General features: G+C 47.1%; 1 protein-coding gene across 1 annotated transcript; it reads right to left on the bottom strand.

Moving 5' to 3' along the window:
* Positions 1–42144: 42144 nt before the first annotated feature.
* Positions 42145–135128, bottom strand: TADA3 (transcriptional adaptor 3). The gene is made up of 9 exons (XM_078661849.1): positions 134692–135128; positions 124123–124334; positions 114736–114986; positions 100265–100370; positions 97133–97265; positions 92769–92872; positions 90248–90357; positions 73986–74171; positions 42145–44924 (listed from the first exon to the last, which is right to left on the bottom strand). The coding sequence occupies exons 2-9, from the start codon at positions 124327–124329 to the stop codon at positions 44732–44734; spliced, it is 1290 nt and encodes a 429-aa protein (XP_078517975.1). The 5' UTR covers positions 124330–124334; positions 134692–135128; the 3' UTR covers positions 42145–44731.
* Between the last annotated feature and the right edge of the window lie 9051 nt (positions 135129–144179).

Raw genomic sequence — 144179 nt, 5'->3', positions numbered from 1 at the left:
AACATTAAGTTCTTGAGCGCGAGCTGCCGCTCTGGTAGAATTATACCCGAGCTGAAGGAATACCAGCACAAACTGCAGTTCGCACTGCACTCTGCCACTCTAGGAACTTCGCTGAGGTTTTCTGTAACTTCGCGGAGTTCTGCTTAGGAAAACTCCGCGAACTACGCCCAGGGTTAATCTAGCACCTCTGAGAGCAGTGTTTCACACAGCTGCCTGCTTTGATCATAAAAAGAATCTGATCAGATTTCTCCTATTAACACCAAAGAATGCTTTCCTCTTGAAGCAAGAGCCCAATTTAAGAATGCATGCAGGACCCACAAAGCCTTCCACAATGCCCCATTCTCCTATTTGGTTGGGAAACTGAAAACGGGGATTGGGAAATACTGAAGCCCTCCCGCCTGAACCGCCAACATTCAGGCAACAACTTTTTATGAAACAAGCATTCTCTGGCAATGCAGCAAGGAGCTGGAACTTCGCACAACTTCGAGTCTTTTTGGGAGTAAAAAGGATCTAAAAATCCTACTATTGAGCGACACTTTAGATGAAGATGTTGTCACTTCTCCACATCCCATTTATGACTTATTCAACCTATCCAGATGCAATCTGCCTGACCTTTCTCCCTTGATTTGAACGGCTGGGTCCATGTACGCCTTTTGCTGCTGATCTGTTACTTTTATATAGATTGTTATCCATATTCTTCTCGTGTTCTCTTGTAAAGTGCTCTGAGTGGGGAACAGCCTTTACCACGAAGTTTTAGAACGGAAATTAATTACAACGCATTTTTTTACATCACAATTACTTTTACCACGCATATCTTTACAATGCTTCTATTGGTGAGTATGTGGTAAATAATGTATATATTTTTAAGGGTAATTAAAAAAGGAGAATTTGAGGGGCCTCCCCTCCCAAAATAAAAAATGTAAAAATATTAGCAAACCAATAAATGACATAAATGTAATTTGTTAAAAATATATATATATTATGTTAAAATGAGAATTAAGAATGAATGTCTAGCTTTTGAACAGTAGGTGGCAGTGTTAGACTGTGACTGGATTTTACACTAACAGTAAGCACGGTAACAGCATGTGTGGTAGTGGATTGCGTGGTGAAGGTATTTCAAATGTGAGGGAATGTGAATGCGTGGTAGTGGTGAAGGAACGTGAGAAACCACAACAATAAATAGACAAGAGAAAAAAAGGTAAGTCCCCCAAAGAAAAATCTGGCAGGGACTATGTTTCAGCTGGTTGGAAAAAGACTACTAAACCAAAAGAGACCAGAAGAGAGCGCTCACTGGCTGTTAAAGGGCCTTCCTTCACCCTTGCATCCTTCACCCTTGCATCCTTCACCCTTGCATCCTTCACCCTTGCATCCTTATGCTGAGCAAGAACTCCAGTCAGGAGCGTGGCAGCGCAGCACCGAACTGGCATCAGCTGCCTTTCCCACACAATCCGTAGTATCACAGTCAGCAGGAATCATGCATCTTGGCCATCTTGAATGGTTTCAGCCTGTGAGGCCCTAAGGTCTCCTGGGACGCCTGTGAGTCACTGACCGATGACTGAATTTGGCGTCCTCACAACCCTGTCTCACTACTCTGAGGCAACCTTGTTCTCTTGCAGTGGGTGGTGTCAGACACACGTTGTCACCGCGTCGTCTGGCCGACGATCTGTACTGGACAGCTTCCCTCCGTGGCAGTGGGGTGGCAGTTCTATGCGCATCCCACCGTTGTCGCCAGTGTCGGGGTCATACTTTTAGCGCGGGGCATGTCGCGCTGACAAGGAATGAGACAGACACATCTGCTTTGGCATTCATGTGGGCCGGAAGTCCCGAGCGAGCCTGGCCCGTTTATTTAAGTCTTCTGGCCACGCCTGGCCAGAAGGTGCTACATTGTGTGCATGAACTTCCGGGTAGAGGTCCCTGCGTGGCTGGCGGTGAACGACTAGACCGCAATAGCCGTGTCGAAGAGGGAGTGCGTCTATCAAACCAATAATAGACGGCAATAATAGACGGCACGCACACTTTTAGAATTATCTACCCTCCCACACTCACCAAAAAAGCCACTAAACGTTTTAAACATAACTTCTTGAGATCGCATCCTGAAACACCCTTTGCCGACACCTACTTCTCACCGGGCAATGGAGCCCTGAATACTGATATCATCTTCCACACCTCACGCAGAGCCCAATGGAGAAAAGAGTTCCTATCCCTACTCACCGTCTCCACCACCAGGAAAACAACTCATGGCCTAACTCTCTCTATCACACCTTCCCACCTCTTCCCTGGCAGGACTACCATTACTATCTGTAATAACGGGATTGTCCTAATTCAATCCACGGATAAGAACCTGGAACTACTAGACAACCTGTTCCCCAAATTCAAAGAACACCTTTCCAAGCTGCGGACCCCCACCCAGAACTCCACCAGCACTACCACCCCTGATGTCGCAGCCCCCACCTACAACATCTATACCCCTAGCACCCCAGTAAATGACCCACCTGCGGTTAACGCCCCACACTCCCCAAGAACAGTCTCCACCTCATATACTAGCCGCCCCTCTAACAGGACCCCTCGTACCCCCACTCATACCCCCGCCATCCCTCTCCCCCCTGACATAACAACTCCCACTCACAACACGCCACCATCTGAACACACCATCGCCCGGAGTTTATCCACCCCCTCCTCCCTTCCCCCCCACGGCAGACCCCTCTCCCTCCCCAGCTCCCTCCCCACCTCCACCTACGAGTCTCTCACACCTGACACAATAACTCTCACCCACACGCCACCATCTGAACACACCACCATTTGGAGTTTATCCACCCCCCACTCCCATCCCCCCCACGGCAGACACCTATCCCTCCCCAGCCCCCTCCCCACTCCCACCCAAGACACTCTCACCCTCCCAACAAAAGATACAGAACATACCGCCTCCCTTACCTTAGCATCCCCCTCTCTCCCACCTCCTATTCTCAGCCCCCACTACCCTCCTGTCTCCCCCACTGTCTTCAGCCTTCACTCACTCTTCTACTCACCGGCACCGTCTCCCACTGACGTCACTACCTATGCCTCCCACCTACCGCCCATTTCACCTACTTCACCCACACCCCTCGCCCACAAAAAGGCCCCACTTTGAATGCCATCCCACTCTTTAGCACTGCAAAACCCTCCAACAACGCCAGTATATCCACCCCCTCGATACCCGGCCTGCTTTCCAGCTCACTACTCAACGATTCACCAATGGCTCTCACCACAAACCCCATCCCCAATGCACCTCCTGACCACACTTTATCCACCCTCCAGCAAGTCAAAGAGGATATTCTACAAATCAAAAAAGATGTCCACGCAATCAAAGAGCTTCTCTCCTCACAGCCCAGTCTACCTCCCACCATCCCTCTACCCTACAAACGACGCACCCTCCCTACATACCCTCGCCTCCAACGACACCCACGCTGGCCGACTATCCCCGTTCGCATTAACGCCCACCGCCCCCGTCGTGTCCTCAACCCATTGTCGGACCGCGACTTATGCTCTCTACTACGCTCTTATGGCCCAGGTCCGGTAAAACACATATCCAACACACACATCCCCATACCCACAATTCTTACAAACCCTCTGAGGCTCCCAACACTCAACAACAGAGGTTCCGTCCCTAACAACCTCAGAAAAGTTCCCCTCACACTAGAAAGCTCAACCACCCTTCTCTCTCCCAAACTCAAATGCATCCTACTCAATTGCAGATCAGCCCAGAGACACTCCTCCGACATCGCTGATCTCGTCTCAGCTAGGAATCTGGACCTAGCCATTCTAACGGAAACGTGGCTTACTGAAGCCTCTACCCCGATTATGGACATACTAGTCCCCCCAAATTTTCACATCATTAGGCTGGACAGGTCCCCTGGCAAGATGGGCGGGGGAATTGCATGCATTTTTAGGAGCAACCTCTCCGTTACTAAAGTCAACTCCCCCTCCCTTTCCTCCTGTGAACTCCTCTGCCTCGACATCACCAGCGAGGGCAAACAAGTTTGTGCTTTACATCTCATCTATCACCCGCCTGGTGACAATCTCATATTCACCCAACAACTCATGGACATGATCACTTCCAATGCCGGTCGGCAGACCACCCAAGTCTACCTGGGCGACTTCAATCTCCACTGGAACGATCAGAAAGACACAGTGGTGAATAGTCTCAAAACTTTCCTTAATGCGCTTGACCTCACCCAAATATGCGATAGACCAACACACGACAAAGGCTCGATACTCTATCTCATCATTGCCAAAGAGAACTCAACACAACTGGAGGCGATTCAACCCTGCGACTGGTCTGATCACCACATTATCACCTTCTTTATCAATGAAAAAGTTAAACCTATCCCAGCTCAACCAACCAAATCCAAAACATGGAAAAGGGACATGAAGAACCCTAACCCCTCTACCCTACCTCCCCACATCGGCAATCTCCTCCTTCCCCCTTCAGGTGCCTCGGATGTTCAATCACTGATGGACCACTACCTTGACTCTATGAACACAGTAGTCAATGAGGTGGCCCCACTGCAACTGAAGAGAGTCTCCACCAAAACTTCTAACCCCTGGTATGATGATAGACTCAATGACGACAGGCGTACTATGCGAATGGCAGAGCGCACCTGGAGATCAGACCCTTCAGCACTGCACCTCAAAAGGCTTAAAAACAAGAGAAACGCCTACTTCAGGAAAATAAAGCGCACAAAGGCGGACTTCTTTAACCGCCAGTTGGACCAAGCAAAAAACAGGCCAAGAAAGCTGTTCGAACTAATCAAGACCCAAACAAAGACTCAACCCCTACAATCAAACAGCACAACAAGCAACACCCCACACTGTGAAGCCTTCTCTGCTTTCTTTAAGCTAAAGACTGACAACATAAGAAATGACCTCATCATGGATGTAAGTCGATTCCCCAACAACACCAGAATGTCTTACACTCAACCTAAAAACAAGGCATCTTGGCTGTACTTCGATACCTACTCGGAAGAAGCAATACACAAACTGCTCGGCACCTTGAAGCCCTCTAATCACCTCACAGACCCTCTACCTGCTAATGCTGTAAAAGACTTCATCCCCTTGCTCCTCCCTCTCTGGACCAAAATCATCAACAGCTCCCTGCAACAAGGCCTCATTCCGGACTCCCTCAAGGTGGGGCAAGTCACGCCTATACTCAAGAAACCCACAGCTGATCCGTCTGACCTAAACAATTACCGGCCCATCACCAATATCCCCACCCTGGCCAAACTGCTGGAAAAATGTGTCCAACTACAACTAACTAAACACATTGACCAATTTGACCTCCTCAACCCTCATCAATCAGGCTTCCGAGCGAAACATAGCACGGAAACAGCTATGACACACATAATTGATGACGCCCTCCAAATTCTTGATCGCAATGAGTCCTGCCTCCTCATCCTTCTTGACCTCTCGTCAGCATTTGACACGGTCAAACATGAGAACTTGCTGGAGCTGCTAAGCACTAGAATGGGTCTATCGGGAACTGTTCTCAAATGGTTTTCGTCCTTCCTTCACAATCGGTCACAGAAGTTCAAGATCGACAATGTGCTATCCACACCTGTGCCTGCAGATCTAGGTGTTCCACAAGGATCCTCCCTCTCCCCCACACTGTTCAACCTCGTCATGGAACCGCTCGCCACCTTGCTCCAAGCCTCCAATGTCCAATTCCATATGTACGCCGACGACACACAACTCTACCTAAAGCTACAATCCCCGGAAGATATCAAACATCTGAATTCCACGCTTATTAACACTCAATCCTGGCTGGCAGATAATCACCTCAAACTAAATGCTCTGAAAACCGAGTTCCTACTTATCTCACCCCCGGCGAAAACTTCCACCACCCAAACATGGCTCAATAACCTAACAGCACTCAATGTCCAACCTACCATCGTGGACTCTGCGAAATCCCTAGGCATCACACTCGACGCCAAGCTCAACATGCAGCAGCACGTTAGCAAAGCCACAAGAGCAGCTAATTTCCAAATCAACACATTGAGGAAAATTAAACCTTTCCTCCCTGCCGAAGACTTCCAAACTGCTGTACAAGCTCTAGTCATCCCTCGAATAGACTACGGAATTGTGGCCCTCAGCGGACTCCCGCTATCCACAACTGCACCCTTAAGAGCCTCCCTGAACGCTGCAGCAAGACTCATTACTGGCTCAAGAAAACATTCGCATATATCCCCAGACTTAAAGTCTCTAAAATGGCTGCCTTTTGAAGCCAGAATACAGCTAAAAATTGCAGTTATGACACACGCGGCCGTGCACCACAATGCACCCAACTACCTCGCTCAAAAGTTGTCTATCTCAGGAGGTTCGAGGTCCAATAGAAGTACAAAAAACCTACTCCTGAAACCTCGTAGATTCCGGAAAGAGAAAACATACAAGCGCTCCTTCTCTGGAATGGCACCCAGGATTTGGAACGCGCTCCCGCCTGAAACTAGGCTGATCTCCTCCACTGCACTCTTCAAGAAAGAGGTGAAAACCATCCTTCTGGCCAAGATCTCCTGAACATGATTGGTGCTGGATCAGAGATTCTGCATTGCTTTGTATCACTGTCCACCTTGTCCTCTGGCACTATACTTCTAACTTGATGTTGTCACTACCAATATATGATACACGTTGATTCACTCTCCAGATGCCCCCACTCAGTGTTCTCGCTACACTAAGACTTGGGTATAAGCCATCCACACACCCAAGGTGCACCTGAACACCCCTGTAGTGGGATCAATGACTTGTACCGTCTTATATTATTTGTTTACCTGATTGTATATTGATATGTTTTATGTATGTTACTATTATCCCACCATGTTAGTGACTACTATACTGCTCCCATTATCTCTGTTCACTCCTACTGCCCCTACCCTGTCTTTGTGAAGTGCTTTAATATCTGTAAGGATCTTGTTCGCGCTATATAAAACTTTGAATAAATAAATAAAATAAATAAATAAACAAAATGCATTGACCAATGCAAGGCTAGCCAAAGAGAACATTAGTTTTCTGAACACCTCAATCCTCTTAGACTACCTCTCCTGGGGAGTAGTGGGGAATGATTTGGGGTTCACCTTGCTGGTTGTATCCTGAACCACACGCTCTTGAGTAGGATGTTTAGAGAGGCAACCAGGGTCAACAGATGCCGTCAAACTATGACCTGAACGACTGCTAATCACCAGTGGGCGAGAAAAGGGCTTTGAACAGGTACCTATTAAGGTGTCAGTGAGGGCTTCGTTGAAAGGGCTCAGATGTGCCTGGCCCAGGCCGTAAAATTTAGGATAGTGATCTCACTCAACAGATGGCAGTTGTATCACCTCAGCTACTCGTCAAATTTCCACTGCAAATGATGCACTCTTCTCCGTTGGGGATCCCAAAGGTGAGTTCAAACCCTGTATCAGGTGAAGATGCAAGCCCACTGACCTCTCTGTATGTCTAAATAAAAACTATCATGAGGGCCGGCCTTCGGCATGTGCAAGCTGTGCACCTGCACAGGGCCGCCAAACCCCAGGGGCCACCACCCCAATATATATCCTTAATATAATAATCCTCCGAGGATGGATACATATTTGCGTGGCGGCCCCTGGCAGGGATTTGGTGGCCTACGGCTCTGTTCCACTTCCAAACACCCTGACCCCCTCTTCACTGGCCTTAGCGCCTCTTCCGGGGCCTCCTCTTCCGGGGACCCCTACCTACGCTCCCTGCCCAGGGCCGCCATGAGCCTAGAGCTGCCCCAGCTATCATCAACATGAGGGGGTGAATCCTCTCCATCCACATCATTACCATCTGCAGGTGGTGGCAAGCTTTGCACAGAACCAAAAAAGATAATGCAGTCTAATGGGCCATCCACTCTAGTAGGGGCATAGTAGTATAATGAAGGTGTAAGGTGACCAGTTGCACTTTAGTAAATTTGTTTGGCCAACATCGATCAAGATCGTGCTGAAGTCTGTTCAGGGTCTGTAGCGGGGTTAACGAGGGAAAAATAGTCACAGTTTATGGAGCCAAGGTGGAAGATTCTACCAAAGCGGGTACAGAGCCCGTCACGGTTCCGAGGGAACAGACGGTGCTGCTGACATATCTAAGAGCAGTAACTCGACTGTGGGCCCCTGCTGATCCTCAGCACCCAAAGGCACAGAGTGCCACATTTTTTGCAATATGGCTTCTTTAAAAGCTTCTGTCTGCAGCAGTGCCACTGATAGCCTACAAAATGATGGGTGCATCGGGACCAACTGTGGAAGAGACGATGGAAACGGAAATATAGAGGAAGACAGACTAGCACTGACATCCTCACACCTTTAATTTAATTGATGAAATGGGGGGGTGAGTCCTACTTCACTTTCTTCGGTTTACGGTTGACTTCAACTTTGACTTATCAGAGGGGTTTGACCACTAAGTTGATTTCTCAAGGGATTGACCTCAGGAGCGAATACCCAACCTCAAGTTGGAGAGGGACGTAAGTGAGGCCCATAATTTCTTCTTGTGTTCCAACAACACTGCTTATGGGTCTCAGATCACCTCCGGGTACATTTGTTGCACAATGCCTAGTTGTGCCAAAAGCCCAAGTACTAGAGACACACCTCATGCAGAGTCATTACTGAGAGCTGTTGGACAGTTACGGCGTGGTTAGAAGCCGGTAGTCTTTGGAGAGACTATCATTCTCGAATACACTGGATTTGTTCGGTTTTAGAAGTCCTTGGAATGCTGACAAATTTGGGAGCCGAGCTCTGAATCCACATCAGAATGAGCAGAAAGAAAGGACAGTCAGCACGCAGGGGTGGCGCTAATATGCGGCTGTTGGACACGGCCTCGTGGCGTGGTCCGACCCCGTCCGCATAGAGGGCCCAGGACGACATCGGCCCCCCATTTACCTACTATCGACCCCCCTGACACGCACATTCCCGAACCATCGGCGCAAGCAGCCTCCCCGGCCACCTACAGCTCTCCCCCTCCCTGGTGCCCCGGCGGAACCGCTCGCCCACGCTGCCAGCCTGGCACCCTGACCAGGCCACCCTTTCCGGCCCGACTCCATCTTGGGACCCTCACGCCCCGAACACGTGGCCGCCGCCATCCCGGGCCCGGCCCCAGCGAAGCCTAGACATTGAGGCACCAGGATCCTCCTAGGTGGTAAAGTGGCCACTCGACCAGATCCCGGAGAAGGAGAGTCTCGATGGGCCTTCCGCCGCCCCCGGACGCCTGGTATCGATCGCTCTCCAGGCTCCCTGGGCGCTGGCTCCGCCCCCCTGCTGGGTGTCTGGACACCTTCATCCCGGCCTCTCTGACCCCCAGGCGCGAGGGTCAGGACAACAAAGCCCTCCAGCCCTATATCTGGGCCAGCCCCGGATCAAGCCGGCAGTTGTATCTGGAGTCGAAGCCCTGCTGACGTCGTCGCGGCTGATCTTGATCCGAACTCTTGCACCTGGAACTATCTTCGAGGCCCTGCTGACGCTGTCGCGGCCTGACCAAGCTGAACCACCTTCGAGGCCCTGCTGACGCTGTCGCGGCCTGACCAAGCTAAACCACCTTCGAGGCCCTGCTGACGCTGTCGCGGCCTGTCCAAGCTGAACTATCTCCGAGGCCCTGCTGACGCTGTCGCGGCCTGACCAAGCTAAACCACCTTCGAGGCCCTGCTGACGCTGTCGCGGCCTGTCCAAGCTGAACTATCTCCGAGGCCCTGCTGACGCTGTCGCGGCCTGACCAAGCTGAACCACCTTCGAGGCCCTGCTGACGCTGTCGCGGCCTGTCCAAGCTGAACTATCTTCGAGGCCCTGCTGACGCTGTCGCGGCCTGACCAAGCTGAACTATCTCCGAGGCCCTGCTGACGCTGTCGCGGCCTGAACCCTTGAACTATCCACGTACCAGTGGGTACCAAGACTGTCCCGCTACCCCCTTTTCCCGAGACCCCGACATTACGGATCCCTCGATCCTTGCCGCTACCCTGCCAAGAACTTGCTTTGATTACTTACATAAAGATTCTTGTGAATATCCTTCCTGTGTGGTGTCTATCTGTAAATAGTGTGATTGCTCTGCTGTTACGATTGTAGGAGAGGAGCCTCGCCAAGGAGGCCTCCCTACGGCGCTCGGCCTATTCCACAGAGAGAGGTGGGACTCGGGGCGGACGGTCAGACACCTTCTGTCTCCCCTGGGGTCGCCTTTCCAACAGCGGCTCCACTCTGTCACTTCTGGGGTAGTATAGAGTCAACGTAAAGCAACACAGCTCCGACTAGCAGTATGTGTAAGCATAGCAGGTGAAAGCTTCCATATACAGTCTGGACTCTGGGGTGTATTCTAGAGTGAGAAATTTGTGGTTAGAAGTATCCAGCAGAAGGATTATGTTACTTACCCTGTAAGCATCTGTTCTTGGCATTTAGAGCTGTAGATTCACATGCTTTGCATACTCATGCCATCTAGTGTTGGGTCCAGAAGTCTTTTCTAGTCACGAGGTAGGTGACTCCTCCTTTCGATCCTCCCTTCGGTGATAGTGTGCATGGGCATCAGCTCCATCGTTAGATTGTTTTCCCGCCAGAGGGTGAGAATGGAGTAAGTACAGAGATGTCCATGCATGTATAATGCAAATAAGAAAAACTGCAACACCTATTGGTGTCTGAGGAGGAGGGAGGGCGCATGTGAATGTACAGCTCTACATGCCAACACCAGATGCTCACAGGGTAAGTAACATAATCCGTCCGAGGCATGTGTGCTGTAGATAAACAAGCTTTGCATAGACTGTATAGCGGTACTCTCCAAAAGCAGTGGCTAACCAGTGGGCGTTGCAGTTCTTTGAAAAAGTGTTTTTAGCACTGCCTGTCCTACTTTGGCTTGTTGACGTGCCAATACCTCCACACAATGATGTTTGGTAAATGTGTGTGTTGTAGACCATGTAGCTGCTTTACAAATGTCAGCTATAGGCATGTTACCTAAAAAGGCCATAGTTGCTCCTATTTTACGAGTAGGATGTGCTCTAGGAGGTATAGATACAGTTCTTTTGGCTTTAATATGGCATGTTTGGATACATTTAACAATCCATCTAGAAATATCAGATTTAGACATAGCTTTTCCTTTATGGGGGGGGAGCACGGGTAACAAACAACTGTTTTGCTGTGCGTAAATCTTATGTTCTATCAATATTATGCAATAATGCTATTTTGACATCTAATGTATGTAGCGCTTTCTCTACTACCGAATCAGATTGAGGGAAGAACACAGATAACTCAACTGATTAGTTAATATGAAAAGCAGAGACTGCTTTTGGAAGAAACTTTGGGTTAGTTCGAAGAACCACTCTATCTTTATGGAGCTGGAAGAATGGTTCTTCTAAAGTAAGCGCCTGACGCTCACTGACACATCTTAGTGACGTGATAGCAATCAAGAAAGCAACTTTCCAAGAAAGGAATTGCAGTGAACAACTGTGCAATGGTTCAAAAGGAGGACCCATAAGTCTTGTCAGAACAATATTAAAGTTCCACACAGGTGCAAGTGGCACTTTTGGTGGTATTTTAAATACTTCCATAAAGGCTTTAATCACTGGTACTTTGATTGGAGAGAAGTGTTGTCAGTTTTGAAGATATGCAGCTATTGCTGCAAGGTGTAGATGTGTAGGCAAGGCCTGCACATTGTCAATGCAATAGATTACAAATTATTTGTTATATAGAAGCATCAAATGGATCAATGGTTTGGTTATTACAATGTAGAAGAAAAATGCTACTTACCAGTATGCATCTGTTCTTGGCATGTAGAGCTGCAGAGTTACACACTGTGCATAGATCGCCACCTAGTGTTGGGCCCTGATGTTTGCAGTTTGTTTTTGTCCTGAAAAGTTCATTGGAAGTCACGAGATAGGTGACTCCTCCTTTGGACCACATTGCGCATGGGCATCGGCTCCATCTCCAGATTGTTTTTCGCCATTAGGGAAATGATGGAGTTTTGCAAGAAAAAGAAGGATATCCATGTGAGCTTAATCTAATTAAGATAATACTGGAACAGATTAGGATAGCCGGGGAGGCGGGTGGGTGTGTGTAACTCCGCAGCTCTACATGCTAAGAACAGATGCATACTGGTAAGTAGTATTTTCCGTTCGAGGCATATGAGCTGCAGATTACACACTGTGCATAGATTGTATAGCAGTACTCTTCCCTTAGCGGCGACCACCAGTATCTGTTGTAGTAGTCTGAAATAGCGTTTTGAGAACAGCCTGGCCCACATTAGCTTGTTGTTTAGTATGCACATCTACACAATAGTGTTTTGTGAATGTGTGCGGTGTAGACCATGTGGCTGCTTTGCAGATGTCATCTAAGGGAATATTCCCTAAAAATGCCATTGAAGCCCCCATTTTCCTTGTAAAGTGGGCTTTAGGAGGAACAGATAACGTACATTTAGCTTTGTGATAGCAAATTTGTATGCATTTGACAATCCACCTAGCTAACCTAGATTTTGATATAGGGTTGCCTTTGTGTGGTTGTGAGAAAGACACAAAAAGTTGTTTGGTCTTACGAGAGGGTTATGTTCTCTCAATGTAGTATAATAATGCTGTTTTGACATCTAGGGTATGAAGAGCTCTTTCTGCTACTGTTCTTGGCTGCTAGACGAATACAGGAAGTTCCACAGATTGATTGAGGTGGAAGGGAGAGATGACTTTGGGAATGAATTTTGGATTGGTACGGAGAACGACCTTATTATGATGCATTTGTAAGAAGGGTTCTTGAATGGTTAGTGCTTGTAGTTTACTAACTCTTCGCAGAGAAGTAATAGCTATAGGAACGCAACCTTCCGTATTAAAAATTGTAGTTCACATTTATGTAAAGGTTCGAAAGGAGGTCCCATTAGCCGTGTGAGAACAATGTTTAAATTCCACACTGGTGAAGGCGGCACCCTGGGAGGAATTATTCGCTTAAGGCCTTCCATGAAAGCTTTAATAGAAGGCACTCTGAACAGAGATAGATGCTGTCTGTTTTGTAGATATGCTGCTAAGGCAGCAAGATGCAGTCTAATAGATGTGTAGGCTAAGTTACATTTTTGAAGATGTAATAAGTATGCTATGATTTGTTGAATAGACACATCTAGAGGATTAATATTGCTGTTGTGACAATATATTACAACGCGTTTCCACTTGGCTGCATGGTAAGCTCTAGTGGTTGGACGTCTAGCCTCTTTTATGACGTTCATGCAGTCAGGAGGAAGGTTAAGATATCCGAATTCTAGGATTTCAGGAGCCAGATCGCAAGGTTGAGCTGAGCTGGATCCCGGTGTCTGATCTCTCCACGGTTCTGGGTTAAAAAGCGTGGAGATAGGTATAGCTTTTGGTGCAGCACTACAGACAGTTGTAGCAGTGTGGTGTACCACGGCTGTCTGGCCCACGTTGGAGCAACTAGGATGAGGGTTAGAGAATGCTGCTGTAGTTTGTGTACTACTAGTGGCATGAGTGGTAGAGGCGGAAAAACGTACGCAAATTTGCCTGACCAGTTCATCCATATTGCATTGCCTTTGGACAGTGGGTGTGGATATCTGGCGACGAAGCTTGGGCATTTGGCGTTTTCATGGGTGGCAAAGAGGTCTATCTGATGTTGTCCCCACATCTGAAAGAATGGTTGAAGAAGTTACGGATGAAGTTCCCACTCGTGGATCTGTTGTGTCTGACGACTTAACAGATCTGCTATGGTATTTTGTACTCCTGTGGTATTTTGTACTCCTGGAACATGCTGGTCTAAGAGGAATATGTTTTAAGGTATAGCCCACCGCCATATGTCCTGTGCTAGTTGAGAGAGCTGCAAGGAGTGTGTTCCTCCCTGTTTCTGTATGTAATACAGGGCTGTCATGTTGATCGTGCGGACTAACAGAGCTTTGTTTGATACTTGCTTTTGGAAAGCTTTCAATGCTAGGAACATGGCTAATAACTCCAGATGATTGATATGGAGTAACTTTTGTTGTGGCGTCCACCTGCCTTGCATGGTGTGTTGCAGTAGGTGGGCTCCCCAGCTGGAGAGGGATGCGCCCGCTGTCAAGACTATCTGAGGAACTGGCTCTAGGAACGGTCGCCCTCTGGAAAGGTTTTTGGTGTTCCACCACTGCAGAGAGCGATGTGTCCGACCGCCCACAAACACTAGATCTGTCAATTGACCTTGAGCCTGGTTCCATTGGCGTGCTAAGCACTTTTGGAGAGGACGCATTTGAAGTCTTGCATGGGGGAATATGAAAATGCAAGAGGCCATCATCTCTATGAGCTGCATAAACACTCGTGCTGGAAGGGAGTGTTGTGGCTTAAACTTTGTACGAAGAGCTTGCATGCTTGCTATCCTTACCGGAGTGGGATAAGCTAGCGCTGTCGAGGTGTTTATTGTAGTCCTGAGGTATTGTTGTACTTTGAATGGCTGCAGATGGGAGTTGGTGTGGTTTATTGTGAACCCCAAGTTGTGAAGCAGTTGGATAGTGGCATGAGTGTGTTGTACACACTGGTTGTAGGAGCTGGCTTTTATGAGCCAGTCGTCCAGGTATGGGAAGACGTGGATGTGCTGTCTTCGTAAATGTGCTGCCACTACTGCTAGGCACTTGGTGAATACTCTTGGTACTGTTGTGACTCCGAATGGAAGTACTTTGAATTGATAGTGCTGCCCGTTTATTACAAATCTGAGATACTTCCTGTGAGCTTTGTGAATGGGAATGTGGAAGTATGCGTCCTTGAGATCTAGAGTAGCAAGGAAGTCATTTTGTAACAAAAGAGGAAGGACTTGTTGTAATGTGACCATGTGAAAATGGTGTGACTGTATGTATTTCTTTAGAGGTCTGAGGTATAGAATAGGCCTTAGAGAGCCGTCCTTCTTTGGGATAAGAAAGTATAGGGAGTAAACTCCCTTGTTTTGTTGGTGCAGAGGGACTGGTTCTATTGCACCTTTTGCCAGTAGACCTAGTACTTCTTGCGTTAGCAGTGGTATCGGCTCTTGTGACACTGGACGCTGCTTGGGTGGTATGTTTGGGGGGGGGTAGACGTTAGTTCTAGACAGTAACCTGATTGAATAATTTGTCTCACCCACCTGTCTGATGTGATGTTGGTCCAGGCAGGAAGGAATTGTTGTAGTCTTCCCCCACAGGAGTGGAATGGTGGGGGGAAGTGGAGGAAAGTCATTGGGTAGGGGTGGAGGCAGACCGGGAGTTGTTGGTTTTGCCTCTGCCTTTGTTGTTGTTACCCCTATAACCCCCTCTTTGGTAGCCCTTAGTTATTGTGGATTGGCTAGGGGCCTTATAGAAAGTGGAGGGCTATCAGAGGAGTAGCCTCTTGTGTTGCCTCTATATGATGAGCGACGACAAGAACGTCTGGGAGCTTGCGATTGCAAGGCTCCCATAGATTTAGCTGTGTCTGTGTCTTTTTTCATTTTCTCTAAAGATCCATCGACATAAGGGCCAAATAGGTGTTTCTCATCAAATGGCTGATTGAGAATGGAATTTTGTACCTCAGGTTTGAAACCTGAAATAGTTAGCCAGGCATGCCTACGCAAAAGGACACTGGTGTTAATTGCCCTTGAGGCAGTATCTGCGGCATCTAGGGCAACACGGATGGAAGTATTGGTGATATTTTTACCTTCCTGTATGAGTTCATTGGCCCTATTTTTATATTTATCTGGGAGATGTTGCATTATGGCTTCCAGTTCATCATAATGTGCCCTGTCATATCTTGCCAAAAGCGCTTGTGTATTGGCAATGTGCCATATGTTAGCTGCCTGTGACGCTGTTCGTTTGCCGGAGGCGTCCAGGAGCTTAGATTCCTTATCTGGTGGTGAGGCCTCACCTGATGTTTGTGAATTGGCACGTTTATGTGCGTTAGAGACTACCATGGAATCTAGCGGTGCTGGGCTTCTAATGTAAAATGGATCTGTAGGGGCAGCTTTGTATTTTTAGGTCGAGTTATTTATAACTCGAAAACCTATTACTACTGAACCAAAGTCTCTTGAACCAGCCGGATTTCGTGCAATGCATGTTGTTCACTCATACATGAAGCTTCCCCAGGCGCGCGCTTGGCCTCGCACACCACCATCAAAGGCTTCTGCTCCCCCTCACTCCCTTTCCTCCCTCCCACTCGCTGGCCACGTCAAACGAGAGAGCTTTTGTAAAAGGGGCTTGCTTCCGACAGTGCATGAGGTGCGCGACCCGCTGGCATTTGTCTGGCATTTGTCTTCAAAGGCTTGAAAGCTTGAAGGCAATCTGCTTCCCTGCGTTTCTGGCTTTTCGCACCATCGTGTGGAATGTTGTTTACATCTTGCTGGAGCATTGGCTAGTAGGACTTCTGTGTACCCCAGTCCGTCGGATTACATCTCTCTGTCTCTTTCAAGGAATTCGAAGGCATTGAAATCACCGCCATCCTGCTTTTTAACTAAGGGTTTTAACTAAGGGTTGCAGAGGATTACATGTCTTAATAAGAGGCCACAGCAACCTCACATTAAACTAGCAAGATAAAAGTATAACTTTAAATGACATCTGATGTTTTTCTAGCCTTTAAAACAGTATTACATTTCTGTAATAGGGTTGGGCCCCGTGTTGGTCAGAAGTGTTTTTAGTTTGTAATTTTATCAATTAAAAGTTGTGAAGATCACTTTTTGACTAACATGTTTACAGAAACGAAGCATCGTGCATGAGTTCAAATCCTTAGACATTTAAATTTGGGACAGGGGCTTATTATATGTTTGACATCTTAATATACTTTTGCAGGAACTCTCACCGTAAGACATGCTCTGCAGTTACAGTGTCACGTGGAAACTCTTAAAATGCACATCTTGCCAACAACTTACCCAGAGACCAATTCTGCACTTAAGTAGTTTAATGGTTTTTATGCTTGCTAATATACAACCACAATTTCACTCTTTCAAGCCTCAAGCCACTGTTCACTGAATTTCAAAATAAGCTTACAATCTGTGACTACTTTAGGTCAACACTGACATCATTTGTATCATACTCTAAGGCATGTATGTCTCCATCTGTAAACGTAAATTATCTCTATAGATCTATGCTTTTTATTCCAAAATTTTGCATTTTCGGAATAAACTGCCTTTTGAGTAGGTAAGGAAACGAACAAACTCTTTCCCATTTAATTTGCAGCCAAGTACAGTGTAGCACAAAGTGATATAAAAAGTGGCACTGGATATTGCACCACCCCAGCCTCACTCAGCACCACCACAGCACCACTCCGCATCACCACATCATCACTCAGCGCTACCCCAGCATCACTCAGCACCACCATATTATCACTCAGCACCACCACATTATCACTCAGCACCACCACAGCATCACTCAGCACCGCCACATTATCACTCAGCACCACCACAGCACCACCACAGCACCACTCAGCACCACCACAGCATCACTCAGCGCCACCCCAACATCACTCATCACCACTGCAGCATCACTCAGCACCACCACAGCATCACTCAGCACCACCACAGCATCACTCAGCACCACCACAGCACCACTCAGCACAACCACAGCACCACTCAGCACAACCACAGCATCACTCAGCGCCACCCCAGCATCACTCAGCACCACCACATTATCACTCAGCACCACCACATTATCACTCAGCACCACCACAGCATCACTCAGCACCACAGCATCACTCAGCACCACAGCATCACTCAGCACCACAGCATCACTCAGCACCACCACAGCATCACTCAGCACCACCACTGCATCACTCGGCACCACCCACCATCACTCAGCACCACTCAGCACCACCACAGCATCACTCAGCACCACCACAGCATCACTCAGCGCCACCACAGCATCACTCAGCGCCACCACAGCATCACTCAGAACCACCACAGCATCACTCAGCACCACCACAGCATCACTCAGCACCACAACAGCATCACTCAGCACCACCCAGCACCACCACAGCATCACTCAGCACCACCACAGCATCACTCAGCACCACCACAGCACCACTCAGCACCACCACAGCATCACTCAGCACCACCACAGCATCACTCAGCGCCACAACAGCATCACTCAGCGCCACCACAGCATCACTCAGCGCCACCCCAGCATCACTCAGCACCACCACAGCACCACCACAGCACAAATCAGCACATCTAAGTCACGTAAATACAAAACATGTTGCATTACAAATGCTATAGGTGTCACATTTGCGAAAGTTATAACTATTGGCATTGTAAATGACAACGCTATTAATTTAGCTATTTTCAAAACCAACACATAAATACAAAAATTGTCATTTAGAAGACCAATAGCTCAAACTTTCCTAATGCGAGACCTATTGCATTGCAAATGCTTGTTTCTCAATGTGGGGGTTGAGGACTCGAGCCCTGACAGAATCTTTATATACCTCTGTTGCATGCTTAATAACCCCCTTAAGCATTGGCAAAATGGAAGTGGACCTTTGTGTATTGTTAAAAGTTTCCAATAAGAAATCTTCCTCCACAGTGTCTGTGTGCAAGTCCACCCCATGGTATTGAGCAGCCCTATAGTCTAGTAGGTTAAATCCTATAGTATCCTCTGGGAGGGAGGCCTGAAGGGATATACATCATCTTGAGGGACGTAAGGCACATCAGGGGTGTTATAATCATCCCATGGATTAGGTGACTGAGGGGGACTATTGTTCCCTATTGGGTCATGTGCACCCCCACCTGTGTCATCAGAGTCAGTATCTATATCATCGTCTGGATTAGGGGATGGTGTAGGAGAATGATGTGGTGGAGGAGGTGGAGGAGGAAGAGTATGGGGAGGTGGTGGAGAAGTGACCCTTAATGGAGAGGTTGCAATGTCTCTCTTCTTTGGAGGAGGAGGAGGAGGTGCAGGCGCCTCTAGTGGTCTCTTCTTGGAGCTAAGAGTCAATTGGCCAGCCTTAGGATAGTTGACAAGAGTTTTTTGAGCAGGATCTGGTGTAAAAAGCTCTTCTGTGGAGGGCAGATCCTTCGGTGTCGAAGTCCTCGGTTCCGGGTTTTTTTCGGCACCGCCTCGGGAGCTGGTCTAGGGTCTTTTGGCTTAGAACTGTGATCTTTTGAAATGTCCTTAATCGGAACGTGTTTTTCGGTTCCGGAGCTGTTTTCGGCTCCGAGGCATGGGAGTTGGGACCTTTAGGTCGTTTTTTACTTGGCTCCGAGTTCGGTTTTGACGTCGATGAGCCGGTGCCAGTCTTCCGTGCCGAGTGCTTGGGTGTTGAAGCAGCGGTCGGCGTGGATGAGGAAGATGGCTTCTTTTTCGGTGTCAGTATGGGATCAACACCGGGAATAGGCTGACTCGAGCCCGAGCCGCCTGAAGGCTTATTTAGCTTCTTTGCCGAGCACAAGGGCAGGGCGTGGGAAGCAGTCTGTCGGTATGCACCCGAGCCCGAAGGTGAGGGTGTGACTGAAGCCTTTTTGGAGGGTGTCGAGGAAGGGTCAGGGCCAACGTGTGTACTTACGACCCATTGAGCTGGAGTGATGTCCTCGACGTCTGAGTCTTCGGCATCAGAGGAGCTGGCGCTTACTTCGGCCCGCTGCTGTTCTGGCAAGACGACGCCCTCTTGGAAGATGTTGTCCGGGATCGAAGCTGACGAGCGCGCCATGGTTCTTCGAGCTCGTCGGTCTCGAATCATCTTCTTGGAGTGGAAGGAGGCACAAGCGGAACAGTCTTTGGCCTCGTGCTCCGGGGTGAGGCAAAGGTTGCACACCTCATGTAGATCGGTGTGGGGAAACTTCAACCCACATTGAGGACACTTCTTGAATGGCGTCCTTTCCATGAGCCAGAGAGTAAGGCCCAGGTAGGCCCGAAGGCCTTCGTCGACGACCGGAATCGAAGACTTCAAAGTCGTGAAGAGTCGTGCTGATGGGGACCGCGATCGAAACAATACCGTCGAACTGGGTGAGGATTGCACTCCGAAGGAAAATCGGTTCCAAACCGGAGCGCAGGAAACACATCCGAGTCCGATGGCAGAAAAAAACAATCTGGAGATGGAGCCGATGCCCATGCACAATGTGGTCCAAAGGAGGAGTCACCTATCTCGTGACTTCCAAAGAACTTTTCAGGACAAAAACAAACTGCAAACATCCGGGTCTAACACTAGGTGGCGATCTATGCACAGTGTATAACCTGCAGCTCATATGCCTCGAACCTAACCTTTTCCACGTTTCTGCATCGCATGCTTTAGTAGTAGGCTTTATTGCTTCTTTAAGAACTGTCATGCAATCTGGTGGTAAATTTAGGTATCCAAACTCTAGGACATCAGGAGTAAAAGAATATATTAGGGGTCTCTTTGATCTTTTGTCGATGCATTTATTTCCATCAAGCCCGGTGGTCTCAGAGGGTCTTTTTCAATCGGAATGAGCAACAGTTGTCGCAGCCTTCTTCCTTGTGCCCCGGAGTCAGGCACAAGTTACAGACTGTGATGGTTGGTACGCTGATATTTGGAATGGCATCAAGGACAGAATTGGAATGGAGTCCGTTCCATTGGCAGATTTACTCGATGTTGGTCTATTGAGTGGATGTGAAAGAAACTGGCTAGACCTTAAGGCAGCGGTTGGAGTTTCATCAATCCAATTGTGATCGTTTTCCGATTTTCAACACATGGAGGATGGGAAAACACATTCTAAACAATACCAACGAGGGTACAGTGGGTTGCGAACCGAAGAGATCCTCACGAAAAGTCTCGGACTGGAGCACAGCAAACCACATCCAAACCTGATGGCGGAAAGAAAACAATCTAACAATTGAGTAGATGCCCATACGCACTATCACCGAAAGAAGAAGTCACCTTACCTTGTGACTGGAAAAATACATCTTCAAAGAAAAACAACTTGCTCACATCAGGACCCAACACTAGATGGCAGGAGTGTGCAAAGCATGTCTATCTACAGCACATGCCTCAAACAAGAGTTTTCCTGTATTGTATGCTACTTTGGCTGACATAACACTTTCCAATCTGGATGTCCACCATGTTGTATGGGTTATCTTAACATAAGTAGGATTCTGCATTCTACAGACCAACCGCTCGTCACTTGATGGCAATACAGCCAGTGAAACTGCTGCTAGGATCACCACTGCTAGACAGATTACTAGATATTTATCCCATTGTGATGCCTCACACAAAACACATACTCATTCTGGTGTTCCAGCACCCTCCTACCCAGCTAAGTCTGCCTCAGTTGCTTTCTACAGGCATGTGCCTATCAATGAGAGACACAGGAAGGTTACAACCTCCAAGCCACAGATTGTTCAAAACTGCACAGCTCGTCTGCTCCTCCAGACCTCCTACCGGCAATCCGTCAGGCCGGCACTGAAGGCTCTTCACTGGCTGCCTGTATTGGAGAGAATTCAATTTAAAGCTTTATGTATTGCCCACAAGTCCTTCTGGGGGAAAGGACCGACAATCATCAATCTATTGTCTCCCCTTACTGCCCTAACAGAACTCTCCGCTCGGCCAACCTCCTTCTCGCCGCAGTTCCAAAAATAAAAAAAAGTAGGAAGGTGTGGGCGCCCATTCTCTTATAACGCCGCCAAGCTTTGAAACACCCTCCCTCCTCACTTACATCAGGAGTCCAACCTTCTGACCTTCCGGAAACTCCTCACAACTTGTTTTTTCCAAAATCTTGCCTAATAAGCTGTTTTCTCTGTCCGCTGCTGCTGCTGCTATTAGCGCTGGGATGCATCAGGTTAGCTACGAGCTTTACGAATACTTTTTCTTTCATTCATTCATACATACATCAGTTACACCACAAAAATATCTTAGGCACTACGGCCTGACAAATTGTGCATCAATGTTTTGAGAATGGAATATATTTTTTCAAACTGAGCTATGTACAAATAATCAGTTCACAAAATACAGAACTGCAAGGGGTTGCAGAACGCCCCAACCTAAATAATATTATATGATTATTTCACGCCCCCGGTGGTGGAATATCCTGAACTCGCCGCTGAGACTTATTCCACCTGGCTCAACTCTGCCTTTCCTCATTTAGTTCCAACAAAAAAAGGTGGCCTAAGCAGAACCCGTCTGTCTGATCCGTGGTTCTCACGGACCCTTGGACTCGAAAAACAAGGTTGTAGACACCAAGAGAGGAAATGGAGAGTCCAATATGACTTCGACGAGAGAGAAACTTACAAACGCTTGTTAACTCAATAGAAAGCCCTATTGGTTACAGAAAAGGCAGCCTACTTCTCATCGCAAATTGAATCTGAAAAAAACTCAGCTAAAGAACTCTATCAAGTCATCAACAAACTCACTAAACAACCGAAGTATAAAAGGGATTGGGTTAGCCAGTCTTTTTGTGATGAGATTGCTTCGCACTTCAGGGGTAAAATCAACTCAATTTTTAACTCATTTGGTCATCGTGGTAATCTTTCGCCGTCCACCCACCAAAATAATGTGGACACCGTTTCCAATAATGACTTGTCCACTAACGGCTTCGAGTAATTTTTCCCTGTCTCTACGTCACAAATAAAAGATCTCATCCTGACCATCAAGTCGTGTTCTCCGGGCAATCCATGTCCGCCCTCAGTTATTAAGCTGGTACCCGACATTATTGCAGTCCATCTTTCAAACCTGTTCAATAACCTGTTCAGAACAGGTATCTTTCCATCCCAATGGAAGCGAGCCTCCATTCTGCCTTTATTGAAAAAAAAAATAATCTGGAGCCCGAAGACCCGGCAAATTATAGGCCTATTTCTAGACTTCCCTTCGAAAATAGTCGAGAAAGTGATGAACACTCAATTAAATCAGTTCATTATGGACTCTAACTGCCTGGATCCCACTCAATTCGGATTCAGTTCTAAACATAGTACAGAGACTGCCTTGATCAAGGCCACTGACAAACTTAAATTTATCCTGAAGAGGGGGAGGGGGGCAGCCGCCCTTATCCTGTTGGACCGGTCTACGGCGTTTGATACGGTGGATCATCCACGTTGATCCACCGTCTGGAAGCAAAAAGTATTAAAAAAGTCTTGCTTTGAAACTAGTCTCATCCTTTCTGTCAAACAGGGAAAACATGATCAACATTGATGCTTTCTCCTCAAGCTCGTTCCGCCTGCCCTGCGGGGTTATGCAGGAATCCTCTCTTAGCCCTACTTTTTAAAATATATTTGTTACTGATCTAGCTCCTCTGGTTGAATCCTTCGGGTTCTCTCTCGCATCTTATGTGGATGATACGCAAACTGTGGTATCAGCCTCCAAAGATGCCAACCACACTTGTCTTCGCATCCATGACTGCATGAAATGTATTTATGGCTGGATGAACAAACACCGCCTTAAGCTCAATGCTGGAAAGACCAAGGTGATTTTACTTGGCAATAATCACAACTTCTGGACTGTTCCATGCTGGCCAGTTGACATGGGTCCCCTTCCTGCACCCACCAGGAAAGCCAAGAGTTTAGGTGTCATGATTAACAATAGTTTACTCCTAGGCAATCAAATCAATGCAGCGGTTTCCTCTTCGTATAATACTTTGAGAATACTTAAAAAAAATATTTATTTTTCTGCCCATCTCAGTCAGGAAATCAGTTATCTCCACCTTGGTATTGTCCAAGATCGACTACTGCAACAGCATCTACATTGGCCCACAAGCTCAATACTTGAACAAATTGCAAATTCTTCGTAATTCGGCAGCCAGACTCCTACTGGATTGGCCCAGGCACCACTCTGTTTCGTCTGCTCGTAAGGGGTCTTCATTGGCTGAGAGTCAAAAACAGAATCAAGTTTAAGGCTCTCTGTTTCGCATATAAAGCCCTCCACGATTCAGGACCTGCCTTGCTGAAGAAAGCCTTATCATGGTACATTCCAACAAGAAACCCAAGATTAGCAAGCTCCTTCAGAATAAATCCTATCATATTTAAAAACGATTAAATGGGGTGATAGCAGCTTTGCGGTTAGAGCAGCCACATCCTGGAATCTCCTTCCACTCAATCTCAGGTCAGCTCCTTCCCTGCCCCAGTTCAGGAAACTTTTGAAAACTTGGCTCTTCAATCAGCAGGTTCTCTCTTCCGTTCATCTTTGCTGATACAATCAGCACCAAGACACATCCGGGTTTACGCTGCGTTTTACAAATAGCTTAACGTAACAACATAAATTTGGCAAGTCACAGTTTTGAGAACCTCTGTGATTGGCTATAATGACAGGGACTGTGGTCATCAAGAGATGGCAGACAACTATCTCTGTGATTGCTTTCCAAAATAGAAACTTTTTTTTTTAGTAGCCCAGGTTCCTTAAATGAACATGAGCTCCATTAAAAAGAAAAAAAGTTTTTCATTTTGGAAAAATTCAGCGTGAGCAGACAGTGGTCAAGGAGCCCACTGCCTAGCCCCCTGAAGCGGCCACAACAATTAGCAATGGGCAACGGGTACAAAGATGACCCCTTCCCCTTTGCAAATCAGTTACCATCTCAATTTGAGAGTCCATAAGTGATCAATCGTTTGCAAACAGAGTTCAGGTCACAAGCTGCTGAAACATATCTCACACCTGACTCACAATTTGCAAGGAACGGCCTTAATGGGCTGCTCCAAAATCCGATTCAGTATGGGTTGCTAAACCCATGTCCCGCTTAAGAAAAAGCTCTCCAAATGGCAAAATGGGGTTACTACATTACAAAAAGTGATTTTGCAGTTACAAACCCTGTAATGAAGGGTTTGTGACCACTAAATTACTTTGTACATCAGGCTCTGTGCTCTCCCCCTCCTCCCATTAAACAACAGTTTACCCAAGTCTATGCATCCAGATGCTGCCTTCTACTCCTGTTCGAATATATTTGAGATGCACCAGACGATCAAACTGAAAGAGATGGAGCTAGTAGGCTGAAGCCAGGCAGCTACCTTTATGGCAAATATTATTTTTGGCCGTAGGCTCTCTCCCGCCAACACCTTCCTGCCAACCCCTTTAGCCATCAGCACAAAACACCTTCCAGTCTCCTTAGCCGTCAGCCAAAAACAAACAGCAACTAGTCCTCATTTTCACAACAGGAAACCAGCAGGTAAAGGGAGTATAGCCCCAGACTGGCAAGCTCTCAATTAACATCTATATAAGGAGTAGTTTCTGTCCTGTAACTCCAGTTCTGTAGTAGGGGTATCTCTGATATAGTCATAATCTAGTGAATAGTCCCGCTCATGTGCGTGGACCCCGGAGCAATCAAAAATAATCTCTTAAGGTGTCGAAAAATGCAAAACTGCATAGACACTTAAGAGAGCATTAAAGACAGATAATGCAGCCTATATCCACAGGCTACACTGTCCAGTACTTCAACTAGAAATTCCACCAACAATCCACAAACAGCAAAGCCTGTCCAGATTTCCCTTGCTTTAACAGCAAAATCCCTCTGGAATGATAGAGAGGAAGACATGGACAGACAAGCCCCACAGGCTGCCATTATGTGGCTCAGAACAGGATACTGTGCCTTTAAGAGAACTTTCCAGAACGTCACAGTATCCCAGAATGCACTGCAGATCCCTTTTACTTTCAGTTCTTTTTGAAGGCGTAACACGCCAGACCTGTAGCATTCCTTACATGAATATCTCTCTCTACCGGGGAGGCGGGCGGCGCTTATGACTATAACAGAGATACCCCTACTACAGAACTGAAGTTACAGGACAGAAACTACTCCTTCTGTAGTAAGGGATCTCTGTGTATAGTCATAATCTAGTGAATAGAATGGCAAGCCCATCCCCACACCAAAGCGGCCGTGGAGAAAAGAGAAATAACACCACTACTGTGCGAACAGATTTCACAGCGAAGCCTGCCCAACCCGAGCATCTGCCCTGGCATCAGTGTCCAGGCAGTAATGCTTAGCAAAGGTTTTGACCGACTTCCAAGTGACCGCCTTGCAGATTTCTGCAATTGGAACATTACGGAGCAAAGCAGTCGTAGCAGCTTTGCCCCTGGTCGAATGAGCCTTAGGTTTACCCCCTAAGGTCTTACCAGCTTTTTGGTAGCACAACTGTATACAGGACACAATCCACCTAGAAATGGACTGTTTAGAGGTAGCAAGACCTGTCCTGACTGATCCATAATTGATAAACAATTGGTCTGACCTACGAATATCCTTGGTTTTATCCAGATAAAATTTCAACACCCTCCTGACATCCAGGGAATGCAGGGACCTTTCCGCTGGAGAGGAAGGATTCTGAAAAAACGTAGGTAAAGTTATGGTCTGGTTAACATGAAAGTCAGATATAACTTTAGGAAGAAATTTAGGGCGAGTACGCATAACAACCTTAGCAGCATGAAATACAGTATAAGGTTCTTGGCAACACAACGCCTGAATTTCACTCACCCTGCGGGCCGATGTAATGGCCACGAGGAACGCCGCCTTCCAGGACAGGTGCTGCAACGAAGCCTTATGGATAGGTTCAAAAGGCTCCTTCATCAACCTGGACAGCACCACATTCAAGTCCCATGAAGGCGAAGGAAGCCGGACAGGAGGGAACACTTTCTTCAAGCCTTCCAGAAAATCTTTGATCACAGGGATCTGAAAGAAGGAAGTCTGTGAAGGGCATTTCCTGTAGGCAGTCAATGCAGCCAGATGAACCTTAATGGAATGGACATTAAGGCCAGACTGCGCCAGATGTAGAAGATATGGGAGGATGACATCTTCCTTACATGTCGTCGGGTCATAGTTATTGGACTTGCACCAGATGCAAAACCTCTTCCACTTGTAAGCATAAGAAGTCCTAGTGGAAGGTCGCTTAGCCTCCTTCAGTATGTCCATGCAATCTTCTGGGAGATTCAGATGGCCATATTGCACTATCTCAGGAGCCATGCCGCCAAACTCAAAGACGAGAGGTTGGGGTGCAACATCTGCCCCCCGAACTTCGTGAGAAGGTCCGGCCTGCATGGCAGCCGCATGTGAGGAAGGAGAGACCGGTGAAGCAGGTCCGTGAACCACCACTGCCTGGGCCATTCCGGGGCGATCAGGATCAGCCGCGCCCTGGACTGGGACATTTTGATGAGCACCGCCGGAATCAGGGGAATGGGTGGAAAAGCGTACAGAAAGCTGTTCGACCAGTTGATCCATAGCGCATTCCCCAGCGTCCCTGGCTGGTAGTACCTGGAGGCGAAGTCTCGGCATTTGCTGTTTTCGGCGGTGGCGAACAGCTCTATGTCTGGAGTCCCCACCTTGCGAAGACTTCTCCTAGCACTTCGTCGCTTATGACCCATTCGTGGTTTTCCTGAATCAGCCTGCTCAGTGCGTCTGCCTGAACATTCTGCACACCTGGCAGATGGGTAGCCGTTATCGTCAGTCCTCTGGCCAGAAGCCAGTGCCAGATCGCCGGCGCCTCCTGCGACAGAGTGCGCGATCACGACCCCCCTGCTTGTTGAGGTAATACATCGTGGTCGTATTGTCCGTCTGAACAAGCAGAGAGTTGGTCCGAAAGGATGGATGAAAGGCCTTCAGTGCCAAGTGAACAGCTCTGAGTTCCCGGAAATTGATGTGGTACGTTCACTCCGTCGGGGACCACGTCCCTTGAATCTGTAAGTTTCCGGAGTGCGCCCCCCAGCCGTGGAGCGACGCATCCATCACGATAGTCTGCGTAGGAATGTCCTTGTGGAAGGGAACCCCTCTGAGGAGATTCTCCGCTGAACACCACCACTTCAGAGACTGAAGAGCATGCAGAGACAGTTGTATCTTGTCGTCCCAAGATCCTTTCCTCTGATCCCACTGATCCTCCAAGCACTCCTGCAATGGTCTCATGTGCAGTCGTGCGTGAGGCGTGAGGAAGATACAAGAGGCCATCGACCCCAGTAGAGAAGACACCGTCCTCACTGTTGTAGATGGAGCGGTCATAAGAGCCTGAGCCTTCCGAAGGAGTGATAATCGTCTCTCCTCCGAAGGAGACACGCTTGCTGACAGCGTATTGATGGAGGCCCCCAAGTACTGTATGCACTGGACCGGAGTCGGGACAGACTTGGACATGTTGATGTGCAACCCCAGCTTGTTCAAGAGAACGCACGTCTCCCGGAAGTGCGCTTGAGCTTCCGAGAAGGAGGAGGCCTTGATCAACCAATCGTCCAGGTACGGGTAGACAAACACCTTGTTCTTACTTAGGTGTGCGGCTAACACTGCCATGCACTTCGAGAACGTCCTGGGCACAGACTTCAATCCGAATGGCAGTACTGTGTACTGATAATGATTGGCGCCGACTTGGAATCGCAGGAACTTCCTGTGTTTGTGTGCAATGGGCACATGGAAGTACGCATCCTGTAGGTCTATGGCACACAGCCAGTCTCCCTGTTGCAGCTAAGGATAAATCTGATGCAACGACAGCATGCAAAACTTCTCTCTGCGAATCCACTTGTTTGCTTGTCGCAAATCCAGAATGGGCCTGAACTCGTTCTTGTTCTTCTTGCGAACCAGGAAGAACCGGGAGTACAGACCTCTTCCTCTTTGAGACAGAGGTACGTCTTCTATCGCCTTTTCCTTAACAGGATATCGGCCTCCGCCTGGAGCTCGCGCAGCTGAAATTACGAGCTGACCGGAGGAATTGATGGAGGCGGGCTGGTGAACCGAAGACTGTATCCATTGCAAACAATATTCAGCACCCACTTGTCCTGAGTAATTTTTCTCCACTCTGCCAGAAACATTGAACGCTTCCCACCACCGGAGCGGGTAACAGATGTAGGGGAAGTAACCGCTCAGGGTCGAGACCCGGCCGCGCCCTTGTTCGCTGTAGAGGACTGCTGACCTCCTCTACCCTTCTGGCGCTTCTGGAAGGGCCTCCGGAACTGCTGCTGTTGTTGCTGCTGCTGTCCCGAAGCCTGTCCTCGCCCTCTGCCCTGTGCCCGGAACCGTCTCTGGAACGGGCGGTAGGCCTTCTTTTCTTTGGGCTTCTCCAAGCCCACAGCCGTCAGAGTCTCGGCCTCCACCTTCATGCGGGCCATCTCATCATCCGCATGTTTGCCGAACAGGGTTTCCCCCGAGAAGGGCAGATTAGCCACTCGCTGCTGGGCCTCCGGCTTGAGTGACGTGAGCCTGAGCCAAGCATGGCGTCGCTGGTTGATCCCATGACAATACCCATGGGCCGCCAAAAGAGAGACATCCGCGGCCGCGCTGATGACCTGGTTCGAAACCAGCATCCCCTCCTTCAGGATCTCCTGGAAATCCTACCTCTTATCTCGTGGCAGGAGTTCCGTGAACTGCTGGAGGGATTCCCACAGGGCACGATCATACTGTCCCAGGAAAGCCGCATCGCTAGAGGCCTTCATGGTCCTAGATGCCATCCCATAGGCCTTCCTGCCAGCTGAGTCGATCCATCGGCTCTGCTTATCAGGAGGCACGGTAGAAGACGGCAAGGTAGAGTGTTGTTTCCTGGCTGCCACAGAAAATCAGACCCTGTATTCTTATAAGAATTAATTCTGATTACTAACTTCAAGGAAATGAGTGGGGAAAAAGACCGGAAAAAGATCCCAAAGGTCAGCTGATCTCACTAAACACAATAATATTGTGGAGTTGTGTCACTACATATTAAACATTAAGTATTAGGCATATACAACAAAGATTTTAAAAAAGAACGGTTTTCCGCAATTTATTCAATACCCCCCTTTAGGGTTACACTCTAAAATTAATAAAAATCATCATTTTATGATGTACATAATCAATATTTAAAACAGTTACAAAAAACAGTCGACGCAGCATTTCGGTGTTGTTAAAATGGTGTCACCTTCATCAGGACATTGACATTATTGACTTGCAATCTAGAAATTAGAAAACAGTGATTTAGATACCTATTCTTTATGCAGTGACACGTACATACCATTATTCAGACCCTCCAGCATTTCGCGATTTGCAAAATAATCGCGAAATCAGCAGAAGAGCGCGATGGCCGCGATATTGAACATTTTGGCCGCGAAAAATGGACTCCGGCAGGCAGCAAAAAAGATGGTGACATCTTATTGGCTGTACGCGCACACGTCACTCCGTGGCACTGTACAGCCGTAATAGCCTGTTAACTCCTGTTGCACGCCTTTACTGCATTAAGGGATTTATGTCCATGCGCTTAGAAAGATGAGGTGAGTCTCCGAGAATTTCGAGAAAGCCAGGCAGTGTTCGAATTTCAGCTTGAGAAAGTGCTCTTTCATCTTTCTCGGGCATTTTCTTCTGTTCCTACGGCAGCCTCAGGAAGGAAGGAGCGGGGGCGGGGGGCGGAGGGGTGGGGGGGGGGCGGGGGATTGGGGAGGATTGTTGGTCAGTAGTCCGTGGAGCCCCATGTCCTCCCACATCCAAGCTTGCTGAAGGAAAACCGTGACTTCAGCAAGCGGCTCTTAACTCTCCATTCGTTGCCTCGTGAAATGGATCCAAAAAAGGAAAGAAACATTTTGTTGGTCTTTCCCTGGCATATTCTGTTCGAGCTGCAGACTCGGGACAGCAGGGGTAAATAAATAAAAGATACAATACAATACATGGAAAATAACTGCATCCAACTAGACAAAGTGTTTGCAAAGTGACCAGAATGTTTTCTGTCACATGCAAAGACATTAGCGCCACTTTACAGATTGGGCCAGTTAATAGTGCTGGCGTTTTAAACTCTTTCCTGTACCAGCATTGTTGTCGGAAGACAGGGTGAGGAGATGATGTCTCCATGGCCAGGGGTGTCTCCAACATCTCCATGGTCCGGAGTGTCTCTGACGTCTTCATGCTCAGGGGCGTCCCTCGGGTCTATTGAGCTTCACTGAACTAATACTCATGGAATGTTACCACAAAGGAGAATATAGCAAAAAAAATCGAAGTTTATAATGCCTATTGCATAGTTAAATACTCTGCTAAATCAGTTTGCGTAGAATTAAGGCTGAAAAGGAATGATTAAGAGTAAAATAAAGTGCCGCAATAATGCCGCTAAATTTTCATTTTTGTGCCGCTAAATTTACATTTTTGTGCCGCTAAATTTGCAAATCTATGCCGCTATATCCTGGGGGGTCTGATTATTTACTATTTTTTACATTTTCCTCCTTAACATACAATTTTATTTTAAAAAGAAAAACTTTTCCCCGCTACATTCATGTCTTTATAAATAAACTGGACATCCTTACACATGGGATATCCAAGTGCTGAATATTTACTGGTTCAGAAGCCTTAGAATTGCCCAATCTGTATAGGTAATTACCTTCAACAGAAGATTTATTTGGGCGGACTTGAAAATAAGTACCGCTCAGGTTTCCCTACTGCGTCTAGTAATATGACGAGCCTTATAAGTAAAGAGAGAAAAATGATTTTAATATATACAGTTGGACCTTACTTTTAAAATCACTATTTATTTAGGAAAACTGTCTCGTATTTATATTACCTTGAAGGGAATATCGATGCTTAAAAATAGGCACGGAGGAGCCACCGTAAAGTATTGTCAGGTGCATTTTTGTGCAAAATGCAGATTCCTTCTTCAGTTCGGAATCACTGGAAAGGTAAAATGAAGGGCATTGGAGGGTCGGACTCTATATTTATGTAATCCTACCGGAAGTTTGATCAAATTTTAAGCTTACTCACCAACTTTCGAACCCGTTTGTACTTGAGTGATGATTGTAATTCTTGTATATTCAATCCAAAAGGGGGTTTCTCTGCTCCTTTTGTCGTGAGCCTGTAGGTATAATTAATTTATACACTGAATCTGTTGGTTACGCTAAACATGTTGTTAATACCATGTCGGATTTATTCTCAAGCTGTAATTGTCTTTAATTCTGTTCAAGACTGTTTGTGTCCCGTACTATTTTAGTATTTATTAAGCGCTTATATTTAGAAAAAGGGGGATTCCCTGGTTTGTACACCCATTTACTGGTACCGAGTTCGTATTACTATGGTGGTGGTTTAATTAGAACCTCGAACCAAGTACCCCATTGTCTAAAAACCGGATTAAACTAAATTTAAGATGGAAACACAAACTCGTAATCTCTAGGGTCCGATTGAATCTAAGCTCCTTTGTCTATGAGGGTAGCTGGTTACAGCGCGACTTTGGTTCACGTACCTGTCTCGATCAATTCGGCCTCCTTGCTTCTCCGTGCCTGTGTTTTCATGGATAATTTTAACACGGCGTGGGTGGTTGTTTTTATGCTAGCTCTGATCGTAATGCCCCGGAAGTGCATTTTAAGTGGTTACGGTAATTACGTCGCAATGATTTTAAAGTTTATCTTGTTTTTTAAAATTCCCAAGGTTATGTGTTCTGATTTCATTACTTATTAATAATACGAGACTCCAAACAAGGCAAATTACTGTGATCCTACATCTACATAGCATGACCCGGAAGTACATGTGTATGTTTATCGGCCGGTCCACAATAAGCTAGAATTTTTCTTACGGCATTCCTTCATTGTCAACAGGATATTATTCCCAAATCGAATCACGTTGTACACGTTTATCATCGATTCGCCGGCTCATCTTACATATCCGTGCGCACTCTGTGGCGGCCATTTTGGGTTGGGAAATATCTAGTAACATTTTATTAGCTTACGCTAAATGGGTGTCAAAGAGTTGATGGCTACGCTATTTTTATATGTGCCCCAGTACTATATGAACAAAAGTCCGACTTGTTTAACACTCGATTGCGCTGAGAGTTACAAATGGCATATTGTTAACTACAGCTAGTGTATATAGTTTCTCTCAGTATAATACTATTCAGGGATATGTAATACAGGAACAATTATCCCCAGGCGAACATGCAGTGCAAAGTTGTTAGGTCAATTCAAAATTATCGTCATATATTCTACAATCATTATTGTTTATACATATAAAGATGTTACTCAGAATTGTGAATTCACATTATTTTTTTATGGTGATTCTATGAAAATACACAATGCATCATATAATAATTGAGAACATGTTACAGTATTAGTCTTTCCCATTCTTCTTTATTGTTTAGACCAGTTCTAAACGTATTAAAAAGGGACATGAAAAACTGCTCTCTCTTCTTTCTCTTAACCTGGGTATTCCCTCCTCTGATGCTATGTTGGATTATTTCTATGCCGCACCATTTTAAGTCCTCGATTTCTTGGTTGTGGGTCAACCAATGATCCACAAGTGGTGCATTTTTCTTCTTGGTCCTAATTGCTGACTTGTGCTCTGTAATCCGCGTTTTGATCTCTCTACGTTTCACCAATGTAGGCTTTATTACACGGGCAGAGAATTAAATAAATCAAATTTTTGGTTCTGCAATTTATAAAACTTTTTATTCTGTGCGAGATTCCATTGTGCGTCACTGTATCTATCTTCATTTGGTTGTCACAGTTGCTGCACATGTTACAGCTAAAATTCCCAGTTGGGAAGGGCATTTTATCAATCGTATTTTGTTTCACACTTCTATCTTCCCTGAATGTATGGACTAAGCAATTTCTCACTGTTTTGTTTCTTCTAAAACTAAACATAGGTTTCGGTATTTTGGTGCCATTCCTTTCATTTAACAGTGACCAATTTCTATTAATTATATTTTTTACTTCATTGCTTGCTACGCTGAAGTTTGTCACAAAGATTAATCTATCATTTGATTTTTCTGCTTTTTTAGTTTCATATGAGAACAGGGTATCTCTATTATAATATTTTGCTCGTTTATAAGCTTTCCAAATTAGGTTTTTCGGGTAGCCTCTCTCTTTCAATTTCATGGATAATTCATCTGCATGTCTATTAAAATCCCTCATGTTTGTACAGTTTCGTCTAATTCTTAAATACTGGCCAATGGGGATGTTATCCTTTTGGCTTCTAGGATGATTACTTTTTTAATGAAGTAATGTGTTTCTGTCGGTAGGTTTAGTATATAAATCTACCCCTAGTTTGCCATTTTGATCTCTAATACTAATGTCCAGAAATTCTATTTTTTCTTTATTATAATTCGAGGTGAATCTTAAATTTCTGTCTCCCAGATTTAACCAACTGATAAAGTCCATCAAATCCTCGACAGTCCCTGTCCAGACAAAAAAAAAATATCATCCATGAACCTTGACTAGCATGTGATATCTTCAAGGTAATATAAATACGAGACAGTTTTCCTAAATAAATAGTGATTTTAAAAGTAAGGTCAAACTGTATATATTAAAATCATTTTTCTCTCTTTACTTATAAGGCTAGTCATATTACTAGACGCAGTAGGGAAACCTGAGCGGTACTTATTTTCAAGTCCGCCCAAATAAATCTTCTGTTGAAGATAATTACCTATACAGATTGGGCAATTCTAAGGCTTCTGAACCAGTAAATAATCAGAACTTGGATATCCCATGTGTAAGGATGTCCAGTTTATTTATAAAGACATGAATGTAGCGGGAAAAGTTTTTCTTTTTAAAATAAAATTGTATGTTAAGGAGGAAAATTAAAAAAATAGTAAATAATGGTATGTACGTGTCACTGCATAAAAAATAGGTATCTAAAACACTGTTTTCTAATTTCTAGATTGCAAGTCAATAATGTCAATGTCCTGATGAAGGTGACACCATTTTAACAACACCGAAACACCGCGTCGACTGTTTTTTGTAACTGTTTTTAATATTGATTATGTACATCATAAAATTATGATTTTTATTAATTTTAGAGTGTAACCCTAAAGGGAGGTATTGAATAAATTGCGGAAAAAACGTTCTTTTTTTAAATCTTTGTTGTATATGCCTAATACTTAATGTTTAATATGTAGCCTCTATAGCTGGCAGTTGATTTGTGCATGCGCTTAATGCACCTCAGGAACCGAGCTGCTGCTCGTTTTTAATACAACCTTGTTTTTTATTTACTTTGAGACTTGAGTTATTATCCCCTGTTCTTAACTTGCGCTGACAGCGCCTGGCCCTCACTTGCATTTTAACTCAGGGACACTCACCGCTGTTTGGCGGGTCCGCTTCCCGGCGCAGGTCCGTTTTTTAGCGCCATCTTGGATGGGGATGGTCGAGCATTAGCGCTGATTGGCTGGTATTGCGCTCTAGTCGCCAGGAGGACGCTAGGCGTCTACTTAAGAGAGGTAAACCTCATGCTCTTCCTCTATAGCTGGCAGTTGATTTGTGCATGCGCTTAATGCACCTCAGGAACCGAGCTGCTGCTCGTTTTTAATACAACCTTGTTTTTTATTTACTTTGAGATTTGAGTTATTATCCCCTGTTCTTAACTTGCGCTGACAGCGCCTGGCCCTCACTTGCATTTTAACTCAGGGACACTCACCGCTGTTTGGCGGGTCCGCTTCCCGGCGCAGGTCCGTTTTTTAGCGCCATCTTGGATGGGGATGGTCGAGCATTAGCGCTGATTGGCTGGTATTGCGCTCTAGTCGCCAGGAGGACGCTAGGCGTCTACTTAAGAGAGGTAAACCTCATGCTCTTCCTCTATAGCTGGCAGTTGATTTGTGCATGCGCTTAATGCACCTCAGGAACCGAGCTGCTGCTCGTTTTTAATACAACCTTGTTTTTTATTTACTTTGAGATTTGAGTTATTATCCCCTGTTCTTAACTTGCGCTGACAGCGCCTGGCCCTCACTTGCATTTTAACTCAGGGACACTCACCGCTGTTTGGCGGGTCCGCTTCCCGGCGCAGGTCCGTTTTTTAGCGCCATCTTGGATGGGGATGGTCGAGCATTAGCGCTGATGGGCTGGTATTGCGCTCTAGTCGCCAGGACGACGCTAGGCGTCTACTTAAGAGAGGTAAACCTCATGCTCTTCCTCTATAGCTGGCAGTTGATTTGTGCATGCGCTTAATGCACCTCAGGAACCGAGCTGCTGCTCGTTTTTAATACAACCTTGTTTTTTATTTACTTTGAGATTTGAGTTATTATCCCCTGTTCTTAACTTGCGCTGACAGCGCCTGGCCCTCACTTGCATTTTAACTCAGGGACACTCACCGCTGTTTGGCGGGTCCGCTTCCCGGCGCAGGTCCGTTTTTTAGCGCCATCTTGGATGGGGATGGTCGAGCATTAGCGCTGATTGGCTGGTATTGCGCTCTAGTCGCCAGGAGGACGCTAGGCGTCTACTTAAGAGAGGTAAACCTCATGCTCTTCCTCTATAGCTGGCAGTTGATTTGTGCATGCGCTTAATGCACCTCAGGAACCGAGCTGCTGCTCGTTTTTAATACAACCTTGTTTTTTATTTACTTTGAGATTAGAGTTATTATCCCCTGTTCTTAACTTGCGCTGACAGCGCCTGGCCCTCACTTGCATTTTAACTCAGGGACACTCACCGCTGTTTGGCGGGTCCGCTTCCCGGCGCAGGTCCGTTTTTTAGCGCCATCTTGGATGGGGATGGTCGAGCATTAGCGCTGATTGGCTGGTATTGCGCTCTAGTCGCCAGGAGGACGCTAGGTGTCTACTTAAGAGAGCCATGCTGACGCGCAGCGGATACGCGCTGCGGGGACGCCAGACTGACGCCGGAGTTACGCCAGAGTTCAGCCCGTCTGCGCCCGTCCGCGCTGAGGACGCGCTGCAGGACGGGCTGGACCCTGGGCCTCCTGGCGTGCATCCTCCCCATCACTGGAGAACTTGTACGGTACCCTTCTTTCCCTGAGACCCCCTGCGCTCTGTTGCCATCATCGGCTTAGACCCGAGGTTCTGAGCCGGGCCCGTTTGTGTCCCTCTTGCAACAGTTCTTTTGCTTGTCCTACTCAGGCCCGTATCCATTCTATCCCTTTTCAGTCCACCAGCCATATCTCCCAACCCAAACAGGGTTTTTTGATCAATGCTCGTTCTCTAATCAAACATGGGATTGAATTTCACGACTTTGTCAGTTCGAGGAACCCTGACTGGGTCTTTGTTACAGAAACTTGGGCTTCTGAGTCCGCTGGCCACGATTTGCTTTTGGCCATACCTGAAGGATACACCTTCCTAAGGTTAGATAGAGAACGTTGTAGAGGTGGTGGAATAGCCATTCTTTTTAAATCTACTCTTTCTTGCACCATAAAACCCTTATCGGTCTCTACGGATCCCTTTGAGGCGCTATACTTTTGTATTGTGCACACCCCGGTGAGTTCCTTTTCCGGCATTTTACTCTATAGGCCCCCTGGGTCCAGAGTCAACTTCTGCCCAGAACTCTTTAGAATTTTGGAACCTTATTTTGGTAGACCTCACTTCACCATTCTGGGCGATATTAATTTCCATTTAGAGGATTCTGCTTCGAAAGATACTTCCTCTCTGCTTAATTCCCTGGAGGCATGCGATTTTGTCCAACTAGTTCTCCACCCAACCCACAAAGCGGGGCATATCCTTGACGGGATTTTTTCTAACGATTCCAGACTAGAGGTCGGTATACCGGTACCAATTACCTGGTCTGACCATCTAGCAGTCCCGCTGTCTTTAGACATTCCCTGCCCTGAGGTTACGGTGGGCACTGGCAAAAAACAATCTAAAAGGAGCTTCAAAAACTTCACTAAGGAGGCTCTTGCCCCTTTTATGCGTAACATCAGTATTTCAACTCAGCGGAAGGTGGATGAATCGGCCCAAGAATTCACTGATGCCATTACCAGAGCCGTTGACGAACTAGCCCCCCCCTCCTTGAAATCTGCAGCTAGACAGAAGCCATCTGCCCCCTGGTTTTCTGCCGATCTGAGGCTTCTCAGACAAAAATGCAGACAGAAGGAACGTGGCTGGCGTAAATCCTGGGATCACAAAGATAGAGAAGGCTATAAGAGCCTACTACGAGAGTATAAAAAGAGAGTCATCAAGGAAAAACAGTATTATTTTTCCAACCTAACCTGTTCTCTAACATCCTCCAAAGAGCTTTTCAAAATTGTAGACTCCCTTTGCTCTCTTCAGGTTCCTGACCCAGTAGTTGCTTCCCAGGAGCTATGTGATGACATATCAAACTTTTTCTACAAAAAGATAGACGATATTTACATAGCCCTAAAGTCGCAGAGGAACTTGCTTAGTTCGGAGGACTCCTCGCAAATTACACGACTGGAAGCTTGGAATAAAGACTCCCCTCAGTCCCTTGAACACTTCCCTGCTCTCTCTCTAGAAGATCTTAATAGCCTGCTGGATAAAACAAAATCTTCATCCCCACTTGATCCAGTTCCTCTGAAAGTACTTAAGAACTGCAGAGAGATCATTCTTCCCCCGATGCTTGAAGTAATGAATGGAGCCTTGGAACAGGGTATCTTTCCGTCACTCTGGAAGAGAGCCATCGTAAAGCCGCTTCTGAAAAAGACCACCTTAGACCCTGGAGTGCTGAAGAACTTTAGACCCATCTCTCTGCTGCCGGCCCCTGCTAAGATGTTGGAGACCCATTTGAATTTCCATCTTTCAAACTTCCTTGATACCTCAGGTTTCCTGGACGGGTCCCAACATGGCTTCAGAAAGCTGCATAGCACGGAGTCTGCCTTGACGAAAGTCATGGATAACATCCGCAGAAAAGTAGATTTGGGTCTCACCACCGTACTGGTGCTGCTAGATCTTTCAGCAGCTTTCGACACCCTGTCTCCCCTGACTTTAACATCTAGGTTAAGGGAGGCAGGGGTAGATGGACCGGCGCTCAGCCTCCTGAGCTCCTTTTTACATCAACGAGAGCAGCGTGTCATGCTAGGTGAATACCTCTCCCCTGCTAAGTCTTTGCAATGTGGGGTGCCACAGGGGTCGGCATTGAGTCCGACCCTGTTCAACATCTACGTGGCCCCCCTTGCAAGACTTGTAAGATCTCAGGGGATGGAGGTAGTGTCGTATGCTGACGACACGCAGATTATGGTATCCCTGACCCACTCTGTAAGTGAAACTGCTTCTAACTTTAGGGCCTGCATGCAACTTGTTGCAGAGTGGATGGTCTCTAACTCCCTAAAGTTGAACGGGGACAAGACAGAGGTCCTGGTCTTTGGCAAGGACCAGGACATGTGGTCAGGTGATTGGTGGCCTCCTTCTTTAGGTAGCTGCCCTATACCTACACAATCTGCCAGGAACCTAGGTGTCATCTTTGACACCCAGCTCTCCATGGAGCTTCAGGTTAACAGAACGGTGGCTACCTGTTGGGGTGTCATCAAGACCCTGAAAAGGATCGTGCACTATCTGTCCCCACAGGCACGGAAACAGGTGGTGATTGCCCTTGTTGGCTCAAGGCTTGACTACTGCAACTCAGTATACGCCGGGGCCAACAAGGGCCTGCTTCAGCGTTTGCAGGTCATACAGAACGCTGCAGCGCGGTTTGCTCTCGCTTTGCCCTGGTTGGCATCTATGACCCTAGCGAGGAAGAACCTCCACTGGCTCCCCATTCCTTCAAGGATCACTTTTAAACTCCTTTGCCTTACATATAAGGCTCTAACTGCAGGCTCGGCTGATGCCCTTGGTTCATTACTCACTAAATATGTTCCGAGCAGATGTTTACGATCCAGCGAGCTTAATCAACTGGTAATTCCCAGAGCCAAGAAGGCTAGATGGGGGAGCAAAGCTTTCTCCATACTGGCACCTCTGATGTGGAATTCACTCCCCCTTGAAATCAAACTACTTCCTTCCCTCGACCTCTTTAGGAAGTCACTGAAAACTTGGCTCTTTATTAAGGCATACCAGTAGGCTCTGTTTCTGTCTGCTAACAGCTTTTTATTTGGCTTAGGCGCCTTGACGCCCATTGGGCATAGTTGCGCATTACAAATGATATTTCATTCATTCATTCAGTGACACAACTCCACAATATCATTGTGTTTAGTGAGATCAGCTGACCTTTGGGATCTTCGTCAGGTCCTTTTCCCCACACATTTCCTTGAAGTTAGTAATCAGAATTAATTCTTATAAGAACACAGGGTCTGATTTTCTGTATTACCTACTCCCCTCCCTGTGAAAGTTACCAGGGGATCCTTCCACAAACTTTTTCGTTTCCTGGCTGCCGTCACTATAACGGAGTCCGGAATCGGGTCTATCCGCAGAAAAGCCGGGTCGGAATCCGGAGCCCTGTACTTCTTCAGAAGCCGGGATGGAGCGGCTTTCGTCACTGCAGGCGTAAGGAACAGCTCCTCCGCAGGCTCTACCAATCCTGGTACGAGCGGCAGTAAAGGACGAGACAAATGCTTCTTATGCAGCGTCTCAAAGATCACGGACGTCGTGGGTGTTGGAGCCGTCACCGTGATTCCCAATTTTGCTGCACCCCTCAGGAGGACATCCTGAAACGTGCTGATATCGTCCATAGGAGACACTCTCGGCCCCGGGGAGTCCAACAAAGTCGGGGAGTAGGACCGGGTCCTGGAAGAGTCCGTGCGGGACAGTGATACCCGCTTCCTGTGGCGCCTTCTTGACCTCGTGGAGGATCTGTGACGACTGCGCGACCTCCCCCTCCGTCTGGAGCGGGATCGCGACCTCCTTGGCTTCGGTCGCCCTGCCGGTTCGACCGTGACTTTGGCTTGGCTGGGGCCCTCGGCCGAGGGGTCCCCTTAGGAGTAGTCGGAAATCGTGGCAATGAACCTGTCCTCGGAGGAACCAGAGGAGGCTCGTCAGCCGGCAGCTGAGGTTGAGGTTGAGGCTGAGGTTGAGGAGGAGGAGGAGGAAGTGGCGGAAGTGGAGGCGGGGTGGGAGCCCGCGGAGGAAGTCCTCTCGGTAACGGAGGAGGAGGAGGAGTAACTGTCTTCGGCCTAGCAAGGGTATACACAACAGAGTACACCGAGCCCGGTGACCCGCCCTCCTTACTAGGCTGGGACTTTGGAGAGTCTCCCAAAGGCACTTGACACCTGTCAGACTGACTCCTGGCGCCAGAACTCCTTCTGCGCCTCCTCGGCGTCGAAGAACGGCGACCCGACGGCGAACGTCGGCCCCTCGGCGGCGAGCTTCGTCTCCTCGACGGTGAGCGCCTATCCCTCGACGGCGAATGTCTTCGCCTCGACGGCGATCTCCTTCGCCTCAACGGCGACCTCCTTTGCCTCGACGGCAATCTCCTGCGCCTCAACGGCGACCTCCTTCGCCTCGACGGCGACCTTCTCCTCGACGTCAAGGATCCCCTCGACAACGACCTTCTCCTCTTCGCCGACGGCGAACGGCGGTGTCGCCTCGACGGCGAGCGCCGACGCCGGGCCTCTCGACGTCGATAACTCGACGACGACTCCGACGATGACGAAGAAATCGTCACAGGAGATCTCGACGGCGGTCTGATCAGTTCCCTCGACGTCGAACGTCGACGCCGCTTCGACCCAGAGCCCTGGGGAGACGGGGAACAGACTGCCGTCATCCCTCTCGATGCCGTAGTCGGTGCAATCGACACAGACGGAGAATGGGGACGCTTGCTGGTCTTCCTGCCCCTGGGGAGCCCCCCAGAGGCCTCAGCACGGGCAGATGAAGCCCCTCCAGACCCACCTTGTGCCTTCAGTCTTCTGTCTTCGAGGCCCTGAAGCCTGATCTTCATCCTATCCCTCAGGGTCCTGCTAGAGAAACCCTGGCAGATGTCACACTCCTCTGGGACATGGGATGAAGGAAGGCAGATGATACACACCTCGTGTGGGTCAGACTTGGCCTTCTTCCTGGAGCACTCCGGGCATTTGTTGAATAATGCAGGCATATTTGACAATTAAAGAGTGCACCAAAAGACAAACAGGAAGAAACACCAAAGTACTTCAGAAAAGCACTCAAATAACTTGAAAAAAGTGAAAAAAAAATCACCAATAAACCCTTGAAAAGGGAGAGCTCAATGCTCCAGGGTCCTGCTTGCAGGAGCCGGAAAAAAGAACTGAAAGTAAAAGGGACCTGCAGTGCATTCTGGGATACTGTGAAGTTCTGGAAAGTTCTCTTAAAGGCACAGTATCCTGTTCTGAGCCACATAATGGCAGCCTATGGGGCTTGTCTGTCCATGTCTTCCTCTCTATCATTCCAGAGGGATTTTGCTGTTAAAGCAAGGGAAATCTGGACAGGCTTTGCTGTTTGTGGATTTTTGGTGGAATTTCTAGTTGAAGTACTGGACAGTGTAGCCTGTGGATATAGGCTGCATTATCTGTCTTTAATTCGCTCTTAAGTGTCTGTACAGTTCTGCATTTTTCGACACCTTAAGAGATTATTTTTGATTGCTCCGGGGTCCACGCACATGGGCGGGACTATTCACTAGATTATGGCTATACACAGAGATCCCCTACTACAGAACACAGCACATCTCACCACTACATAGCATCGTGCCCATTAGTTGCAAATGAAAAGAGATGGTGAACTCCAACCCGCTTCATACTTTCTAATGTACTGGACATTACACTGCTCTCTTTTTAACAGAGGACACGCAGCTAGGTTTTCATTGTTCAAAATACACTAACCTGGGGGGGAACTAGGAAAAAGTAATACAAGAAAATCCACTTTTGGCAATTTTTATTATGACAAAGTTTAGTATCCTTTTACCAAAAAATGAAATCACTACACAAACCTTTTATGAAATACAATCCCATAGGAATTCAACATTGCAGCACCATCTTCACCAACATTAACCTCTCCGGATAGAGGATGATGAATTCAGGTTATCTGCTGGCTTACTTTAGAGGCCGGGTTTGAGTTCTGGTGACGGAAGGTTGTAAACCCTTGATATTTGTGCAGCAGTTGCACATACATATGAAACCAGAGCTATCTAGGACTGAAAGTCATTACTCTTGACCATTTCACTTTGAAAAAGAGAATGAGGTAGGGGTGAGGAGGTGATCATTGGGATTGTTTTCTTTGAGATGACCAAGACGTAAACCACATACATAGAAAAGGAAAACGACTAAGTAAGCTAAAGTGTTGTATCTCAATCAACACAACTACACATTTTTTAATTTCACAATTAGAAAAATTTACCCATAATAAAAAAAAAACATTGTTCATTAGCAATTTGGCAATTGTTATTTATATTAAATAAGAAACTTATTTTAATAATACAAAGAAGACAGTACACAACCGAGGCTCTTTTAGCAAAATGGGAAGACCGTCGGAAGACAAATACCACTGTATATGGTAGCTGTCTCATGTATGACCAGTCAGAAAAGATTGTGTCATTCGTGGAGTTTCATTTTAATGCCCTGCTGCCTAAAGCCCTGAGTCACCTTTCAGCAAGGAAAACATTTCAGTACAACTCAAGTAAGAATCTTCTACACAGATTAACAACATGTTGTGATACAATAACACCACATTGAGGCTCTGACATTAGATTGTTTTAATGATAAAATGGATGTGTGCACACCTATTTTTATTTATTTAAAACGATCTCAGGTTTTCATTAACGATTGTGTAACCTGAAGAATATTGTACAATCTATAATGCACACCCCTCAGGGAGAAACATTAAGACAAAGCCGCTGAATGAAAGATGACAAATATTGTACAACTTCCAAATACCCTTTGCCCCTTTTAACTGGATGGTATAGTTATGGTCAGAAAAATACTTTCAATGTCCATTATGTTACACCTGAGTCAACACATAATATAAAGTAGGCCTTATGTCTATGCAAGAAAGCACACTCCAAACTTGAAATCCTTTGCCAAGATATGCCTGCTTGAATAGGAGGAACAGCCAGTGTTTGTGAACCACATATACAAACAAGGCAATACAAAATGAAGCTCAGCTGTAGCTTGTAACTCAACAAAGCAGCAGGCACAATGTGATGTTTGCAAGCCGTTGTAAGCAGAAACAACATTTACAACTATCCTGGTCACTTGACAAACCCAAAGCTGTTAACGTGTTCTTGCAATCAAAGTCACCACCAGATGATTTCTACTGTTCAAAATGAAAAGACATACCATATCTCACGAGAGTGAAACCAATGAGGTCCTAGTTTCTCCTAGTTGAAAGCAAGACACATTCCAGAACTGCTATGTTGAAATGATAGGCCAAGTTCCTCTATCCTTCCAATTTAGAGAAGCCAACATTTTTCAAAACTTTAATTGTGACAATTACTGTATCACATCAAAGCCTAAATTACATTTATAATAAAATTAAGTAGTAAATGAAGCTACTTCACCGGAGGACAAGCTAAAAATAACTTTATCTTTAACTCTAGTTGGAGTTGTCTTGCAAATGCCACTCAGCAGCACACTTAAAAAGACACAAACACACGGCTCCTTGGGTAGAAGCGTATGCTAATCAATGCGAAGAGAAATTCATTTCTTGACTAAAGAGCTGTTTGCAAACAAACAAAAAACAATCATGCACAAATTATACAATTTCCCTAAATATTTACAATTCCACAAGCAGTTTAAAGGAAAAATATGTATAAAGGAGTTTAGAAAAGCACGAAAGTCTCTCAACTTCCAAACACGTTTTCCAAATGGTGGCAACCGATCTCAGTGCATCCATGACATCAGCAGGCGCATGCAGCCGGTCCTGCATCATCCACATCTTTCATGGCAGGCCTCAATTACTAGCACTACTGCGGGCCAGCAGCTTGTACAACCTCCGGGGATGCTCCGCGAAGCCACGGATCAATCCTCATACAGATAAACACAAACTCCATCCTGAAAGCAAACAAATGGCTTATAAGAATAATATAACAAACCACATGGGACAAGGGGAGACTTTCTACAAGAAGAAAAACAAAGGTTTCAGTGCCTTCATGTTACGGTGAATATACAACAGGAGCAGTGGTGGGGCATTGGGAGGGGGATGGGGGTATGGGGGGGGAGCTAGGAAGAACTACTGCTAGACTCATGGCACATGGGCGTTGTGGAAGCCAAATACCACATCAGTGCCGCTTCATCTCCTACAGCATTTCCTCATTCCTTGATTTGATTTATCCATTGGATGATCATTCCGAGTGGCCAAGGAGCTGCATGGCCAGCTCACGGTGTATGCGGGAATGTCTGTTTCTTGGGGGTCCGATAATGTAATGCTAGACCTGACTAGCACTGCTGAAAGTCCTGTTCAGTTCAGAAACTCAAATGATGTTCTGTGTTTTCCTCCTGTACAAAACTTGCTATCCATCCAGCAGTTTGAGGACGCTCTCCCTCTCCTTCAACGTCTTCCAAGCTTGGTCCTTCTCTTTCTTCGTTGGCGTCCGTTTCTTTTGGCGGGCTGCCATGATTTTCCGAAATGCATCCATCACTTCGTTGTCTGCCAACCTCACCCGCTGTCGGAGCTCTTGTTTATTCATCTCCTCCTTAGCTAATCTGCAGTGAGGAGACATTGATGAGGTTCATAAAACAAGGCTCTCATTTAGGGACAACAGAGACAAAAACACTACACAATGTCATAACACACACCCCAATGCGGCTCTGCTCAGCATCAAAGCACAAACTTGATTGGATACAATGGTTGGCCACAGCGGAGCCGAGCTTTCGGATTAGCAGTACACATTATCCAAATTCATCCTAATGCATTAACCCTCGAAAATATGTTATTGAAATGAAGCTATCATATCCTCGGTTGATATGCAAATAACATACTGTGGATTCAGGTCTAGAAATGTGACTTGACAATTGCCATGTTGAGGAAACAGGGTAATGTGCTATACTTGGCCAACTGTGCATAATTCTACAACATTCAGGCCTAGTCCAGTAATCAGGCCTCAGGTCTGCCACAAGCCTGGACGTCAAGGGAAGATAATGGCAAGAACCATTAGACAATGCATGGAAGTGTCACAGCACTAGCAGTAATATCAAACCAGCCACTTAGCTGTACAACAGATGATCAAGCAGCACATTCAACCGTGTTTTTAGGTTTCCCCTGCATAGCGCTTGCGCTGTGCTTGTGAAATCTATTGTAATCAATACAAGTCTTAAAAGGGGCTTACATCCCGCCCTTACTTTTCATTTGTTTGTGTACTTGCCACATACTTCTCCCCCATTTCTACTGGGTGCAGCAAGCTATTTCCTGTTGTTCTTCGTGTGTTTTCTTATCAGCGTAGCTTGGCCCCAAGTACCCCTTTTCATCTGCTTTTGTCGAACTTCTTAGTTTGTGCAGCTCTCTCAATTCCATGCCTAACAGCTCCCCTGTACCCTCCCCCCTCGGACCCCTTACCCAGGCGTAGAAGCTTAACCTCCTGTGCCCCTCCTCCCACAGATTCCTATCTTGGAAGCTTGTCTGCTGCTTTTTTACGTTCTTTCTGTTAGTATTCCTTTGTTCTATTTCTGTCTTTCGTGGATATTTAAAGGCATATCATGTGTTTCGGTGTATAGGCTCTGTCCAGCATCTAAAGAGTAAATCTGGATGAAGGTATTTCTAGGACAAGAACCTGTAGGAGAGCTCTGAAAGTCAGAACATGGAGCTTCTGCATGTAGTGATCGAGCACATTCGAGCTATGCTTTTATGTTCTTCAAGCTATTTATTGGAGTTCAGAATTTAAAACCTAAGATAGAGTATTAATGCTTTGTGAAGCCATCCATAACATAGTAATGGAAGTTTTGCCAGGTGAACGTTATAAAAGCTGTACCTCAGCTAATTCTGACATCTATTGGTTTAGCTCGTCATTGTATAATTTTTTCCCATGGACTGTGGACATAAAAGACCGGGGCAATATGAATCACTCATTATATCTTCGCGAAGCCCTTGTTTGACCACCCAATACACACTATATCCAGTTTTTTTCGCCATAGGATTCCGAAGCCTCGGCAGCATCGTAGAACTAAAACCAAAGACTGTATTCAACCACAGAGCGATCAGAGGAAAGTTAGGTAAGAACGTTTAGTATAGAGCACTAAGAGTCCAAACCAGAACGACTCCCACATTCCTAATTAGCGTGCATTTGATAGAGTTTTCATTTTTTTTAGAATGAAGAAAACACTGTTTACATACTGCCATATCCATAACTATTACTGGAGTAATGTGTCTCCCAATGACCCCTCAACATAAGGTGTAAATCCAGCTTCGAAAACAAGAATGAAAATGTTCCTAGTGACAGAAACCAGTGTGGGACTTTCCTGCTTAGGCAATGATGTCTGAATTTTTGTCTATCCCTGTTGTGGAGCACGCAAATGTGGTAGCTGCTCAGTCTGCAGAGAAGAGGAGCGGAAAACCTGTGGGAATTTGCCTAAAAACATCTTGGCATTTTGGCTGCAAACATGTAAAAGCCCTTAAGAGCTCTGAGAGATATTTATTTATTTATTAAATTTATATAGCGCAGAACTATCACCCTACGGGTATCCTGGTGCTGTGACTTGCCCAGATGACATTGTGCTTGAAGATAGCCTATTAACGAAGGCGGTATGCTTGGATTGCTAGTTCTTAAGGAAGAGTCTTGTCTTTAGGCTCTTTCTAAATAGGAGCAGAGATTTGATTTGCCTAATGTTCAGGGGAAGGGCATTCCAGAGTCGTGAGGCTGCTATCCCAAAGGCTCTACCACCTATCCCGGTCTTCTTAAATCTAGTGGTGGTTACCAGATTTGCGCTTGATGAGTTTCTCCCTGGAATGTACCAGGTGAATTTCTCCTGCATGGATGTTGGACCTAGGCCATGTACTGCTTTGAACACCATATAGAGAGATTTAAAATGAATTCTCTAATTTATGGGCAGCCAGTGAAGGTCTATTAGAGCTAAAGATGTTGAGGACCTACGTTGCCTGTTTAACGCCAGTTTAGCTGCTATAGACTGGATCCTCTGTAGTTTCCGTAGTGCTGATTGTGGTGCTCCCAAATTAAAGGAGTAACAATAGTCCAAACTGCTCAGTATTAGACTCCTAACCACCAGGGATCTGGAAGTGGCGGGCAGGAGCGGGAGGATCTGGCGCCGTGCTCTTAGCAAGGAGAAGCAGGTACCGACTGTTTTATTGACTTGTGATTCCAGTTGGAGGTTGTCATCCATTAAAACCCCCAGGTTACACACTGTTCTGGCTGAGGTCAGTGGTTTATCCGTAGGAGTGAGTCTAAATTCGGCAGGATAAGGCCGAGCGATTTTGGCCGCGGAGCAGTATACTATTTCAGTTTTTTCTCCGTTAAATTGTAAGGAGTTTTTCCTAAGCCAGCTGGAGGTCTTGAGCATGCACTCCTGAGATTTCTCAATGGATACTGCCTAGTTTCCTTCCAGGGAGAACACCAGTTGCGTATTGTCTGCATAATTGACTAGGCCGATGCCAAAGGACTTAATAATTGGGATTAAAGGGCGCAGATAAATATTGAATAAAATTGGGCTGATTGCGGAGCCCTGTTGTCGTAATCTGACAGCGATTTGGTTAGCATTTGCTTCAGCTACACACATTTTCTTTATTAGCTTGACTATATTCCGGAGGCCATTTTGTATTCCTGGCTTCCATTTTGAGTGAATGCGCTGCCTCGTGGTCAGCGTGCCCTTTTGTCCTTTCTCTCTCCCGATGACCATTTGATCTGCCCAGCAACAGGCTATTTTTAGCAATGGTCAAGCCTGCGCATGTGCATTTAGGCCCTTAAGGTTAATGATGGGTCACTGCTTAAGAATGTCCTCCAAACTGACCAGTGGTACTAAACTCCTCCCATCAGTTGGCTGTGTTCCAAACATGCTCATATATGTACCTAAATTGTGTAAAGTGTATACCGCCTACTTTTCAAACTCCTGTAAACTGTATAAAAGAAGCTACGTACTCAGTGTTCGATGTGATACTCCTTGCATTGCCGAAGGGTGCTGTAGGATTGTATCACCACCCCATGGGGTCTTAATAAACCTATCTTTTGCATTTTCAGTTTCCGTGCCAACTTCTATTCTAAGGTATTGAGAGTTTGTGCAGAGTATGTAGGTCTGTTGAAACCCAATACCACAAATTGGCGCCCGAACAGGTACTCATCGGCGACTCGGATCCCCGAAGGATTGGTCGTGGAGAAGGATTGGAAACCCGCCTTGGACGCGCGCTGCCACTGAGTGACCAGAGTCTTGGCACCCACGGCGTTTTTTCCTTTTCTTCCGATCTGACCTTCCAGGTGGCGCCGGTCCTTGACTGAGATCCTGACTGTTGGGTTGCCGTGCAGTGACCGTTTGGCCGATTCGAGAACTTGGCAGTTGGAACCTGGACATTTGGAATATTTGGTAAGCTTTGGATTGGTAAGGTAGTCTACTGACACTTACTGTGGCTTTTTGGATTTGTTCGAGTTAGCTAACATTTGGATCTATGATTTGTACTATATGTGGAGTGCACCTCACATAGGCAGGTAATGTGGAGATATTTCTCTGACTTTGTATGTGTTTGAACGGCACACCATGTGTACAACATTTTAAGTGCCACTTAGTGTAATATTACGTTTTCGGGATATTTTTGACATGCCTGTCTTTAGCACACTCCGAGGGATGTGCTGTCTTAGAAATGGTACCAGTTATCGATTAAATGAATCACAGCCGGCTCTCCCAGAGGGAACACCTAATCGTGAAATGTACATAAAATTTGGCCTCCCCCTAATATGTATAGTACATTATGGACTAAATATACAAAGGCCGATCGGGAATTGCAATGGCCACTACATGGGTCGTTTGATTTACGAAAGGTTCAGTATGTGGAGCAGTGTTTGTTTCAGCGCAGGTCTAGACAGGATATGTTCAATTGTGTGCGTATGTGGGAGAAAGCGGTGCGTGAGCGAATGAAGCGCGAACAAGCCTTGGCGGACAAGGAACAGCGAAAGGCTGCCCATGTTAAAGCTTTACAGCTACAAGATAAGGAATCGCAGGATGAGAAAGATAGGGAGATACGTGAACGTAATTTACAAATTAATGGTCAGTTTCCTATTCGACGGCCTCTTTATCCTGTCCTTAATAATGACTCTGATGATTTTTCATTGTTAGATCGTTGCCCGCCTCCATATATTATGCCTATGGCTCCAGATGCGGATCCTGATTCATCTGAGGAGCGGGATGACAAAAAGGATACTCGTTGTAGGATTTCTACTGATCGATCTGCAGAATTACGTGGGCTAGCTCGTAAACTCAATCTTAATGTTATTACTGTTTCAGACAATGACGAGCATATGCGTAAGTGGTCTGAAAAAGAGCGATTGTATTTTTTGGAACATTTTGGGGAAGAAGTTGTTGAATGGTTTAGAAAGTATTCATCCGAGTTGGAATCTAAAGATATAGCAGTTGGTTGTGAAAATTTACGTAAAGGTGTTTTTGTTCTCGCAGACGCAGATGGTTTCTTTCGGCGTTTGGTTCAGCTACGGGACGAGACGTTACGACTATGGGAGTTGAAAAAGGCATCGGGTTCGACTACGTCTGATCCGACGGTTGAGGTCAAGGAGTGCCCTATCTTTGGAGCAGATAAGAGTGATACGGTTCACGTTATGCCTATGGGAGAAGCTGCGCCTTTGTATGTCCCTCCCAAAGGTCAAGGTACAGATGATAATAAGTTGTCTCCGGATTGGAAGGGCTATTTTATATATAATTGGGTTTATACTCCTTGGAATAGAGCGGATGTTATGGCGCTTAAAAATGCTTTGCCTGACCCGCGTAAAAATCCGGCAGCTTTCTATGAGGGAGTAGACGGAGCTATTTCTTCATGTGTCATGACATTAGTTGACATTGATCTTTTCTTTGGGCTAATATTGTATTGTGGTACTATACCTGGCAGATATTGGCAGCCATCGGCAACCCCAGTACACGGCCTATCCCTGCTGATGAGGGGTAATACCCCGAAACACGTATCCAGGGATGGCGAAGACAGCGAAGATAGCAGAAGATCGAAAGATGATGCATCGCGAACACTTTACTACATTGACCAGAGTCCTTAGGGGCGACACCGCCGGTGTGTGAGTAGTGTGCGACCCCACCCCCATTTGTAACTTTAAAGCTCCCTTGAGCAGCGGGCTGACGAGCCTGGGATCCCGCACCTACGCGCCCGAGTGGTACTATACCTGGCAGATATTGGCAGCCATCGGCAACCCCAGTACACGGCCTATCCCTGCTGATGAGGGGTAATACCCCGAAACACGTGTCCAGGGATGGCGAAGACAGCGAAGATAGCAGAAGATCGAAAGATGATGCATCGCGAACACTTTACTACATTGACCAGAGTCCTTAGGGGCGACACCGCCGGTGTGTGAGTAGTGTGCGACCCCACCCCCATTTGTAACTTTAAAGCTCCCTTGAGCAGCGGGCTGACGAGCCTGGGATCCCGCACCTACGCGCCTGAGTGGTACTATACCTGGCAGATATTGGCAGCCATCGGCAACCGCAGTACACGGCCTATCCCTGCTGATGAGGGGTAATACCCCGAAACACGTGTCCAGGGATGGCGAAGACAGCGAAGATAGCAGAAGATCGAAAGATGATGCATCGCGAACACTTTACTACATTGACCAGAGTCCTTAGGGGCGACACCGCCGGTGTGTGAGTAGTGTGCGACCCCACCCCCATTTGTAACTTTAAAGCTCCCTTGAGCAGCGGGCTGACGAGCCTGGGATCCCGCACCTACGCGCCTGAGTGGTACTATACCTGGCAGATATTGGCAGCCATCGGCAACCCCAGTACACGGCCTATCCCTGCTGATGAGGGGTAATACCCCGAAACACGTGTCCAGGGATGGCGAAGACAGCGAAGATAGCAGAAGATCGAAAGATGATGCATCGCAAACACTTTACTACATTGACGAGAGTCCTTAGGGGCGACACCGCCGGTGTGTGAGTAGTGTGCGACCCCACCCCCATTTGTAACTTTAAAGCTCCCTTGAGCAGCGGGCTGACGAGCCTGGGATCCCGCACCTACGCGCCTGAGTGGTACTATACCTGGCAGATATTGGCAGCCATCGGCAACCCCAGTACACGGCCTATCCCTGCTGATGAGGGGGAATACCCCGAAACACGTGTCCAGGGATGGGGAAGACAGCGAAGATAGCAGAAGATCGAAAGATGATGCATCGCAAACACTTTACTACATTGACCAGAGTCCTTAGGGGCGACACCGCCGGTGTGTGAGTAGTGTGCGACCCCACCCCCATATGTAACTTTAAAGCTCCCTTGAGCAGCGGGCTGACGAGCCTGGGATCCCGCACCTACGCGCCTGAGTGGTACTATACCTGGCAGATATTGGCAGCCATCGGCAACCCCAGTACACGGCCTATCCCTGCTGATGAGGGGTAATACCCCGAAACACGTATCCAGGGATGGCGAAGACAGCGAAGATAGCAGAAGATCGAAAGATGATGCATCGCGAACACTTTACTACATTGACCAGAGTCCTTAGGGGCGACACCGCCGGTGTGTGAGTAGTGTGCGACCCCACCCCCATTTGTAACTTTAAAGCTCCCTTGAGCAGCGGGCTGACGAGCCTGGGATCCCGCACCTACGTGCCTGAGTGGTACTATACCTGGCAGATATTGGCAGCCATCGGCAACCCCAGTACACGGCCTATCCCTGCTGATGAGGGGTAATACCCCGAAACACGTGTCCAGGGATGGCGAAGACAGCGAAGATAGCAGAAGATCGAAAGATGATGCATCGCGAACACTTTACTACATTGACCAGAGTCCTTAGGGGCGACACCGCCGGTGTGTGAGTAGTGTGCGACCCCACCCCCATTTGTAACTTTAAAGCTCCCTTGAGCAGCGGGCTGACGAGCCTGGGATCCCGCACCTACGCGCCTGAGTGGTACTATACCTGGCAGATATTGGCAGCCATCGGCAACCCCAGTACACGGCCTATCCCTGCTGATGAGGGGTAATACCCCGAAACATGTGTCCAGGGATGGCGAAGACAGCGAAGATAGCAGAAGATCGAAAGATGATGCATCGTGAACACTTTACTACATGGACCAGAGTCCTTAGGGGCAACACCGCCGGTGTGTGAGTAGTGTGCGTCCCACCCCCATTTGCTCTTGTAAACAGAAGCCAGATGAATCAGTCTCTGATTTCTTTACACGCTTCGAGGAAGCGTTTCATGACTACAGTGGTCAATTATTAACAGAGGACACGGGTAGGCATTTGTTCGTTGATAAGTATGTGGCTAATCTCTTACCGGAGATTGCAAAGCGTTTAAAGGCTAGTGAAAGTTCATGGACCACTGCAACTCCCGCTTCCCTTTTAACTATGGCTCAGTATTATCAACGACAGGAATTGGAGGCTAAGGAAAGTAGTGATAAAAATGCCAAAGATTTGAAGACGAAGGTGATGTTGGCTCAGGTTTATGCTATGCAGCCGAGGGGAAATGATAGGGGTAGACGTGGGTCTTATGGCCCGTCTTCTTCCCGCTCTGATCTCTCTGCAGACCAGTGTGCATACTGTAAACAGTTCGGACATTGGCTTGCAGATTGTCCGGTGCTCCGAGAGCAACGTCTTCAGCGTGGTCGAGGAAATAATAGGTTTCGGAATAGTTATTCAGGTTCGAGGGGTGGAGCGAATGATCGTGGTAGGTTTGAAGGTAGGGGTCGTGGTCAGGCTGACCACAATACTTTTGATCGACGGAATCAGTATCAGATAGCTGAGGGTGAGTCTTCTCAGTTCCAGGATAATACGTACGCATAGGATTGCGTAGGATGGGGTATGGAATCGGTTGAGGTACCAGTAGATAAAGGGGTCCATATATTTCAGCGCATGTTTTGGGTCACACTGATCAGTTTCTGGTCGATACAGGAACTACTCGTAGCGCTCTGTCCAAACAATTGGTTCCAAGGGCTCCCCTGTCTGGCGAAACGATTACATCAATAGGGTTCGATGGAACACCTTCCCTTAGCCCATTGTCTCAGCCCCTTCCATTTCACATTGATAAGTTTACTGCCCCATGTCCATTTTTGTTGTCTCCGAATACACCAGATAATATTGTGGGACTTGAAATGCTCAAGTATTTTCGAGCAACTATACGCTGCGCCCCCAAAGGGGTGCGAGCTAGTTTGAATGAGAATTACCCAGAGGTTGAGAGGTCATGCCTCCTTCAGGAAGCTGATGCGTTAGCCTCCCTTCCAAGTACTTTATGGGCCACTTCTGATACTGATGTAGGACAGATGAACATCCCTCCCGTACACATCACTGTCAAGGAGGGAGTGCTTTTGCCCCGTGTACCGCAGTATAAAATATCTAGAGAAGGTGAAGCTGCCTTGACCCATATCGTAAATGACTTGATTGCTGCAGGAGTGGTGGAGGAAGTTTCCTATAATGTTTGCAGCAGCCCTATTCTTCCGATTTTAAAGAAAGATACAGATACCAGGATTTATCGTTTTATTATTGATTTAAGGGAAGTCAATAAGATAGTAGTGCCCCAATATCCTGTAGTGTCTGATATTACAACTTTACTTACTTTGGTCCAACCTACAGCTACCACCTTTTCTGTAATCGATTTAAAGAATGCTTTATTTTCAATTCCTATTCATCCTGACAGCCGGTATCTTTTCGGCTTCACTTTAAATAATAGATCATATAGATTTTGTCGAGTTCCTCAAGGTTACACAGAAAGTCCCAGTATTTACAGTCAGGCTTTGAAAAGACAGCTTGATTATTTTGAGCTACTGTCTGGGGTGGCTCTTATTCAATATGTTGATGATATTGTGTTAGCAGCAGACACGCCTGAACAATGCGAGGAGAGTACTCTCTCCTTGCTCTCTTTCCTTGCCAAGAATAATCATAAAGTTTCTAAAAAGAAATTACAATAATGTAGACCGAAGGTGACCTACCTCTGTCATCTTCCGTCTAAGGAGGGGCGTGCATTGACATCAGATCGAATTCAAGTAATTTTAGACACACCAGTTCCCTGCACTCAGAAAGATGTTCGTGCCTTCATAGGTCTGACGTCCTTTTGTAGGCAGTGGATATTAGGATTTTCACACATTATAAAACCTTTGTTAGCATTGTTATCCAAAAATACACCGACTCCTCTTGAATGGACAGATGAATGTCAAAATGCTTTTGAACAATTGAGACAGGCCCTTTGCTCTGCACCAGTGTTAGGTACACCAGATTACACAAAGATTTTGACATTATATGTACACAAGAAGGATGGGTGCGCATTATCAGTTTTAGTGCAGACACACGGAGATAAGCAATGACCTTGTGCGTACTTCTCAGCAGTACTTGATCCTGTATCACGAGGATTACCTGGGTGCTTTCGAGCAGTTGCAGCAACAGCAGTGTCTATACGACAAAGTGAGGAAATAGTTTTGTCGCACAAATTGTTGGTGTTGGTGCCCCATGCGGTAGACGCTTTATTGAACCAAACGAAAACACAGCACCTAACCAGTGCTCGTTTGACAGGATACGAGTTAACGCTGTTGGCGCCACATATTACACTGAAGAGGTGTGCTACTTTGAACCCTGCTACTTTACTGCCATATTCTGTTTCTGAGTCCCAAGAGGAAGAACAACATGATTGCGTTTTTCTGACTGAAGAACAAACAAAGGGCCGCATCGACTTCCAGGATACGCCACTTCCAGATGTGGATGGGGAACTGTGGGTTGATGGATCGTGTTTAAAGCTGCCAGATGGTACAACTTCCGCAGCCTATGCAATCACGACACTTAAGACAGTGGTAGAGACAGCTTGCATACCACAAAAATCGACCCAAGCAGCTGAACTGATCGCTCTAACGAAAGCATGTGAGCTAAGTGCAGGATTATGTGTGAATATTTACACTGATAGTCGTTATGCTTTCGGAGTAGCGCACGATTTTGGCCTACTCTGGAAGGAACGAGGGTTTCTGACTTCGCATGGAGTGCAGATTATGCATGGAGAGTTAGTACACGATCTCCTGAATGCACTATTATGTCCAAAGAAAGTAGCGCTAGTCAAATGCAGTGCACATAAAAAGGTGACAGACAAAATAGGACAAGGAAATGCCTTTGCAGATCGTACAGCGCGAGAGACTGCAATGTTAGAGAATGTCTCTCCCATGTATGTGGTGACGCCAGAGACGAAATATTAGACATACAGAAATCAGCTTCTGAAGCAGAACTTGCAAGTTGGGCAACAGAGGGAGTGTTGGATGATGAGGGCTGTTGGCGTAGCAAAGATATGGAAAGATGGAAATTGCCTGCCGCTTATTTGCAAGCAATGGTTCAAATGACACATGGGCTGGCACATGTTGGAGCTCTTGCAATTACCAAATTGCTTACACGAGTTTGGGAGCATCCTGAGATTGCCAGCACGGCTAAGAGAGTAGTGCAAACCGGTTTGATATGCTTACAGTACAATCCTGCCAAAGGGACGTATACTCCTAAAGGTGGGTTCGTCCCACTGACTGCACCATTTGAAGTATTGCAGATGGACTACATCCAGCTTGAGCGCTGTAATAACCTAAGGTATGTCTTAGTGGTGGTGTGTGCCTTCAGTAAATGGATAGAGGCCTACCCCACGAAGGACAATACAGCGCTGACAACAGCTAAGGTGTTACTCAAAGAGTATTTCCCAAGGTATGGAGTTCGTACATTTTTGTGGAGCGACAACGGCCCCCATTTTGTTGGGAAGATTGTGGAGTATGTCCTGAAAGGATTGGGGATAAAGCAAAAATTCCACGCTGTGTTTCACCCGCAATCAGCAGGTTTCGTGGAGAGATACAATGCTACTTTGAAGCTGAAGTTAGCAAAGATCGTGGCATCCACGTCTTTGAAATGGCCGGATGCCTTGCCCTTAGCATTACTATCTATTAGATCGGTACCACACTCCTGATCTGGCCTCACACCCTATGAAGTGGTGTTTGGAAGGCCTATGAACATTTGGGGAGTTCCTAAGCCCCGTCCAGTACATGATGTGCCTTGTGTAATGATGAACGATTATTTGGCACGATTAACAAATGATTTACTTTCTATTCATCAACAGGTTCGAGAAGCGCTTCCGGATAATTCGTCAGGAGAGGCTCATGATCTCCGACCTGGGGACTATGTGATGGTCCGAGCATTTGAGAGATCCAGTAGCCTAGAGCCGAGATGGCGTGGCCCTGAGCAAGTGTTATTGCTACCCCAACCTCAGTCCGGATTATGAACAAGAAGCGGTGGGTGCATTCTACTCATTGTCGTCGTGTTTCTCCGGACCTGGTGAACCCTGCTGTGCTGTCTGATTATCGGGATATCTTGGATGCAGAGAAGAGCCCAGCCACTACGCTCGACGAATCTGAGAGAGCCTTCCCGGACCATACTGTTTCTGGTGCAGCGAAGTATAATCAGAGATCGAGAAAAGCTGCTGTTTTGTGCGAGACTGGTTGAGTTACCGCCCTGAGGTTTGTGAAAACGGAAGCCGAGAATATCAAGGGGGGGTGGGGGGGGGATCAGTTCTGCCAGTGTAGAGACACCCGTCTTGAACCTCGGAGAAGAAACCAGCGGCTACCTCGGGGCTCAGCACTCATTTCTTTTTTTAGTTTTATTTTGATTATTTTGTTTTTGAAACTATGGCATCTAAAACGATGAGACACAGGAAAATTCTTGGTGCTGTGATTTTTGTTGCTATAATAGTGGTGACAGCGATAATAGCTTGGGTTGCAGAGCGAATGGCCCCGGCGAGAGAATATTTGCTGCCTACTACTCCAGTTCCATTTGAGCATTTTCATTTTACTTTGCCTTATCGTGAAGAAAGACATAGACAAACGTATTTGAATAACAGTTTCATCCAAATTCTACACCACACCCATAACATGACTAATACTACAAACTGTTGGGTGTGTGGAATGTTGCCTGGACATCGAAAGAAAGGAGGAACTCCACTTATTCCTCTTCCATTTTCTCATAATGGTTCCTGCAATGCCTGGTACACTCTCCTCTTCACTTTGAGATGGCCGACAAAAGGTGGACTTCTTTTCCGACTTAATAAAGTTTGTCATAATGATAAAGATGGTTACCCACAAGCAGAAGGAACTAAACTTGAGTGGGAAGAATATCGACCGGACAATGTGTCTTCACTTCGTATTTTTACCAATCAAAGAACTGTGAATATGTCTAGTTTATTTGTGATTACAGTTATTGAATCAAATGCTGATCTTTGTGTAAGACATAAAGGTACCATCCCGGTAGGAAAGAGCGAATGGACTACTACTCTGGCATTCGACACACCAAATAATATTGCTTTCGTAGCATCACGCAACACTTATTTTATTTGTGGGAATAAGGGCTACCACCGTCTTCCAATTGGGTGGTTAGGAACTTGCTACATATCTTTCGTATTACCTCCTGTGTTTATTTCCCCACCAATGTACCATAATGATTTTGTGCTATATCATGATTTTATATTGAATAGAGTAAAAAGGACATTAGATATTGAGGATATTGATCAGACCGATACTGCTCTGCAGCAATATGTTGATTTCAATCTAGGTCTATTTTCATTTGTAGGAGCAGCCCTAAATAGTCGAAAAATAAGACGGCTAAAACGTGTTGTGGAAGCTGTTGCTAATCAAACTGCCTATGCTTTAGGGAACTTAACTGAGGAGCTTCAAATTGCTAGAATTGTGACGCTCCAGAACCAGATGGTTCTAGATGTAGTCTTAGCTGATCGTGGGGGTGCATGTCGCATTATCAATAGTAGTTGTTGTGTGTATGTCCCCGACAACTCGCCTTCTGTATATGATGCTATTTCTAAATTACACAAGATTGCTGCTGAAATCCACCCCGAAAATGGTACATGGACATTTTCAAGTTGGTTCTGGACTTTGCTTAGTACCTGGGGTTGGAAGTTATTGACTATTCTTTGTATTTGTATTGGAACACTCTTTTTCCTTTGCCTATGTATCCAATGTGGTCCTACACTATGTTCCGTATGTATCACTGCTTGCATTCCGTCCAAACGAGCTATTACTAAAAATGAACAAATGATCAGCAACGAAATAGCAAACATAATGCTAATTGATATTGATGATGAACACTCTGATTACTTCAGATATGAGGTAGCTTCAGCTAAATGCTACAAGGGACGTCTGTCGTAATCTGACAGCAATTTGGTTAGCATTTGCTTCAGCTACACAAACTTTCTTTATTAGCTTGACTATATTCCGGAGGCCATTTTGTATTCCTGGCTTCCATTTTGAGTGAATGCCGGGGCGGTCTGATCTAAAGTACCCTTTATGTAGTCACAGTAAATTTGGTAATTTTCATCCACTGATTTACTGGACACAAACAGATTCTGTTCTGGAAATGTCAGATATTTTCTGTTTGTTAGTAACTTAGTTCATTTTCTTCCCTTCCGATAGGTTACTGACTGATTTGTGTTACTAGCCCGACTGGGCAACGTGATCCTAAAATATATTAAAGAATGATCGGTCCAGCATTGAGGTAGCATTTCAGTCACTTCCATTTCTTTCTGATTTGCAAATAAGAGGTCTAGGGTGTGCCCTCCTTGTTGGGTTGACTGATGTACTAGTTGGTGCAGATTGAGACTTTCGCAGGCTTGTTCCAAATCGCTCAGTGGGGGGGCCGAGGGTCCCATTGTCCCAGAGATTGAAATCGCCCAGTATGATCCTCCTTGATTGTGTTAGAGTCATATTGACAAAGGTGTCGATTAGGGCTTGTTATTGGGTATTTTTTTCGGGGGGCCTGTAACATTCTATTCCTGTCAACACTTCCCTCTTGCCTCCTGTAGTGAGAAGCCTAGAAGTTCAATACCCTCGACATCATCGATGTGTGAAGGGGTAAAATCCCACTTTTCTTTAAAGATCATTCCTAGAACCCCCCCCCCTCCGGCTTTCCCCACCAGCCTGGGTTTGTGGAACATTTTATATCACTCTGGGCATGCGAATTCTATCTCTACCACAGAGTCGGCGCTGGTCCATGTTTCGGTTAAAAACAAAACGTCTAGGTCGAGGCACTCCAACATAGCTGTCACCTCTTGATAGTGTTTAACTAGGGATCTACTATTAATCAGGCCACAGTTCAGTCTGGCAGAAACTGGTAAGCAATGATAGGATTGCCATTGTCTAATATCTAAATATCTAAAGGAAATGACCCTTACTTGTGCGATAATGGACTGACTTCAATCTTACAACAGATCTACCAGGCTCAAGGCACATTGAAAGCTATTTCCCCTAATCCCAAAAGACTATTATCAACCTCAAGTCAAACAAGAATTTGGCAAAGCCACGAGATCTCGCCTATGTGAGATCTATTGACATAGTCAAGGTTTTTAACCACGTTGTACAGCAGCGTGAAAGCAAAGAAAATAAAAGTGCTACGGCTTGGCCAGTGTTGACCTGTCATAGCTTTTTTTTTTTTACTTGCAGCCATGTCAAGCTGCTGTACAACATAGCTAAAGCACATTTGGAAAGCCAATAGATCTTGCATAGGCGAGACCTATAGGCTTTTTCCAATGCTTGTTTTATTTAAAAACTAGCTATAATCATGCAATGTTCCGTGACCACCGTGACTCAAGCCTGCAATTCATATGTATACCTCAACGAGTGTGTTTTCACCCAACATTGGAAATTGACCCCTGTAGGGGACCAGCGAAGCCTCAATGATTTGTTCCCTGAATGTGCGTCTCGGTGGTGATAGGACATTTGCTAGACTTTTTTTTGTAACATTCTAGTGAGCTTGATCTTCTTAATTAATGATCGCGTCCTTGTACACCTTGGCAAGGTGTTATTGTCAATCTCAGACGAGCACTTGGCATGGTGTTGATTAAAAGTGTTAATCAGGAGCTGGCAATAATGCGCTCTAGGATCTCATGGAAACTTTAATGATTCTTTATTGGTTTTATAAAGCGATGGCTTGGGACAGACGTCACAAAGCTTACTGAGACAGCCCAGATTACAAATAAATCTGATTTCCTGAGTCGGGACCCTTCACTGAGTCGACTACTTCAGCACCTGTGTTTTTGGGCTCATTCCGGTCACCTTTGTTATGGGTAGAGGCCAATAACAGTCGTATGAAAGGGTGGTAATGCCTCCTGGAACAGAAATAGTTTCAGACTTAAAATGGTTCCTAAAATTTGACTGTGGCGGCTTTCAAGGCTTTGCTTCCAAAACCCTCGATCTTTCTCCACGCTTCTTGTTATTGAATCTCAAATGAGCGATGGGTTGAACTTTATTGGATTGCGATTTGCATTTGGGAGTGTATTGGGATATAATGTGTGATTATGCTTAGAACCTTTGACATCTGACATGAATCTATGATTTGTTGCAACTTGTGTGTCGGCTGGTGGTTTCCTTAATAACATACTTACTGCATGTTTAAAATTTTAGGCACTATTTCTTGGTGGAGTGAACCATTTATGCTATTCGTTGATTCCAAACTCAAATGTAAGTATATTTCATTGTGCTGTCCACACAGATTTGCACCTGCAAAGTTAAGCTTTTAACTTTTTGGCTTCAGGCTCAACCTTGCAAAGAACAAGAAAGATGTTGCAATATGGAGTGATCTATGCCGATACAAGACGCGGAGACGGTCCCCCGAAAAATATCAGCTCTTTAACTCATCAATTTTGTTTTCATAGAAAGTCATTCGGTTTTCACAGGATTGATCAGTCAAACAGCATTGTACAGCGCAACACTGTCACCCCTAGTGGTATCTGAGCACTGTGTCTCCGTCGAAGAGCCAGTTCCGGAATCTCTTTCTGAAGTCTGCTAGTGAAGGGGCTGAGCGGAGCTGGAGGGGAAGGTCGACTCCAGAGGTTCCGGCTCAATTACTTCTGTAAATATTTTGATGATCTCTCTTGTTTGGCTTGGGGCTAAACTGATTTGAGTGACAGTCAGCTTTTGTTGCCTTTTGCGCTGCTCTCAAATAACCTTTCATGGTCTGTTTATCAGTCGCTGCGCAGGTTTTTGATCATTGATGATCCAAATTCAACTCAGTCTTTACGTTTTTGACAGGTCTACATTGTACAACTTGTCGGCATCCTTCCTCGTTAGTTTTGAAGTTTAAAGTTAAATGTGGCTACTACTGCAAGTGTCCTGGTAACTGGATGAACAGTCAGACAGTGATGAAAACTACAAGCAGCCTTTCAATACACCCTGTGGCAGAATTTTAAATGGTTGTCTTAACCCTTTTAGACCTTGAGGTCTATTCAAGGTTTGGGCAGCGAGGTTACCTTCTGAAATGTTAGTGACATATGTAAAGACCAGGTCAAATGTATGGCCTCGTTTGTGGCTGGGTTGAGATAGTTTGGACAAAACAGAGCAACTCTAGGTTTTCATCTGTTCCCTCCACCTGTTTGGTACACATACCTTGATCCATACAAAGTCACACATTAAGTACTCAGCTTGCCCCAATGCATCATGGTAAATGCTGTGCATGATAACACTTCAGTAGTAGTCTTCAATTTTTCACCCTTGTTGGTGCAGCCTATGCTGTATAATTTTAGACAGGTGTTTCTGGAATCATTCCTTCACCAGCAAAGAGCAACATGTTGTTTTGGGGGAGCTGGAAATGTAGCCCAAAGTCTTTTCAGGTCTCTATACCACTCACTGGGCGCAGATGCATCAACACTAGCTTGTCAGCTCAGTAGCTCAAAGGAACCTTTTCAAACAGGAGGAGGGTGGCAGCACACTGCCTCAAATTCCAGCACTCAATTTGCCCCAATGCACCATGGTAGATGCAGTTCATGATGGCACTTACCTTAGTAGTAGTCTTTACATTTTCACCCTTGGCGCAGGCTGTGCTGCATGCTGGGGTGCGAGAGTGTATGAGAACATAACACCCACAGGGTGTATCTTCTCCCTTGTAGAGGTGGCAGATTGAGTGGAAGAAGGTGGGCCCTTCAGCAACCAAGCATGGCCTTGGCTGAGGCCAAACCCGCACTGACTTGAAGTAGAAGAGGACAGCTACCTCGACTTCCGGCGCCGATGGAGCTGGCATCTACGTTGAAGTGCCAGGAACTGGTGTGGATCGTTTATCCACGGTCTGAGTTAGAACTGGAGCTGGAGCCCGCCCTGTGATGATCTCGAAGGGTTCAACTCGAACTGACAGCAAACCCAACGGAGAATCACTTGGATCTGTGGGGCCCAAAGGAGCACCAGATGGAGTTGGCAAGGGTCCAAACAGTCAGAGGATGGAATTGCTGAACTCTTCCATCTCTTTCGAAGTAGCAGAGGGCCCTGGAAACTCAGGTTTGGCCGGAACGAATTGTAGACTAGGCTCTGAAATCAATCAACTTCGGGGGCGACATCAAGATGTATGGTGCTGCCCGTGCCTTCTAAGGAGAGTGTGAGTGGCGGGAAGGGGGGCGAGTCTAGCTTAGATTTCTTGTGTTTTTTCTGCAACTTACCCAACAACTTTGATCAAAACGAAGATCGCCCTCTCCTGCGAATTCTGGATCTGTAACAGGACAGGAACCGAACTTTCAACCTGGATCAGGCGCATCGCAGAGCCTTTCAGTGCTTGTTCATGAAACGTTTTGCCTTGCAGTCTCGAATGGCATTCGGGTTCATCGCTGCGCAATCTCTGCAGGCCTTAGAGTTGTGACTCGACCCAAGGCACCACAAAAAAAATTAGGAGGATCGGTCAGATATTTGTTAGTGACAGTCCTTACAGGGCTTAAAACCGGTCTTTTTGGTATGTAATATTTCCATTGCACACTGAAAATATAAAGATTTGGAATAGGTAAGGATCTCAGAGGAGAGCTAGCTACAGGAATGAATTTTGTGGTGCGGAAAAATGGAAATTACATCAGCGCAACGGAGAGGTGCTTATATAGGCTCTGAACATAATTTCTGGAATGGTGCAAGTACGAAGCCACATGGTGACCCCTAAGGCTTTGCAGAGGTACTGCTGAAAAAAAGTTTCCAGATCTCTTCTGATGCCTAGAGAATATTAAAACAGTGAGGAATCTGCGACTAGAAATCTCTATCAGGAATCTAGTGCTGGGCTCGGCCCTCTGCAACTTCCTTTTCTTCTAATAAGTCTTTTGAGCCACACGGTATAGAAACTCCTCCCTTAGTTGATAGTGCGCATGGGCACCAGCTCTTTTGTTAGATTGTTTTCTGTACAGCGGTGAGGGTAGAGATTGAGCAGTAGATAGGACAGTTTGGTGACCATGCATGAAGGTACACACAGGAGTTTAAATAAGCAAAGAGGTGAATGTCTGCAACAACCAAAGGCTTCGAGGGAGGTGGTGGACGCCTGTGAATCTTCAGCACTATACACTATGAACAGATGCTATGTAAAGTAACAGGAGCCCCCTGGTGCGAATAGCAATCCTGGGTCAGGGTAGAGAATATATGTGAACAACAATTCCCAGGCAAGCACAAACGTAACTAGCAAGTACACATGTAGATAAGGTTATCTACAACAACATTCGACAACTGCTTTCTCCAATAAAATTGGTTTTAATTTCTTTCAAATATTCATAGGAAATTAATATGATAAAAATGCATTACAATATTCAAAATCAGTGCAGACTTCATTGTATCTATACATGATATGTCAAGATTAAAATTTCAGTAAACATTTTAAAAAATGATGGTTTCCTGTCCTGACAGGACATATTCCTATGAATATTTGAAAGAAATTAAAACCAATTTTATTGGAGAAAGCAGTTGTCGAATGTTGTTGTAGATAACCTTATCTACATGTGTACTTGCTAGTTACGTTTGTGCTTGCCTGGGAATTGTTGTTCACATATACTATGAACAGATGCTTACAGGGTAACATTCCATGTATGTGCGGCTGTAGATACGCGCTGCGTAGACTGTAAAGAAGCACTCTCCATAACCGATGGTTAGCACATGGGTGTTGCAGAAGATTGAAACAAGGTTCTCAGAACAGTTTGACGAACTCTAGGCTGATAGCTAGGACACCCGCACAGTAAAACTAGGTAAACATTTATGCAGTGGACCAAGTAACTACCCCACAAATGTAAGCTATGCAAATATTTCCAAGGAAAGTCATAGTGGGTCTTCTCGTTCATATGGAATGAGGCCTGGGAGGGGCTAGCAAAATTCTCTTATACACCTGAATACGCCTGTTTCAAACAGAGTTCGACCTATGTGTGATTTGGCAAAAGCAACAAAAAAGTTGCTGTGTTGTACGAAAGGACTGGGTTCTGTCAAAATATTACAGGAGGCTGCTTGACAGATAGGGTGTGAAGGACCATTTCTACTGCCTATTGTGGCAGGAGAAAAATACATGGATGTCTGTGCTCTGGTTGAGGTGGAAGAGGGAAGACCATCTTGGGAAGGAACGGAGAGTTGGTCCTGAGGACAGCCCTTTTTTATGAACTTGGAAGAAAGGCCCCTGTAAAGTGAGGGCCTGCAATTTGCTAAAATGTCAAACATGTAAGAGGGGCATAGAAGGCCAACTTCCAGAAGAGGAACTGGAAGAGGCATGAGTGTAGTGTAGTGTAGTGTAGTGTAGTGGTTCCAAGGGCGCTGTTAAGGACAACATTAAGGTTCCAGACAGTGGAGGGTGGTACCCTTGGTTGAATAACCTGTTTAAGCAATTCTACGAAAGCTCTGACGAATAGTATCTTGAATAAAGAAGAGTGTTGCCTGCTCTGCATGTCAGCTGCCATAGAGGAAGATGAATCGAAGTGTAAGCGAGGCAAGATTTTTGGAAGTGGAGAAGGTAATGCATAATCTCATGGACTATAAGTTTAAGAGGGTCAAGGTGCCTAGATCATATAGCAAATCGACAAAGCTCTTCCACTTGGCTGCATAACAGGTTTACAGAGTGGGTCTGCGTGCTTCTTTCAGGATGTCCATGCATTCTTGAGGAAGAAAGAGATAACTAAACCTGCGTCTGTTTCAGGTGTAGACCAACCGAGTGTTTCAGATGCAGGTTTACACCGACAGAGTGACGGAAACTACCTTTTAAATCGAACACTGCATGACCCACTGGGCGAGCTATATACTGCCCCGAATTCAGTAAAAGGCAGCAACAGGAGGAGAAGATTCCCCGTTCAAAAAAAGGGACAGGATGTTCACTATATGCAAATAAGTGTCTCTTGTTGTGAGAGGTACCACTACGACGAATATGGTACTTGGACAGTTGTAATTTCTAGAAAAGTTGTTGCCACATATATCAGCGCTTTGGAGTCTCTACACACTACACCAAGAGTGAACCTAACTCTGGTAATATCTGGAGGAGGAAAGAAATCCCTTATCTCTTATGTCCTGATGAAGGTGGTTTTCAATTGAATGATTTGCCACCGAAACGCGTCAACACCACTTTATCTGAATTCAACCACAAGGAAGTCCAGGAAGGAATAAAATCGTTATACCCACCAGCATATTAACTTGATGTACAATGTTGGATCAGCTTATGCAGCAATTTATGTAGATCTGTGCAACAAACAGGGTCCCCCATGTATTTCTTTGTTTTAATGTATAATGTTTTTTTCACCAGGTTTTAACATGTGTGTACAATGTACGTGATTCATAAACTTTCATGCTATATATGAATTTTATGCATGTTTTTATATGCTCTGAACTTTCGTGAATATTGTGTGATATACAGATTTTTTGAAAATTAAATAAATTGTAAACGTTACATCTCGAGTTTAGTGGTTTAGATTAGACTTAAACTTGATTTAGTCATTTGCTGTATACCCTACAACAGCGGTACTCCTAGTACGGCCGCGGGCCGCCAGCGGCCCGGCAAGCCTTCCTGGGCGGCCTGCGGACCTTGCAGACTTCGTACCCGTGTTTTACTTTTTTTTTTTTTAAGTGCCTGCAGCAGCGCGACTTTGCTGCTCTGTGGGGGCCGGGCGATCCTAGCGATAGCCAGAGTAAAGCTGCAGGGGTCTAAGAAGAGGTGAAATACAACAAAGCCTCATTAACATGCAAATGGTCTTTTAAAGACCTGTGAAGTGCTCGGTGCGGCTGTGAGTGTGTGTGCCCGGGAAGCTGTCTCAGCCCGGGCTGAGAGGGAGGGAAAGGGAGGGGGACGGAGAGGGAGTGACAGGGAGGAAGAGTGAGAGGGAGGGAAAGGGGAGGGAGACAGAGAGGGAGTGAGAGGGAGGGAAAGGGAGGGAGACGGAGAGGGAGTGAGAGGGAGTGAAAGGGAGGGAGACGGAGAGGGAGTGAGAGGGAGGGAAAGGGAGAGGGAGGGAAAGGGAGAGGGAGGGAAAGGGAGAGGGAGGGAGGGAAAGGGAGGGAAACGAAGAGGGAGTGAGAGGGAGGGAAAGGGAGGGAGATGGAGAGGGAGGGAAAGGGAGGGAGCGGGAGTGAGAGGGAGGGAAAGGGAGGGAGACGGAGAGTGCGGGAAAGGGTGGGAGACAGAGGGAGTGAGGGAGGAAAAAGGAGTGAGAGGGAGGAAAAGGGAGGGAAAGGGAGTGAGACGGAGAGGGAGTGAGAGGGAGACAGATAGGGAGTGAGAGGGAGGGAGGGAGACAGAGAGGGAGGGAAAGGGAGGGACGGAGAGGGAGTGAGAGGGAGGGGGAGGGAGGGAGGTAGAGAGGGAGTGAGAGGGAGGGAAAGGGAGGGAGGGAGACAGAGAGGGAGTGAGGGGGAGGGGGAGGGAGACGGAGAGGGAGTGAGAGGGAGGGAAAGGGAGGGAGACAGAGAGAGAGGGAGGGGAGGGAGACGGAGAGGGAGTGAGAGGGGGTGAGAGGGAGGGAGACGGAGAAGGAGTGAGGGAGGGAAAGGGAGTGGGAAGGAGGGAAAGGGAGGGAGACGGAGTGAGAGGGAGGGAAAGAGAGTGAGAGGGAGGGAAAGGGAGTGAGAGGGAGGGAAAGGGAGTGAGAGGGAGTGAGAGAGAGGGAAAGGGAGTGAGGGGGTGGGAAAGGGAGGGAGACGGAGAGGGAGTGAGAGGGAGGGAAAGGGAGGGAGACAGAGGGAGTGAGAGGGAGTGAAAGGGATGGAGTGAGAGGGAGGGAAAGGGATGGAGTGAGAGGGAGGGAAAGGGAGGGAGTGAGAGGGAGGGAAAGGGAGGGAGTGAGAGGGAGGGAGGGAAAGGGAGGGAGACAGAGAGGGAGTGAGAGGGAGGGAAAGGGAGTGAGACAGAGAGGGAGTGAGAGGGAGTGAAAGGGAGGGAGACGGAGAGGGAGTGAGAGGGAGGGAAAGGGAGGGAGATGGAGAGTGAATGAGAGGGAGTGAAAGGGAGGAAGACAGGGAGGGAAAGGGAGTGAGAGGGACAGAAAGGGAGGGAACGGGAGGGGGAGGGGGAGGGAATGGGAGGGAGGGAGGGAGAGAGAGAGAGAGACAGAGACAGAGAGAGGGAGAGGGAGTGAGACGATCAGAGTGAGTGAGACAGAGGGAGACAGGGAGGGAGAGAGGGAAAGAGAGAGCTAGAGAGAGGGAGGGAGATCGAGAGAGAGATATAGAGAGAAAGAGAGAGAGAGATGTGTGTATGCCGGGTCTGGTGGCTCAGTGGTTGAAGGCGCCTGCTGCAGGGACCTGTGATCAACCTCATGGTGACAGTTTTTTTTGTTGCTCTAGCCCCGCCCCCTCCCCACTGACCCCTCCCCCACCTGTGCAGCCCTCGGACACAAACCAAACTGTAAATTTGGACCCGAAAGTTTGTGAGTACCCATGTCCTAGAATATATATGGTGTGTTTGGTGTATGTATGAGTTGATGAACTTTGTTGTATATAGCTACCCAAGAGAAATCTTATTCTTATACTGACCACTCCTGGACTCCACGATGCCTGCAGCCTGAATCCAGAGAGTGCCCCTGACCTGCTCAGGAAAGAAGAATCAGATGTCCAAAGGATACCCCTGCACCCGAAGCCCCTGGGGCTTGGTGAGATAAACCAACGGTGCCCCTACGACCCCCTACATTTCTACTTACCTCTTCTGTCGTTGGTCTCCCTCCTGCAATCTCTGGTGCGACACCTGCAGCCTGTTTGTTTAAAACAAGTTCTCCATTGGTAAACATTGGGTGCCTGATGCTGTAATCGCATCCAGCACCCGGCCGCCCCTGTTCCGCTGGTAGTGTATGTCTGATGCTGCTTTATTGTCCCCCCCTGTGCTTACTCTAACCTTCAAAGCTTAGCTCCAGCAACCGATTTACCTACCTGCAAGCAGTGTGGCTTCAAGCACCCCCAATCGCCATTGAAACGCATTGGGCCGAACTCCGATTTTGACCTCTGTACCCAATCGCCTCTATTCCGTTGGTAGTGCAGTTGTGTTACTCATCTGACCCTTGTCCCTTGCTGACCTTTGGTAGCGAAGACTGGAACTTTAAGTCGGATACTTGCCTTTATAACCGCGTTATTGTTTTCCTCCATAGGATAACATTGACCTGCTCAAAAATTGCAAATAATTGTCGACGTTTAAAGTCTTAAGTATTTTGCTGCAAAACGTACTTCCCTTGTTGCAAATATCTTGATCTTAAAATAAAATCTGAACAAAGCTTATTTTTATAAAATTGGTGTGGATCTCCTTTTCGAGTTGTGAGTCAATTATTGGTCATTTGTGTGCAATACATGTCTTACACTCCTCTGTGCTAGGCCTAAGGGTGCTCGCCCACACCATCACTAATAGAGTACTTTGGGTTTACATTGAGCACTGTACAGTTCTGGGGAATCTCTGGACTCTGTGCACCCTATACAGAGCCAGCTTCCCTAGGACCTCATGGTTAGTAATAGTGTTATCTGTGGAGAAGACTTGCTGGATACAGATCCAGGTGTGTATCACCCAGGGCAGTGTTTCCCAAACTGGGGTCCGCGGACCCCCAGGGGTCCGTGACACATTCCAAAGGGGTCCATAGGCAGCAATTTTAAAAGCACAGCAAAGTTCTTGTATAATTAGCAACTTTCGAGCAACAATAAAAGTGTCAAGATAATGCCAGTGATTAATGTACCTGCTGGAGAGAGATGAGAATGTTGTTCAGTGGCAGCTTTGACTTAACTAATGTAGCACAGAAGGTTAATGTGCCTACCTTTAAGAACGTGTAACATGCATTTTAAAAAGCAGTATTTTATATGCATAGGTCCGTGGTTACTGCTTTTGTTACTGTGCACTTCATAAGTGACAATCGAAATCTAGCAGAGGGACCTATAAACTGTCATCAGAGAACTGCCTGCAAACTGCATGGTACCAGTTAGTAACTTATATTTTTTCCCAGTCATTCATTATCCTGATGCTGCTAAAAGGATTTATTTGGGTGGAAATACATTTTTAATGTTAAAGTCAGTGCTAGACACTGTGTTACGTTCAGAATCCTGAGTTTGTGCTTTTCCAGACCAAGCACTCTTTAAAAATGCCTATCAGTATGAACGACATGTGAATACTACACCTTGTAATCCCCTTTACCTTATGTAACAAGTTCTATACAATGATTTTCATGTCTGATTCATTGTCTCTATATGTTGGGGATGTAAAGTGCTCTGACATCCTACAATGGTATGAGAGATTGTATAAAACAAATGAAATACATGTGACAGAGGAGCTATTCCTCCAATATAAAATACTAAAGGCCAGATGTACGACCCGTTTTTATATGCGCAAGTGGGTTTGCGAATCCGTTTGCACATGCAAAAACCTATCGGGCCAATTTACATAGCCTATTTCGCGAGTCGCTATTTTTTTGCGACTCACTAAATAGGTTTTGCAACTTGCTATTTGGAAGGGGCATTTCCTTCCAAAATAGCGAGTCTCAAAACCATGTACAAATGTTTTGCGACTCGGTCGCAAAACACTCGCAATTACCACCTACTTCAAGTAAATGGTAATGCATTCACAAATGGGAAGGGGTCCCCAAGGGACCCCTTCCCCTTTACAAATGCATGCAATTTTTTTTAATGGCAGGCAGTGGACACAGGGACCAACGCCTGCCCTTAAAAAATGAAACAAAAACGTTTCATTATCTTTTTTTATAAATGAATGGAAAACGGGATGCGTTTAAAAAAAAATAACTGCTTTATTTAAAAGCAGTCCCAGACATGGTGGTCTTCTGAGCCCAGGAGGGCACCGTCCACGGGAGGGCTGGCATTCCCAATGGGCTCGCAAATTGCGAGAGGCTCATTCTTATTAATGAGCCTCGTATTTTACGACCCCATTGGAAATCTCAAACAGTGTAAAACACACTGTTGTACATTTCATTTAGCGACTCACAATTTGCCACTCGCACTGTGTCACCAATTGCGAGGCGCTAAATGAAATGGTTGTACATCTGGCCCCAAAATCCTTAGTACTTTGATTATTTGTTTTGTGTGCACACATGTTTTTTTTATGAATTACTTTTTTAATATTTGAAATGTAACTCGTACAAATTGCTTGGGGGTCCCCGGCTTCCAGTGGTGACTCAATGGGGGTCCTCAGGAGTCAAAAGTTTGGGAACCACTGACCCAGGGGATCTATGTCACAGTTATCCCACAGGTCATCCCTGGGCTCTGGACCATATGGGTCAGCTGGATGGAGTGGGCTACCCTCCCTATAGAAAGAATGTGGTGACCCCTCTAATGTGCATGAAGGATGTGGGGCATGAGGTGGTAGTGAAGGAGAAGTAAGAGGAAGCGGAGGCGGAGCAGGAAGGTGGCCAGTGCCCTGGTCCTTATGTATTTTATGCTTGTGAGGTGGGGGAGGCTCCCGAGCAAACTGCTCCTCAAAAGTAAATTTTCTTCTCTTGGGAACAGTGTCCTGGTGCTTCGGTGGCAGCTTGGTGGAAATGATGCTGGTCTGGGCGTGGATAAACGGTCACTTTTGTCGAGCATCTAATCTCTCTTTTAAGCGTTGAAGAATTGGTTTCTCCTAATCTTCTGAGCTAAAGGTCAATGACGTCTTAGCGCCAGAGTGTGCCTTTGGAGTCGAGTGAGCCCTCAACGTGGTCAATGGTTTTGGTGTGATGGTATCCTCTGTGCCCATGTTGATTGTTTCCGTGCTGATGGTGTTCTTGATGTGGATGTCTGATTCAGTGGAGGCGTAGACTGCAGTGCCGGAGGAAAGGGCCGTGCCGGCTCGAAAGAGGGGCCATTGTGGTTGCGGAAGGGAGGGTTGTCGGCTCCAAAGCTTTCAGTTAGTGTCGAACACGCCCAGAAGGCAGAGGTGGACTAGAAGGCTGCTGTTGATATTCTAGGTTTGACCCCTGACCCCCAATGTGATGGTGCTCAGCCTGTACATGTGGTCGCTGTGAAACCGTGGGTTGTATGTGGGTGCGGATCAAACACAGGGTTGGAGTTTTCCGTGAATGAAGCCTTGGGCTCTTGAAGGGAGTTCCTCTTCGACTCGGACTTGCCTCCGAATTGGGCTGGATCAACTGGACCTCGGAGGGACTGGCTTCTTCTGCGGCTGCGGCGTTCCGTTCCCCAAAGAGATCGGGTTGTATTGGTCTTCTTTGACCAGAAGGTGAGTTAGGCCACCTGGAGCTGCTGTGCGAGAGGGAGGGGCAGCTATTGGAGACTTGATCAGTCCAGGAGAACTTGGAATGGCACTAGAGACAATATTGGAAGGGTGTCCTTTCCATCACTGACTTGGCTTTCTCTGCCACAGGCTGCAAAAGGCGATAAAAGGAGGGCTCCAGAGGGGGCCAGGGTACTGGCCGTGAAGTGTCTAAGGGAGTCAGGATTTCGATGTCCATCTGGTGTAGATGAAGACAGAAGCGGGATTGAGGATCCGATGCAGTGGATTCTTCCAATAAAACAGGAGTCGATTGATTTAAAGGGCCCGGTGGAAATCACTGTTAAGTGCTGAACACAGATACCAATTGGTGCATGCTTGAATCCGATGGCAAAAAAACGAATAGGGCCGGTGCCCATGCACATTACCAACTAAAAGAGGAGTCACTACATCCCTTGACTCAAAAGACTTTTTTTTTTTTAGAAGAACAAGTTGCAAACAGCCAAGCCCAAACCTAGATGGCAGAAGTATGCAGGGTATGTGTATCTACAGCCACATGTTCTGTCGCTTTAACACAATCAATATTTGTGTTTCTATAATGCCCAGTTCAGGGAACCTGGAGTTTTAGCAGAACGTCTCAAACCTTACCTCCTAACATGGAAGGGATATGGTGCGCATACACCTGTAATCGCTCTCTGTACTCTGAATGAAACAGATATTTGTTTTCATCTTACGGTGCACTGAGGGTGTACTTGACCATCCATAGACCATTTCTGTCAGAGTTTCTGAGGTAAAAATGTTAACATCTTATCTATCAGGAGAGCCGGCCTCCTCGACAGAGACGCAATGTGCAAAGGTATCCATAAAACCCTCCTCTAATGCCATTGGATGGTAAAAGAATTGCCCACACATACCGGAACAGTAGTTAGGTGTTGGAGTGAGGCTGAAGGCTCCCTGGGCTGGAGGGGCAGGCTTACAGCCAAGACCACCCTTGTGGCACAGTGACCAACTTGGTGAAATAGCCAACCTTAAGGGCTTTTCACAGTGAGCGAGGATAGGGATCGAAAGCCTGGAAGACATGTGGAGGAACGAGTCGCTGATAAGATGTGAGGCCCTTAGTCAAGAATAAGAAATTACTGATGCCAAGCGATTTCGCAACCTATAACTGGGACATGCGTTGCGACTTCATAAATGGGAAGGGACAGACCTGCCAACTCCTCCCTCCTGGAGGACCGATTGCTAACGGAACCCATCCCGGACAGTGGGGTATCCGTGATTTATTGGAAACTGATGAATAACTACCCCTACCTGTGGGACCCCTGAGAAGAACTTGGGCTGACGACTTAGGAGACATAGATGACAACTGGACTGAGGCCTTGAAGGGACCACGTAAAATAGCCATCCCAGCCATCTTCACACCAGTGCAGCTCAAAATCCTCCACAGGGCATATTACTCAGGCACTCGGAATAGGGACAACTGAGACGTTGCTATGTGTCAGGGGTTGCACCCAGGAGGGCACCTTTTTTCATATCTTGTGGGAATGCCCTGTGATCCAGGGTTTCTGGAGGGGGTGACACATGTGATGTCCAAGGTTCTGTCAGTACAGGTGTTCCTAGATGCCAAACGGCTGATACCTATGATACAGGGAGAAGAAGCCTGGCTCCGCTACACCGAGATCAGGCTGACAATGGTGGCTGGAGTTGCAAACCGTAACACTGCAAGGCGCTGGGGGGAGTTGCCCCCCCCAGAGTGTTGCTGAACAGAAGGCAGATCTAGACTGGTGCCAGAGGGCTGAGGAAGTAGCCTACCGAAGTAGAGATTGCCCAAGAAAGTAGGAAACGGTGTGGGGCCCCTGGCGAGAACACCAGTGCACGACCATGGGAGAATAAATCAGTGCAGAAGCCAGGCTGGGCAGTCGTTACAATAGGGAGACAATGAGCTAGATGCATTTTGGGCAGCCGTAAAAGTGCCAGAAGAATACCCATTGTTTGCGGTCAGATGCTTTCTGTCCATTCTATGTCTCATACTCTGTACTGTGCCATGCTCTCTTGCTCACAATGTCTCTTCTTGTACTGTATAGTATGATGAGCTTTGTTCAATAAACTTTTTTATTGCCGGTTATAGAATTCAACACACCATAACTGGTATATAAAATCTAACAGATGCAGATATCTAAAGCAAAATGTTTAATGTTTCAAATGTCAAACTCTACAACACATTTCGTTGATCTTACCTGAGCAATTCCTGCTTTTTGGCCCGATTATGAGCACTGAGAGCCTTCAGCTCTGCCTGCCGCTTGCGCAATTCTGCCAGAACCTCATCTTCTGAATCATCGGTTGGTCGATCCTCAGATTCCAGCAAGCCCTGCGCAATCAGCTCCTCCTTAATACGACCCTCCAGGGACTTGGTGTGTGGGACGCTGTAGAACCAAAAGGTTGTAATTGAAATAAAGCTAAAGTGCTACCAATAAAACTTAGTATGTACCGGATTCAGGCCCTGTGAATGTATTCTTATTAGTTTCAGAGATGTTGGATTACTGGGGGCTCATTTATATGTTGGCGGTAAGGATACTCAACAGGGACAGAGTTTCCTTATCGCTAACATAATGGTCCACCTGCTCGATTTATATGCGGGCAGACCTTTGGTGTAACCACGGTGGAGACTACTCCATCATCACCATGGTTACACCCCTCCAACGTCCCGTCACTGTAAGGGCCGCTGGAGGTTCTTCAAGCTTGCAGGCCAGGTTGTTTGAGGTGTGTCAGAGGAAGGAGGAGATTGTTTAGGTATTGTAGCTCGCTTGAGGAGTCCTCAAAAACATTATAGGGCAAAGGACAGATCTTGTTTAGGGTCCACCTAGTGATGCCCGTTCGATACCTTAGCCTCCAGGGCCCACCAGCCAAACTGTTTGGGCTTTTTTATTTTATCAGTGAAAGTAGTATTTGCGATTAAAAACATACAAATAAACCATAAGGACCATGTCCCGAAAGATTAGTGCCATCCTGCTGATAGACTGCCGATAGATAGGACAGAAGAAATAACACAGTAAATGAAGGGAATATGGACGTACAGGTATAGAGAATATATTTGCAGTTTTATTTAAACCTGTTTGTATTCTTTTCACTGATTCACAACAAAAAGCCCTCATCATAGTAAACATATTTGCAATATCAATAGTCATTGTTTTCTCCACCTCCAGTCCCCAGGTAAGTCATACCTCCCCCCTCCCAAATACCAGTAAACACACTTATGCAATCTTTTTGTTCAAGCCATGGATTTACCTAAGATGTTCCCGGTACCCCCTCCGCACGGTCTGTCGCATCATCCCTCCATTGCCGCAGTCCCTGCCGACTCCATGCCGACGTCTCTCCCCTCTGTGTGTGCGCCTTGTGTACTCATATCCATAGCCTGCAACCTTGCACTAGATCCCCAGATTCCCCCCCCCCCCCCGGCCACCTACAATGCCTCCAGTATCAGCGCCCAGATGGCTAATCTTCCCTCACACTATCATCTTTCCAGGCCAATCTATTGTGTGTCTCCTCAGCTATCGCCCACTCAACTATTTCCCTACTGCACAGGGACACTGAGAGGGCTAGCGGGCTCAGTCAGCCCATTGCAATGCGGCTCTTGGCAACAACCAACACTAGCTGCAAAACCATCCAGTGCACCCCCCCACCCCCCACTTTCATGGCTTCTTAATTATACCAAGGAGACACCTTCTAGGGGTCTCCTCCACCACAAGTCACTCTCCTCAGTCTTGCCATCACAGTCGCCCAAATGGGGCGCACCATCGGACACAGCCAGGCCATGTGTGGAAAGGAGGCACCCACCGTCCTGCACCTTGGGCAGTTGGCCGATCTACCGGCATCTATTCTGTTCAGCTTAAGTAGCATCAGATAAGTGCAGTACATACCTGAAGAGAATCAACTTAAACCTGCTGTTACACGACACCTACCTAGTAAGTGCATACACCTCCTTCCATTCTTTCTCCATCAAGTGGTCCTCTAAATCATCCATCCGGACCTGCCTGGCTGGAACGCTCCCCCGCACTCTGTTGCCTTTGAGTGCCCTACTGACTGTCGAGGAGCTTCGGGGAAACCCCGCCATATCGCATGAGCCGTACTACCAATTTTAGCATACTGAAGGACTGTCCAGGCCCCACCGAGTACTGCGCGCAAGTGTCCTCAGTGACAAACAGTTTCTAGGAGTACAATCTCGTAATGTCTCGCAACCCCTTTTCTCCAGCGAGCCACAGACCTAGCCTGGCTGACACGTTTGAAGGGTACCAAGAACCACATCTCCAGCTCTCTTGCAAAGTGTTTTTGTTGTGGTCTGTCCTAGACATCAAAAGGGCATCTAACCCCCTGACCACAAAGAAGCAAGCAATCTAATGTACTGAGAATAAACGAAGAAGAAGTAAAAGCGGCATTTCTAAGGAATCTCATACATTTTCCAGAACCCAGAAACTCAAATTCAAACAGTCAAACCAATTTGATGAACTTGCGGCAATGCTCCAACTACTTTGAAAGTTTACATTGCCAACAAACATTGGAAATGCAATAGGTCTCGCATTAGAAAAGTTGGAGTTATTGGTTTTGTAAATGACAATTTTTTTTTATGTGTTGGTCTTGAAAATAGCAAAATTAATAGCTTTGTTATTTACAATGCCAATACTTTTAACTTTTTCAAATGGGACACCTATAGCATTTGTAATGCAACATGTTTTGTATGTACGTGACAACTCATGCTCAGAAAGCAGGCCAATCACCACGGAGAAAGGGATACAGTAGGGCAGTCGCCCTCGAGTCTGGGGAACTGTGATGGAGTCTCGACAATGACGCTGAACATCCTGTGATCCTGTGCAAATCACTTAATGTCCCTGTGCCTTACAAAAATAAATGTGTGTCCTCATGTAATGCAACTGGTGCTCATGTAAAGCGCTCTGATTCCTGATTCCGGTCAAGTTAGTGCTATATAAAACTCTATTAAAACAAGCCAATAAACTACTCCACAGATAAACATGTAGGAAATGATGTCATAGAAATTGCCATAACCAGTCGCAGATTGAGAGTCATTTATTCATTTGTGTTCTTTAATGTGTGCCACACTTCTGGGCGGTTGCCGGGGCGTGTCGGGGTTATTGACCAGAGGACCATAGAGGAATGTGGTGAACTTAGGTGTAAATTATTCAGAAGTTACAAACATTTACCAATACATTTTATAGCACACCGAAGTTACAGTGAACGTTTTAAGCGCAATGAAAATGAACTGCATACACAAACGGCCTGGTCCCCGACCTGAATAACAACTGTCGCTGTTCACACAGCATTGGAGGGAGGGGGAGGAACAGCAGAGTCAGTGGGGTGGGAGTGGAGGAGGGAGGGGAGGGGAGGGGAAAGAGAAGATGCGTGACGGTTACGTGCAAAAGCTTGCTAGGGCTGTAACCAAAACAAGCGGGTACGTTAGAAGGGAGACATGCTGCGTGGAGAAATGCAGGAGAGTGCGAAATAAAAGCCTTTGTTCACTGTGTTCCATGTCACATTTGGGCTTTGATTTTATGAAACCTCCAAAAAGACAGCCAACTACAAACTGAGGCAGGAAATGCAAAAAGAAAGCCACCACATCAGCGACAGAAAATCAAACGAGGCACGGTCGGGACGCACTCTGCAGCACATATCAGAGAGCACATGAAAGGAAGCAACAGAAAAGGAGCCTGGCGGCCGTGAAAGCCTTTGATGCAGCAGGGGGTGGAGCGGGAAGGTGCTGGCGGCACCAAGCTGGGGAACAGATGGCGAAGACTGGCGATTTGATGCTGTGCACGCCCATTTTAACTCATTGCGCTTGCGCATTGAGCTAAAATCGCACATGCACTGCATCAAATCGCCAGTAAATCGTCAGTCTAGTTAAACTCTTGTTTAAGCCTCTATAGTCTCGCTCCGCTCAATGCGCATGCGCATTGAGAGGCGAGACCTAAAAAGGATGTCTTCTGGCATGGTCCTACGCAACCAATACTGAGTGATGGAAGCTATTCAGAAGTAAAACTGATAACCAGTAAATTCCACATCAAACCAATGGCTTGAAGCAAGTACACCACTGCATGTACTGCATGCACCACCAATATATCGGTGGGTCCATGTAACAGTTTTGAAATTAAATCTACAACTTAAACGGTTTTAAAGGCCTGCTAAAAAGAATATTATTGTCCACACAAAAATCAACAGTGGTCATACTCTCTAAATGTACCGTTCACCATTTGTTTACATGATTGAAATGTCCTTGTTCTTTACTGGTTAACACGGATAGGAATGGCCCAAAAGAAACAAATGGATAAATGGTCACAGGTAGCATGTGTGCGCAGCTCCACTATCACGCTTTACTATGCCCATCTCCGTTGATCATATATAGTGACAAAGCCAGATCGCGCCTCTGTTTTGTGACCAAGTAGAGTGCTGGGAGAGTGCATATTTAAATCACTGAGACAGCTACTGCCTCTCGAGGGACTTCCCAAAGAGGGCTACGTTGGAAAGAGACAAGTCGGCACAGCCATGGCTCCAAGATCGCAGCGTTCTATAAGGCTCTAGCAGACCGCTTTGATGGAGGCAGCGACGACACATGGAGATACACTTAATCGGTACCAGCATCAGAGCTTAGAGGAACTCCGAGCCCAAGGCTCTCTGCCTCCACTGGGGACCAACCCTGAATCTGACATACGATGCCTAAAGGGCACAGATGCCAAGAGAGACACCGAACGCACACACCATCTGTCCGAACACACACACTGCCCATCCAGACAGAGTGTGAGGCCACCTTGGGTGACTAGTGGGCCCAAAAGACTCCGCGGCCTCTGCGTCAGCCCACACTGGGAGCAACTTCGTACCATGAGACAATGACAAAAAGGGGCACAGATTGTAAGGTGGTGACAGGCAGGAGTAGAAAAAGAGTAAAAGAGACGCAATAGGACAGATGCTGATCACCATTACAGACACCGCACACCTCCTACAGAACACCAGCCTTTCCTGAAGAAAATCAGGTCTCCTGAATAGTGGCACCAGACCCTCCAGGTACAGTTAATTCAAGCAGCTTAGAGGCAGATGAAAACAAACGCAAATTCTTGTGTATCAAACTTTTGGCAGCCATCTTGAACTATGATACCTGATGCATCACAAATGTAGGAGTATCAAAAGAGGCCTTCTATGGCTGCTTAGGAGTGCTAGCATCTTGATAGACTAGGCAAGAGGCCTTATAATGCTCTCACCCTGACTCAGTACCAATACCAGCATCCTTTTAGTAGAAATGTCAGCCTCCAGACCTGCAGGACAGCTGCAGTTCAGGGAGGTAGTGAAGGGTGACATACAACCTATACCCACCAAACATTTAAAACCACAAAAAATCAAACTAGAGGCCATAATAAGAGAAATTATAGCAGTAAATATCTTGGTAGGAACTGTGAACGTTACAATGACCCTGAGGACCTAATAGCTGTCTACAACATACACAGAATTCACCACACTGCACCAACAAATGAAATCTACGGACAAACGAATTGCAGACTAGGAGTCCTCACTTTGCTCACCCTACACTGGCGATAAGACATCTGGCACATACGTCAAAAACTCACAGACCTTCAAGATACGGCGTAATCAGACAATGGCCAATTTTAAGGGACACCAGAAAACATGGAACTAATGGACAAGCAAAACTATAGTTGATGGCAAAACCTCCGAATACACCAAACCAGCAGACCTGGAAGGAATCCGGATTACATGGACAACATCAACATGGACATTTGTAAAGCTCCCAAGATGGAAGACCCTCCTGAAGAATGTAAGGTCGCAGACAATAACAAGAAATATGACGTTAGATGATTCCCTACCCTCATTCCCTCTGATGATCAGACAGGGGAGTCCTTAGGGCAGTGAACAGGGACCAATACAAATCCACACCTCCCCCGTGAAAGTAGACACCACTCTCAACCTTAGAAACACATTCAGTCTAGATCCCAAACGACAGATCTGACTCCTAAGCCAGACTTTTATTGCATAAACATGCACCTTCTGACCAATCCACCCCATTAACCATCCACCCCTACACTCATTCCGACTTTCACACCATGTGAACTTGAGAAAAGGCACACCATGTGCACTCGTCCTCAGCTTCACACCATGTGAACTTGTGCCAGACATACCATGTGCACTCGTCCTCAGCTTCACACCATGTGAGCTTGTGCCAGACATACCATGTGCACTCGTCCTCAGCTTCACACCATGTGAACTTGTGCCAGACATACCATGTGCACTCGTCCTCAGCTTCACACCATGTGAACTTGTGCCAGACATACCATGTGCACTCGTCCTCAGCTTCACACCATGTGAACTTGTGCCAGACATAACATGTGCACTCGTCCTCAGCTTCACACCATGTGAACTTGTGCCAGACATACCATGTGCACTCGTCCTCAGCTTCACACCATGTGAACTTGTGCCAGACATACCATGTGCACTCGTCCTCAGCTTCACACCATGTGAACTTGTGCCAGACATACCATGTGCACTCGTCCTCAGCTTCACACCATGTGAACTTGTGCCAGATACACCATGTGCACTCGTCCTCAGCTTCACACCATGTGAACTTGTGCCAGATACACCATGTGCACTCGTCCTCAGCTTCACACCATGTGAACTTGTGCCAGATACACCATGTGCACTCGTCCTCAGCTTCACACCATGTGAACTCGAGCCAGGCACACCATGTGCACTCGTCCTCAGCTTCACACCATGTGAACTTGTGCCAGACATACCATGTGCACTCGTCCTCAGCTTCACACCATGTGAACTTGTGCCAGACATACCATGTGCACTCGTCCTCAGCTTCACACCATGTGAACTTGTGCCAGATACACCATGTGCACTCGTCCTCAGCTTCACACCATGTGAACTTGTGCCAGATACACCATGTGCACTCGTCCTCAGCTTCACACCAGGTGAACTTGTGCCAGATACACCATGTGCACTCGTCCTCAGCTTCACACCATGTGAACTCGAGCCAGGCACACCATGTGCACTCGTCCTCAGCTTCACACCATGTGAACTCGAGCCAGGCACACCATGTGCACTCGTCCTCAGCTTCACACCATGTGAACTTGTGCCAGACATACCATGTGCACTCGTCCTCAGCTTCACACCATGTGAACTTGTGCCAGACATACCATGTGCACTCGTCCTCAGCTTCACACCATGTGAACTTGTGCCAGATACACCATGTGCACTCGTCCTCAGCTTCACACCATGTGAACTTGTGCCAGACATACCATGTGCACTCGTCCTCAGCTTCACACCATGTGAACTTGTGCCAGATACACCATGTGCACTCGTCCTCAGCTTCACACCATGTGAACTCGAGCCAGGCACACCATGTGCACTCGTCCTCAGCTTCACACCATGTGAACTTGTGCCAGACATACCATGTGCACTCGTCCTCAGCTTCACACCATGTGAACTTGTGCCAGACATACCATGTGCACTCGTCCTCAGCTTCACACCATGTGAACTTGTGCCAGACATACCATGTGCACTCGTCCTCAGCTTCACACCATGTGAACTTGTGCCAGACATACCATGTGCACTCGTCCTCAGCTTCACACCATGTGAACTTGTGCCAGACATACCATGTGCACTCGTCCTCAGCTTCACACCATGTGAACTTGTGCCAGACATACCATGTGCACTCGTCCTCAGCTTCACACCATGTGAACTTGTGCCAGATACACCATGTGCACTCGTCCTCAGCTTCACACCATGTGAACTTGTGCCAGATACACCATGTGCACTCGTCCTCAGCTTCACACCATGTGAACTTGTGCCAGATACACCATGTGCACTCGTCCTCAGCTTCACACCATGTGAACTCGAGCCAGGCACACCATGTGCACTCGTCCTCAGCTTCACACCATGTGAACTTGTGCCAGACATACCATGTGCACTCGTCCTCAGCTTCACACCATGTGAACTTGTGCCAGACATACCATGTGCACTCGTCCTCAGCTTCACACCATGTGAACTTGTGCCAGACATACCATGTGCACTCGTCCTCAGCTTCACACCATGTGAACTTGTGCCAGACATACCATGTGCACTCGTCCTCAGCTTCACACCATGTGAACTTGTGCCAGATACACCATGTGCACTCGTCCTCAGCTTCACACCATGTGAACTTGTGCCAGATACACCATGTGCACTCGTCCTCAGCTTCACACCATGTGAACTCGAGCCAGGCACACCATGTGCACTCGTCCTCAGCTTCACACCATGTGAACTTGTGCCAGACATACCATGTGCACTCGTCCTCAGCTTCACACCATGTGAACTTGTGCCAGACATACCATGTGCACTCGTCCTCAGCATCACACCATGTGAACTTGTGCCAGACATACCATGTGCACTCGTCCTCAGCTTCACACCATGTGAACTTGTGCCAGACATACCATGTGCACTCGTCCTCAGCTTCACGCCATGTGAACTTGTGCCAGACATACCATGTGCACTCGTCCTCAGCTTCACACCATGTGAACTTGTGCCAGACATACCATGTGCACTCGTCCTCAGCTTCACACCATGTGAACTTGTGCCAGATACACCATGTGCACTCGTCCTCAGCTTCACACCATGTGAACTTGTGCCAGATACACCATGTGCACTCGTCCTCAGCTTCACACCATGTGAACTTGTGCCAGACATACCATGTGCACTCGTCCTCAGCTTCACACCATGTGAACTCGAGCCAGGCACACCATGTGCACTCGTCCTCAGCTTCACACCATGTGAACTTGTGCCAGACATACCATGTGCACTCGTCCTCAGCTTCACACCATGTGAACTCGAGCCAGGCACACCATGTGCACTCGTCCTCAGCTTCACACCATGTGAACTTGTGCCAGACATACCATGTGCACTCGTCCTCAGCTTCACACCATGTGAACTTGTGCCAGACATACCATGTGCACTCGTCCTCAGCTTCACACCATGTGAACTTGTGCCAGACATACCATGTGCACTCGTCCTCAGCTTCGCACTCGTCCTCAGCTTCACACCATGTGAACTTGTGCCAGATACACCATGTGCGCTCGTCCTCAGCTTCACACCATGTGAACTTGTGCCAGATACACCATGTGCGCTCGTCCTCAGCTTCACACCATGTGAACTTGAGCCAGGCACACCATGTGCACTCGTCCTCAGCTTCACACCATGTGAACTTGTGCCAGACATACCATGTGCACTCGTCCTCAGCTTCACACCATGTGAACTTGTGCCAGACATACCATGTGCACTCGTCCTCAGCTTCACACCATGTGAACTTGTGCCAGACATACCATGTGCACTCGTCCTCAGCTTCACACCATGTGAACTTGTGCCAGACATACCATGTGCACTCGTCCTCAGCTTCACACCATGTGAACTTGTGCCAGACATACCATGTGCACTCGTCCTCAGCTTCACACCATGTGAACTTGTGCCAGACATACCATGTGCACTCGTCCTCAGCTTCACACCATGTGAACTTGTGCCAGATACACCATGTGCACTCGTCCTCAGCTTCACACCATGTGAACTTGTGCCAGATACACCATGTGCACTCGTCCTCAGCTTCACACCAAGTGAACTTGTGCCAGATACACCATGTGCACTCGTCCTCAGCTTCACACCATGTGAACTCGAGCCAGGCACACCATGTGCACTCGTCCTCAGCTTCACACCATGTGAACTTGTGCCAGACATACCATGTGCACTCGTCCTCAGCTTCACACCATGTGAACTTGTGCCAGACATACCATGTGCACTCGTCCTCAGCTTCACACCATGTGAACTTGTGCCAGACATACCATGTGCACTCGTCCTCAGCTTCACACCATGTGAACTTGTGCCAGACATACCATGTGCACTCGTCCTCAGCTTCACACCATGTGAACTTGTGCCAGACATACAATGTGCACTCGTCCTCAGCTTCACACCATGTGAACTTGTGCCAGATACACCATGTGCACTCGTCCTCAGCTTCACACCATGTGAACTTGTGCCAGATACACCATGTGCACTCGTCCTCAGCTTCACACCATGTGAACTTGTGCCAGATACACCATGTGCACTCGTCCTCAGCTTCACACCATGTGAACTCGAGCCAGGCACACCATGTGCACTCGTCCTCAGCTTCACACCATGTGAACTTGTGCCAGATACACCATGTGCACTCGTCCTCAGCTTCACACCATGTGAACTTGTGCCAGATACACCATGTGCACTCGTCCTCAGCTTCACACCATGTGAACTCGAGCCAGGCACACCATGTGCACTCGTCCTCAGCTTCACACCATGTGAACTCGTGCCAGACATACCATGTGCACTCGTCCTCAGCTTCACACCATGTGAACTTGTGCCAGACATACCATGTGCACTCGTCCTCAGCTTCACACCATGTGAACTTGTGCCAGACATACCATGTGCACTCGTCCTCAGCTTCACACCATGTGAACTTGTGCCAGATACACCATGTGCACTCGTCCTCAGCGTCACACCATGTGAACTTGTGCCAGATACACCATGTGCACTCGTCCTCAGCTTCACACCATGTGAACTTGTGCAAGATACACCATGTGCGCTCGTCCTCAGCTTCACACCATGTGAACTCGAGCCAGGCACACCATGTGCACTCGTCCTCAGCTTCACACCATGTGAACTTGTGCCAGACATACCATGTGCACTCATCCTCAGCTTCACACCATGTGAACTTGTGCCAGACATACCATGTGCACTCGTCCTCAGCTTCACACCATGTGAACTTGTGCCAGACATACCATGTGCACTCGTCCTCAGCTTCACACCATGTGAACTTGTGCCAGACATACCATGTGCACTCGTCCTCAGCTTCACACCATGTGAACTTGTGCCAAACATACCATGTGCCCTCGTCCTCAGCTTCACACCATGTGAACTTGTGCCAGACATACCATGTGCACTCGTCCTCAGCTTCACACCATGTGAACTTGTGCCAGACATACCATGTGCACTCGTCCTCAGCTTCACACCATGTGAACTTGTGCCAGACATACCATGTGCACTCGTCCTCAGCTTCACACCATGTGAACTTGTGCCAGACATACCATGTGCACTCGCCCTCAGCTTCACACCATGTGAACTTGTGCCAGACATACCATGTGCACTCGTCCTCAGCTTCACACCATGTGAACTCGAGCCAGGCACACCATGTGCACTCGTCCTCAGCTTCACACCATGTGAACTTGTGCCAGACATACCATGTGCACTCGTCCTCAGCTTCACACCATGTGAACTTGTGCCAGACATACCATGTGCACTCGTCCTCAGCTTCACACCATGTGAACTTGTGCCAGACATACCATGTGCACTCGTCCTCAGCTTCGCACTCGTCCTCAGCTTCACACCATGTGAACTTGTGCCAGATACACCATGTGCGCTCGTCCTCAGCTTCACACCATGTGAACTCGAGCCAGGCACACCATGTGCACTCGTCCTCAGCTTCACACCATGTGAACTCGTGCCAGACATACCATGTGCACTCGTCCTCAGCTTCACACCATGTGAACTTGTGCCAGACATACCATGTGCACTCGTCCTCAGCTTCACACCATGTGAACTTGTGCCAGACATACCATGTGCACTCGTCCTCAGCTTCACACCATGTGAACTTGTGCCAGACATACCATGTGCACTCGTCCTCAGCTTCACACCATGTGAACTTGTGCCAGACATACCATGTGCACTCGTCCTCAGCTTCACACCATGTGAACTTGTGCCAGACATACCATGTGCACTCGTCCTCAGCTTCACACCATGTGAACTTGTGCCAGATACACCATGTGCACTCGTCCTCAGCTTCACACCAGGTGAACTTGTGCCAGATACACCATGTGCACTCGTCCTCAGCTTCACACCATGTGAACTCGAGCCAGGCACACCATGTGCACTCGTCCTCAGCTTCACACCATGTGAACTTGTGCCAGACACACCATGTGCACTCGTCCTCAGCTTCACACCATGTGAACTTGTGCCAGACATACCATGTGCACTCGTCCTCAGCTTCACACCATGTGAACTTGTGCCAGACATACCATGTGCACTCGTCCTCAGCTTCACACCATGTGAACTTGTGCCAGACATACCATGTGCACTCGTCCTCAGCTTCACACCATGTGAACTTGTGCCAGACATACCATGTGCACTCGTCCTCAGCTTCACACCATGTGAACTTGTGCCAGACATACCATGTGCACTCGTCCTCAGCTTCACACCATGTGAACTTGTGCCAGATACACCATGTGCACTCGTCCTCAGCTTCACACCATGTGAACTTGTGCCAGATACACCATGTGCACTCGTCCTCAGCTTCACACCATGTGAACTCGAGCCAGGCACACCATGTGCACTCGTCCTCAGCTTCACACCATGTGAACTTGTGCCAGATACACCATGTGCACTCGTCCTCAGCTTCACACCATGTGAACTTGTGCCAGATACACCATGTGCACTCGTCCTCAGCTTCACACCATGTGAACTCGAGCCAGGCACACCATGTGCACTCGTCCTCAGCTTCACACCATGTGAACTCGTGCCAGACATACCATGTGCACTCGTCCTCAGCTTCACACCATGTGAACTCGTGCCAGACATACCATGTGCACTCGTCCTCAGCTTCACACCATGTGAACTTGTGCCAGACATACCATGTGCACTCGTCCTCAGCTTCACACCATGTGAACTTGTGCCAGATACACCATGTGCACTCGTCCTCAGCTTCACACCATGTGAACTTGTGCCAGATACACCATGTGCGCTCGTCCTCAGCTTCACACCATGTGAACTCGAGCCAGGCACACCATGTGCACTCGTCCTCAGCTTCACACCATGTGAACTCGTGCCAGACATACCATGTGCACTCGTCCTCAGCTTCACACCATGTGAACTTGTGCCAGACATACCATGTGCACTCGTCCTCAGCTTCACACCATGTGAACTTGTGCCAGACATACCATGTGCACTCGTCCTCAGCTTCACACCATGTGAACTTGTGCCAGACATACCATGTGCACTCGTCCTCAGCTTCACACCATGTGAACTTGTGCCAGATACACCATGTGCACTCGTCCTCAGCTTCACACCATGTGAACTTGTGCCAGATACACCATGTGCACTCGTCCTCAGCTTCACACCATGTGAACTTGTGCCAGACATACCATGTGCACTCGTCCTCAGCTTCACACCATGTGAACTTGTGCCAGACATACCATGTGCACTCGTCCTCAGCTTCACACCATGTGAACTTGTGCCAGATACACCATGTGCACTCGTCCTCAGCTTCACACCATGTGAACTTGTGCCAGATACACCATGTGCACTCGTCCTCAGCTTCACACCATGTGAACTCGAGCCAGGCACACCATGTGCACTCGTCCTCAGCTTCACACCATGTGAACTTGTGCCAGATACACCATGTGCACTCGTCCTCAGCTTTACACCATGTGAACTTGTGCCAGATACACCATGTGCACTCGTCCTCAGCTTCACACCATGTGAACTCGAGCCAGGCACACCATGTGCACTCGTCCTCAGCTTCACACCATGTGGACTCGTGCCAGACATACCATGTGCACTCGTCCTCAGCTTCACACCATGTGAACTCGTGCCAGACATACCATGTGCACTCGTCCTCAGCTTCACACCATGTGAACTTGTGCCAGACATACCATGTGCACTCGTCCTCAGCTTCACACCATGTGAACTTGTGCCAGATACACCATGTGCACTCGTCCTCAGCGTCACACCATGTGAACTTGTGCCAGATACACCATGTGCACTCGTCCTCAGCTTCACACCATGTGAACTTGTGCCAGATACACCATGTGCGCTCGTCCTCAGCTTCACACCATGTGAACTCGAGCCAGGCACACCATGTGCACTCGTCCTCAGCTTCACACCATGTGAACTTGTGCCAGACATACCATGTGCACTCATCCTCAGCTTCACACCATGTGAACTTGTGCCAGACATACCATGTGCACTCGTCCTCAGCTTCACACCATGTGAACTTGTGCCAGACATACCATGTGCACTCGTCCTCAGCTTCACACCATGTGAACTTGTGCCAGACATACCATGTGCACTCGTCCTCAGCTTCACACCATGTGAACTTGTGCCAAACATACCATGTGCCCTCGTCCTCAGCTTCACACCATGTGAACTTGTGCCAGACATACCATGTGCACTCGTCCTCAGCTTCACACCATGTGAACTTGTGCCAGACATACCATGTGCACTCGTCCTCAGCTTCACACCATGTGAACTTGTGCCAGACATACCATGTGCACTCGTCCTCAGCTTCACACCATGTGAACTTGTGCCAGATACACCATGTGCACTTGTCCTCAGCTTCACACCATGTGAACTTGTGCCAGATACACCATGTGCACTCGTCCTCAGCTTCACACCAGGTGAACTTGTGCCAGATACACCATGTGCACTCGTCCTCAGCTTCACACCATGTGAACTCGAGCCAGGCACACCATGTGCACTCGTCCTCAGCTTCACACCATGTGAACTCGAGCCAGGCACACCATGTGCACTCGTCCTCAGCTTCACACCATGTGAACTTGTGCCAGACATACCATGTGCACTCGTCCTCAGCTTCACACCATGTGAACTTATGCCAGACATACCATGTGCACTCGTCCTCAGCTTCACACCATGTGAACTTGTGCTAGACATACTATGTGCACTCGTCCTCAGCTTCACACCAAGTGAACTTGTGCCAGATACACCATGTGCACTCGTCCTCAGCTTCACACCATGTGAACTTGTGCCAGATACACCATGTGCACTCGTCCTCAGCTTCACACCATGTGAACTTGTGCCAGATACACCATGTGCACTCGTCCTCAGCTTCACACCATGTGAACTCGAGCCAGATACACCATGTGCACTCGTCCTCAGCTTCACACCATGTGAACTTGTGCCAGACATACCATGTGCACTCGTCCTCAGCTTCACACCATGTGAACTTGTGCCAGACATACCATGTGCACTCGTCCTCAGCTTCACACCATGTGAACTTGTGCCAGACATACCATGTGCACTCGTCCTCAGCTTCACACCATGTGAACTTGTGCCAGACATACCATGTGCACTCGTCCTCAGCTTCACACCATGTGAACTTGTGCCAGACATACCATGTGCACTCGTCCTCAGCTTCACACTATGTAAACTTGTGCCAGACATACCATGTGCACTCTTCCCTACTTTCACACCACGTCAACTCGAGCCAGGCACACCATGTGCACTCGTCCTCAGCTTCACACCATGTGAACTTGCGCCAGACATACTATGCGCACTCGTCCCCACATTCACACTATGAGAATTCAAACCATGCACACTCTACATTGCTCCACATTCAGCTTTAATTGGTTGGACAGCACATTATCATCCATCATTTGTACCTTTCCGGGTGACTGTGCATTGGCCGCATAATCCCCTCCTGTTTCTCATTACTATAATAATGAGCACCAATAAAACTTGAATACCATGTCTGGTGAACTCGTTATATTTTTAGAGGTACACTGGAGAAAAATTAAGTTACTGCATGTAAACCATGCACTCCCTTTACGTTGGCAGAGGTGCAGCAAACATTGCTTTTTCATCTTTCTTTTGCCTTACGCCCACAAAAGTTAAAATCACTATGCGTACACTTCTTATAAAGAGCCTTCTATGGTCAAGTAGAGCATATGTAGGACCTATCCCACAGCAAAAGCGGTCAAAAGAAAAATCTATAAAACAACAGTCGTATAAGGGGGCGCTTCAGAGCAGTTGTTGCCATTGTGCCACATCATCTCAACACCAGAAAGACCAACTGTGTTCACTAGACCTTAATCTTCCTGCCTGGCCTGTAAAAGTTAAACCAAAGGTGGTGATGGACGGAGCGTTGACAATACAAACACTCACCCCCAGTCAACTGATCTGGGTTTAATCCATCACCGTTCTTTAGCTCACTCCGCCACCCCAGTTCAGACATGGCCATATGCAAATCAGTCTGACCCTGTGCCTCATGGGAACACTCCAGCCCGAACTGCCAAGCCATGTCTTCCCTGAACCGGAATCAAGCTTCCCAGGACCGGTTTCTGGCATTACAGCCGTCTTCAGCCGGGCTTGCTTGACTCCAGTGGCAAAGTGAGCAAGGGACTCACGTCTGAGCATACCCTGCCAACTTAGGGCGAACAAAGAAAAACCAAAGGTGATGATGGACGGAGCATTGACAATACAAACACTCACCCCCAGTCAACTGATCTGGGTTTAATCCATCACCGTTCTTTATCTCACTCCGCCAAAGTTATACCAGGATAGATTTAGGTGTTGCTCCCTATCCAAAACAGTCAATGATCCAGCAAGACACAGTTTTAGCGAGGGACAGAGTGGTGCTCACCTGAAAGGCTTGTTCTGGCTTCGAGGAGATGTGCTAGCGCCATCCGTTCCAGATTCTTTCCCAGCTATGTCTGGGATTGAGGAGTCTTCAACGGGAGATATAATATTCTCCTAATCGAAAATGGAATTAAAAAGCAGTTGATCAGATAGTGTCTGCAGGAGAAACAAAAACACTTACAAGGCAGTAGGTTGGTCTGAAGCCAAATATGTTGAAGAAAACAGGCCTTCTGGAAAAATAATCCTTGCACTAGCTGCTTCTTTAAACATGTTCACACAACAGTCAAGATGACCTCTGCAACTTGAGCTTCACTACACCGGGAGAGTGTCCCAGGCAATACAAAAACAATGATTTCTGCACAACCTCCTACATCAGTTCACCATAGTTGTGGGATTCCTCTACCGAAGAAGCGGTAAGGCATAGTTTACCGAAGACTTTAGCAAAAAGGAATGAGTTACAAATCTGAGTTATACTTATTAAAAGAAATAGAGTCCAGAAGAAGTACTGTAGTGGTCTCAAATCTACTTTTTCCATAAATCAACTGTCATCAAAATCCGCCCCCCCCCACCCCAAAAAAAATTTGAGAAACAATCTTAGTTGATGTTGCATTAATAGAGATGCAAGAAAAGAAAAAAGAAAAGTATGTAGAAGGAAAATGATTATTATACGGTCTACATTTAGTTCGTTGAAAGAAATCAATCTCAAACTTGCCTAAGTCGCAGACTGTAGCCACAGACCCACTTAAGACGCATAAGGCATCTAGTGCCAGTTCAGTAAGATTTTAAAACCTGCTTTGATTCGTGCGAGCCCAGAAGGAAATGTCTTATATTTTCAAGGAGATCTTTTACTTGCTATACGCTGTGGAAATAGCCACCTGAGTCCATTAACGACCCCAAAGCAGAAGGGTAGTATCTACAGAGATGAAGCCCAGGAGATGGCTGATGGTTGGTCATTTTCCAGGAACAAGAGTGAGCATTCTAGCAGTAAATGGTATAAAGACATAAGGTGGGGCTATACATCTTGCACAATGAGAATCCGCTCTTTCAGAGACCGTATGAGAAAGACTGGAAAGGGACGGGAACTGCATCTGAGCCAAGGGAAAATGTTTGGCACCTGGTTTCTGGCCAAATGTTAAATGATAAAATACTTTGATACTCTTATCATGTTATTTTGCTTCCTATTTTACACTAACTCTACACCACCCAGATCTTTCCGAAAGGTCAAGGGAGGTGTTTAATTATTCATTTATTTGAGGTTAGTATAGTGCAGATCTTAGATAAGAGTACTTTACAGGTGAAAAAGAATAGAAGATACAGAACTAGAATACCTCAGTGATGTTGAGTACACACAAATTCTCTGTGAAAAACTTTACGGGCTGATCTCAGGTTCCTCATGTCTAATATCCAACCAGACGTGTTTCCGAGGGGGTTGAGGAGAAGGATATGGAGTTCTAGATTTTGGGGCTCCTCCCTGAGAAAGCTTGGTTCATAGTTCTTGCATTCTTGAAGGCTGGAGGTTTCAGAAGGAGAGTGTCTGTGCTTTGGAGTGCACATGAGCCACCTTAGATGATCAATTTACTGGATTGGCAACTCGAGTGCAGACTTATGAACATTGCACGCTAGTTTCAACAGACTTCTCAACTCGTTGGGAAGGCAGCCGATACTTGCCAGGATCTTACCACTGCTTGCATTCTCTCATCATATCACTGTGGTTTTTTCTTGACTCAAATACAGAAGCAGCCCTAATGTAGGCACTTAAAGCTCTCACAATGTGGACGAAAGGTACGATGCACAACAGCAGGACTCCTGCCTAGACTGCATAAATATTATAACACCTTCCTTTTGCTCCAGTCTCTACACTTCTAGTCACAGTACTCTTCATGGTCCATTTCGCATATAGTCCCTACATTTGTGGCTAACAAATGTAAACAACATCTCCCACGCCCTTGGAGGTTCTTGGGTGCCCCATTTTGTAACATACTCAATAATCTTTTAGGTTATGCACTCAAACATGGGAATAAACATTCTTCTCTCAACAAGGAGTTATAAAAAGGAAATCCATTCCTTCCATTCTATCCCTTGTCTAAACTCTACAAAACACACAGGAATGTCAAGAACACAAACCTAACAACTAATGAAAAAACAACAAAAAAAGAACACAACAACAAATAAAACGCCTTTTACTAATCTACTATCCTCTAATCTTGGGTTTCGGAGTAGAGTGCTACTCGCTGCAAAGCGCTTTAATGCTTTTTCAGGGGTAGTAAGTGCTATATAAATACCATTTACAGTTCAACACCTGGCTCTTTCCAGATTAGGTACTGTTCAAGCTCCACTCACCTGCCCATCACAGCATGGTATGTTTTCTGACTTTCAACTCACTAGGGACAATGGTTACCGAAGGGTATACAAGTACCAAAACACTACAAAGCATGATGGACTAGATGAAGCGTCACTCACTCAATAAAAACGTTCAATGTGGATTGGCTCTGAATGTAGTTTGAAGAAGCCGTTTAAAGACTCACCTCTACGAGAGCCTGTAGAAGCCGCTGGGTTAATGGGCCAAAGGGACAACCATCTTCTGGCTGATCATGCTGCAGCTCCGATTTCTTCAGTAGGGCTTCCATATCTAGAACAAGAGTCAAAGTGATGAAATATAATGAACAACAAAGAGCCTGCGTGAAGCAGCTAAAATAATCAATATCTAAAGATAAGCAGGGAATCTTGAGCACAAACATCACAATAATCAGTCAATAAGAAAAGGGAAGAGGTAGCACAAGCTTAATTTTGAAAATATGGTTGCCTTACTACAGGGCCATGTGTAAATGTATCCAATCGAGAAGCTGTGAAATGGAAGACATGGCAATAGGGAAGCAGCCAAGAACAGACTCAACAGTCAGTCAATCAATCATTTGTAGAGCGCACTACTCACCCGTGAGGGTCTCAAGGTGCTGGGGGGGGGGGGGGGGGGGGTGCTTCTACTGCTCAAACAGCCAGACTCCTGAAGGTCAGCAGGTCCTGGGTCTGTCTCAGGTGGATGGGCAGGGTGTTCCAGGTCTTGGCGGCGAGATGGGAGAAGGATCTGCCGCCGGCAGTCGTTTTGTGGATGCGTGGAACGGTGGCGAGGTCAGAGGAGCAAAGCTGGTGGTTCGGGGTGTAGAAGGTGAGTCGTTTGTTTAGGTGTGCCGGTCCGGCGTTATGGAGTGCTTTATGAGCGTAGGTGAGGAGCTTGAAGGTGATCCTCTTGTTGACGGGGAGCCAGTGCAGGTTTCTCAGGTGTGCTGCAATATGGCTGTGGCGAGGGATGTCGAGGATGAGGCATGAGGAGGCGTTCTGTATGCGTTGTAGTATTTTCTGGAGTTTGCCCGTGGTTCCGCGTAGAGGGTGTTGCCATAGTCCAGTCTGCTGCTGACGAGGGCCTGGGTGACCGTCCTTCTTGTCCCGGTGGGGATCCATCTGTAGATCTGACTTGCTGGGTCATTGATAGCGGTGAGTCCAGGATGAACCACAGGTTGCGTGCGTGGTCGGTGGGTGTTGGTGAGGCTCCCAGTGTGGCCGGCCACCAGGAGTCGTCCCAGGCGGAGGGGGTGGAGCCGAGGATGAGGACCTCAGTCTTGTCCAAGTTCAGTTTCAGGCGACTGTGCTTCATCTATTTGGCGATGGCCTTCATTCCTTCGTGGAGGTTGGTTTTGGCGGTGGCGGGGTCCTTGGTGAGGGAGAGGTTCAGCTGGGTGTCATCGGCGTATGAGACGATGTTGAGGTCATGTGATCGGACGATGTTGGCGAGCGGTGCCATGTAGATGTTGAAAAGGGTCGGGCTGAGGGAGGATCCTGGAGTACGCCGCAGGTGATCTTGGTGGCTTCGGAGCAGGATGGAGGGAGGCAGGCTCTCTGGGTTCTGCCGGTGAGGAAGGGGGTGACGCTGTCCAGGGCTTTGTAGCGGATCCCTGCGTCGTGGAGGCGTGTGCGTAGGGTGTTTTAGCGCAGACGGTGTCGAAGGCGGCCGAGAGGTCCAGGAGGATGAGGGCGGCGGTTTTGCCGTTGTCCAACAGGGTCCTGTTGTTGTCCGTGGTGGCGATGAGGGCGGTTTTGGTGCTGTGGTTGCTGCGGAAACCGGATTGGGATGAGTCCAGGGTGTTGTTCTCCTCGAGGAGGCGGGTCAGTTGCCTGTTGACAATCTTCTGGAGGACTTTTGCCAGGAACGGGAGAAGGGAGCCAAACCCACAACAATGTATCTAAATATTGTAACTAAACTGGCAAAAGAGTAGAATGTTTCTTTGTTCCTTCTGAATTATTCTTCGGTTATTTGACTCCACTTTAAAACTTCACGGTCACAAGAATTTTCATATAGTCCATTGTACAGGAGTTTCACCAGGAAGGGACCCTCAAAACAACTTGTCAATTACCAGAGGTTATCTTTTCAAAATATTGAATGATTATTTATAAATTGAGGTTATCATCAAAGCTTGTTAAAGAAAAAAATAATTTCTTACAACCTAGATGAAACAAGAATCTTGAGGTGTGGTTTCAGGAAATCATTTACCATCTCGAAAGTCAACACTGCTAACAATATTGACTTCTTTTTTTATTAGACAATGAAGAGTTTGTCAAGATGAAAGGAGTAGTATCTTGGAAAGGAAGGTCCGTAAATTTCTGTTTTGAAATCAGGTTTGAAAAGGAATGAGTGATTCATGAGGACATTTTCAAATAAAGTCCACTACAGAATGTGCTAAATGAAATATTTACATCTTTTCCAGCACTAAGATTGTGGTCAAAAACCTTTCATCAGAAGTTTTAAATGCTGCCTCATGTCTGAGTGAACAAATGTTATACCACCCTATCGTCGGCACTCCTGATAGTCACAATGGCATCCTGTGGCTTGCAGCAAAAGGTGACACTCCTAAAGAAGCCATGAGGCTTTTTATAGAAAATGATGTGTGCAAAGCCAAATTTTTGGCATTTGAATAGGCCATGCACAAAGAGCCACATAATAGCAGAAAACAGGTAAACACACATTAACACATGTGGAGAAAACCAAACATCTAAAGGCTTCCATTCACACAACACACCACAAACAGCAGCGCACATGAATCAGCAGCGCCCAATGCATGCTGAGACACATAGACAAGTATATTTTCAAATGAATGACACAACGATCCACGCAAGAGCGGAGGCAGAAAAGGACAGGTGAATAGATGGATATAAGAAATAACATGGGGAGGCGGTGGACAGGTGTTGGCCCTGACGGAGTTGACAAACCAACGAATAAGAAAAGAAATGTACGTTTGATGTTGACAATTTTTCACCTGATTTTCCTTTATAGGTATCAGGGGATTTGATGTGCTTCTTAAGTTGACATTATAACACAGTTTGTGATTCAACTGAGGCGGATTCTTGCATGACAACAGCAAGTTTTAAACGGGGGACCTTAAAGCATTCAAAATTATGTCTGTTAAACCAACTAGGAACAGGGTATTTCTATCCATGGTCCGTCGTGAGTGATACGAGCACATATTCACCTTTGTAAATGTCTTAGGCCAGATTTAGATCTTCGCGGTAACGGTACCACCGTCACTTTTTCAACAGATACACTGCCCGTCTAATTGGCGGTCCGCCCCCTCTATTTAGATGTTGGCAGGTTGGTGTGCGAAAGACCACCAGAGTTCGCCGACTCAGCCAAGAATTTTCACCCGCGTCAAGGGCAGAAGTGGCTTTTGCAGGAGTCCAGCCAAGATTATCAACAAGCTAATAATGATTTACCTATCTGTCATGGCAACTGTGGCGGGAATACCTCCTACTTTCAGTTGGCAGAATCTAAGGAAATGAGGGTAAAAATAACCTTTTTTTACTGCTTTCCACTACCATTTGCTGCTCCAACTCCACCAAGACGCCAACTCTGTTGTCGCCGGGATCGAAGGTGAGCAACTTTTAAAATCGTCTAACTATGAATCTTGTGTTGACAATTGGTGACTTTTTTTGTACTGCTCTTACATACAATCTTTCCATATGTGTAATTCAGCAGTGTTCATTTCCCAAATTATGAGGGTAAAATGAACACACCTGTATTGACAATAAAAAAATATATTGTTTTTGTAGAGCCTGTGGGTGTTTTGCTTGTTGTGCCTTTGGGTGTGCATTCAATAGTGTGTGTATGTTGTTTGTGTAGCATGCAATATGTAACAAAAAGGAGCATAACACATTACCTATATATGTTTTTAAGCCAAACACAACATATAGGTTTATTGACACAAAAATAAGTAGTAGTTACCAATCTCCACTCTACCAGGGACTCACTCCGTCAGCAAACCGCCACTACGACATCGCCAGCACAATGGAGACATTCATATAGGCTTCGAGGAATACCGCCAGCCTGACGGAGCCAGCACACATCTAAATACGGCGTGCGGAACTCCGTCAACTCGATGGGAGTATTTGAAACCGCCGCCTCGGAGGGACGCGGGAGTACCGCCAAGTTCTAAATCAGGCCCATAGTGCCTTGACTCAACAGAGGCATAAAGGCAGATACAAAGACTCCAGTTTTTGAATAATGGGGCATCCACCTTTGACAGTAGTACTGCTTCTTCCAACATTACATTCATGTTTTGGTCACTAAACACTGCACAAGATGGTCAACAAAGCTCATCATCAATCTCCCCGTGTGTCCTCATGTAACGTAACTGGTGCTATGTAAAGCGCTCTGATACCCGATTCGGGTCAAGTTCGCGCTATATAAAACTCCGGGAAAAAAAAACATAACAGAGAAAAGACCCACTTAGCATGACAAGCCTAGAGCAATTTTATAATACTATAACAAGTTGCCTAGTGTGGCCCCTCCGTCATAGTAAATACTGTTTAATCGTTCAGAAGCGCATGTGCAGTTTTCGTCTACCTTTTGTGTCCAGTTCGGTCAGGAGGCCCTTCTTCTTGTCAGCGGCTGCGGCAGCGCGGGCACCATCCTTCTGCTCTTCTAGCAGGTCTTCCTGAGCCCATCGCTGAGAGTAGTGCTTCCCCAGGGGAGGGATCTGAAGAGACATCAATAATCAGAAAGAAAGAACGTTATATCATATACATCGCAAACTGCACAGAACTGTGTAACTTTCGTTTGCAATAACCCTGCAATATGGGATAATGTCAATAATGCGATTACATAGAAAAACTGAACGCGATGGCAGGCGAGGCCCAAATGGTCAACACGCTCAGAGCCTACAGGGTATTCGGCTTTACCTTTCCTAGCACAACACACACGTCCCTGCCACTGCTGACATGCACAAGCGCAGTCGAGCTGTGCCAATAACAATAAACACTTGTTTCTACTCTGATTAGTTCCAAAGCCAGAGGACCCTTTGTTCATTTGAAAACAAAACATGTTGCTTAGCCACAGACAGCATAGAGGTTAGAACACTAGTCTGTTTTAGGACAGTCACTGGGGTTCTAGTAAACGCGTTCTGTGGGCGATGGTCACTTCAGCTTTACCAAGGACAAATGCAGGAGTTTAAGAACAGATTTCCTATATTATGTGCTTTTACAGTTTTTGTACAGTAGAAACGCTGGGCTCGCCTAGGATTACACACTTTGAGACAAGTTCATGGGTCAGGCGCATTAAAGTTAGGTCGAGTAGATTATTCAGGTCACCAGGCCTGCAGGCCTGGTTACATTTTAATGATTTTTCGAGGCCTGTGATTGTAGGGCACTATGAAAGTTAAGAAGCATGCGTAGTCGTCACTTATGCTCAACTGCCCACGGTATCTCAGGTGCAATAATTAATAGAGATACTGCCATTAATGTTTTATGGAACGCAAAAACAAAGCTATGTCATGGTGCTTGAAAAAAGTGTAGTCCACAATGAGCCTAGTAGACACACACGAGAGGATATGCAAGAACACACAACCAATTGACAGAAATTCCAGGTGCCCAGATTAATAAAGTGCTTCAGTGCCGTTCTAATGGTAGACAGCACCATACAAATACATATAATAAAACTAAGATAAAGAATTATGAACGTTCCCTTGGATGCTAGAGCGTTTAACTTGCAGGTGGACAGCACCATACAAAGATAAAGAATTGTGAACATTCCCGTTGATGCTAGAGCGTTTAACTTGCAGGTGGACAGCACCATACAAAGATAAAGAATTGTGAACATTCCCGTTGATGCTAGAGCGTTTAACTTGCAGGTGGACAGCACCATACAAAGATAAAGAATTGTGAACGTTCCCTTGGATGCTAGAGCGTTTAACTTGCAGGTGGACAGCACCATACAAAGATAAAGAATTGTGAACGTTCCCTTGGATGCTAGAGCGTTTAACTTGCAGGTGGACAGCACCATACAAAGATAAAGAATTGTGAACGTTCCCTTGGATGCTAGAGCGTTTAACTTGCAGGTGGACAGCACCAAACAAAGATAAAGAATTGTGAACATTCCCGTTGATGCTAGAGCGTTTAACTTGCAGGTGGACAGCACCATACAAAGATAAAGAATTGTGAACATTCCCGTTGATGCTAGAGCGTTTAACTTGCAGGTGGACAGCACCATACAAAGATAAAGAATTGTGAACATTCCCGTTGATGCTAGAGCGTTTAACTTGCAGGTGGACAGCACCATACAAAGATAAAGAATTGTGAACATTCCCGTTGATGCTAGAGCGTTTAACTTGCAGGTGGACAGCACCATACAAAGATAAAGAATTGTGAACGTTCCCTTGGATGCTAGAGCGTTTAACTTGCAGGTGGACAGCACCATACAAAGATAAAGAATTGTGAACGTTCCCTTGGATGCTAGAGCGTTTAACTTGCAGGTGGACAGCACCATACAAAGATAAAGAATTGTGAACGTTCCCTTGGATGCTAGAGCGTTTAACTTGCAGGTGGACAGCACCATACAAAGATAAAGAATTGTGAACATTCCCGTTGATGCTAGAGCGTTTAACTTGCAGGTGGACAGCACCATACAAAGATAAAGAATTGTGAACATTCCCGTTGATGCTAGAGCGTTTAACTTGCAGGTGGACAGCACCATACAAAGATAAAGAATTGTGAACATTCCCGTTGATGCTAGAGCGTTTAACTTGCAGGTGGACAGCACCATACAAAGATAAAGAATTGTGAACGTTCCCTTGGATGCTAGAGCGTTTAACTTGCAGGTGGACAGCACCATACAAAGATAAAGAATTGTGAACGTTCCCTTGGATGCTAGAGCGTTTAACTTGCAGGTGGACAGCACCATACAAAGATAAAGAATTGTGAACATTCCCGTTGATGCTAGAGCGTTTAACTTGCAGGTGGACAGCACCATACAAAGATAAAGAATTGTGAACATTCCCGTTGATGCTAGAGCGTTTAACTTGCAGGTGGACAGCACCATACAAAGATAAAGAATTGTGAACGTTCCCGTTGATGCTAGAGCGTTTAACTTGCAGGTGGACAGCACCATACAAAGATAAAGAATTGTGAACGTTCCCTTGGATGCTAGAGCGTTTAACTTGCAGGTGGACAGCACCATACAAAGATAAAGAATTGTGAACATTCCCGTTGATGCTAGAGCGTTTAACTTGCAGGTGGACAGCACCATACAAAGATAAAGAATTGTGAACGTTCCCGTTGATGCTAGAGCGTTTAACTTGCAGGTGGACAGCACCATACAAAGATAAAGAATTGTGAACGTTCCCTTGGATGCTACAGCGTTTAACTTGCAGGTGGACAGCACCATACAAAGATAAAGAATTGTGAACATTCCCGTTGATGCTAGAGCGTTTAACTTGCAGGTGGACAGCACCATACAAAGATAAAGAATTGTGAACGTTCCCGTTGATGCTAGAGCGTTTAACTTGCAGGTGGACAGCACCATACAAAGATAAAGAATTGTGAACGTTCCCTTGGATGCTAGAGCGTTTAACTTGCAGGTGGACAGCACCATACAAAGATAAAGAATTGTGAACATTCCCGTTGATGCTAGAGCGTTTAACTTGCAGGTGGACAGCAGACGGTCAATCAGTGGTCTTTGGTTCCACTCTGGATAAACCTGTACCTTGTAGTGATCGGCTTCATCATCCGGGGGTTTCAGCAGTTCCTCCACGGCACGGACCTCCTCACATGTAATATCAGCACAGTACGGCTCCACAGAGGCCCAAAACCTAAAAACAGAAAACAAATTAATTAATCTAGCCAGAGTTCCGGCGCCATATACTTAAAAATCATTAACAAAAAGAAGAAGAATACGGAGGTGAACCCAAAGACCTCTTTTACTAAAAACTGCAGGGGACACAATCCGCGGATTTGCAGTGCTGATGGGTGCAACTATGAACTACAACAAGCTTTGACAATGCCAATAGGTCCAGCTTTTAAATTAGAGCATTCTAGTGACTGGTCAGCTTAGGTGCTCATTAACAGATCATACATGCACTCTTGGTCATCCATGCGGACATGTGTCCGCTCATCCACCAAGAGACTCATTCTTGCATTCCCCCACAAATTCATACAAACTCAAAATAAATGAAGGATAAATTAAAATAATTAAAGAAGTAAACAAGCAGCCACTGAAACATGGCCTATAATAACAAATCAAATTAAACATAGCAGTGGGTGGGTGTCTTGCAATGGTATTGTACATATTATATCGCTCTTTTAAAGTACCAGTATCGGTGACATATTTAGAACCAATGTGCTGGACATTTTGGCATGGTAAAACGATGATACAGTATGGACAATACCTTTCCATTGTGGTAGCCTGGTTTAGAGGCAGTGGCTTTGTAGCACTGCAGATGAAATGAGTGGCAAGCTGGTCCCAAAACACAATTTCCTAATGCAATTTCCATGGGGATTTTTGAATACTGCTACAGCCAAAACTGAGAAATCGTACCAAATTTCACAGAGAGCTATACCTTTACCCAGATAGCGTGCTTTTTGTGATTTGGTGTAAATCCGTTCAGTAGTTTTTGAGGAGTCAGTTAACCGGACACTCCACACAGCTGTGCTCAGGGTGGGGAGGACACCCACCGAGGGGGTTGGTGAGAGAGGTAGAAGAATGGTAATAACCTTCTTTTTCGTTAAAAAAACTGAAATATATTGGGGGGAAAACAGTAGGTATAAATCTAACATTAAAAAAACAAAATCAACGGACGAAGGGGGTGGAAGAACTGTAGAATTGCCATGCATTCTGGATACTGTGGTCCGAGAACTATCATGGAATACATCAGTGACAATTACTTTTGGCTAACACCATAAGTAGGAATATTCCTTATCACTGGATCAACATATTAATGAACGGAAACTCTCACCGAGTACCATAAGTATTTATGTGATTTATGTGCATGCGCCTCTTGAACGCAATCATCATCACTGTGGTGGACCCAATTCCTCAGACGTCCCTTTTCCGGGGTTATGCACTTTGTGTGTAAAGGAGAGCAACGGACTACTCTGCATTTACATATGAATAAGAGCCTGAGGGGGTCGAAACGCGTCATGTTTGATTATGAACTCTCTGCAATAAATAATATTTCGACAATCAGATGGTAGGCCAGTTGCATGCTGTTGGGTACAAGAGAGTGCCTATCACTTTGATGCTTTGTAATGAACGTGTATGACATTTAGCAGGCTCTTTGTAAACTTACCCCAGTGCCCGAATCTCGGGGTTTATGCAGATCGAGAATTGGCATGGCAAAGCTAAATGCTGGAGTGGGGGTGCGGGGCGAGGAGGTGGGAGCAAATCATGGATTTGTGCCACTGTTTTACAGATCTGCATTGTCCCTGGCAGACACATAGCCTGTTTGGCTTGCTAGTGATATTTTGAGTTTCATAAAAACACATCAAATGGAAGGGGGGGAATGGGGGTACATTCCAAGGGGGGGTTCAAAGCAGCAGTTCCCATTTTATCTCCCATAGCATTCTTTACTCTTCGCCACAACAATCTTAGCAATCTTGAAATGAAAGAACAAATGTACTCAGAGAAGTGCTGCTGCTTGATGTGGAGTAAATCCGTTCAGTAGGTGTCAAGAAATTAGGATTAAAATAACACGTTAGAGGGCTTGAAAGCGTAAGACAGATATAGCTTGGCTGTCTGTGTGTGGACTGTTCTTGAACCCAGGTTTTCACACTTTCTGTGGCTCTATCTTTAAAAATAAAAGCCCCATAGAACAAAGATGCTTTTAGCTCCCATTGTCCATTACGAGTACGCAACACCAAAGCGTAGTCTATAAACCTGTTAAAACAGTGTCCACTAACAAAATTCCTGGCCAGGTTACAGACCAGGCCTTACAGCCAACCCAAGCCCCTCATGTTTGAAGACCGGGCATATCAGAGGTTGGCAGTCTGTGACAGGTTAGCAAATGAACACTTTTGTGCCCTTATCCCCAGAACAATGTCTCCTTGTTATAGGATTTGCATGGAACTCCTTGTAATAAAAGGCAAGGTAAACATGCTACCGTTCTGCCAAATTTCATACTGGTCCATGATACGGTGCCAAAGATACTATAAAAGGTTTTTTTAATATCTTAATTTAATTTTGTGAAGAAAAACATATCCAACAATAAGGCTACCAGCGGTGGCAAGTACAGTTCTATCTTCTATCGGAATCTGGAGGAAGAAAGGTAGTTCAAGCCCTGATCACGATGAGACACGACTATGGGAATGACCTCTACCTCGGTCTCACTGACTTTCTTCTCAATGGACTTCAGGAGGTGCAAAATTTGGTGGCTAGACTGCTACTAAGACTTCCACCCAGTCTCACCTATCCTCTCATTTAAGAGCCCTTCACTGGTCCCTTATAAAAAAGAGGATCATCTTGAAGGCCCTGGTCTTAATACATAAGGCCATGCATGATACAGGCGTGGTCTACCTCAGAGAGGGGATCAGCGAATATATTCCACCGTGTACCTTGCGTTCTTCCTCCGGGCACCTTGCAAGAGTGCCTCAGTTTAATTGCCGTAGAACTGGCGGGAGATCCTATTCCTATTTAGGGATGCTCAACTGGAACAAGCTTCCACAGACCTCTGTTTGAGCAGTAATCTCTCTGCCTTCAAGAGGAAAATGAAGACATGGCCCCTCAGGCAGGCAATATAGGGGTCATGTCTGTTGCTCTTGGCCTGAGCTCCGGGACACTTTGATGAGTAGCCGTGCGCTTTAAAAATAAGACTAAAATAACATAACATACAGTTCTTGCGGTGTTACAATATTACAATACCATATCAGCATATTTTCAATAGTGTTTCCATCATGGCTAAGAGTTCACAGTCTATGATTGTGACCTTCAGGAGCTCCCCTCCTTGTCCACCCATGTCTATGCTGCACTGTGTAAACCAGGGACACTCACACCTTGCGGAAATACCTGAAGCACCCTCTTGCCTTATATGTGGCTCTCTCTGCGGTCATGTAGAGCTCCATTCCTATCTGCCATTCTCTCTAGGTAGGTGGTTCAGGGGTACCCTAAAGCTTGGCAATATCTTACTTTGCCACCAATTGACTGGGTATCCCCAACCTTATGAATTTAGGCTCTATTGGGAGACTGACACCTAGTATATTGTTCAGCTCCTGCACTATTGCATTCCAGTAGAAGCTAATCTCTGGACAGGACCATATCGTGTGAAGGAATAACCTACTCTCAGCTCCACATCTCAGACAATTGTGGCTTGCAGGTCTCGACCAATTGTATTTAAATGGGCCCTGGCATAGTATGCTCTATGAAGGACCGTGAATAGAATACGTAGTAAACTGGGTCTAATATCCACCTCTCTCTGGTGCATCGGGCCGCCTCCCAGTCCGTGCTGTCCAATTCACCTACTTCACCTTCCCACCTTGCCTTTAATTTCTGAGACATTATTGAGGATAATCTTGTAGGTCTAGGAGACTGACTTCTCAACAAGCTCCCACTGAAACAGCCTCCCGTCAGGTGGTGCATATTCTTGGAGTTAGTCTACCGCTATCCTTCCCGCCTGCCAGGTATTGGTATTACTGTTGCAGGGAGCCAAAGGGCATTAAGGTGCCCCCTTTTAAGAGATCCCTAGTTTGGAAATACCAACTGTCCCATTGCCAAAAGCCCTTCAACTTTCCGATTTTCTTCCACCCACAGGAGTGTCTCTCGGGTCAATCTTTTGTCGCATTTCGTTAATCTTCCCACCTCTCTCCACGCAGCTATAGTCATTTGGGTTGCACTCAGCAGTATGTGTGACTCCCTACCCCATATATGCAGTGCAAGTATGAGCAGGTCTGGAATTCCGTCCTTTCCAGCAAGTATATTGGGTGACTCCCAGGAAAGTATTCCCAATCATTAATCACAACGTGTGCTGCCCAATAGTAGACCCGAATATTAGGAAGAGAAATACCCCCATTATATTGGTTCCTCTGCAGTGTCCCCAGCACCCCTCTCGATGTTTCCCATTCCACAACAACATTCCGGTTTCACTATCAATTCTAATAAATATTTCGACTGGGATCTTATGATAGGTATTTTGAAGGATGTATAGCAAATTTCAGGAGTTTCACCATCTTGTACATGGCTGCTCACCCCATTATCGTCAATGGTAACATTCTCCGTCTTTCGACATCCCCATATAATTCAGCAATAACTGTCCGAATATTATGGTCTAGGCTAGCTTCGATGTTAGCAGTCACATAAATACCCAAGTATTTAAACCCCCTTCTATCAACACGTAGCTGTCCAGGACAATCCTGGTCAACAAAACGGCAAACCGCAGGGTATCGACTGGGCTTGTCTCAATTAATAAGAAAATAATGTTTGAACCCCGCTTCAACTTTTCCCCCTTGTCAGATGTTCCTAGATCGTGAGATTTTCGCAGTAGGCTAACTTGCTAATAGCCTATCACACGTTTTTTTTTTTGCAGAGTTTTATATAGCGCAAACTAGACCCGAACCGAATCAGGTATCAGAGCGCTTTACATAGCACCAGTTACGTTACATGAGGACGGACACACATTCATTTTAGGCACGGGGAGATTAAGTGATTTGCCCAGAATCACAGGAGGTTTTTGGCGTCGTTACCAACGTTACCAGCTAAAATCCCTGCTCCTGGGTCTTACCCACATTGTGTCAACCTGAGCATATTACGTTTAATGAATATGCTACTTACCAGTATGCATCTGTTCTTGGCATGTAGGGCTGCTAACATTCATATCTTTTGCATTAGATCGCCGCCTAGTGTTGGGTCCGGATGATCGCACATTGTTGTCCTGGAAGAGTCTTCGAAGTATCCTGAGATAGGTGGCTCCTCCCCTGGACTACAGTGCGCATGGGCATCGGCTACATCCGCAGATTGTTTTTAGCCATTGTGGCAGAGATGGAGTGTAAAGGATGTCCATGCTAATGAGTGAATACAAGAGTATGTCTGCAGCTGCGACAGGCACCGGGGAGGAGGGTGGGCGATATGAATGTTAGCAGCCCTACATGCCAAGAACAGATGCATACTGGTAAGTAGCATATTCAGTTCGAGGCATGTGGGCTGCTAAATTCATATCTTTTGCATAGAATATATAGCAGTCCCTCCATTAGCGGCGGTTGCCTGTGCCAGCTGCAGAAACCTGAAAAAGTGTTTTGAGAACAGCCTGTCCTACAGCTGCTTGCTGCTTGGAATGTACATCAACACAGTAGTGTTTTGTAAAGGTATGTGGAGTAACCCACGTGGCTGCTCTGCAGATGTCTTCTAAAGGAATGTTCCCCAGGAAAGCCATAGATGCCCCCAATTTGCGTGTGGAGTGCGCCCTTGGGGGTATTGTCAAGGTACGTTTTGCCTTTTGATAACATATTTGGATGCACTTAACAATCCACCTGGCTATTCCTGCTTTGGAAATAGGGTTGCCTTTGTGCTGTGGCGAGAAGGCAACAAAAAGCTGTTTTGTCTTCCTAAAGGGTTGTGTCCTGTCAATGTAGTACATCAACGCCCTCCTGACATCTAAAGTGTGAAGCATTCTTTCCGCCACCGTTTGTGGGTTTTGGAAGAATGCCGGCAAGTCAATAGTTTGGTTGAGATGAAACTGTGACACCACCTTCGGAAGGAATTTGGGGTTAGTACGTAGTACCACCCTATTTGGATGAATCTGTATGAATGGCTCTTGGATTGTGAGCGCTTGCAGCTCACTGACGCGTCTTAGTGACGTAATAGCAATAAGGAAAGCTACTTTCCACGTTAGGAACTGGAGTTCACACGAGTGTAGTGGCTCAAAAGGTGGTCCCATCAGCCTGGTGAGGACCACATTGAGGTTCCACACCGGAGCTGGCGGTGTTCTTGGGGGAATGACTCGCTTCAGACCCTCCAGGAAGGCCTTAATGGCAGGCACTCTGAAGACAGAGAGATGTTGCCTGTTCTGAAGATAAGCTGCTATGGCGGATAGATGTATCCGAATAGAAGTGTACGCTAGATTGCACTTGTAAAGATGTAACAGATAGCAAATGATGTTAGGGATAGATGCATCTAGCGGGTTGATGTCATTGGCCGTACAGTAAATGACAAAACGCTTCCATTTTGCAGCATAGCATGCTCTGGTAGTTGGCTTTCTCGCCTCCTTGATGATGTCCATGCATTCTGGAGGTAGGTGAAGGTATCCAAACTCTAGGACTTCAGGAGCCAGATCGCCAGGTTGAGCTGTTGCGGATCTGGATGCTGAATGTCTCCATGGTTCTGCGTCAAAAGTCTGGGCGTGAGGCGCAGCCTTTGATGCGGCACCACTGAGAGTTCGAGGAACGTGGTGTACCATGCTTGGCGCGCCCACGTTGGAGCAACCAGGATGAGAGTCATGGAGTGCTGCCTTAGCTTTTTTGCCACCAGCGGTATCAGAGGGGCTGGCGGAAAAGCGTACGCAAATCTGCCTGACCAGTTCATCCATATCGCATTCCCCTGCGACAGTGGGTGAGGGAACCTGGCGGCAAAGTGTTGGCATTTTGCGTTTTCGCTTGTGGCAAACAGGTCTATCTCCGGATGACCCCACTGCTGGAAGTACGGGTGGAGTACAGATGGGTGTAACTCCCACTCGTGCATTTGATGGCTGTATCTGCTGAGCAGATCCACCATCTGATTGTCTTTGCCCGGGAGGTGTTCTGCCATGAGGAAAATGTTCCTCTGAATGGCCCACTTCCACATGCCCTGAGCCAGATGAGACAGCTGTGGCGAGTGGGTGCCCCCCTGCTTCTGAATGTAGTACATCGCGGTCATGTTGTCCGTCCGGACTAACACTACCTTGTTGCACAGGTGTACAAGGAAGGACTTGAGCGCCATGAAGATTGCCATCAGTTCCAGATAGTTGATGTGCATCTTCTGTTGCTGCGTCGTCCATAGTCCCTGCACCGTGTAAGTGAGCAGATGAGCTCCCCATCCCTGGAGAGATGCGTCCGTTGTCAGGATAATCTGTGGCACTGGCTCCTGGAACAGTCGGCCCTTGCAAAGGTTGTGTGGAGTCCACCAATGCAGAGAGTCGTATGCCCGACTGGTAACCAACACTAGGTCTGTCAATTGTCCCTGAGCCTGTGTCCACTGATTTGCTGAGCACTCCTGGAGCGGACGCATATGTAGACGTGCGTGAGGGACTATGAAGATGCAGGAGGCCATCATGCCAATCAACTGCATGAACACTCTCGCTGGAAGCGAGTGTTGCGGTCTGAACTTTTGAATTATCGACTGCATGCTGTCTATCCTGACTTGGGTTGGCTGAGCCATGGCCGTCAGGGTATTGATTGTCGCACCCAGGAACTGCCGGACATGCGCCGGCTGAAGATGCGACTTTGGGTAGTTCAACGAGAAGCCCAGAATGTGAAGGAGGTGAATGGTAGTTGACATGTCCGCGGCGCACTGTTGTTCCGACTTGGCTTGAACGAGCCAGTCGTCCAGGTAGGGGTAGACATGGATGTTCCACCTCCTGAGATGCGCCGCTACTGTCGACAGACACTTGGTAAATACTCTCGGGGCTGTGGTCACTCCGAAGGGTAGGACCTTGAACTGATAATGTTTGCCTTGGATTGTGAATCTGAGGTATTTTCTGTGGGACGGGTGTAGTGGAATGTGGAAATAAGCATCCTTGAGGTCTAAGGTTGCTAAGAAGTCTCCCTGGTTTAACAAGGGAAGAATCTGTTGCAGTGTAAGCATATGGAAATGTTCTGAAAGTATATACAGGTTGAGGGGACGCAGATCTAGAATGGGTCTGAGAGATCCGTCCTTTTTCGGAATAAGGAAGTACAGGGAATATACCCCTGTGCCCTCCTCCTCCACTGGCACGAGCTCGATTGCGCCTTTTTGCAGCATTACCACTACTTCCTGCTGCAATAAGTGCAAATGCTCTGCGGACATAGGCCGCTGCCTTGGCGGAATGTTGGGTGGAGTGGACTTTAACTCTAGACAATAACCGTACTGGACAAGTTGTCGCACCCACCTGTCTGTGGTGATGTTTTTCCAGACGGGCAGGAACTGCTGTAGTCTCCCCCCGACAGGTGTTAAGTGGTCGGGGGGCAGTGACAGAGAGTCACTGTTTGCTTGGGGCAGAGGAGCGGGAGTTGTTGTTTCCTCTGCCACGTCCCCTGGTGCGGTTTCCTCGGTAACCCCCTTTGTTCTGCTTGGGGTACGAGGATTGTGCTCCACCTCTAGAGAATTGTGACTGTTGACCCATCTGTCCTCTGGTGACTCCACGTGCACCTGAGCGACAAAAATTGTTGCCACGAAATTGCTGTGATTGTAGGGCCCCCATAGACTTAGCAGTTTCGTTGTCTTTCTTAATCTTTTCTAGGGTGGTGTCAACATCTGGACCAAACAGTTTATCAGGATTAACGGGCTGATTAAGTATGGTTGTTTGAATGTCTGGTTTAAACCCCGATATGCGGAGCCACGCCTGTCGTCTCAGCATGACGCTAGTGTTAATAGCCCTAGCTGCTGTGTCTGCGGCATCAAGTGCACACTTTATGGCTGCGTTGGAGATCAGTTTTCCCTCTTCTATAAGCAGTTTGGTGCCCTCTTGAAACTGCGGAGGCAGGTGTTGTAAAACTTGCTCTAGGGTGCCGTAATGCGCCCTATCATAACGTGCCAAGAGCGCCTGTGTATTCGCAATACGCCAAAAATTGGCCGCCTGTGCAGCTACCCTTTTGCCCCCTGCCTCTAGGACTTTTGACTCCTTATCCGGGGGAGGAGCTTCACCCGTTGTTTGGGAGTTCGCCCTTTTGCGGGCATTTGCGACCACAAGGGAGTCAAGCGGCAACTGTCCCCGAATGTATGCAGGGTCTGCAGGTGCCGGTCTGTACTTCTTTTCGATACGTGGATTGACCACTCTTGCCCTGGTAGGTTCTTTAAAGATGTCTGCAGCATGTTTAATGACCCCCTTGAGCATAGGCAGTGTCTTTACAGTTCTCTCAGAGACTGAAAAAGTGTCAAATAGAAAGTCCTCTTCAACTGGGTCAGCATGCATGTCCACATCATGATTAGCTGCCGCCCTTTCAATAAGTGCATGGAAACCTGCAGAGTCCTCTGTTGGGGATGCACGTGCACTGAAAGGCTGTGGGGCAGGACCCACATCTTGTGTGCCTTGGTCACCTATGTCATTATATGAATCTTGCAGTGCATCGGGTTCATTGATGGGGAAAGTGTATTGGTCATCTTCACCATATCCCTCACCCTCAGAGTGTTCCGGGGAAGGTGTTGGGCTCTTTGCAGGTGGAGGCTGGATAGGTTCCATCAGGGCTGAAGCGTCCTGAGCAAGCCTTTTCTTCTTAAGGGGGATAACATAGGAGTCCACTGGCTGTGAAGTGATTCTCCTCTTGTAGAGGGTCAACGTGCCCGTGTCAGCGTCGATAAAACGCTCAGAATCCTCTTCTGAGTCGAGTAGTTGACCTGAAAGCGCTCCAGACGATGAAGAATCCGACTTCTTTGGCATCGATTTGGTTGAGAAGGCCTTCGGCGCTTCCTTTGGCGGCAGAAGGAAGAGAAGTTTACCAGCAGGCTTTGCCGGAATGTCCATCGGCTTCTGCGGCGACAGCATCGGAGCCGACGTAGCAGAGGCTTTCTCCCTGATTCTCTGTAGTGAAGAGGCGATGAGGGACGCTTCACTCACAGCGGGTTTTGGCGCCGACGAGGAGGACTTGACCTTCTCGGATCCGACGTCCTGGTGGCCCTTAAGAGTCTTGGACGATGATGCCGCAGTCGCCGACCCGGAGTCCTTGGACCGATGCGTGGACGTTCCAGCTTTCGATCCGTGCGATTTAGCCAGGTCCGTCTCCACCACGTGTCCGACTAACGAAGTCCCAGTCGGAACCGGAGCCTTGTCGCCGGCCTAGGCGGGCTTCGACGGCGTTGCAGCGCTTGACCCGTGTCGAACTCCCTTCTTAGAGGAAACCTCCACTGCCGACGATTTCGACACTGTGGAATCGACAGGTTTCTTTGACTTCTGTGGACCGGTGGCCGACGGAGTCGATGAGGCAGCCGGTTTAGGTGTTTTTGGAGTAACGGCCGCCATCTTAGAGTCGCTCGAACCCGTAAGTTTCGGTTTCGATTTCGGGTCGGCCATTTTAGGTGTAGTCGATACCGATAGTTTCAGTTACGGTTTCGATACGGGCTGCGTAGCAAGTATGTCCGTGGCCGGGCCTGAAGGCGGGGCCGTGGCTTGCGGTACGGGGTCTTGGGTAAGGCCGACAGGCGATCCCGTGACCCGATCCTGATCTTCGTAACCTTCGGGGCATAGCTCATCCCCTGAGCTATCTTCCGCGGCCCCATAAACCTCTTCGACGTCCCCTACCTCGTCGACGTATTCAAGGGCTTGACCCACGACTCCATTGTCGTCTTCCGGATCCGCCTCGACCTCCGTCTCGGGCGGGGATATTTGAAGATGATGGCTCTGTTCCTCCTCTTCTTGGTCGCCGAAGATGTTTTCTGGATCTGGGGCCGCTTGTCTGGCCTCAAGGCGCACCGCGCGCCGAAGCTTGAGCGTCTTCTTTGACCTGAATCTGGCGCAGGCCATGCAGTTGTCCTCGTTATGGTCTGGCGAAAGGCATTTGTTACAGACCGGGTGTACGTCGATATGTGGGTATTTGGACCCACAGAGTGGACAGTTTTTAAACGGGCTCCGCTCCATACTGAAAAGTTGCGGTCGTGTTGCGATGAGAAGGCCTCGATGTTCGAAGAGTGAAACTACTCCGTTGATTCCGACTCAAAGAGACGGAAGAACTCGAGACCGTGCGCAAACAATACCGACGCAAAGAATCTAAGGCCTTTTGGCCGTAAAAAAGCTAGTTTTTCTCGGTTCCGACAGAGAGACGTCGAGACCGCATCCGAACCCAATGGCGGAAAAAAACAATCTGGGGATGGAGCCGATGCCCATGCGCACTGTAGTCCAGGGGAGGAGCCACCTATCTCAGGATACTTCGAAGACTCTTCCAGGACAACAATGTGCGATCATCCGGACCCAACACTAGGCGGCGATCTAATGCAAAAGATATGAATTTAGCAGCCCACATGCCTCGAACCTCTTTATTTCTCTTTTTGTTTCCTTAGCTGACAAAATTTAGGAGGAGAAGTTATTCAGGTCTCTACACTATCAGGAAAAGCCAGCTCATGTAGTTTGGTGGCTTGTAATGCTGCCCCATTATATAATAAATATATGGATTACTGTTATTATAGACGCCAACATCTCAACATTCTTGTCTTTTGTTCACTCATGTTCCTCACTTGGGATTTAAATCCGCTGTAAATGCTTTTATTACATTTTGATGGGCATCAGATGGCATGATCCACTTTTGGGAAGGGGGGGTGACCAAACCCCGTAAGACACCCCTGGCGGTGTCAGTGCCCTGAGGCAGCACACTAGCAGCCAGAGTCTAATTGTCTGGATTGCAACACCCCACTTAGCTCAATACATATTTCTGATGCCTGAAGGGAGTGGGAGGTTAGTCCTCTTGACTATTGACATTTAACCCCTTTCGTGCGGCCGCGATTCCCCCCGTGTGCGGCCGTGGCGAACCCCAGCCGTCATCAGCACACGAGCACACGAGCACCGTGGAGCGTGACGGCTGGGGTTCGTCACCAGCATGGAAGGGGTTAAGTAGAGTTTTAAGACCACACACTTTAGAATATTTTGTCCTCTGTGCAGGCTCCTAAAACAAAATTTAAAAATATAAGTTTTATTTTAAACATGGTCTCATAATGAAAGCATGCCCATATATGGTAATATTTTCTGCCTTGCTTTAAATAGAAGCAATGATTATGTCATTTTGCTCCTCTGAAATAGCCACTTTTATTCACCGTGAATGAGAAGAAAAAGCTAATCTTGCTATGGTGTTTGTAGGCTTTTGACACTTTCCCATTACAGAATTTAAATGCCCTGCGGTTTCAGTTCAGTTTAACTATATGTTTATTAAGACCATGGTATTAAAAAAAATTAGCACACATCTGTATGGGGCATCAAATATGTCACCTAAATGTTTTTCTAAAACATGACACAATTTGTCCCTGCACATAAAAAAAGACTCACAGCACTGACCACATCAAACACTCCATTAAGAATAAAAACTTAATTGACTTCAATCTATTATGGACTCTATATTTCTTTAAAATTGGTTTTAAAAAAAACTTTTTTTCTCTATACAAAAATAAACAATCTAATATAAAATATGGGAATGAGATAATTTCTATGCGATTGCACAATTACATTTCCCACTTTACTTTTCAGCCAAATTGACGTCTCTGATTTGGCACAGTTTGGATTATACCTATTCTGAATGTCAGTATTGCCTGCCTCGTCCCGACGTAGGGCTGAAATATATATCACTCCTCCAGGAATCCCTCATCAGGGCTACCACCGCTTCCCTAATATAGCCGTATAGCCCGCCGCAGAGGGCTATACCGGCTATTAAAGGCCCTCTCCAGCGTTAAAGGCCCGAGCCGAAGGGCTATAAGGCTATTAGAACATTCTGCCACTAGAGGACAGAATGTTCTAACAAAAAAGAACAAAGCCTTATGGGAGCGTGAGGGGATTGGAATCCCCTCAGGCTCCCTGAAGCCTCTGTTCACAGCCAGAGCTGTGAACAAAGAAACATTGGAATGTTGGAGCTCCAGACTTATACCAGCCATTATAAGCCCAGAGCACTCCATTGTTTTCAATGGAGCTCCCAACATTCCAATGTTCTAATAAGTTATTAAATCCCTTTCTCCAGATGCTTCTTCAATTCTACCCTGTGTTGTAGATTTAGGGCATTTTGCTGCAGAGGTTAGAAAGGTAGAGTCAACAGAGAGGTTTCTCCAATAAAATCAAATTGCGCCTTAGACTCGCAGCCCATTTCAACTCATTTTTTTGTACTTCATTCCTACAGAATTCTGCAGTTTTATTTTTCGCTTAAATCAGAAGCTAATTCCGAGATCCTGGCGTTGCTGGTATAGACTGGTGGCACCGGGCTATCAGCCTTGTCTCCAACCTTATGGCCTGAACCGTACGTGACTGAGGCTGGCTGAGTAGAGCTTTCAAGCACTGACCTTTGATCACATCTCATCGCTGCGGCCTACTTATAAATTTAACATTTCTGTTACGCTGATTTATTAACCAGCACCAAAAGTATTTGCAAATGAGCATTTTATGACCAAGTGCCCCAATTTAATGCTGCCGTACCTTGATGGATTTGCACAAAACCTAATAACAAAAGAAAGCTGAACACAAAACAAAAAGGCGTGGCAGAGTTCATTCAGATATTGGCTAAGGCATCAAAGTTATCATATGGAAGATTTTTGACTACCGCCCCAGTCTAAAATGTACTCCTTTTGATTGATCTGCATATAACTGGACATACCAAGAAAAAAACTAACATACTAAAGAATTGCCTAGTTTCATGAAGATTCATAAAACAGTATCACATTTACTGGCTATCCCCCCCCATTATCATAATGGCATCAATAACAGCATCTGGTTTGTAAGATTTTTCTAACTTCTGGCTGGTCTTCCCATTCAGTGGGCCCTTAAAACACTACCATCCGACTTCTCAAAAAATCCTACCCTCTTCGCTTTATCCCTTGCTACACCGTGTTGTCTGTGTTCCCAAATCTTGCATCTCAATATCTCTTTCCTCATGCCCCCTCACAGAAATCGCAACCGGAAACCCTTCCTTATTCGCCTTGGGAGAACAACCTACACATCTCATTCTCTCTCCTCCATCACCAAAGCTCTTGCTCATTCACTATTCAGGCGCCCACAGGTATTTGTTGAACTGTAGATAGTTTGTCCTAAGAGCTGCTCCCTCTCCCATCTCATGGTCTCTTCCAGGCTCATCTACATGCTGCCAATAATTCTCACGGAACCCAAATGTTGCTCACTGATCCCCGCAGTCATGGTCTGGATAGTCACACTGTTCTCCCAGTTTGATGTTCTTGAAACGCCATTATTATCCTCAATCTGCCCATCACAGTCTCGGACCATAGGGTCTTTGGATTCAGCAGCCCAGGGCCACTCAACCCACACATGGTTTGCTTCAGACATTCATAGACACAAATCACCTGCCTTTTTTGCCCTTCATCGCAGCTTACCCTGTACAATGTCATACCTGTTGGGAGCTTCATTTTTTGGAACTCTGGGTGTATCAATTGGTTCCTCAGAAAATTCATAATCCTGGACCTTCGGTTGTAGGATTTTAGACTTCGGCCTGCCTGGACCGGGACCCACTGCATGGGCTCCCTTGCCTTCGATTTTTGGCTTTTTAGGTTTGGTATGTTTGATCGGTGAACCAAGTTCATGTTCCTTTCCCAACTTCAGGAAGCGCCTGTCACCTTTCTTATCCTGCCAATCAGTCAAAATCTATATGGCAAAAAATAAAAAAGAAGAAATTAGAACACAAGATTGAACAGCTGCATTATTGATAACATTTGAAAAGAATACACATTTTTGTCTGAAGCAGCTGACCAGTGCTACCACAGGCAGAACAACCTTGTAAGGGTCAAACATTTTCATGCCTTATTTGTAGGATTCTTCATTCTATTATAAATAACGATCCTACTCCCCTACTGAATTTTAATAAGATATAAAGTGGCTTTTTTAAAAGAAGAGGTATACTATTAGAAAATAAAAATGTGTAAACTGTACTATTAATTGGTATTGCAGTTCACTATTTTCCTAAAAAAAGATACTTTGGTTGAATGGATGCCAAGTGACATTGGAAGCAACACTGCATTACTCTTAGATTTAGCACTGCTTCTTTCATTTCAGCTTTTTCCCTCTTAACATCATCCCCAGTTTCTCATTTGCCATTCCCTTTGAGGATTACCTGACGTTTGGGCACTATGCTCATCCACAAAAAGTCTCAGAATGCTTCAGTTTCTTTTGCAGCAGGCTGAGCTACAAGAGAATATGGTGGTCCTGCTCTGCTAGATTTCGAACTAGAAAATGCATCTGCATGCAACAACAAGTGCAGAGACTTACCAGACGGTTCACAAGTATGAAGCTGAATGTGGGTTAGATGTTTTATAGAAGCGCAAAACAATGCCCTCTCATGTAGAAAAGAGTTACCAGATGAATTCATGTTGTTACGGGTGCGGTGCTACAGTCCTCAATTTTCTGGCAACAACCGAATACACTATGGGAATTATCCTCATGGTTCACTTCAGTGGATTCAATTGAACTAACTAAACTAACAAGCATTTGCAATGCAATAGGTCTCGCATTATAAAAGTTTAAGTCTAATAATAATGCAACACCAATAACTCAAACATTCAGTAATGCCAGACCTATTGCATTGCAAATGCTTGGTTTGTCTTAAAATGGAAGATGGATTTAATGAATTTGCGAGATGTGTAAAACTGAACTTGTAGCCTATGTAGGGTTTATGGAATGTATGCCATTTTTATGTGTGATATGTCTATCTTAAAATTAATAAAGAAGTTTAAACAAAAATAAACAAAGTCACAATCCAAGGCAGCACACAATGTTGTAACCGCAAAGGATTTCCAGGAATATGAGTAATGAGAGACACCGCTTTATCCCTCTCTTTTCTCTGAACAAAAAGGAAGGATTCTTCTGCTATTTCCATGATACTCGTGAATAGCCCATTTCGTACTGTTGTTTTACACATGCATTCTGGTACTTGTGGACCTGTGTTAACAATGGGAGGCAAATTCAAAACCAATAATAATATTATGTACTGATACTGGAAATAATGCCCCTGAGATCTCTGCACACACACGAAGGCAGGTCCTCGAATGGTGCACACCCTTGGATGTACACACTGAAAGGCGGAAGCACCAACAGCACTGTGATATGTGATTTTAAATGACATTCTGGGTCACCACTACCATTATTTCTTAGCACTGCAATGTGATTGAACACAGCTCATCACAGCCACACAGGGCCATCTTTAGGGCAGTGCGACCGGTGCGGCCGCACAGGGTGCTGACCTTCGGTGTTTAGCAATAACTTATGACTGGAGAGATGAGGGGCACTTTTGCCTCGAGGTAGTGAGGGAATCCAAACAGGAAGTCCTGGGTGTGGGGGCACTGAAAATGACTGTCGCACCGGGTGCTAAAGCTGGCCATCAGCCACGGATACTGAATTCTTTAGGTGGCACCTAGAAGGCCTCGAGAATGCACAGAAAAACACATTGTGGCACAGTGGGTTGGGGTGAGTTGCAGCGCTCCTTCGCTAATTTGCAGGTCAAGGGTTTCCATCTCTGCATTTTATCGTCTCAATATGGATGACATGCAGAGGCGGTGCTTCCATTGTTGCAGCAGGTGCAGTGGCACCGAGCCAAAGACCTGGAGGGCCACGGGCCCTGAATATTGCACTGAATATTGCTGTATTTTATCATTTAAACAGCAGCCGGGGAGTGGGGGAAGGGTATATTTCCGTCCTTGCATACTGGACACCCTAAACGATGATAACCTACCCAGTACTGTTATTAAGGGCTGGTCCGAGCAGGGAGCGGGTCAGGACCCTAAGTGCGCTGCACTGGGACGGGTAGGGGGTCAGCCCTTACACAAATGCGCACACACACATACACCAACGACCCAGATTTAGCGCCTCATAACTTACCTAAAAGGAGCAGCGCTACATCTCTCGCCGAGAAGAGCATTGTTGCAGTACGGGGACTGGAGCACGGGGCTTCCTCCTGCTTCGGTGCAGATCAAGCGATCGCTGCTGATCGCGGGCGGACCCAAGAGGCATCCGCTTCACCTGGTGGCCGGGGCGGGGCAGCCCATGCGCACCGGTGCCGGGCTTGTTTGGCGAGAGTTTCCAGCCTTTGGTACGATCCCAGGAGATCAAAGTTGTGGAAACGATTTTAAAGAATCCATATGAAAATCAACCATTAATGAGCGCTGCAAGCGCAGGATGTGAAAGCAACAAGCACGCGAGTTTACGAATTTCTAAAGGCACTGCAATGAAAAACTATAAAGAAAATCTGTTTTTAGGTATATATGGAACAGTGCTGGAAATAACGTAAAATAAATACATGCCACAGAGGTGGATGAAAGTAAAGTTTATATTGCCTCGTAGTGCTGTCCACCAGGCCCAGATTCCGGCAGAAGCGGGATCAGCTGCTTCAGGTGAGAACTCTTTCCTGTTGGGAGGTGGCATGACGTCAGTAGTATCGCCTTTCTTCGCCTTGGCTAAACATGTTGCTTTCCATATTGGGAAGGGTACTCTGCACAGAGGAATGCACCGAAGCCCAAACAGGCCGACAGAGGACACAGAGACACACAAACACATCAAACACCATAACTCAGACAAGGGAGATGGACAGTGCAAGTGGTGATGCATGTACATGACACACCACAACCAGATTATCTTACATCATAGGTGCTTTGTAATGGCAACAGGGATTTATATAATGCTGTGTGCCGTTATTATGCTTCGCATCGCTGTGATGTTTGGGTAACTTTACATGGGATTTGTGTGCAGTTTTATATGCAACAAACTTTGCCCAAAGGCACCAGAGCACTTTACATGAGGACCATATTACACAAGATAGGCCACACTTTATTACAATCAAGACCAGAGCACGGCGTCGCACGGGATCGAGATCGGGCATGTGCAAGCGGTATAATGTTGGCTCCGAGAGTGAGGCCGGGCCATATATTCTAGTAGCGTGTGCCTTAGGGCGCTGGCATGCCCCTCCCTGGCGCAATGGGTCCGGAGCTTGCCTGGGTTTCAAGCAGGGAAATGCAGCATCTGTTCCAATATGGCCGCTAGTGGAGCCTATGGAAAGTTTTTTTGCGAGACTGTGCACCCCCCCTTACCTACAGGATTGCCGGTTCGAGGGCCGAGGCCCTCGGGGAGCGGGTGGAGAGCATGGGTGGAGGGCGTGGGCACCGTGTGGTTCCCTTGCCGTAGCGGAGCAGCTGACCCGGCTACCCTGTCTTGCGGTGGGAAGATGCTGCGGGTCACTCGGGTGTGGAAGCAGTGTGAGAGGAATTTGACCACATGTTAGACGGTGTGGCGGCCGGGCCCATTGCGTGGACACAGGTTTCTTATACATTTCGGTAGCTTTAAGGATTAAGGCGCCGACCGCAATTCCTGCGTCTCAGACCCACGTGAACTTTGCAGCCTGCTGGTAGTTTAATAGCCCAGAGCGGTATCTGGGTTCGGGGTCCCATCCTGACTGCAGAGACGCTTGGTAACCCGCATCTCGATCCCTCTACCACAGGAACTGCACGCAGTGAGTGTGTGACGTGCTTGCCCCCCACCCCCTGCGTCAGATCGCAGAGCAATGTAGTCTAGTCAAAGCCATAGTTACTGCTTTTTCAGCTGATGCAACATCAACCATTGACAAAGCAATAGTGCTGACTTGTTGTAGGTACGATGTTACGTATATCTGTGATTGGACATTCCGTGTAGTTTTTGTTTTACATCTGTGTGCTCCGCTCGCACTCAATGTTTCATGTTCTTCAAATGCGTGTAAATAAAACAAGTTGTCCTAACCTGCTTTCGATCCCCGAGCTGACAAAATTGCAGTGTGCCAACGCGGGACCAGCACCTGGCTCCTTCCCCCTCTTCCCAGCAAAACCAGCTCCGAAAGCGAAACCTTCCTTGGGGCGGGACTTCCGTCTTCGGAAGCCCGCTCACGCGCCCACGGGAAAGCAGTGCTGGTGACGCGGGGCTCATGCCCGAGGGAGAGCCCCGCGGAGGCTGCAAGACCTTAGAATCACGGTAAGGGGGGGGGGGGCGCTTGCATGTATGCAGCACCTGGGGGGGCACTTTTATGTATACGGCGGTGGGGGGGGGAACTTCTATGTATGCGGCGGGGGAGGGGGGGGCTTATATGTATGCGGCGGCGGCCAGGGGGAGCCCTTCTATGTATGCGACGGCGGCGGGGGGGGTGTGGGGGGGCTTTGTATGTGTGTAGGTGCGCTCCTGTGTGTGTGTGCCTTCTTGCCTGCATGTGTGTGTTCAGTGTGCCTTTCTTTGCATGGGAATATGAGGGACGGCGACGTGCGCGCTCACGAGGTAGAATCTCCGGCAGGAGACGCTCGTGACAGTCTGCTGTCTACATTCCCCTGAAAGTGATTACATTAGTTGTCTCGCTAGACGCAAAAGCTTCGCTTTTGCGTACGTCTAGCGAGACCTAAAAACAGTGATTTGTCAAAGAAAAGGTGAGAACTGGGCCACTTACCACTTGGCGACTAGGAGATATCAACCAACCTTATACAAAGTACACTTAAAAAGCCTCTGTATTTTTCACCAACAAGAAAATAAGTCAAACAAAACAGACTCCAGTTCTTAATACATTTAAAGTAGGTGTTTTCTTTTCTGAGGAGTAATGAAGCATACTTTCACTCTCCCATTAAAGCAGTTGTCCAGATTTAGAAGTGTAATTGTACATTTTTTCAGGTAACAATTAAAAAAAACACGTTAACCCTCCTGTTTGCTGCAACACCACAACTTCAAGAATAACATTAAGACAGATCATCAAATAACCAATAGCACATCATGGCACCAACGTCTAAGTTTACAATGATTTGCCACCTCAACAACACGTTCATAGCTTCTTGGAAACCATTGAGAAAGCTAGCTTAAACACGTAACACCATCAAGTGAAGAACACAGCACTGAAAACACAGAAAAGAGCACCAAAAATACATCATCAGCGAATAATGCCTCTTAAAAACAGACACCTCAAGCCAAGCAATGGACGACTGAACACACATGCAGAAAGAAATGAATGTGACACTCACAACTAATGTCTTATAAACATACCAGATACGACTGTACAAATCATCCGACGCCACGACTAGCAAGCAAGCATCACAAAACAGATGTTCTCCAACCAAATATCAGAACAGACTACTGTCACTGAGAACCATAAAGCACACCTCTACAGATCATACAGCTTGTAGAAGTGTGTTGTACAAATGCAGGTTACATAACATAACCAACAGTAGCATGTAGTGTGATACAAACCTATATACTTATTGGTAGTCAAGGCAAGAGGAAATTATGGTATTTAGCTAGACAACGTTGACTTGCCATGCTCCATCGTCTCTCTATTCACTCTACAAAGGCAGCATGCCCACAACCTTTACAAGCACGTAGCAAAAAGGTAAGGAAAGGGGTGACATCACCCAACTTGCATTTCTGACAAGCCTGTTGCAAAAGAGAAATAATGGGTGTTAGACCTGTCAGCCCTAGGGTGGTCTTTCCCTGTGATTTTTTGCCCTTGCCTAATTTTTTTCACCTACTTTTTGTTGGCCCTTAGGTCTTCGGGCACCTTTTTCATGGCTAATCCATGTTAGGGTGCAGGTGCTCTCTACTTACAACATGGCTGCCACTGGCCCCTGCTACTGTAGCGTGTTTTTTTTAGTGTAGCACCCTAGTTGCCAGGAGCAGGCTGGAGCCCCATACAATGTTGCATTGCCAGCCACCCAGCCCCTGTCCATAGTTAGAGTGGGGAAGCTACTGGAACCTTCCAGAAGGAAGGCGGACCTGACTTTTCCCGCCTTAGAGAGTGGTCACCTGACCTGCGCATATATAAGCAAGGGAGGGAACTTTTTCTAGTCAGTTGGGGCATCACTGACCTGGGGAACCCACGCAGGAGTTTTAAGCGGGAGGGCCTAGTGAGGAACCTATGCTACTGGGAGTGACAGGATCTAGGTGCTGCCTCTTAAGCTGGGTGAGGTGTCCAAAGCTAGCCCCCTGATCTGGCCCAGTGGTAGGGAACCCCAGGGCCCATCTGCAGTGACAGAGGAGAAATTCTTCAAGCCTTCAACTCATCTCCCCCCTCTTACACTTCAAGAAACAAGCAACTAAGGGCGCAGAACCATCCAAGCGCCAAGAAAACTGCTTCCTGGGACCAGGTGCTGGACTGTGCTGCCCTGCGCATCCCCTGCCTACAACTGGCCTACCTGTCTCCCCCTGACTGAACTGTGGGCCAAGCGCTACAACTTGCTCCCATCCTGCCTGCCCTGAGCTAACTGTGTCCACGAGACTCTAGCGCTGAATCCCCCTGTGAGGCACTGGTATTCTAAAGCGCTTCTCCCCCTCAGGAATCATCTTGTCAGCGAGGCGCTGCATTTGCCCCCCAAGCGCTCACCTGCTGTCCCCAAGCGCTGCGATAGCCTGTCGCTGTCTGCCGCTGTCGCGCTGGGCCTGGAGGCGCCAGTGGCCCCTCCTTCTGCCTAGCCGAGACTGCCCCTCAGGCGCTGTCGCGCAGCGCACTAAATCACCGCCGCAGCCCACGGAAGCACTGTGATACCCCTCGGCGGCCCCCGGTGCCAGAAAAGGGCCGCCGCAGTGAGGCCGGGCCCCACCCGACTAAGAGGAGGTCCCGCGGCGGGCCCCCGGAGCCTGAGGAAGGCCGCCGCGTAGTCCAGTCAGGCCTCGTTAGGCCTGAAGCCAAGTCGCTGCCTCCATGACGTGACAAGGGCGCTCGGCCTCGTCATTGGCCGCGCCCCCGTCTTCCTGTGCCGCGATTGGTCCCGCGGCCCGGCCCACACTGCTCCCTCATTGGCCGTCACTGCGGGCCCCGCTGACACGGCCCGGCAGCCGAAGAGAGCTGCACTCCACTACGGAGGGGGCCGCGGAGCCTGAGAGCCCCCTCCGCTTGCTGCTCCAAACGCTGGTCCAGCTTCGCCCCGGTGCCGGGGCTCCAGAACTGCCCCCGCGGCGCACAGGGTCGGAGCTCCTTTCCCCTCCAAGCGGACACTTCGCAAGGGCCCCGGAGGGCCGAAGAACACAAGGTAACCTCCTGGGGAGGAGGGCGGTAGGCCGAGTGAGGCCCGAGGTCGCCCCTCCCCCGGGGTTAGCTGAGACTGGGTCCTGTTGGCCCCCTTCTGAATGTGCCTCATTATATCGTTTTGCCTGCCGATCTACAAGCCTGAGTTATTCATAGTGCACCATATTTACAAGCCTGAAATGTGCATAGTGCACCATATTTACAAGCCTGAAATGTGCATAGTGTACCATATTTACAAGCCTGTTAATGAGAGGGAGAGTCACTTCACTGTACTGAATTTTCTTGCAGAGGTGGACTTCCATAGTATTCTGATGATCTGATCTGGGTCGCAAACCGACCAGTATTCATAAGAAGAAAGGCTTGTCACGGATGACTAAAGGCTGTGTTCTTTAAAGTTCCTTGTTAGACTGATAAGTACTTGCTGATAAGTTTTATTCCTTTCCAGGAAAAGCGTCCATGAGAGGTTTGATGTGATAATTAGACGCATTACTATAGTCGCTTCTTGTAGGATCCTCCAGGTTTATACAATTACCCCTTTGCCTGTCAAAGAGTCTGATGCGACAGGCGGGGTTAGTTAATGTTTCACTGCATAGATGAGCTGGTTGTTATTTAAATGAAATGTCTTACTGAAATGCTTATCTGAAATGTTTACCCCTTCACAGGAAATGCAATCAGCACGTGATTAATGAAATGTCTTACTGAAATGCTTATCTGAAATGCTAATGAATTACCAATGCATTGCTCCAATTGAAAGCCTATATAAAAGATCTTGATTTTTCAAATACAACTACTGGTGTGGTCTCCATTATTGCGCCACTGGGTGTTTCATTGGATGTGTGTGTAAAGTGGCTGCTTTACACGTAAGCCCCTGGCTGCCTTCCTGCTCGAGCCATGCTACCCCCCGGAGAACTGGCAGTACCAGTTCTTACAATGGGTCACTCAGAAAATTAAATCTTTTTACAAGTGCTCTTTAATTTTTATCTTGAACACAAAGCAGAGGAGATATGGGTGGGAGGGAGGAATTACATGGAGGGGTGAAAAGAATGAGAAGTGATACATGGGAAAGAGGCTGGGAGGGGCAGAGGAAACAAAGAGTGAACACACAAGGGGAAGTGAAAGATTCAGGGAAGAGCAGCAGTGGTTCGACAGAAGGGTCTAGTAGTTGTAAACAATTCCTCAGGCTTTGAAATGCAAACATTCCATTTGAGGCAGGAGGGTACACCCATCAATAACATGAGGTGAGATGTGATCGACAAAGTCTCAACCGGATGGCTAAAAGAAGCTGGGCCAAAAAAGATTAAGCATTAACGAGGGAAGATCAAAGCCCACTCTACTTATATTGTATGCAAAAGGCCTTGTCGACAGCTGTGCTATTGAACCTAGATCTTAACCCAGTAAGAAACACCCAGCTCAGTCCTCCAGCTTCCACTCACATCACTCTAGAATTATGTCTAGATCAGTGACAACAGGAGGTGCACACCACAAGACATGCGCTACTGTGATTGCTACCTGAGCTGAAATGCCTTAGGGTGAAAACATATTTAGTTTATGGTATTTACAGCTACAAATTTAGCAGGTTGGGATTCCACCAAATAAATACCTATATTTAAAATATTCAGTATTTTGTCTGTTTAAAAATTCTCCCGTCAGGAATGAACAAATGTTTACTCCCTAGAAAATCAGCTTTCTTCTGTGTTCAAAATGTAAAGACTAAACTGATCCTACCTCAAAAACTTTCCTTCCAATATTAGTTTAAAAAAAAGAAAATCTTGCCTGTGTCTCCGCCTCTAGGACCCGAAGCCGGCGGCTGGCCGATGACAGTAACGTCTCCAGCTCCAACTGAAGCGTGTCCAGCTCCTCAATGCCGATCCCATCATCCTCAGAGCGGGACAGCACTGCCGTGTACCGTGGACACACCTTGATGTGGTCTACAGACTTAAAATCATGGAACTGAAGAGGACAGTCTTTCAGCTCATTCATCTTTCCTGCAGAAAAAGAAATGTGATCACATTAGAATGTAACTGTTAGAACAAAGACATTTTCAAATCCATCATGACACTCAGGTGGGTATTTATGCAGAAGTCCAATGAGCACACAGTCGCTTCATGATTGAGAAGGCAGAAGAGGTACTAAAGGCACTGAAGAGCAGACTAGAGAGCAAAATGCATTGCTTTAGTCCATTCAAAGTCGCACACATCAGAACCCCTCCATCCTATGTGTTCCAGACTTAGGGGCACATTAGGATTGCGGTTAATCCGCATCCTCTGGGCCGCAGAAGCCACCGCCGGCCCGGAGGATGCGGATTAACCTCTGCGGACAGAAAAAATACCCCCCGCCAGATTAGGATGGCTGGGGGATCTTTGTTCCGTCCGCAGCTTTTCCGCCGCGGTCGCCTTCCGTCCGCGGCGGAAAAGCACTAACATGGTTGGCGGTGTCTATCAGACACTGCCAGCCATTTTAGGATGTCTGGAGTTCTATGCCTTTACACGGCGGCATTTCCGCCGTGCAAAGGCATACAGATTTTTGTTTGGGGGCCCGTTGCGGGCTCCCAGGGGTGAAGGGGCACGTGGGGGGTGCACATGGGGGGTACCTATGGTACCCCCCTGCATTTGCGTGCACAGAGCGGCAGGCAACGCGCGGTGCCTGCCGCTTTGTGCATGCAAATGCACAGCTTTCATTTTTAACATTGCGGCGGGTGCTGCTTCAAGCAGCACCCGCCGCAATGTTAAAAATAGAGGATGTGACCGCCAGGGTGGCGGTCACATCCTAATTGCACAGGAGGGAACGCCGCAGCACATGCGGACGTTCCCTCCTACTCAGGGCTCGCGGACGGACGCAAATCCGTCCGCGATCGTAATGGGCCCCCTAGTACCAATTCCCAGTTCGTTAAAGAGGAAGACGGTTTTGCATTCAACTAATATAGTGTTTTTTTTTACAGTGCTAGACACCTCCTGGTGTACCAGTGGTTCACACGGCCTACTTATAAAAATACCATGTATGGAAATTCAAGTATACAGCGGCTTCCGTCCTCTTAGAAAGCAAGCCCATAAGGGCTTCTGTTCCACCTGGCAGGAAAAGAAAGTTGTTCCTCCCTTGCCAAGGAAAGTGGCGGAGTCATTCAGGCATATATATGAGTCCTTCCCTCTCCTACACTCTGGTGGCTCACTTTTCTTTCTGCTCCTGTAGAAGAGTTCTGTTTTCTGAAGACTCTGAGGTGGTTCATCTCTCACTCTGTTTCAAAAGGGTCCCCTCTCAGATAATGGAAGGGAACAAAGACATCTGTACAAGAGGAAACTCATTAGGGTAAATGTGCATTTAACACCCCACTTGGCAAAAGTGCAACTGATTACATTATTACCAAGATACAGGTTTACATGATCAAAGTATCTAGAGTCAGACCACTAATCTGTGCAGTCCTTTCAGGAAAGAGTAAGACCGTTTGAATAATAAATCAATATATATTTCCATGAACTGCCCCAAAGAATGTTATAATGCCCCATGATGCATCAGTTTTTCTAACAGTTGATTCCTCCTCCCAACAAATGATAAACAGCACTGAACAGGCATGACGAGTACGTGGATGCAGGAGGTGCTCAAATTGTTGACTTGTGCCGTTATAGAGAGTTTGTCATCTAAGATGATTTCCCGGTTTCTAGTGTGGTCAGTGGGTGTTTGTCCAAATTCTGACGGCCACCAGGATGGCCCTGATGAAGTTGGTGGCTGCAATGAGTGCGGTTTTGGTGATGTGGTTCTTTCAGTAGCCGGATTGGGTGTTGTCCAGTAGGAGGCAAGTCTCAATGTGGATGGAGAGTTTCTCTATCACCTTGGCTAGATACGGAGGAAAGATATTAGACGGAAGTTGCATCGTTGGTTAGGGTCTGTAAGGAAGTGGCTCTGTATATACTGGACCACAGTAAGGTACAGTGTGCACAGAGTCCACAGTCCCCAGAGGTATGGAAGAGGCCAAAGTTATGTATAACCTTACTTTCCAAAGTGGTAGCTTACTCGAGCAGTAAGGCAGTACCAGAGGACAGTGCAAAGCATTTGTTGTACACACTCAGTCAGCAAATGGTCTCACACACTCAAGAACTGAACTCTAGGCAAATTGGTTTGTATCAAAAGATATAGGGCCACGTGTATCAACAGATTTCCCCATAGACACAGAATGGGCAAAACACTTTGATACATCTGGCCCTTAGTTATTTTATTTTAGAACCAACAAGGTATCAAAATATACTTTCTCAGAATGAATTACTTTAGTTAAATACTTTTCAAATAGGCAATAGACTTTTTGATTACAATAGTTACAGTTTGTTGCAATAGGCAACACAATTTCAAACAAAATGCAACATTGAGCTCAATGTGAATTTCTAGTTTAATGCAATTAGTTACTTTGTAGGTTCGTTTTCTGACCACAGGACTGGATCCTAGATTCAGTCCTGGGACATGTACTGTAAACAGTTAAGTAAAAGCGTTTAGGTTACAGAAGTGATTTTTAAGGAATATTATTGTATTTTAAAAGTTGACACTTAGAAACTTTTCCAGGTGAAATTACTAATGCTATCCTATGGAAGGAAATTCAGTTTGCAGGTAAAGTATGTTCGCGTTACTTTTGTAATCCAGTGCTGGGCTCTCAGGTTCAGCACTGGGACCTCTATCTAAAACAGGCAAGTAATTACGTTTTTATCGTTGGCACGATTTTTTAAGAATATTTGTACGTTTCAGAAATCGACACTTGGAAACTTTTTCAGCAAAAAGCAGATAATGGTATCCTATTGGAGGAAATTTAAGTTACTGGTAACTACGGTTAATATTACTTTTCAGGGTCAGTACTGGGCTAAAAAGATGCAGTACTGAGGTCTCCCCTGATAACAGGTGAGTAAATCGGAATTTGTTGTTCGGCTGATTTTAGATGAATATTTTAAAGTTCCAAAACTCCACACTTAGAAGAATTTTCAAATGAAACCAGTCAATGCCAACTTATGGAAGAAAAGTGAGTTATCGGCTTTTAGGTAAGTACTCGACTGGCAGAGTTAAGGGTCTGGGCATAGGCTCTGGGGTCTCCCAGGGTCACGTAGGTACATTTGGTACACCCTCAGCGGCACAGGGGCAGCCGGGTGCAGAGGTAGTTAGGCCCAATGTTATCCAAAGAGAGGCAGAGGGCCTTTGGTTGGTGGCTGCTGGCATGCAAGCAACGCGGCTGTGGGAGCTGGGCTCCTGGTCACTTCCTCAGGGAAATTGGGGAATTAGATTAGGACGAAGGTTGCGCTGCCAGGGGCACTTGGGCGGCTGGGTGCAGGGTGCTTTTGAGCCGTCGGGCGATCAATGTTATTCAATGGAGAACTTGGAAAGTGAACAAAGGCTGCAGGCTCGGGGACGGAGGATCTTCAGGAGCGACCAACACTTCGAGGGGTAAGTTGGGGTCTTGGAGGATAGGGAGGCACCCCGGAGTTGGGCACAGGGGGCAGGAGGGCGCCGGGTGCAGTGGTGTCTTTTGACGCCGGGAAATCTTACCCTCTGCTGGTCACGGTTGGAGGGGTCCCTGGTTCTGAGGTTGCAGGCGGCACCTGGGTCGTCGAGGAGGGTCCTTGGGCACTGGATTCCAGGTCAGAATCGCCGGGGGAACTTCCTTGTTCACTCAGGCACAGGCCGGGCTCGGCGGGTGCAGAGTGTGCAGGATTCGCGGCACCAGGGGTATTGCTGTTCGAGCAGAGCCTTTGCTTATGGGAGTCCCAGTCTCTAAAAGGGTCAAGGCAGGCAGGTCCTCCGGGGTTCTTGAGGCTGCTGTCCGTAGGAGACGCCGGGATTTAGCAGGAGCAGGTTCAAGGATCAACAGGCCGGTAGGGATGGGGCCAAGTCAGTTGGTGTTGTCCTCTTGTTAGCAGCTGCACGGCAGGGTTTCTTTTTCTTGGTCTTCTTTCTTGTTTTGAAATAGGGATCTTAGGAAGGAAGGTTCATGGTGCCCCTAAAAACTAAAGTTAGGGGCGTTACAGGTAGGGAAAGGGCAAGGACCAATAGGTCCCTGTCCTTGGGTGAGTACACCCCTATCCTGCTCCTCTCCTGTGGGAGGGGGGCAGGAGCCTATCTCTGATAGGGCAGGGCTCCCCATCCTCAAGATGGCCGGAGCCCGGAGTTGTGCTTCACCTCGCCTCTCCCACCTAAGGGGTGGAGTTGGCACAGGCTGGCACACCCACTTTCCTCACGTAGGGTTCCCCACCAGTCTTCCCGCTAGAGTGGGGGTCAGAACCGGTGGGAGGCAGTTCCTGAGTACAGCAAGTGGTCTGGAGAAACTCACAGAGGCGGCATGCCTTTGAAGCTTCCCCCTGCCCATCCTGGGGGAGGAGACCTAGCACCTCGCCCGCGATGTGCATTGTTGCAGGCCGAGGAGAGCGGGGGGCTCTCCACCCAGGGGTCCAGCAACATGTCTGCTGTGTGGCAGCCTAGGCAGCCTCTCAGACAAGACGTGGATTGTAGGTTAGGTTTCAGGGGGCATCTCTAAGATGCCCTATGTAGTGCATTTTACATTAAATCCCACACTGGCATCAGTGTGGGTTTAATGTGCTGAGAAGTTTGATATCAAACTTGTCAGCCTTCAGTGTAGCCATTATGGTGCTGTGGAGTTAGTAATGACAACCTCCCAGCACCATATACTCTTAATGTCAGCACTGCACTTATAGTGCCCAGGGATGGCCCTGGGCACTGTAGGGGCACAGGGCTCATGCACATGTGCCCACACCACTGGCATAGGGCACCCAGCTAGAGGGGTGACTGATGTATGCCAGGGCAGTGGGTTTGTGGGCATGGCACACAGGGATGTGTGCCATATCGACTATTTGTTTAGTTCTGCACCAGGACACTCAGCCTGCAAAGGCAGTGTGTGTGTGTCAGGGTGCAGGGCCCCTAAGGGTGGCACAATAAGTGCTGCAGCCCTTAGGGGTCTTCTCTGGTCACAATGCCCTGGGTACCTAGGGTACCATTTACCAGGGGCTGATATGTGGCCAGAGATGCCAATTGGGTTTTAGCTTCAACACAGTTTTAGGGAAGGAACAAAGGCCCTGGGCACCTGATTGGCAGGAGCCCAAGGCACACTCAGTCAAAGCACATCAGCAATTCAGCAAAAAGTGGGGGCATACCATGCAAGAAAGATGGCACTTACTCACAGGGTCGGGTGTTTTTTTGAGGAGAGCATGGACTTCTGAGTGTTTCCAGTCGTCCGAGAATGAGGCGGATGCTATGGAGGTATTTATGATGTGGAAAAAGGCAGTGCTGGTGTGGTGCGGGAATTAGTGCCTGCTTGGATGACTCTTTCTATGTTGTCTCTGGTGAGGGGTGCCCATTTGGTCATGTGGTTGTCTTGGTTGGTAGTTGGTAGCTTGACAATGAGGTCGGCCAGGTGTGGAAAATTGCTGTAGATATTGGCGATTTTGCTGCATAATAAGTTTAATAGGGTAGGGAGGTGTTGTTGACAGTTATGGATGGTGTGGTGAAGTAGTTTATGACTGAGAAGATCTCCTCGCTTCTGTTGGAGCTTCCTTTGACGTTTACCGCTAGTGCGTGTTTCTTGGGGTCTCGTAGTTGCTGATGGTAGCCCCCGAGTGCAGGAAAACATTTTTCATGCTGGCAATTAAAAACCTATAACTGCTTTTCCAAGATCTCAGTTGGTCAGTCTCTGGACTACTATACACTACTGTACCCCATCTGGCCAAACCAGACTTAGTGATTCAGTTAACAAATGTATTTAGGAGTGCACACATTGAGAGCTTTGTGTACAATGCCACTAAACTTTAGGTTGCTCCTTGTCTCAAGTGATTAGGACTTTAAGTGACACAGGAGCGAAAGAAGAAGAAATTCATCCCACTCAATCTACTCACAAATTTCACATCTGCTCATCAACTTCCTTCCTCTCGCTCCACATTCTTGCTACCTCTGCTGCCTTACATTTAGTCACTACAATTTGTGGCCCAGTCCTTCCATCAATTAACAAACTGGCTCCAACCCTACTTCCTCAACCTTCAATTTCAAGTCAATTTAGCTGAGTTTAAATTCTCCCACCCATGAGCAACTCTGGATAACAACATAGGTCTGCTTAACACTTACGCTTTATTTAACACCTATATGGATCCTACCAGCCCAGCCCCCCTTAAATTAGGGCAGAGGGGCGTTGCCCCCCCCCATGCTCCCAGTGCAGCAAATGTGAAAAATAAAAACGGTAATAAACGGTAATAAAATGAATTACCATTTTATTTTCCAATGCTCCCAGCCCAGTATTTGAGGGCAGGGCATTGCTGCTGACTGGCTGCAGGGGAGTGGTGCTCAATCCACCAGTTAACACTACACAAGTCACTCTGGCCGGCTGTCTTATGATGAACAGCCTAACATGCACAGTGTAAACCTCTTATCTAGCTGTCTCGGATAGCTGAATGGAGAGCAGCCTATGCCTTCTGTAGCGCTGAGGCAGTCCGCTCCAGCCAATCCTGGTGCTGCTGTCATACTGCTCATCTGCAGCATGAGAGAAGTGAGAGGATTTGGCTGAGGCTCCAAGGTGCCATTGCACTGACGGAATTCCAGAAGAAAGATGGAGGGCGAAGAAGTTCGGTAAGTACATTTTTCATTTAGAAATGAAACTGACATCTTACAACCTTTTGCTTTACAATAATTGTCAGACAGCTCACTTGACAAAAATCTCTAACTGTAATAAGAGAAAGAAAAGTAAACTCCATTTTCCAGGATAAGATAAGCAACAATTAGTAAGAAGACATACAGACATTTGACCTCTAACCTTGAACAGAGAGCAAATGTGTCAAGATAAAAACATGATTTAAAGGCGTATTTATTGCTCGTTCACTTTCTGAATGAACAGAACACCTGCTCCTTCCAGCCTAAGATCAATCGCCATAACGGACAAGTAGGTGCTAAAAATAGCTTCACCTAATAAAATCTGACTCGCCATAATAAATAGGCAAGTAGATTTTTCGGGGCCTGCAGTGCACTTTATATCGGAAAACCGTGCTTGGGCACTCTAACAGGCATTTTAATTGACTTTACCAGCATTTCAGTATACGCATGACAGTGCCTTTTATTTATCTGTTTTGATAATTAACACATAAATAAAAGGCATTGTCATTAAAAATGCCAATAGCTGAATCTTTTGCAAATGCGAGACCAATCTCACTTCAAAGAAATGGCCGCCAATGTCCTGGGCTGCTTGGAAAGTGAAAGCGCCCATGACACACCGAATGTTGCAGGAAAGCATGTCGTGCCTGCAATAGGAGATACTCATTACTGAAAATAGCGCTTACAGACTAAATAAGACACACCATGTAACAACAGAAATAAACGGGCCAGTCCTTATGGGAGGTGACAAATACCTGCATTTACAAAGGACAATGACACAAGCCAATGAAAAATATGGGCAGAGATTAGGCAGAGTTTCAAGTCCATACACTAAAACAGCATGCCTCACAGAGCAGCGCATATGCTGCCCAGGTTCAACCTAAAAAGGAACTAGAGGATGACCAATAACCAAGGGCCAGCAATTCAAAGCAAGGGGACAAAAGTGTCATTTCTGCACACAGTAATTTTAGGGAAAGTGTCTCTGTACATAATGTATTATTTAAATCCTCATTCGAATAAAATGTATTATTTATCATACTAGGAAAACCTGAGTTAAGAAGCACCAGTGGAAGAAAGGCTTTGAGGAGACCATTGGTTCCGTTCACTTGAATAGGGAAGTTGACTCTTTTTTAACACTGTGAGCTGAAAGAAGACGCTTTAAACAAAAATACTTCCTATTCTGTTAGGCGATGAAGTAGATGAATGTTAAAAAGCTCTGTGGCAATTGAATATCAATTTTGCCAAAAAGGTGAAGGAGGTTGTAGCGAAGCACATATATTTTTTTTTAACAAAGAAGCCAACTACTGAAAAATCAATTGGTATTTTTTATTTCAGCTTTTGAACCTTAACTGCAACATGCAATTACAGGACTTTTCTTGAAAACCCAGGACTAGCTTGTCCACAAAACTCCCAACATGAAACGCGAGAAAAGCTACTGTGCACTGATAATTTGACTCTATACACGTTTCAGCTGTGGTTTGGAGAAATGTAATAAAATGCAAACGCAACCTGCTATTGATCAAGTCTGTCACAAGTGTAAGGACAAAGGGAGAGGTGTCAGCATGTGCAAGAGTAAGTCAGGTAAAGATGATGGGAGTCAGAAATATAAAAATAAAAATTTCAAGTAAGAGGTCACAAATGATTAAGTTTATGAGGAATTTGTGTTGCATATTTGCAAGACTGGAAAATTTAAAAAGACACTTATTGCAGAACAGCTTAATAGAAGATGGGAAAATACAAGTCTAAGTGGGTCAAAGATGAACAGATGATGATTCGCGAATGTGAAATTGAACCCACATGGTATTTTTCTAAAAGGTTACGGGAATAAACCTATTGATGTGATAAGGCATTTTGATACAAGGCTGGAATGCAAAAGTTAAATGTTTTCAAGTCAAAAGGGCATGCGACAAAGAAGGATCATGTCTGCTAGGTTGGCCTCACCACAACGAATTAATGATGAAGCTGGATCCTGATCAGGTGTTATGTTACGAAGACATATTGTCTAGTCTGGATATTTGTATTGCGCAACATATCACTTCCCGAAGGAGTCTCATGGCGCATGCAGCCAGTCCCAGAAAAAAAAGATAGGTCTAAAATGGGATTTTAACTGAAGAGCCATGTTTTCAGTTTCTTTCGAAAACACATGAGTTCGGTAGTCGTTCGTATGTCTAGGGGGAGTTTGTTCCATAAAGATGGCGCCATAAAGGAGAAGGCGCGTCCCCCATTTCTAACAGTTAGAACTCTTAGTGGAGTAAGTTGTGACTTAGAACTTGATCTCAGTTGTCGACCAGGTTGGTACCATGTTAGTTTTTGATTCCAATATTTTGGTCCTGAGCCATACATGTGTTTATGTACCAAGCACATGGTTTTAAATATGGCTCTTTTTTTAACAGGGAGCCAATGTAGGCTTTTTAGGCATGGCATAGAAGGGGATCGTCTGGGTAAACCCAGGATCAGGCGAGCAGCCGTGTTTTGCACTACTTGCAATTTCCTAATGTGGGACTCATTTATGGCAAGAAGAAGAGAGTTACCATAATCTAGCCTGTTTAATATGAGTCCCTGAACCAAAGTTCTGCGTGCTTCTGCTGGTAGCCATTTGAAGACCTTTCGTAGACTTCTCATAATTCCAAAACAGGTGCCTACAGTATGATTTACATGGTCCTTCATGGACAATTTGTTGTCCATGTAAAATCCTAGGTTACGGACTGATTCTTTTGGGACGGGGCACTCCCCCAATTCCGGGGGCCACCAGTCATGGGTCCAATGTTCGCTTGCTTGCCCAAAGGTCATAATTTCAGATTTGGTGCCATTCAACTGGAGATGGTTTAAACTCATCCAGTTTTTTACCTCTGTCAGGCACATTTTAAAACGCTTTTTGGTGTCATTTACGTCCGGGCCAAGGGTAACCAGTATTTGCGTGTCATCCGCATATAACACGTGAAATCCGTATGTCCTGATCAGTTTGGCCAAAGGGGCCATGTAAATATTAAAAAGCGAGGGGCTAAGAATAGAGCCCTGCGGCACGCCTCTTGTAACAGGCCGGGTACTGGCCAGAGCCTCCGCTATTTGTAGTGTAGTTGTCCGATTAGACAGAAAACTGATAAACCATTTTAAAACCTGCCCTTTGACACCACACTCCCACAGTCTTCTAATCAAGATCTGGTGGGAGATGGTGTCAAAGGCAGCCGATAGATCCAAAAGCACCAGATGCAAGTAAAAAGTGAACCACTGAAAAATGGCAAGTAGAAGAGACTATTCCACAGGTGTTTAAAATCCTTAAGCTTGTTGAAATGCATTGTATACAAGATAATTTAAAATAACAATACTGAACTGTCTTTTTACAGTGCTACCCTATTTGGTTAGCTCAGCATGCACACATGTGGAGCGTGTTATTCCAGTTCTCCTTGCCATTTGCCATCGCATTTAATGTCATTCTTGTTGAGCTCCTTGGGTTGATGTTATGCCTTCAGCCATGAAGGATAACTTGAACCCTGTGCATAGCTTTCATGTGTCCCATTCACACTGTTTGTTGTGCTCATGTTATCATATATTCTGGCATCAGGTTGTTACCACGTGCTCTGGGCGTGGCAGCAGGAGGCCACGCCCATGCGCAGCCGCGTAGCCCCGCCCACGCGCAGCCGCGTAGCCCCGCCCACGCGCGGCGTCTGCCCCTGCGTAGCCCCAGCTCCGCGCGGGAGGCCCCCTTCCGCGGCTGACGGCCTCACTCACCTCACTGGCGGCCTCCAGGCGGAGGGGCGGTCCGGGGGGAGGGCTGGGGCCCGTCCGGGGGGCCCGTCTCAGACCTGCGCACGCGGAGCCCTCTGCAGGGCCTGGGCGGAGCCAGGAACCGCGGCGGTGGTCAAGAGCAACGAGGGCGGGACCGACTGCCACCGGAAATGACGTGAATGTGATGTATGTCCGGCCCGGGTGGCTCTCGGCGGCGGATGGCGTCAGAGAAGGCGCTGCGGGGCGGAGTTTGGACAGCGTGCCCACTGGCCGCATGGGTTCACGCGGGTATTCGGGCGCTCCGGCTGCCTGTGGCGCAAGGGCCGGTCTACCGAGGCCTGCAGGCCCGGGCACGCGCCTTCTGAGGAGAGAGCATCGGTAACCGCCCACTGCGGCGAGGAGATGCAGTAACAGAACCAGTGGTAGTGCGCGGGACCCTTGAACCAATGAGCATCCTGCAAGCGTGCGACCAGCCAATCCCAAACCAGGCTTCGAAGCCTCGAAGCTAATGAACAGCTGAGAAGATCCCTGCAGCCCGCCCTCTCACGAGTACCTAAACCTATCCCAGGCCGCGATATACGCGACTAGAACATACATTAGAATATGTATCCGGCTGTCTGATTGGTGGTGAGGCGGCAGCGCTTGGTGTAACTAAGGAACCAAGAAGCTGTTTTACGCTGTAAACAAGCTGTAGTAAATAAATAACGCATTCTCCAGGAGAAATCCCGACCACTGAAGCTGCAGATCGAAATGTGTTATATCCAATCAGCAGTTAGTCCAGTAATTATGGGAGTCCTTTGAGCACTGCTTTGGTAAATTAATAATAAACCCTGTCTTCACTGTAAAATATAATGCACGCTTTTCGTCGGAATTCTGCTGCTGGGCAATGTTCCTCGGTTTTATGCACTGCACGTTCTATTTATTTATTTAATGCATTTTTATATGGCACAGACTATACCCAAAGGCGTCAGAGCGCTTCACAATAGAACCAAGTACATTACATGAGGAGAATTTTACATATTTACACGTTACAGATACAAACGAGAAAGAAGAAAAGGTAAAAGAAAAAAATAAATGGCAGTCACACAAAAAACACACTAGGATGAACACCGTACAGGCATAAATTACAGATTTACAATATTGAAAGAACTTCATTGAGGGGCATGAAAAGGGATGCATTAATTCTGGGAGTGTCTTTGGAAGAGAAGAGATTTGAGGCCAGCTTTGAAGGTCCGGGTAGAGGTGGAGGAAGCGAGTTCCAGATTCTGACCGCTCTGCCTGAGAAGGATTGAGCCATGAATCTTTCCCTTTTGAAGGTGGAGGGCTCAAGCAGTAATTCTTCCGCATTACAAGGTCTCCATGCTTTCCTTCCCTCATTTCTTTTCAATGCTGATCACTGCGATTTTTCGTTTTCCCGCAGGGTGCTGGTACTAGAGATGTTTTGTCTGGATCAGTGTGTGAATTATTTCTTGGGTTGCTTTGTAATATGGTATGGCGGGGGAGAAGTTGCAGTGTGTTGTGAGTAAGATCAGTGTGCTTTTTATGGGTAGTGGGTTTGTAGTCAAATTTCATTTACATCATATAGAAACATAATACATCTTTAGTCAGACAAGTCACATCCTCAGCTAGGCTCCCTGTCACCAGGATACAGTGTTTCTATTCCCAGTTTGCAAATCATTGTTTTACATCTAACATGTCAAAACAAAAAGACTGAACCAAGGCTACAGCTAACTTATTACACAAAACATGTCTGTTAAAAGGTCAACATACAACCTTTGGATTCGGGAGGAACGTTTTTGAAATGTCACAGTACCAGTGCATGGGTTGTCCATTGTCATAAGGAAAAAACAATCTTTGGATATTGTTGAAGAAAAAACTGGATCAATTCTGTTATTAAGAAGAAATATTTGACAGTCGCCAACTACTAAAGCGTGATAACTGAGGACCCAAAGGCTCTCAAGCAGCTATTACTTGAACCGACTTGTCTTTCTCTGATAATAGCAGGCATATTTAAAATAAGCATAGGCACATTTAATATGGTCCTTAAAGATATAGAACATTTTGGGAAAGTACAGTTCATAATTGAGGCACAACTGTGAGAGAGGCTGCTTTCCAACCACTCAAACACTGTGACTTAGGCCTGGTTACTAGTTTACGCTATTCGACTTTAGGATACTGCTTTGAGCCATTAAGAGAATCCTTGTGGTTCCTAACCCTGTAAGTCAGGACCGGAGACAACGGATCCACCTTCACCAGGTGTTGGACCACTAGTGACCCAGTGTCTGACACTAATGAAACAGGGTCAGAACCTTGGGCAGGAGCACGACCCATTCCCCACTAAGAAGGACAATGAAACTCTTAAGCAGCTTATCAGAAAACATTCAAGAAAATAATAACATGTACACATTTATAGCCTGGATACTGAAAACTAGCGCATTTAGAAATCAGATCAAAACTGTAATGGACCCTGTCATTGGAGAAGTGGTTAATAAACAAGAAAAATAGGGGAAATATTCTTAATAAACTACCAGGACATATCAGGAAAAGACCCATCAAATATAGACTTAGTGGATTTTCTGGGGAAATTAGAATTGAACAGGTTAACAGTGCAGCACCAAAAACTCTGGATAATCCAGTTGCGATTATGGAAATCCTCGCCCCTGATCAAGGCTTTCCCAAACTGAAAGGAACTAGGATGGTTACTCTCTCAGTTAGATATAAAATATATAACATGTCTGTTGGGGACCTAGCACTATACCTAAAGAAGTGTATGGCAGAAAACTTGTAGGATTGGGAAAACCATTACTTTCCGTTGGGAACGGGAAGCTGGTAAAAACCTTTGAGCCTGGTTAGAATGTGGAGGCATGTGGATCCTTTTTCTTAATCACCTTATTAAATGTTGAATAGAAGGTAATAATAAAGACCTTTACTCACAGGCTGACAGGCACGATACATATATTAATTAATAAGACCTAATCAGAAATGTTTATTCTGGATAGAACTTTGGGATCTAGCGTCCATTGACAATGTGAGGCATTTATTATACAGAAAACAAGAATGAATCCTTAGCCATTTGGTTTTGTGATGTAAAAAAAAGCCTTTATTGGGTGAGTATGTCTGGCAAAAGCCTTAAAGGCTATGATTTTTTGACAGAGTTCATTAGGTCATTATCAATCCTTTACCAAGGCACACAGGCTGAGCTTGTGATGAACAGTAAATTAGTGGTGCAGGTTCATATATGTATGTACGTCTATGGAACAATCCTACAGTATATGTAAAGCCTTTGATAACTGCGGGTCTAGCTAGTGCTATATAAAACATATAAATAAATAAATATTGGACGGCTGCGGTGTTTAATGTGATCCAGTTGTTGCTGGTGGGGGAGACCAGCACTTATTTTTCCTGGCCAGACATTTCCTGAGAGCAAGAGACAAACAAAAAGGAAAGATAGAAGAAGAGAATGACAGAAAAACCATTACAAAGGGGAAAAGCAGGAGCCTGCAACAGTGAAATAAAGGGTCAGGGAGTGCCTGTTAGTGCATTAAAGAATCATCATGTGGTTTTGCAGCAATACAGCCTTGGTGTTCCTCGCCCACCCTTTATATCACTGGCCGCTGGCTTCTGAGCAGAGCTTCGGGCACCAGCACTCATTCTTTTATAGATCAAACACAGGGCAGGGGGACTTCTCAGGGTTTCCCTCGCTCGCCTGTGTTATTTGTGGATTTCATTAAATCCATAGACCAGACATATCACACTAGATGGGAATATAAAACTAAGCCCTTATATATTTGGTGTTGTAATAAAAATGTTATACGCAGATCAAATGCCCATTTTTTTAGCTCCAAATAGTCCTAATTTTATCAAGGTAAATGATTCACTTTCAAAATGATCATGGTCAAATCAAAAACAGGGAACAGGGCGTATTTGTTAAAACCTAAAATGAAGAGTTTGATCCAGTATTTCAGAAAATGGCTGTGGCCTTCATGGTTAAGTGTCTGGGATTCAGGTCCAGCCATACATGTCTTCTTTGTATACACTAAATTATTCCTGATTATTAGGAAAAAGGAGCAGAGGACACGCGCCGTGAGGTGAACGGCTTGCTGCTAAACACCTAGGGGGTACAACATCTCCTCTCCCGTTCCCGCGCCATGAGGGTAACGGCTGCTGGCTCCATCTCGCCGGACCGGTTGCAGCAGGAACTACATTCCCCAGCTGCCCCGGCCACTGGCGCACCACCTGTGACGTCATCCCTGCGCCCGGAGGCGTTACAAGTGCGAGGGGCGCCAAGCAAGCTGGTGGGGGCACTGAGCAAAGGACACGCGCCTTGAGGGGAACGGCTTGCTGCTAAACACCTAGGGGGCACGACATCTCCTCTCCCGTTCCCGCGCCGTGAGGGCAACGGCTGCTGGCTCCATCTCGCCGGACCGGTTGCAGCAGGAACTACATCCCCCAGCTGCCCCGGCCGCCGGGGCACCACCTGTGACGGCATCCCTGCGCCCGGAGGCGCTACAAGTGTGAGGAGAGCCTCGCGGGACACGCGCGAACGGCGCTGGGCTGATCCCAGGCAGAGGGTGGGCCGTCTGTGGCCGTCAGCGGTCGACAGTGGTCGGGCGGGCCACCCTACTAAGCTGCTACAAAGGTGAGCCTTACATACATTAACATGGGGAAACGGAATAATATTACCTCAACCCAGCTCACTAAAGCTTCCCCTGTCATACCTGCCTCAATTGAAAGTATGCTGGAAAATACTTTTAACCTACTTAGCACTGAAATAGCTAATACAGAAAGAAGAATGTCTATGGGACTGTCCAGCTCACACTTAGAACCCCCAGAAACCCAGCAAGTCTGTACGACTAACATTTTGCCACTTTCCCTAGTGGTCACAATTACCAAAACTGTTTTGCCGGCAATTGCACTCCCCGCCTTATCAGCGGATAGCAACATTATTACCATCACTGACTCACAGCAAGATCCCACGGACCTCACTGTCATTCCCTCCTTGGTTCCTAGCGCTAAGACAGCTGGAGAGAAAAGGAAGAGAGGCCCCTCAAAACTAACACCAAATAAGAGGAAACAACCAGCACGTAATAAAGGGCAACCTACCCCACAGAGTATGTGGACTCGTGGGAAAACCATATCCAGCAGGGGCCTCGACACAGAGACCGCATCCTTGGTAGACACCAATATTGTCACTGCCCCCTCAAGTTGTGAGCAAAATTCTGCCTGCACACAGACCGAGCCAACCGTTGGAAATGCTTCACAGGACAAACCAAATGGGAATTATATTGAAACAATCGTTGACTCAATTTTTAATCAAATGAAAAGTCAAATGGAAAAACAGTTTAATATGATTTTTAAAAGACTGGATAGATTAGAAAGCCTGGTGAAAAGGGAAGATGCAAAAAGGAAAGGTACTATTAGTATTGACAAGTTAAGGGGAGATCGATTCCTGAAAGATATGGAGTCTGTCAATAGGGGCATTACGGGGGATAGGCCCACCCGTGGCATATTGGATACTAGGAGTGTAACCAGGGATAGTTCCACAGGGAGTAACCAGCCTTTGCCATCACAGGGTACTACTGTGGATAAACCCTCTCAGACCGGGTCGCGTGTACCAGTCAGGCAGCCCTGTTCCACTGGAGGGGTGCTGGGAGCCTCAACGGGACCTGTTCCTGGGAAATCAGGAAAACCAGGAAATGTTGCCACCAACAATGGGCCATCCAATGTCACTCAGGCCAAAAAACAAACTGGTCCAGTCCTCCATCTGCCCCCTGAAGCTTGTCCATATGTTTTAATTTTAGCAGGAGTTCCCCCCCTGAAGGAGGATCAAAGAGAGTCTTGGGTTCAGTTAAAAAATAAGTCCATTGATTGGCTGTCTAGACATAAAGGTGTGGGGATGCAGATTTCTAGTGAAATCTTGACAGTACGACGGGTAGACTGGGTTGGTCCCTCGCCCAAGAATATCAACGGAGACTGTATTGTCATGAATTTTAGGCATCCCTTAACCGTAAAACATTTATTAAACAGCAATAATACCCATCTTAGCCCATTAACCGTTGTGACTCCTTTATCTTTGGGATATTTCTATAGACCTCCACTGAGATCATTTACCCCAGTTATACCAACGTATCCATTATTCAACTGATTTAGTGCTGTATCCGATCTAGAGAGCCAGGGTTGACTACTAACGGACCGCCCAGATGTTATACAAAGGCCAATGACCAATGATAATGTCTCCCAGCTTAATAATAAACTAAGTTCCATTATCACTGTCCCTAAGCCTTGTATGGAGGTCACACCACCAGCGAAATCAAACATAACTGATCTTGTCACCCCAGTCGTTACCCCTAGCGATAGGTTAACAGTACTAAGCTGGAACATCGCTGGTCTAAAAGCAAAAATCAATCAATCAATCAATCAATCAAAGACACTTATAGAGCGCGCTACATACCCGTAGGGTCTCAAGGCGCTGGGGGAGGGGGGGTGCCGCTACTGCTCGAACAGCCAGGTCTTGAGCTTCTTCCTGAAGGAGAGGTGGTCTTGGGTCAGGCGCAGGTCGGTCGGGAGGGAGTTCCAGGTCTTGGCGGCCAGGTAGGAGAAGGACCTTCCTCCTGTTGTCGTTCTTCGGATGCGGGGGACGGCGGCGAGGGCGTGGTTGGCTGATCGGAGGTGGCGTTTGGGAGCGTAGAAGTTGATTCGGCTGTTGAGGTAGCTCGGGCCTTGGTCGTGTAGGGCTTTGTGTGCGTGGGTGAGGAGGCGGAAGGTGATTCTTTTGTTGACGGGGAGCCAGTGAAGGTCTCTCAGATGTCCGGAGATGTGGCTGGTTCGTGGGATGTCGAGGATGAGTCTGGCTGAGGCGTTCTGGATCCGCTGGAGTCTCTTCTGGAGCTTGGCGGTGGTACCGGCGTAGAGGGCGTTGCCGTAGTCCAGTCGGCTAGTGACGAGGGCCTGGGTGACGGTCTTCCTGGTCTCGGTGGGGATCCACCAGAAGATCTTCCGTAGCATGCGTAGGATGTTGAAGCAAGCCGAGGAGACGCTGTTGACTTGCCTGGTCATGGAGAGGGAGGAGTCCAGGATGAAGCCCAGGTTGCGTGCATGGTCTGTCGGTTTGGGTGCGGTGCCCAGGGCGGGAGGCCACCAGGAGTCGTCCCAGGCGGAGGGTGAAGAGCCCAGGATGAGGACCTCCGTCTTGTCAGAGTTCAGTTTCAGGCGGCTGGTCGTCATCCACTCGGCTACCTCTTTCATCCCTTCGTGCAGGTTGGCTCTGGCGGCGGCGGGGTCGTTGGTCAGGGAGAGGATCAGCTGGGTGTCGTCGGCGTAGGAGATTATGCTGAGGTTGTGTTGGCGTGCGATGGCCGCGAGGGGGCTCATGTAGACGTTGAAGAGGGTGGGGCTCAGCGAGGATCCTTGAGGGACGCCGCAGATGACTTCGGAGGCCTCTGACTTGTACGGTGGTAGGCGGACTCTCTGTGTTCTACCGTCGAGGAAGGAGATGATCCATTCCAGCGCCTTGTCCTGGATTCCGACGTTGCTGAGGCGCTGTACTAGGGTGCGGTGGCAGACAGTGTTGAATGCCGCTGAGAGGTCTAGGAGGATGAGGGCCGCTGTTTCTCCGTTGTCCATCAGGGCTCGGATGTCATCGGTGGCGGCGAGGAGGGCGGTCTCGGTGCTGTGATTGGCTCGGAAGCCGGACTGTGAGGGGTCGAGGGATCCATTCGTCTCGAGGAAGGCGGCCATCTGCTTGTTGACGGTCTTCTCGATGACTTTGGCTGGAAACGGGAGGAGCGAGATGGGGCGGTAATTCTTGAGTTCGGTGGGGTCCGCTGTGGGTTTCTTGAGTAGAGCGCTGAGTTCGGCGTGCTTCCAGCTCTCAGGGAAGGTGGCGGTGTCAAAGGATGTGTTGATGATGTCTCGCAGGTGGGGTGCGATGACGGCGTCGGCCTTGTTGAAGACGTGGTGAGGGCAGGGGTCGGTCGGTGATCCGGAGTGGATGGAGTTCATCGTGCGGATGGTGTCTTCGGTGCTGATCGGGGTCCAGGCGTGGAGGGTGGTGGTGGGGGGTGGTTGTTCGGTCTTGGTGTGCGTTGGTTGGTTGTTGAAGCTGTTGTGTATGTCCGTGATCTTGTTGTGGAAGTATGAAGCGAGGGAGTTGCAGAGGTCTTGCGATGGGGTGATGTTGTTGTTTCCTGCGCTGGGGTTGGATAGCTCTTTCACGATGTTGAAGAGTTCCTTGCAGTTGTGTGCGTTGTTGTCCAGCCGGTCCTTGAATGCAGTTTTCTTGGCGGCGCGGATCAGCTGGTGGTGCTTCCGGGTGGCCAGCTTGAAGGTGGTCCTGTTGTCCGGTGTAGGATCCATTCTCCAGACTTTTTCGAGGGCTCGGCAGTTCTTCTTGGAGCTCTTGAGTTCGTCGGTGAACCACGGGGCTTTCTTGCTGCCGGGTCTGCTGGGCGGGGTCCTCAGCGGGGCGAGCTCGTCCGCGCAGTTGCTGATCCACTTCGTGAGGTTGTCGGCGGCCTGGCTGGGGTTTGCTGAGCTGGCAGGAGGGTGCTGGCTCAGGGAGGTGGCGAGCTGGTCTGCTGTGATCTTGTTCCAGCTCCTGCGGGCGGCCTGTTGCTGGTGGTGGTGGGTCGTCGTTCTCTTGAAGGTGAAGTGGACGCAGCTGTGGTCCGTCCATTGCAGCTCTGTGGCGTGGCTGAAGTCGATGTCTGTGCTGGAGGAGAAGACTGCGTCGAGTGTGTGTCCGGCGAGGTGGGTGGGGGTGGACACCAGCTGCTTGAGTCCAAGATTGGCGAGGTTGTCGAGCAGGGTGCTGGTGTTGCGGTCGTTGTTGTTCTCCAGGTGGAAGTTGAGGTCCCCGAGGAGGATGTAGTCGGCGGAGGGGAGGGCATGCGGGCTGACGAAGTCGGCGATGTCCTCGCTGAATTGTGTGCGTGGTCCCGGGGGTCGGTAGATCAGGGTGCCTCTGAGGGTGGTGTTCGGGTCGGTGTGGATCTGGAAATGCAGGTGTTCGGCGGTGGTCAGGGTGTTGTCGGTGCTGGTCGTGAGACGGAGGGTGTTCCTGTGGATGATGGCGATGCCTCCTCCCATCTGGTTGGCGTTGCGGTCCCTCCGGACGATCTTGTAGCCCTCTGGGATGGCGATGGCGATGTCGGGTGCTGAAGAGGCGTTCATCCAGGTCTCCGTGAGGAAGGCAACGTCAGGGGCTGTGGCGTCTAGGAGGTTCCAGAGTTCGATGGCGTGCCTGTGGACGGAGCGGGTGTTGAGCAGGATGCACTTGAGGTGGGTGCTGCTGGTGTACGACTTGGCGGGTGCTGGTGCGAGGCAGGTCCGGATGCAGGTGAATTTGCAGGCGTGGCAACAGAAGGGTCCGTGAGTGCGTCGTGGTGTGGCTTGGTGGCAATCTGGGAGTCGGCCGGTGTTGAGAGCGATGAGGGTGGCGGCGGAGTACGTCAGGCGGGTCGGTCGGGGTCTTCGTAGGCCAGGGGTCCTGG

Source organism: Lissotriton helveticus, chromosome 9, assembly GCF_964261635.1.
Source record: "Lissotriton helveticus chromosome 9, aLisHel1.1, whole genome shotgun sequence".
NCBI classification, from domain to species: Eukaryota; Metazoa; Chordata; class Amphibia; order Caudata; family Salamandridae; genus Lissotriton; species Lissotriton helveticus.
Note: the sequence above shows the minus strand (reverse complement) of the source record. Positions and strands in the feature narration are given on the sequence as shown.

Excerpts from the sequence above, each read along its gene's own strand:
- TADA3 (XM_078661849.1), bottom strand. The coding sequence starts at position 124,329 with ATGAATGAGCTGAAAGACTGTCCTCTTCAGTTCCATGATTTTAAGTCT. Across the intron at positions 90,358-92,768 it reads TTCTACAGGCTCTCGTAGAG|GAGAATATTATATCTCCCGT; the intron begins GTGAGTCTTTAA and ends ATTTTCGATTAG. Across the intron at positions 74,172-90,247 it reads AGCCAGAACAAGCCTTTCAG|CGTCCCACACACCAAGTCCC; the intron begins GTGAGCACCACT and ends TTGGTTCTACAG.